Source organism: Amborella trichopoda, chromosome 4, assembly GCF_054954075.1.
Source record: "Amborella trichopoda isolate Santa Cruz 75 chromosome 4, AtrichopodaSantaCruz75HAP2 v2.0, whole genome shotgun sequence".
In the NCBI taxonomy this organism is placed as follows: domain Eukaryota; kingdom Viridiplantae; phylum Streptophyta; class Magnoliopsida; order Amborellales; family Amborellaceae; genus Amborella; species Amborella trichopoda.
The window spans coordinates 49,234,294-49,378,472 of record NC_142339.1 but is presented as its reverse complement, the minus strand read 5'-3'; the positions used below and the strand labels follow the sequence as shown (position 1 = coordinate 49,378,472).

The 144,179-nt window shown below is 34.4% G+C and overlaps 4 protein-coding genes and 3 long non-coding RNA genes across 29 annotated transcripts; 4 read left to right on the top strand and 3 right to left on the bottom strand.

Moving 5' to 3' along the window:
- Positions 1–23,466: 23,466 nt before the first annotated feature.
- Positions 23,467–27,213, top strand: LOC18429004 (uncharacterized protein At1g66480). The gene is made up of 2 exons (XM_006838306.4): positions 23,467–24,266; positions 26,939–27,213. The coding sequence occupies exons 1-2, from the start codon at positions 23,664–23,666 to the stop codon at positions 26,987–26,989; spliced, it is 654 nt and encodes a 217-aa protein (XP_006838369.2). The 5' UTR covers positions 23,467–23,663; the 3' UTR covers positions 26,990–27,213.
- Positions 27,214–58,568: 31,355 nt separating this feature from the next.
- Positions 58,569–59,052, bottom strand: LOC148782547 (uncharacterized). The gene is made up of 2 exons (XR_016054655.1): positions 58,937–59,052; positions 58,569–58,755 (listed from the first exon to the last, which is right to left on the bottom strand). It is a non-coding gene; the product is annotated as an uncharacterized LOC148782547 (long non-coding RNA).
- Positions 59,053–59,708: 656 nt separating this feature from the next.
- On the bottom strand, positions 59,709–60,561 carry LOC110006820 (uncharacterized). The gene is made up of 2 exons (XR_016054654.1): positions 59,973–60,561; positions 59,709–59,885 (listed from the first exon to the last, which is right to left on the bottom strand). It is a non-coding gene; the product is annotated as an uncharacterized LOC110006820 (long non-coding RNA).
- Positions 60,562–63,900: 3,339 nt separating this feature from the next.
- LOC18429003 (kinesin-like protein KIN-14L) lies at positions 63,901–106,808 on the top strand. 3 transcript variants are annotated; one of them, XM_088865459.1, is made up of 23 exons: positions 63,901–64,666; positions 68,577–68,700; positions 69,015–69,101; positions 69,320–69,490; positions 69,662–69,768; positions 70,390–70,521; positions 70,679–70,854; positions 71,721–71,882; positions 72,967–73,058; positions 85,132–85,283; positions 85,393–85,566; positions 85,681–85,827; positions 94,534–94,713; positions 95,879–95,950; positions 98,903–98,958; positions 99,104–99,320; positions 102,963–103,154; positions 103,347–103,556; positions 103,825–104,169; positions 104,601–104,699; positions 105,006–105,146; positions 105,232–105,390; positions 106,210–106,808. In XM_088865459.1, the coding sequence occupies exons 1-23, from the start codon at positions 64,475–64,477 to the stop codon at positions 106,645–106,647; spliced, it is 3,825 nt and encodes a 1,274-aa protein (XP_088721585.1). In that variant the 5' UTR covers positions 63,901–64,474; the 3' UTR covers positions 106,648–106,808. The 3 variants fall into 3 exon arrangements, with proteins under 3 accessions (XP_088721585.1, XP_088721586.1, XP_088721587.1); XM_088865460.1 differs by having other exon boundaries at positions 64,151–64,666; positions 69,306–69,490; XM_088865461.1 differs by having other exon boundaries at positions 64,230–64,666; positions 70,394–70,521.
- Positions 106,809–111,848: 5,040 nt separating this feature from the next.
- On the top strand, positions 111,849–128,581 carry LOC18429002 (Alkaline-phosphatase-like family protein). Of its 21 annotated transcripts, XR_016054650.1 has the most exons (19): positions 111,849–112,148; positions 112,239–112,329; positions 113,526–113,570; positions 113,719–113,886; positions 113,995–114,079; positions 114,191–114,297; positions 116,483–116,563; positions 121,694–121,746; positions 121,852–121,951; positions 122,571–122,637; positions 123,095–123,258; positions 123,368–123,511; positions 123,678–123,774; positions 125,245–125,473; positions 125,591–125,684; positions 125,840–126,865; positions 127,326–127,418; positions 127,839–128,119; positions 128,200–128,581. XR_016054650.1 is itself a non-coding variant. In XM_088865446.1 (17 exons), the coding sequence occupies exons 7-17, from the start codon at positions 116,511–116,513 to the stop codon at positions 128,327–128,329; spliced, it is 2,268 nt and encodes a 755-aa protein (XP_088721572.1). In that variant the 5' UTR covers positions 111,849–112,148; positions 112,239–112,329; positions 113,526–113,570; positions 113,719–113,886; positions 113,995–114,079; positions 114,191–114,297; positions 116,483–116,510; the 3' UTR covers positions 128,330–128,581. The 21 variants fall into 21 exon arrangements, 16 of the variants coding, with proteins under 16 accessions (XP_088721572.1, XP_088721574.1, XP_011621671.1 ...); XR_016054648.1 differs by lacking the exons at positions 122,571–122,637; positions 123,095–123,258 and adding an exon at positions 125,031–125,068; XR_016054649.1 differs by lacking the exon at positions 123,095–123,258.
- An 807-nt stretch (positions 128,582–129,388) lies between these two features.
- LOC148782546 (uncharacterized) lies at positions 129,389–129,638 on the top strand. The gene is made up of 2 exons (XR_016054653.1): positions 129,389–129,436; positions 129,519–129,638. It is a non-coding gene; the product is annotated as an uncharacterized LOC148782546 (long non-coding RNA).
- Positions 129,639–131,530: 1,892 nt separating this feature from the next.
- LOC18429011 (39S ribosomal protein) lies at positions 131,531–134,893 on the bottom strand. The gene is made up of 2 exons (XM_011623159.3): positions 134,511–134,893; positions 131,531–132,030 (listed from the first exon to the last, which is right to left on the bottom strand). The coding sequence occupies exons 1-2, from the start codon at positions 134,871–134,873 to the stop codon at positions 132,004–132,006; spliced, it is 390 nt and encodes a 129-aa protein (XP_011621461.1). The 5' UTR covers positions 134,874–134,893; the 3' UTR covers positions 131,531–132,003.
- Between the last annotated feature and the right edge of the window lie 9,286 nt (positions 134,894–144,179).

Here is a 144,179-nt window from a genome sequence, read left to right as displayed (position 1 = left end):
AGCATTACAAAAATAATAACCATCATCCTATGATACGCTAAAATGACAAACATCTAGCATTGTTGTTGTTTATTGTGGATTACTTCTATGCAGTTCTGATGCCTAAGCTATTGTGGATTACTTCTATTCAGATTGTTGTATCATATTGGTATTCTTTTGTTCAAGCATCAAAAATTGCTTTATGTTTCTTCTATGTTATCGATTACAGAGCAATTATTGTAACATGACTTTATAGTTTGCTATTTATGTGCGGAGGAATAATGTTACATCACCATACTTAATGAGGTTTCATCAGCATACTGCGCATAAATACACATAGAAACATTCCAGAAGCAAGTCAGGTTACAATGGGATAGCTCTCCAATCGATAACCAAGAAGAATCAAAGTGCAATTTTCGATATTTAAAAAACAGAACACCTCTTTACCAACTTCACAAAACATCACCAAGAGGAGAGTCAGAGGGCAGTCGAAGTGCAATAGCATTAGGAGTCAACGAAACTCATCAAAACTAATAAAACTGCAAGCAATCATCAGAAAACATAGCAGAGAATAATTGGTAGGAGAAAATTGGAAAATTGATAGACTAAAAGAATGCCCTAACAAAAGGCAATAAGGCCTATCTTACAAAGAGTTGATCATCTTAAAAATATTACATTAGCTTAGACCTTTGAAGCCGCGACTCAAGTATACCGAATTAAAATAATAACCATCATCTTATGATACCCTAAAATGACTAAAATTGTAAAGTGTGCATAAATACATATAGAAAAGCAAGCCAGAAACTAACGCATAAAAGAGGAATAAAATAAAAATTGCAAGCAATCATTAAGAAACATATCAGAGAATAATTGGCGGGAGAAAACAGGAGAATTGATAGACTCAATTAAATGAACCTTTGAAGCCATGATTTAAGTATACTGAAATAAAATAATAACCATCATCTTATGATACCCTAAAAGGACTAAAATAGTAAAGAGAGCAGAAATACTCATAGAAGCATATGCCAAAAACTGAAGTCTAAAAAAAGAGCAATACAAAAATAATGACCATCATCCTATGATACCCTAAAATGACAAAAATAGCATTGTTGCTTATTTATTGCCTATGTCGTTCTGATCCCTAAGCTATTGTGGATTACTTCTATTCAGATTGTTGTATCATGTTAGTGTTCTTTTGTTCAAGCATTGAAAATTGTTATGTTTCTTCTCGGTTATCGATTAGAGAGCTATTATTGTAACCTGAACTTATAGTTTGCTATTGTGTGTGGAGGAATAAGGTTTCATCACCATACTGAGCATAAATACACGTAATCATGCTAGAAACAGAAGTATGGTGATGAAACCTTATTAGGTATGCTTGAACAAAAAGAACACCTCTCTAATCGATACCACAAAAAAACATCACCAAGATGAGCGTTAGAGGGCAACATGAGTGCAATAGCATTAGGAGTCAATGAAATCCATCAAGACTAGTTAAACTGCAAGCAATCATCAAGAAACATATCAGAGAATAATTGGAGGGAGAAAACTAGAGAATAGATAGATTAAAAGAAGGCCCTAACAAAAGGCAATAAGGCCTATATTACAGAGAGTTTGATCATCTTACAAAGTTTACATTAGCTTAGACTTTTGAAGTCGTGACGCAAGTATATTGAACAAAAAAATAACCATCATCTTATGATACCCTAAAATGATAAAAATAGTAAAGAGCGCATTAATACACATAGAAGCATTCCAAAAACTCAATCCAAACTTGCCAATTCCTATCCCGCTGTTATACGTTCTATACAAAGGGCACGGGTCGGGTTTGGGTCTCCTTGACAAGGTTAAATGGAGGTCCTATTAGGTTTAGTCGGGTCTGGACCCGGCCCAACCCAATACTCATATGTAAATATATAGTACGTATGTATTATAACATTCATTATACATTTTTATGTTTTTGTATTGGAAAAATGTTACATGTGTCCGGGGGGATGTGTACCCGAATATGGATGTAAATAGTGGTTCCTCCAAAAAAAAAAAAAAAAGCAGTCTAAATTTTTTTGTTCAAATAGTTATTATTTTTTGTTTTTAAAATTTATTAGATATTATATTAGATATTAATATTCTCCATATTAGATATTAATATTCTCTATATTAGATATTATATATTTCTTAAAATTTAGGGCTAAAGTCTATTTCGGGCGCATTACTGCATATGAGTCCAGGAACTTATAGAAACCTTGTCCTTTTGTATTTCTACAATAGGAACCAATCTGACCTGACCCACTAGGTCCAACTAAGACCTGGATCACACCGGCCTTACCCATTCGTAGCTCTACATAATCCACTATTTCTAATTTTGCTTGAGAGTTAGGACGCTTTAGTCATACTCTAGAAAGACAAGGACAAAACATGAGCTTCACCCGCACTTATTTTTCATTTCACAATGCACCAACCAGGCCCATAAAATTGTTCCTTTGGTCATGTGCTCGCCACGTGTTTAGTGACAAAGGAGCGTGTCTCCACGTGGTCTTGTGACGTGTCAAAATGACACGTAGGCTTTGAGAACCAGTTTATATAGAATGTCAAACTTTGAGGAAAACCCGAAAATGCATCATTTCAGTGGCCATCGCCGAAATTTCGTCCGAAGTGGAGTGGAATTCTGTCTATGAATGCGACGTGCACATATGAGAAACTACAGCCGCTGTACGATGCACGCAAGAACATCTCGTGCGGCTCCTCAAGGCAAGAAAAAGTAAACAAATGTCCCAGGAAGCGCGTACTCAATTTAATCAAAATTTGAGAGGAGCATATCACATGACTTTTGTCGTTCACTATATTCAAGGGTTTAAAGATCGGCGAAGCAAACTGGAAATGGAACGTTCGGATCCGGAATCATCGGGGCTGGTCTCATTCAACTTAAATATTGAGAAGTGGTTGGTTATCCGAGAGAACTGGCTGGTTATGATTTTATAAGAGAAAATTGTTTCATGCGGGCTGGACTCCATTTCTACACATCCCATCCAGTGTAAACTATCCATCTTAAAAATGGATGTAAGTAGGTGTTTCATATAAAAACAATTGAAACTAATGGTCCAAATGTTTTTTTATAATAATTGTTATTTTTAATTTTTAAAATTTATTTATTTTTTCATATTCATGATCTCCATGTTAGAGATTACATGTCCATCAAAATTAAGCTCTAAAATCCATCTCAAAAATAGATTTATTAAGATGCCCGAATTTCTACATATGCGGGCTTGGCCGCATAGAAACCAAGTCCTTTTATAAAAGAATCATTTTCACTTTATTTTTAAATGTTTTAACTTATCTTTTTGTTTCATAATTTTTTATTCGCCGGTTCATTAAGCCAGATTGTCGATCTTGGCTACAGATCTGCCAATCCAGATTAATTTTTCAGAGGGGTGATCATAGTCACCGGATTATGTTTTTAAATCTTAATCACAATATGAAGAAAGTAGAAATAATAATAAAATTTATAAAACGTAAAGAAAAAAACTTATATAAGTTTGCAACCCTGTACTATAGAAGTAAGGTGCACCTCAAAAATCCAATAGAAAACAGTTTTCAAGAATAAAATAAAAACCTTCCAATTGATCATTTCGACCTTGAGATGTATTGATATATAAAAAAATGAATTTCAAGTCCTAAAGACGGTGAATCTTGTAACAAGTTATCTAGACCGTCTATTTTCAATATTTTCAAGTGCTTATAAATCTGCTTGATCTGCATTGTTTTTGAAATTTTAAATTTCATAATTAAGACTAAACATAGTTTGTTCAAGCAATTACAAGGTTTCTGACATCATAACTAGATCTTTGGCAAAATTTAGAGGCGCACCTTACTTATATAGTATAAGGTCGACACCTTAATACAAACCTCACCCTAAAATTAAAATACTAGAATCTCAGGATTAGTAGGTAGTTTGTACAAAGTTTCAACCTTATAATATAGAATTAAAGTGCACCTAAGAAGCCTCAATTGTGGGGTTTTTGGAATAGGAATTGACTTCTAAGTGTAGATTTTTTAGATGCTCCTTACTCCTACAATATAAGGTTGGCACTTTATATAAACTCTTTTTGGTGATGATTTTTGAGGTGCTCCTTACTCCTACAATATAAGGCTGGCACTTTATATAAACTCTTTTTTATCTTTTCTATCTTTAGATATACGCACACTGCAAATATTTACTTTACTAACATTTGGGGATGGCTACATGAATTACGTTCCGCCATTTTGCTCTATCAAGGGCCATATCTTCAGACCAGAAGTCACCATACCTCTTCTCCTTGCTTCCATAAGTATCTTTATGGGCCTTCCCCTTGCCCTTTTAGAGCATTCCACTTGAACCAAACTACCACTCTAATTATGTCATTATCATTCGAGCCGTATCCTAACTATTTAGGGTCGGCTACATAAATCACATTCTGTCATTCTGCTCTATCAAGGACCATAACCTCGGACAGGCCATAAGTCACCATACTTCTTCTCATTGCTTCCATAAATATCCTTTTGAGCTTTTCCCTTGCCTTTTTAAAACATTCCATTTGAATCAAATTGCCACTCTAAATATAAAATATGAAATTTAAAATATGGTACAAACTGAGTATATCTATAAATACTTGGAAACCTTCAAAAATAGACGATCCAGATAACTTCTTAAAAGACGTACTATTTTTAGGATTTGAAATTCTCTCTTTATCTATACATCTCGAGGGAACCTAGGGATTTCTCTTTCTTTTTTCTTTTTCTTTTTTCTTTTTCTTTTTTATTTTTTTAAATGTTGATCTTGTTTTCATTCATAAAATGTCTAAACATTACATATACACGGGGTGTTCCATTTACAAGGTGAAAAATTCAAAAACAAAATCTGTGTAAAATGAACTCTCGTTGTACCAAAAGAACCATTTTAGTAGCTCTCAGTCCTTCACCTGAACATATTGACTATCAAGATTTGTGTGATCACACCTTGGCCAACATGTTATGTTCTCCAAAAAAGTATAGAAAGGATTTTTTCTTTTCGAGTTTGGTCTATCTCTAATTTGGTTGTGTTAAGTAGGCAACCACTATAAAACTTTGTAAAAAATCATGAATCCCAAATCTACGCTATCTGCTTATGCTAGGGTATTCCCCATAAAAATATATGAGGACTTATGACTTCACTGAAGGTATGACCCTTGATATAACCAAATGGCAGACCAGGATTCGAATAACCAACCCCAAATAGTTGCGAAAAAGCTATGATGATAAATCTATCCTTTATCTAATTAAAGATATAATAGATGTGATAAGATACTCTTCTTCTCCTCTTTCACCAACTTATAGTATTTAGTCCATTTCCACTAAATACCTTTGTATCAGGTGGCAACCTAATTTCTTGTAAAAGCTCCTTGGCTTCAGCTTCATGCTTAAGACTCACATGGACCTTTATTTATTTATTGGGGTAATTTAGTGGGAAAGATAGGCCCCTACCCTTTTTTCCAAGTAGATTAAGAGTTAACTTTTTTGATAATTTTTTTGAAGGTATTAATAAGATGATGTTAGTAATGAGAATGGAAACCACAATATGGGCACTAGGGTGTGGGATGCTACCACCACGACCCCAAACCTGAAAAAGCTACTATAAGATATAAAGATTTACGTGGTTCACCCCATAATTGCTACATCCACGGGCATGACAAACTGAAATCTATTATACCAATGAAAGTTACATGATAGATTTTGGAACATAGAGTCACCTCTCAAACCCCTAACAAAACCCAAATCCTTTTAAGACACTCTCACGAACGACATCACATGTCGTAATTTCTTCTCTTTACTTCTGACAATCATTACGAACAACACCAGATAAAAACACAAGTGCAACGATGAACATATTTTAAGAACCGCTTTTCTACAAGAAACAAACATATCAATCTTCAGGAGTCTACATAAGATACCATCACAATATTTATCTCCATAGGAAGGTCTCTTCTATCTAAGAGGAGACTTTGCCTCTTATGCATAGGAGGCCCCTGCTCCCTCTCTTCTGTGCTCTTTTATCCCACATATATATATATATATATATATATATATATATATATATATATATATATATATATATATATATATATATATATATATATATATATATTATAAATTATCAAATGCTGTTATATGTAATAATGGTATTTGTCTAGAATTATTATTCATCATGGTAAAAGGTCTCAACCAAGCAGTTATTCTAGGCACTCCCTTTATTAGTATGTTATACCTTATTGTTATAGATCATACTGGATTAGAATCAACCATATATATATATATATATATATAAGTTCAGAATCCACATTAAATATGAATCTAAAAAACCAAGAGATATATCCAAGAGTCATAATCTTTTTTAATTTCTATTTCCGTTAAAAAACTTATCAATATCAATCTCAATCGCACATAATATAGGATTTCTTTATGTGGGTGATTCAGATATCACTATATTCAACAGAAACCACATTTCACAACACTAATTGAATGTACGAACCGCACCCTTTTGTTATATGGTTAGCATTCATGATTATTAATTTGTTAGATGGTTAGCCTTCACGATTATTAATTTACTTATGCCGAGCTCTCCCTAGTGTTTTAGGTTAAAAAGATTGTCTCTTGCTACCATGCAAACTTATTATGATCCACACTAGAGCCCCCTAGGAAGTCTTTTATCATCATTTCCAGCCTCTTAGCAACGTGATTGGCATCCTACATTGGGAAATGTAGCATAATCAACTGGGATAAAGTAGACTTAACAAAGTAACCCTACCTCCCAAAAATAAGAAATTTGTCTTCTTAGTATCTCATTAGAACTAGATTGAGATCTCTTAGATAATAAGATCTCATACGGATGCTGGTACGGCCAAGATTCATCTCCAAGCACATTAATAGAATAGAAGTCACAAGTTTCTCATCTAAATCAATTTTTACATATTTCATCTAGTTTACTCTTTATTTTTATGGAATGTAGACATTCCTATGCTGTCAAAATATTGTCTATAATTTGTCTACCTTTCAAAAAAGTTTGTCAAGGAGTAGAGACTACAAAATGCAAAATATCTTTTAATCTAGAGTTAAAAGTTTGGCTACGATCTTATACAAGCTCTGTAACAAACTGATGCAGGGAAGATGAGAAAGAATGAAATAAATAACAAATACAAAAAAATAAAGGATGAGAGATTACAGCCTTTCTCACGGTCTGCATGGGAGTTTACCCTAAAATCTCTTCCCCTGATTCAAAAATAATTTCTTTCTTCTAAAAAATAACCAAGCTATCAAAAGGGACGTCCTTCCCTTTAAATACAATTAAAAGAAAAGATAAAAGTAAAATAAAAAACCCATGAAATAAACTCTCGCTCTCTCTCTCTCTCTCGATCACATTAATGTCGTACCTTCCTTCTTCCTAATTGTTAGGAAGTTTCCATCCTTATCTACTTTTGCCCACGATCACATTAATGTCTTACCTTCCTTCTTCCTAATTGTTAGGAAGTTTCCATCCTTATCTACCTTTGCCCATATGCTCTTTAGCATATCCTCATCTTTAAAAATAAAAAATAAACTTTTAATTTTAGCCCTTAAAAGTATAAAATAAAAATAAAAAACCCACTCCAACATTCTTCTGGATTGGAAGAAGCTTGACCTCGAACTCGTTGAATTCATAAAAGCTCGACCTCGAGCTTGTTGAATTCATACTTTTTAGATACCTATTCAAAAGTTAGTAACGAAGACCCACCATGCTCTTTGTTACTTTATCTTTTTTGATGAACCAATTAATCAAAAACTTAGTGTGTTGTTTAAACTTTACAGTGAAACTTTTGAATATCGAACTTTGGAATACCACGTTTAATATTGATTTCTCCTTCTAGATCCAAGGATGGTATTTCGCGTATTGCAACTATCATATCTTCTTCTTCACACTTGGTTGTTGAAATTTGCAGCACTTTTGGGTTCTCAACATTTTTCACATTGATATTTACCTCCTCATGCTCTCCTTCGCCCTATTGCAATCTATGAGTCAATCTTATAACATTTCTTGCATTATTTTGCAAAGTCCTTCTATCATGTCTTTATCAATTATTTGATCCAAACGCTCACTAGATCAATAGTTGTTTGTGATGACATCATGATATAAAAATCTTAAGACACTTATACCAATTGATGTAGGGAATAAGAGAAAGAAAGAAAGAAAAAAAAAAATTATAAAATATCTTCACATGATTAAAACAACTACTTTTTATGAAAAATAACAAAGTTCTCAAAAAAGTACATCCTTCCCTTTAAATACATCCAAAAGAACGAATAAAATTATAATAAAGTAAACCTACAAAAGAAACTCTCTCCCACGTTGATCTCTTGCCTCCCTACTCTTTGTAATTGTTAGGGAGTCTCAAGCTTTATTTACTTCCCCCATATCCTCTTTAGCAAATTCTTGTCTTTTTTAAAAAATAAACTTTTAAATTTTACCCTTCAAATCTCTGTAAACAGAAAAGATAAAAAAATAACCCTTCATAAAGCTAAAAACTCAAATAACACCAAATCTCAAATTTAAAAAATATAATAATAAAAATGAAAAAACACTGGCTTATAGTCCTAATATCATTTATTGTTTCAATAGGGCCTTTTTTAGGAACTAAGGCTAAAAAGAGGCCCATTAATGGATATATTTATCTTTAAAAAATATATTTTTGGATTTAATTCTATTGCCAAGGCAGTGCAACTCCTCAAGCATGCTCAAATATCTTTATTTATAATGTCTCAAAAGTGCTAAAAACAACTATAAAATATAGACATTATCCTTGACAAACTCAGGATCACGTTAGTGTTAGCAAAATCTAACCGGAACGGTTAACTGGACATGGGTCTGGAAGTGGTTTAACCGACCTAACCGGTAAACCGGCCGACCTAACCGGTAAACCGGCCGATTCAACTGCTCTAACCAGGCAAGTCCCCGGCGGTCAAAAAAGTGTTGAAAAAAATACAAAAAAAAAACTTACTAAAATATGCAAAGTATATAAAGAATGATTAAAATAAAACACATTCAAAAGAAGTTGAAAATTAATGAAAAAAATGGATTTTAACCATTTTATATTTTCTAATGGCTATTTTTAAAATTTTATGAAAAAGATGGGAAAATATAAAAGTGAGTATTAATGACCAAAACAATTTTTAATCTTTACCATAGTGTAAAGAATATTTTAAAATGCATTACAAATCAAATTCCTTATTTTTGAGAAATTATAAACTTTTTTTTTTAAATACCGATTGATCACCCTAACCAGTCAAAACCGGCCATTGGCCGGTTCTTATCTACTTGGACAGTTAGCGGTTAAATCGGGCGATTTTGGGAACGATGGATCACATGATATTCAACAGTACAAACCTCCCCCTCTCTCTCTCGACACGCAAACAAAGAAACAAAGCAAAAAGAATTTCCCAAATACACATCAGTGTTTTTAGCAGTAACACATGCGGTTATTATCAGAGAGGAATATTGTCACGATATTATTGGAAGGCTTCTTCTTTACTAGAAATTTTTTAATCTCAATAGTAGCCCAATTAACGTCAATAAATTTCCTTTTAAAATATTTTCTTGCAAACACCTCAATTTATTTTGCTCACAAAAAACAAGTACCCCAATTTATTTTTTTGTTCTTTCAAACCAAAAAAAAGTACCTCATTTTATTTTTCTTATAAAAACGTATCTATATTGATTTTTATAGAGCTAACCTTAAGAACCCAGAAATTAGTGGTAACCCTTCTGCTTGCTGTTACAAAGTAGGCATAAGTTAGTAGTAACCCTCTAGCATGCTTTTCATTGTTGAAAGTTGTTATAAAGTAGGCATACGTTTTACATGATTTGAGTACACTTTGCTCCGCACAAACTGTTCAAGTTGTATGAGTACTAAGTTATTTAATCTTTGTATCTTCATCTCATATCATATATCAAACTGTTGAAGTTGTATGAGTACTAAGTTATTTAATTTTGTATCTTCATCTCATATCAAAATATATATGAGTACTAAGCTATTTAATCTTGGTATCATCTCATATCAAAATATCATAAGGATAAATATTTCATCAATCGATTTTAGTTGGGACATTGGAGAAGATTAAATAACAAGGGTTGAAATGCCACAAAGGTACAGATGACTCAAGTATACAAGAAGATGTAGGATTATGTTGAGAAAGGCATAAGAGTACAAGGAAATTAAAAAAAGATAGTGAAAAATTCAAAACGATGATCAAAGATAGCAAAAAGATGATTAATAATTGCCATGTTGAAGAAGTGTTGAAGAGTATAGGGATCTCTAAATCCAAGTGTGATACAGTACTTCTATGCTAGTTAAAGTTAAATAAAATGATTATTCTATGCTAGTAAGAGTTAAACAAAATGATTATTATAAATGTATATATTTATCACATCATTCAAATAAATTTCTACATTATTTCTTATGTCATTTTTACAAATTTCTACATCATTTTTTTTTTTTTTCTCTCGAAATTGATAATTGATTGGAACAACCTAGATTAGTGACTCTATATCTGTGAGTGTGTGAAATATCTTACTAGTTCTTTTTTTAGCATTAATAAAAGGCAATTATTCTAAATTTTAAAATAATAAAAAGTGAGCTATTCTAAATTTCAACGTAATTTTAATGTCAACGTGATGATCGTAAGTGAGAGAAATAGTAGTAAGCTCAGAATAGATAGTTTAGTTAGATTGTTTCATGATCATTTTAACAAGGACGCGGTTTTTATGAGTCCATATAGCAATGAGTCAACTCTTAAAAATCTATTTTTCAGATGGATTTTTTTACTTAATTTTTAAGGACATAGAGATCATGAATATGAATAAATAAATAAATTATAAAAATTAGAAATAATAATTTTATTAATAAAATATTTAGACCGTTAATTTCAATTGTTTTTAAATAGACCACCTATTTGCATCCATCTTTAAGATAGATGCTTTGTACCTTGAGGATTGCAAATGTAAAAATGTGTTCCTCACCACATGAAGCAATTTCCTTTTAACAATAAGTCAATAACATATTGTTGTGTGATGGCACAAGTTTGGTCGAATAACATAGTGTTTTGAAAATCCGTGTGGTTTGTCAACCCAATAATTCAATGGTTTCGAGTTGGCTCTTCGGTTATCTAGGTTTTTCTACATTAAAAGTAAAACTATATAAATACAAATTAAAAAAACTCTTGAAAAAATGTGGAACTGGACAAAGCCAACGGGTTTTGCTAAAAAGCACCTCAATTTATTTTTATTACAAAAAGTACCACATCTTGCAACAAAGTATCACATTATATTAATATTATATATTACACTATATTGTAAATAGTTAATAGTTGTAATAATCCTAAAACAAAAAAAACAAAAAAAGAAACAAAAAAAAAAAAAAAAAAAAACTTTTAATAAGTGATGGTCCATATGAGCATGATAGTCCTTAAAGACTATCACTATTTTCAAAGCTTTTAGTTTGAATTTGTTTGGTTTGCCGTTGCCTTGTCTCGTCCCGTGGACGTGGGCTTTAAGCGTCTAAGGGGTAATATAAACGTTCCACCTCGTGTATGAGGTGTAACTTAATAAAATATTATTATAAAGTGTCGTAAGAGTTTAAATACGAGAGGTGAGGACTCCCACCCTAAAAATTTTTGAGGTCTCTCTCTCTAGCCTAATTTTTATCGGAAGCTCCCTCTCAAAATATTTTAGGTAAGTGACATCGTCTTCCTGAAAAATAGTCTGTTTTTAATAAATAGTGATATTTCCGTCCAGGATCTTTATTTTATAAGTTTTGTGTGTAAGTGACCTCATTGTCTCAAAAAATAATCCATTCTTTTTAAAAATAAAATGAAATAATTATTTCTGCTTGTTATCATGAATTTTAGGCGCGATAAATTTTATGCGCACACGACCTCATTATCTTGAAAAATAATCTTTTTAATAAAAATTGTGATATTTTATCTATGTTAGAAATTTTAAATGCTGTAAATTCTTAGAAAAATAAATTTATTTATTTTTCTTGTCTATTGCTGGAAAATTTTAGATACTATCAAATTATTAGAAATAAATGTGACATTTCTGCTTTTAGTAAAATTGTGAGATTTCTTTCTACTGTTTTTAAATATTTAGACATTGTGAGTTTCATGTGCAAATGACTACCTTATTATCTGAAAAATGATATTTTTGCATTTGATTATAGCATTGTTGTGAAATGTTTATTTGCAAATTAACATCCCATAAATTGTGATAATTCCGTATTCTTGAATTTCTATAAGAGTTTTTTTTCTATACATATTAGATTGGCAATTATGCTAGAATGTCTTTACGAACTGCTACCTTTCTAAATTTGAGCCCAAAATATTTGATTGGTTGAAATGTTATTGAAAGTGACTGTTATTAATGGTGTCAGTGAGATTCATATTAATAATTTCAGTGATATGTTGAGTACATGATATTTGCTGCTTTCGAATGTTTACGGAGATTTATAAATAATTTAAGTATGCAAGTGGACTCATCCGGTTCGTCGATGAAGTATAAGCGGACCTATCCGAGACGCCGATAGGGATTAAGTGGACTCATTCGGTACGCCGATGAGGTATAAGTGGACCTGCAGGCATTAAGTGGACCTATCTAGGACGTCGATAGGAATTAAGTGGACCCATCAGAACGCTGATGGGGTATATAGGTGACCTACTTGGGATGCCAGGGTACTTTGTGAAATCCTTTGAATTATGCACTGCCGTTAAAGTGTTTTATGCATTTCAATTATTCAGATTATACTTAATTATGTATTTATTGAAAATGAAATTGTTGATGCATTTCTGTTAATAGATCTTCTTTTTTAATATATTGATATCTTTCAACCATGATTATTTTTAGGATTATGATGATCACTTACTGAGTAGCCAAACTCATCAAACTATGGTAAACATTTTTTCAGGATAACTGCGGATTCATTTTGAGTGCTAATCAAGATCAATCTTGGAAGATATTGTTGTTGTGCTAGCTTTCTTTATTTACTTTGTAAGACCTCGCCACTGTAAATTTGTCCTATCAAGAGATGTATATATGTTTTGGACTGTCTTATCTCAAGAATATCCGTATTGAAATTTCTTGGGGTATGACAATAGTGAATAATGGGTTCACGTAAAAATAAAACCCGTGAAATGCTTTCCCTTGGATTGAGGTGTAGTTTTGTTTTTATGCAAAGTGAACGGTAAAATGTTTTACCCTAGATTTTGTTTTCATATGCTTTTTTCCATTACCAAACATATATACCAACCAAACGTGCCCTTCGGGGATTTAGTGGAGTTTATTATTTAAACTTATTACATTATTTTAATTGTTTAAATGTTTGATTCTATAGTAGAAATAGAAAGTTTAATCTCAAGAGGACTTGTGGCAGATCAATCCGTGAAAGTTAGATCTTCAGTGTTATTGTCATCGTTTAAGGGCAAGTTTTAATTATAGGAAATGTTTCTATGTGACCCAAACAACATATAAGTTACATATGACCCATCTTTTTACCTGTTCGATCTGAATCGAACAACTACGATGGTTCATGATTCAATGTTACGCCAAACAATGTTTTATTTTGGAACTTTTCTACAGAACATTTTTTAATGAAAGTTTGGGCATCCCATCAAAAAATTAGAGCGAACCTAGGAAAAATAAAAAATAAATATTTTTTAAAAAGTAAATGACCAAAATGCCCCTGTAGTTTTCAGGGAGTATTCTAGATATTTTTCTTCACCGGAAATATTTTTCTATTTTTTTATCATGTGCTGATAAATCTATACATATCCCAAACTTTGCTTCAAAATTATTTGTAGAATAAAAATAAAAAAATAAAAAGCTATGAGCCATCGTCTGATCAAGATTGACAATTAAAAGCTAGCTTGTGATATTGTGACTCAAGTCATTTAAACCATCCATTCAGATCAGACAGTTAAGACTAAAGGTCACATATACTATATATGTGGGTGGGATCACATAGAAAGCTCTCTCTTTAATTATGAAAAACTATATAATGAGACCATTTACCTTTGATACAAAGTGGTTACAATTAATCTTGATCATTGGATGTGAAAATTGGGTGGTTCAATTTATTTCATTGACCAAGCTCAAACTTCAAAAGAAATCTTCTCAAACTTTGTGACACACCAAAGCTATCAAATATCACATCGGAAAATTATAAGTAATTGTGACCTCCTAGTGCCAACGGTAAATGGTCTCATTGTATACAATCTTGTTCATTATAACCTAAAAATTCAAGTTATGTACATATTTTTTTTAAGTATCACTAATCACAATGCGAAGGAAATGATGCATTTAACATGAGTTACAAATAATTGTCAAAATCTTAGCAACTACTTGTTTGATTTCTATACGGGAAAGTCAAGTCCTCTTCTTCAATTACATGTCCTCTCCTTCAGTTACATAGCAATGTTAGCAAATGCTCAGCATAAATTTTTACCACAAGAGAGAGAGAGAGAGAGAGAGAGAGAGAGAGAGAGAGAGAGAGAGAGAGAGAGAGAGAGATTTGTCAATTGTGAGTTCTTTTGATCCAGTGGTTAATTCTCAAGTAAAATTTTGGTCGGTTTTGTCGTAGTTGACCATTAATTTACATGTTGAAATAAGTTGCATTTTTACGGCACGAAGGAGAGAGCCAACCATATACAAATCCATATCAACAATAATCTTCCTCTCTCTCTATCTCTAACCCTAAGTCATAATAACCCCATAAATTCCGCCGCATTCACTGGTATGTAATGGGTTCAAATTTTCTAGTTTATAAACATTTAGATTTGACTATCAAAATTTTAAGAAAAAAGTTTGTATCGAGCTGAGGTTGTAAACAATCAAATTATAGCCCACTTTAGAATTTCATTAGAAGAGATTGTTTTGATGTCCAAATATCGTCAAATTGATCATCTCACATCAAGACGCATGGACATGAGAAAAAAATGGATTTCAAGTTTCTGAAATAGTATATCCTGTAACACATTTTTTTATTCTCAATTTTCAAGTTTTTATAGAACTGCTCGATCTACACAATTTTTGAAGCTTTAAATTTTATAATTAAAGATGAAAATATATTTTAAGGCTATCACAAAGATTTCTAGTATTGAAACCATATTTCTTGACACTATTTGAAGGCGCACTTTACTTTGATTGTTTAGAACCTCGATTCTATACAAACCACACAAAAACCACCAAAGCAAACAACCCTGCCCTAGCACAACCAGGGGCTTGGCATGGCCTAGCCCTGCCCTGCCCTAGCACAAGCAGGGGCTTGGCCTGGCCTAGCCCAGCCCTGCCCTTAATCGATGGTATCCTGGTCTTTGGGCAGCATTTTGTGGCCCAAACCCTGGTCTGTCAAGGCTGGGCCGACAAGGTGGGGCTAGTGGCGCTAATATCAAAGTATTAAACACATGACTCTATTGAAAGTCCCTATGGAATGGGTCAAATTCTTAATGTAGTAAAAAATGCCGATGTGTTTGTTGGCCTCTGTCTTTTTCCTTTGTGAGCAACTCAATTCCCCTTTGGAAACCCTAATCTCACTTCACAAACTTTGAATGTTTCGAGTCAAAGAAAGTAAGATGCCCCATAATATTATTTCGGCACCGAAACCCTAAATTTCAACCACATTGAACAATGAAAAGACTTTTTATGTTCTCCACTTTCCACCCCACATGGAGATCTCTATCACATAGAAACTAAAATATCCCATGCATACCTAACTCCAATCTAGGCCCACAACAAGAAAATCATGATAGTGTTCCTTCACACTCCTTTTTACTCTCACTTCTTCAAATCCAACTGCTCTTTCCTCAATTTCTCCTTTGCTTTTGGAACTTTTATTTTATTGGTCTTTCTACAACTTAGTTATGATCAGAGCTCGGTTAGAATAAAATTTTGATAATCGAGAACGAAAATGTCGAAATCACTGAGATTTGGACTGAATTTTGGTGGAACTTTTCGATAGAAAGTCCATTGAAAAAAATAAAAAAGAAAATAAACAAAATGATTTTAAAATCAGAGTTGTTTCATATTATCCATAAATGCTTGACAATAGAATCAGTTGGGTTGGTAGAAAGAGGGTCATGAAGTTGAAGTTGTGACATTCATGCAAGCCAACCTGGCCTATCCTGTCCTAAGTTAATGGGAAGCAGGAAAACATCATATCATTTACAGTGAGGATATGTTCATGTGTACATACACGCATGTATTACTTCATATGCCTGCATAACGGCACATAGTGCTTGTTGGTGTTCCCAGAATCAGGAATGGGCTCAAGGCTAGGTAGTTAGGGTGGTGGGGCGTCAATATCCTGAGTTCAATTCCCACCATAGAAAGGAGGATCTCTTTTTCATTGAGCAATCCAAAATACAACAAAACAAAAAAATTCCCGGAATTAGACCAACCACCAAACCGGTAAGAATTTTGGTATAATAAGAACTTCATTGGTTGAATCAGTTAAATGAGATTTAAAATATAAAATATATTAAAAAAAAGAGTGTCTCATTTTTATTTTTTTTTATCCGATAGGTCAAGACCGGCTAGTCTAACCAGCCAATACCAATGAAATATTGGTTTTAGCTCATTTTTCAAAAAAAAATTATTTTGATTTTGAACTAAACTGATCAAGAAACTGACGGTCCCATTTGGCTAGTCCTGCCCTTCACAAGACTGTTCATACACAATCTTTCTCTATGCTTATCTTTGATTGATTGTGGTTATTAGCAACCATCACCCTACATTTGGGGCCAATAGCAAAATGTTTGTTGACGAAAAGAAGGTATAAATTTTGCTCTAATTTTTCTTTGTAGTTTATTTGGGGTGGGCCAGCAAATTTTTACTTTTATGAGTTACTTTATCAACATTTCAATTTAATTATTAATATTATGATTATGTCTTTGAAAGATACACATAGAGTATCGACATTATTATTGCTTAGAAAGCTCCAATTTTTAAAGATAGCCTTTTGAATTGTTGGAATTCAACGATCAAATTAAAAAAATGTCAGCTGCACATCTCCTACGATCAAAATCAATAAGATACGTGTATTTAAGGTCTGTTTGGGTACAAAGATGGATTTTTAATATCTTGGATATTGTCAAAATTTATTGTTTGGATTGCTTAATGACTAAAATATTTAAACGAAGGAAAATCAAAATCGTAAAAATAAAGCCTATTTTTCCATGATTTTATTTCCATACCAAAACCTGTTTTTTGGCGTTTCCAAGGCCCATGGTTTTCACTCATTGGCTACTTCGATAGGGAGCATTTGGTAGGTATGGAATTTTAGAGAGAGAATATACCTAAATTTTTTAAAAAGAGAAACTATCTCAAAATTTTTAGAGAGATAAATTATCTCAAATTTTAACTTTTAGAGAGAGAATGTAGGTTTAAATTTTTGAGAGAGAAAGTACCAAAATTTTTTAGAGCGATGAATTATCTCAATATTTTAGAGAGAGAAACTATCTCAAATTTTAACTTTTAGAGAGAGAAAGTATGTTAAAATTTTAGAGAAAGAAAGTACCAAATAATTATAGAGAGATAAACTATCTCAAAATTTTAGAGAGAGAAACTATCTCAAATTTTAAGTTTTAGAGATACACTATCAAATTTTAGAGAGAGAAAGTACATGCAAATTTTTAGAGATAAACTATTTCAAAATTTTAAAAGAGAAACAATATCATATTTAAATTTTTAGCAAGAAAAATTATATCAAATTTTAGAGAGAGTACTTAAAAAGTTTTAGAGATAAAAACTATCTCAAAAAAAATTAGAGAGAGAAACTATATCAAATTTTAAGTTTTAGAGAGAGAAAGTATTCTTAAAATTGTAGAGGGAGAAAGTATTATTAAACTTTTAGAGAGAAACTATTATAAATTCTAGAAAGAGAAACTGCCAAAAAAAAATTAGAGAGAGAAATATATAGTTTTTTGAGAGAGAAACTATCTCGAATTTTGAGTTTTAAAGGGAAACTATCTCGAATTTTGAAGTTTAGATAGAAAAAACATACTGAAATTTCAGAGATAGAAACTATATCAAATTTTAGAGAGAGAAACTACTTAAAAAATGTTAGAGATAAAAACTATCTCAAAACTTTTGGAAAGAGAAACTATCATAAAATTTATATTTTAGAGAGAAAAAGTATCTTAAAATTTTAGAGAGATAAACTATATCAAATTTTATATAGAGAAAGTACATGAAATTTTTTGAAAGGGAAATTATCTCAAAAAAAATTAGAGAGAGAAACCATCTCAAAATTTATATTTTAGAAAGAAAAAGTATCTTAAATTTTAAATTTTAGAGAGAGAAAGTCTATCAAATTTTAGAGAGACACTATATAAAATTTTAAAGAGAGAAACTATTTCAAAATTTTAGAGAGATAAACTATCTCAAACTTGAAGTTTTAGAGAGAAAGCATCTTAAAATTTAAAAGAGTAACTATATAAAATTTTGGAGGGAGAAAGTACATAATTTTTTTAGAAAAAGAAACAATCGTAAAAATTTTAAAGAGAAACTATCTCAAAGTTTAGCTTTTAGAAAGAGAAAGTATATTAAAATTTGAGAAAAAAAACAATATCATACTTTAGAGAGAGAAACCACTTAAAAATGTTTAGAGAGAGAAACTATTTCAAAATTAGGGAAGAGGGGAACTATATCAAGTTTTAAATTTTAGAGTGAGAGCATATTAAAATTTTAAAAAGATACACTATATTAAATTTTAGAGAGAGTAAAGCATCTAAAAATTTTAGATAGCAAAATTATTTCAAAATTTTTAGATAGACAATTTCAAATTTTAAATTTTGGATAGAAATTATATTAAATTTTAGAGAAAGATATCATATCAAATTTTAGAGAGAGTAACTATCTCGAAAAATTTAGAGATACACTATCCTAAATTTTGAGTTTTAGAGAGAAATTGTATCAAGTTTTGTTACCAAACAATGGGCATGGATGTGATTGCAACGAATCCATGACAAAAATCCTAGATATTGAAAATCTATATATTTTCTTGGATTTCAAATATCTAATATTTCTAATTTCCTCTTATCCAAACGGGTCCTAAGGGAAAATTGGGAATCATAAAAGGAAAATTATTTCATGCAAGCTAGTCCGCATTTCTACATATGCGGTCGAGAAAGTGTAAATCATCCATCTTAAAGATAAATGCAATTAGGTGCTCCATCTAAAAACAATGGAAACTAACATCTAAAAACAATGGAAACTAACGGTCCAAATATTTTCTTACTAGAATTACTATTTCTAGTTTTTTTATAAATAAAAAAACAAATTTCATATTCATGATCTCCATATTAGATATTACATTTCTTTAAAAATTAAGTATTAAAATTCATATTAAAAATAGATTTATTAATAGGGTCATAGTTCTACATATGCGGGCTTGGCCACATAGAAACCGGGTCCATCATAAAATGAATTGTGTATACTGATACATGCAGCATTCGAGTAGTATGTTAGATGTAGACATTGTTCATCTCAACCATCCATCAATCCATAGTGTTTGAAAGGTTTATATGGTATGATTTAACTTTTCTATTAAAAAAAATCAACCACCTCGATATCACCCCATTGTTCTTGATAAAACCATCGACCAAAGAAAGTTGAAAACAATAATAAAACAAAAAGAAGGGTATATTTGAGCTTTCACACATGGGACCCTTTCACATTTATCAAATAAATAATCAAAGCTACATTAATCATTTGAAAGGCGATAAAGAAAATGACTAAAATATCATTTTCTTTATGTTTGTTAGGAGGAAAAAGTTTGAGAAAATCAACCCTTTCCCACCCGTATTAAGAATAATTACAATAATCATCACAAAAGTAACCATTGTGATTGAGAAAATCCACACCTAAATAAAATGAAATAATAATTTAATAATAAGAGAGCATATTTAAGCTTTCACACATGATACCCTTTCACATTTCCCCTTTGAAATGAATTGTCCTCAGTAATCATTTGCAAGGTCAAAAGGATAATATTCAAATTGCCCTTTTCGCTATCGAAGAAATTATTGGTGATGGGAAACCTCGGCTCATCAATATTCTCTCAAATGCTTGAAAAGTACCCTCTTTTGGAGAAATCAGCAAAAAAAATCTAAGGCACAGTTTGAAGACCAAATTTGGAAAATGGTTGTTAAATTTTCAAGTTGTATTTTTCTTGGTTGTAGTTCGCCAAATTACTATTTATTTATTTTTGGATCACCTCCGTATTAGAGCGGCACATATCCAACACTTCCCTCCATCCACACAACCCTCATATGCCAAGATGGTTTACCAACTTTATTACACCAATTTATTATATATTTTTTTGTTGGTAATTCATTGGAGATGTCGAGCTCTTATTTATTTTTGAAATCGTTAGTGTTTTCTTAATATGTTACGTGAGAATGGAAGCTTAGACCGTAGTTGTGGCACATGAGATGCTACCACTACAACTCTTACCCCATTCTCGAAAAGTGGCAAGTGGGGATTTGGGCCCTACTGTTTGGTGAGAATGAAATCAGAGACCTTACCATAGGACTTGACAATACGACCGTCAGGACCCCAAGCCAATCTCACAAATATATTATATTTACCTAACAAAAATCAGCACACTGCTCTCTCAAAAGTTTAAGCCCATACAGGTGGGCCAAAATTTCTGTAGTATTAACCGTAAGAGAACCACAAGGTCTTGAGGAAACAAAGATCACCATACTTTCAGAATTATGTACAATACCTCCGATGTCAGCTGGTCCCGAGTGTTTGTATTAAGGTGTTTGATTGATCTAAAAATGTTTAGATTCCCTGATCTGTGTGATTATCCTCGTTCAAATTACATTTCTATCACACAAAGTACCCATCATATATCCCTTGCTATCTAAGATGGCTTGAAAAAGTTTAAATAAATTATCTGAACCTGGAGATACATGAATATGAAAAAAGAAAGAATATCAAGTTTTAAAAATAGTGCATCTTGAAATACATTATCTAGACCGCCCATTCTCAAGATTTTCAAGTATTTGTAGATCTGCTTGAACTACACCAATTTTTTAAATTTTAAATTTCATAATTAGATGTAAACTAGATTTTTTGGTCATCATTCAATTTTTGGACACCAAAATTACATACTTTCAACATTTTTTTTTTTTTTTTATTTTGGGCACCACATCAATTGTACCTTCCGAATGAGCATCATATTTTATGATTCAGGATCCCATGTATGGTTACTTTACATTAGAAGCATGGAATATCACATAAACCTCTTTGAAGTTGCCAATCACCTAATGGGTGATACCCACGCAAAGGGCCAATGCCTAGTGTTGTCACTTAGTTGACTTATTCACTAGGTTTCAAGGAAATTCATTTTTGGTTGGTTTCTAGTGTTAAAAATGACTCATTCGATTAGCCACTTTATTTGTACTGTTTCAAGAGCAATAGATTCAATGCATCAGAGTATGAGTCTTCGGGCTTGAGTTATGAATAACTTGATTACCTAGTCTAAAAGGGGAGAAAAAGCCATTTTTGCTTGTCCTTAGCATGGATTTGAGACTACAAATCATGATCCAAGTGCTTCAAATTCCAAACCATTAGGTTAAGGGGTATGAGGTTCAAAATCTAAGTACTTATCAAATTGGGTGGGGTTCAAAATCTAATTTTATCCCTGGTTATGAAATTTAAAATTAAAAAAGTAGTACAAATCGAGCAAATGTACAAACACTAATTTTTTTTTAAAATAGACGGTCGAGAAAGTTGGTTTCAAGATATACTAGTTTAGGACTTGATATTCTTATCTTTTATATCAACACATCTCGAGGTCAAGATAATTAATTGGAGAGCTCTCCACACTCTCTTCTAGAGGATTTTTTAAGTCCATCTTATTTCAATAGTAAAGCCTAGGAGAGTAAAACCTATGACTCTTTTTAGGAGGTTGGCAAATATTATTTTTCCTCATAAATGGAAAAATAAATGGAAAAATATACCATGAAGTCATAAAAAGGACGGTTGCAACGGAGATTTTGTCATGTTCCCCGTTTCAAGTTGGATGGGAAAGGATAGTCGGTCTGATTTTGGATTGGGGTGCACAGCATCGCCCTGCAGGAGCATATTGTATGTTTACTCCCTTATGTGAAATTGCTTCTTAAGGAAACCTTTTAATATGAAGTTTTCCAATCCAATGAGTCCCTCTGTTATTATTTTCTGAAAATTTAAATTGGATTTTGAGTTCTCAAAAACTTTAATTTGACCCACCAAAAATTAAATGTTTTTAATTTTTTCCTAGGTACAAGTACATTTAATTTTCTTTTTCTTTTTTTTTGGTGTCTGGGTTGAAGGGATTACGTATACAGATTTTTTGTCCTAAAATTTAATTCTAGATTGAATTTTTATCTAAGGGAGTGAGGGGAAATAAATGCCACCCTAGGGAGCACAAGATCTTTGACATTTTGGACTGCGCGTATGAGAGGAAGGCGCCTACGTTAGAGGTCGCAGATACGTGAGACCCAGTTCAAAAGTTTGAATAAGCAGCTGTCTCCTTTGACACTAAACGTTCGAGAAAAGGTCAAAGTTGGAAAAAGTAAAACCACTAAAAGTTAGCAAATTCCGAAAATGGTCCACCAAAAAGGCCTATTCACCACACTTAGACAAATGAAATTGCCTCGTTTAGAGAGACAATGTTTAAAAAATCACTCAGCCGACTCATAATCACATTAATAGGATCAAAACATTTTGATTTTTTTTTTTTATTGTGGACTCGATTCTTGAATTGTCTAATATGATTCACATATCTGGAATCATACCCGGCGATTTGATTTCTGTTTCTTGATTTTAAAAAAATTTAAATCACTATATGGGGAGAGAAATGGGCACAATTTTTTACACGCCTCATTTTTCCATGACATTAATGAATACAATTTCACAGTAGCATGAACCTTATTTTCCTAAAAAAAAAAAAAATTGATATTTACATGAAAATAGCGGGGATGGTTTTGGAATTTTTTTTAATAGAGCAAGGGTACTTATGATATTTTCGCAATGAAAGATATAATTTCCACAATAATAATACAAGAAAAAGAAAACCTTTTGCCAACCCCCGTGAAAATATATTCCCTTCAAATTAAGCCCCCTTTTATTGACTCCTCTTCTGACCACATGCGCAACAGCTTCGAGCTAATCTCTCTCTCTCTCTCTCTCTCTCTCTCTCTAAACTCTTTGTTTCTCTCTCTAAATGCGATCACCTCTTTCTCTCTCCTCCGTCCTATCATAAAGTGTCCAACGCCCCCATCCAAAACGGCTCCCGAACCAAACCGTTTCTCTCTCTTAAATCTCAAACGGAACTCTCCTCCGTTCTCCTACGAAATAAGGCACATTCCCTCCTTTTAAAGAGGCCTCAACCTCAACCCCTCTCTACTGGAAGCTCAATATTTCCAGCACTTGAGCTTGCGCGCACTTCGTTTTCTTCTCAGCTAGAATTTTTTCATCTAATCCATCAATATTTCGCATTCTGATGAGTTTTCGTTGAGCCCCTTGTCCAAATTTTCGGCAAAGCTTCTGTTTTTGTGTCTGTTGTTTAGTTTTTCTGGTGATCTCCTGATCTTTTCCGGCGATGGGCAACAGCATAGGCAGGCGGAGCACCGCGAAAATCATGCGGGTGGACGGTGAGACCCTCAAGCTCAAGGCCCCGGTCCGTGTTGAGGATGTGCTGGCTGACCACCCGGGGCACGTCCTCATCGATTATGCTCTCGTGCGCGAGCTCGGCATCCGCGCCCAGCCCCTCGGCCCCGACTCCCTCCTCATGCCCCGCCGGGTATACTTCCTTGTCCAAAAGTCTGAGCTGCCCCCAACCCGACCGACACGACGCGTCCGCTCGGCTGTCCCGGTGGCTGCGGGCAGCGCGAAGGAGAGGCTCGATGGGCTTCTTTTGGCACGGAGAACGGTGTCGGATTTGAGTCCTATGGTCGGAGAGGGAGGAGGGATGAGGGTGAGGATGAGGCTGCCGAAGGCGCAGGTGGTGAGGCTGATGGAAGAGAGCGCGGACGGGTCGGAGGCGGCCGAGAGGATATTGGAGTTGTGTATGGAGAAAGAGGGGAGGGAGGAGAGAGAGTGGAAGAGTGGGGAGCTGGTGGAGAGAGGGTGGAGGAGTGGGGAATTGGAGAAGGGGTGGAGGCCCGGGTTGGGGAGTATTCAGGAGAATTGCAGGCCCAAAGAGGTGAGGTTCAGATCTCATGGTGCTGTTTCTACTTCCACCTCTCTTTCTCTCTCTTAAGTTTTTCCATTCCTTCTCTCTCTCTACACCATATGTTTCTCTCTAAGGTTTTCCATTTCTTTCTGCTTCACATCGTACGTACGTACCTTCTCTCGTCGGTGTTCAGATTCTTTAGTATTTTACTTCTAAACTTATCTATCAGTAATCATCTTAGAATTTTACTCCTCTCTCTTTGAGCTTAGAATTTTGAAACATTTTTTTAAACAAAAATAATTGAAGATTAGACACATAATCAACATTAAAAAAAAAGTGATTTACGTAAGAAAAATTTACTTAAAAAATTCTTCGTTCATAGATATAAATAACAAGAAAGGTCAGTCAACCAGCATTTTTTATATTTTTCAAATTTGCCTCTGGACCTGAGGATGTTATCTTCATACAGCATTTTACCTGTTATTTTTTTGGATTTTTGGGTTTTTTTTGTTAGTAGCATAGTGCCCCAAGCTTTAAGAACAGTGCCCGGGCGGTCCAAGATTAGAGTCCTTCGACTTGGCCGCCTCCAACCTGTCCCCCTCTTTGTAATTTCCACATCTGAGCATAGCATTTCTATAAAGTTTTTGTCTCCGTACATAAAATCACTCGAAAAAAAGAAAAAGAAAAAGGAAACGTAATCTTCAAGATAGTTTTTTTTATTGCTGTTGGATGAGTGCTTTTCATATGGTTTTGTCGAATTGAAAGATGCGCCCTTTATCACTTAACTTTTTTGAAAAATTTAATGCATTTAATTTTTTAATGATTCAAACTTCTTAATATTAAATTGTATGGCTTGGAATGTATCGTGACGAAAAAAAAATCGAGTTTAGCCGGTGACTCCCTTTTTTTACAACTACCTTATTCGAAGCAACAAGTATGTGCTCGAATGTAATCGAGCTTAATAAGAAAAATATAAGCTACAATATTTGAAATATTAGATATAAAAAAAAAAAATTAATGAGTCATGAATTAGATATGAAAAAGAAAGATAGGGGCATATAAGTTTTCTAAAGATTATTAAGGAATAAGCTCCTATTTTATTTCTTAGTGTTTTTTATCTTTTCTTTTTATCCTTTTTTTTTTAAAGATTATTCTCTCTGTGTTTCCACTTTTCAATTAGCTCTAAAACTTTTAAAAATTCCCTCGAAACTTTAAAAAACGTCACAATATGAGTTTTAGGGCATCTTGATTTCGTTTATGGTTAAAATCAAATATAGACTTAGTATTAACCTTAAAAAAAGAATTCAAGTAAATGTATAAACTTAAATTCATTAAAATTATGAAAACGTAGGTTTTTAAAAAATACTCTCTTTTATTTTTCTTCTTATCCATATTTTTCTTGGTTTTGGTACTGCGTATTATTTAATATTTTCCTAGTTTTTACAATTACTAAAATTCAGAAAATCAAGGATTATGCAGACGTGTTTTCTGTTTTATTATCTGACATTCTATGGCTATTGGATCTCTTTGATTTCATTATCACTATCTTAATGTGGGGTTGATATTTTTGAAGACTTATTTGACTGGTGGGTTGGACTAGTATTTTGGTCAAATTGTACCATAATCCGGTTTGATTACAATATTGAAAATCACCAATTTTTTAGTGATTTGTGAAGCTTCACAGATTGACTGGTTCGTACTGTTCTTGTCAAAATTAAACCCAAACCCACTTTGATTATGACCTTGGATACACATCGGTTTCAAACGTTGGATTAGAGTCCCATAGCAATGAATCTTCTGGGAATTCCTTATTAAGGAGATAATTTTGTATATTTTGAAATTTCTCTTGTCAAGAACGGTCAAAAGAAAAGTAAGAAGCCCAATAAAAAAAAAGAAAAAGAAATAGAAAACTGATCTAGGGGTTGCAACCCCGAAACTGAGTTGGGTTTAGGTCGGGGCAACTCCGAAACTGACACAAATGACTTGGAGCCGACCTAGATCTGAGTCCAATTAACATGGTCAAATTGTACTATAATCCGATCCGATTACAACATTGAAAATCACAAATTTTTGAGTGATTTGTGAAACTCCATAGATTGACTAGTTCATATTGGTCCTGTCAAAATTAAACCCAAACCTACTTAGGTTATGACTTTGAATAAGCACAGGTTTTAAAAGTTGGATCAGAGTCCCATTGTAACGAATCTCCTAGGAATTCCTTATTAGGGAGATACTTTTCTATATTTTGAAATTTATCTTGTCAAGAACATTCAAAAGAAAAATTAGGACAATAAAGAAAATTAAAAGAAAAATAAAACTGATATAGAGGTGGCAATCGGGTCGGGTCAACCTGCCAATCAGTGGGTGTCCGGGTCCGGTATGGACCCTATCGAGTCGGTCCGGATCGAGGCAACCCCGACCTGGCCCAAATGACTTGGATCTGACCTAGATCTGGGTATGGTCTATGTCCAAGGGATATACTGACCCGGGTTCAGGTCCTGTCCAGATGTACATAAAACTGAGTGGGGTCGCTCTGGATCCGGACTCGTTGCCAAGCTAAACTGATCTAACTATTTGAAAGACAAAACTCAAGAAACCTTAAAGCATGTACATGCCTTTATCTTGTTTTGAGAAATAATATCTCTTTTCATGTTCTTGATAAGGGAACTAATTGTTTTCTATTTCTTGTTTTTTTTTTTCAGAAAAGAGGAGTGAGATTCCAGCCTATTCAACATGGAGAGTTGGTGCAATAGTGTTGCAGGATACCAGAAGGGAATTAACAATGGAGGCGAGCAACAAAAGCAGCCCTGCCATAGATTAGTTTACCCTTTTTTTTTCTTTTTTCTTTTTTCTTTTTTTTTTTTGGATGAGTATTTTTTCTACTTATTTCCCTTATAACTATAAGTTATAAGACGGTTTTGGATTTTCTATTTTGTGTATAAATATAAATAATCTAAAGCATAAGTACTTCGTGGAACCAATGAGCTCTCTCTCTCTCTCTCTCCACGCAAACAAAAGTAATTGTATTAAGGTGATGCCCATGAGTTCAAATTGTGAGGCACAAATAGAGTTCATACTTAAAGGCAACATTTTACAAAGATTTCTTATATCGTAAAAGAAATTCATGCCCCAAAAAAAATCTACCTGAAAAGGTCGATGGAGGATAGAAAATCCCTTATTTATTATCTCAACCTCGAGATGTATCGATATGAATAAAATAATAATAATTTTTTATTCTTTAAAATAGTGTATTTTGTAACACATTATCTGGACTATCCATTTTTAAGATTTTCAAATGTTTATGAATCTATTTGATGTGCACTTTTTATAGAGCTGTAAATTTTATAATTAAGAAATATTGAAGTCAACGTGAAGTTTTTAATACTAAAATTAGGGGTGTTAATAAGTCGGGCCGGCCCACATCATTTGGGCGGGGCTACTTCGGGTCTGGTTTGGTTTGGGCTGGGCCGTGGCTTGAAATTTTCCGTAAGTGTATAAACTAAAAAATTTTCTGCATTTTATAACAGGCTGAGCACAACCCGATATTTCTGGTTCAGTCGGGTTCATGCCTCATAGGTAAGATTTCACTTCAGCCCCAAAATATAATTTTTTTGGGGCTTGGGCTGGGCTGAGCCCGCCTTACATGATTTCGAACCAAGTTCATGCCCGACCAAACCCAACCCATTAACAACTCTAGCCGAAACTACATCTTCGGGCAGAGTGTGAAGACACATCATACTTTGATTGTTTAAGATGAATGAATTATATAAGGGATTGTCAACAAAGAGATTATTTATCTCTTGTACATTAAGGTCACAATCATTCTCTGTCATTAGATATTAAATTGGATGGCTTGGGATGAATCACAAAGTTTCGAGAATTTTTTTTTTGGAACTTTGTGTCTATTCAACCACCCATTTAGAAATTTAATGGACAAAATGACTGTGACCTCCATATACAAAATATAAAATGTGTGATTTGTACAGAGCCGAGACTCTAAACAATCAAAGTAAAGTGCACCTTAGAATAGTATCGAGAAATGTGGTTTCAACACTAGAAATCTCTATGATAGTCTTAAAATATATTATCATCTTTAATTATAAAATCTAAAGCTTCAAAAATAATGTAAATCAAGCTTAAACTTGAAAATTTTGAAAATTGACAGTCCAAAAATACATTAAAAAATATACTATTTTCGAAACTTAAAATCTATTTTTTTTTTCCTGTTCATACATCTTGATGTAATGGTAATAAATTTGAAGGTATTTAGGCATTAAAACAACCTCTTTTAGTGAACTAAATTTTTCAGGTGGTCTATTAATAGAAAACCGTCTTATCAAGGCGGACCCAACTATGGGATAACTATCCGAAGGGAATCTCGTATTAGCTCCGGTGGCGGCGGCCTTTTACATCAACCTTAATAAAGGTTAATGCCTTTCTTATCGTTTCGCAATAAGTTGAATGTGATGGATGTGAGGGGTGCTTCATTCCTTTAATGTGGATTCCCCTTGAATTCAAACAAGACAAAGTAAAAAAGCATTATCGAGTATTGAAACTTTGGAAAAAGATGATAGAAGCCAGATATTTATGCTTCTAAAGGAAATATGCTTGCCATTTATTCCCTTGTGTAAAACCCAATCTAGGACAAAAATTTAGGGTCTCAATTTTTTAGGATTTAACCTATTCGACCTATAGATTAATATCAGTAGAAAAACTTTCAAATTGCACTTCCAATGGCCGTGGAAAAATATTGTCCCAATATAGAACAGAGGCCATCCAAATTTTTAATAGTGAGATCTAAATGTCTAAAATTCAAAATTCAATTTTTTTTTTCTTTTGAAAATAACCATAAAAGAGAATGTTGGTTTGCAAAAGTTTTGAGTAAATGTTTCCCAAGTCGGTTTTCTAATTGAGGGAGCAGATGTACACAAGGCTTATGCAGGAGCATAGTATATATGCTCTAATTAAAAGCATAAATAAGATGAAAAATAAAAAAAATGGTTTGATAGGGCTGCAACTTTATCAAAATAAGTAAAACCTCACTCCTAACGCATCAAAAATTCTAATACAAGTGTTGAAAAACTTTTAAATCAATCATCTCAACTTGAACATTTTGATTGTGCACAAAAGTTAGGATTTCAAATTCTAGAATAACGTAAATTGCAACAAATCATCTAAGACCATCCATTTCGCTCTAAAAATAAGTGTTTACATATATGCATGATTTGTACCATTTTTTAGTTTCAAATTTCATTATTGGTATTGGAAGTTAATTTTAGAGCTATCGTGAAGATTTCAGATGCCGAAAGTGCTTTCTAGATGAGGATTTGAAGTGAGGTTTATTCTGTTTTCATAAAGCCTAGGCCTTATAGAAACCTCATCCAAAATAAATAAGGTTGAGACTTGTATAAGGTGTCAACCCTATACAATCACAGTAAGGTGCACCTCAAAATCTCATTAAAACATGAATTTTGGGTGCCAAACTCTTATCATAGTCTAAGAGTCTATTTTCCACCCCTATAATAAAATTGAAAGCTCTTAAAATTGTGCAAATCTAGCACATATATGAGTGCTTGAAAATCTTGAAAATGGATGGTCTACATAATGTATTACAAGATGTACTAGTTTTAAGACTTGAAATTCATTTTTTTGTTTTATATGCACATATATATATATATATATATATATATATATATATATATATATATATATATATATATATAAACGCGCCAAGATCAACCAGTTTAGATTAAATCAAAATTTACTACCTTAAAAACATGAATAGAGCATAATTGTAGTTAATTAATTATTGTAAAATTCCTATATAATAAAAGAATAAGAATATTACGAAGACAGCAAATATTACATAAATATCTAAGATAATCCAAGACGTATGGATTGAATTTCTTATTTTAATACTGAATACTAACTTAAATTGCGTTAATAATAAACAGATATAAAACACATAATAGACAGATAGATCCTAAAACTCATAGATCATAATAAAAACTCACTGTTTACAAATACAATAACTGGAGAAGAAACTTCATTCGTAAGGACAGTAAGATGGAAGAGAAGAGATATTACAATCACACATTTAAAAATACGGAGTAATAGAGGTTACCAATTTTGATTCGATTATACAGGACTGTTATGAAAACTAGCTACTGTATGAGAATTTGCAGTAGTAAAGAAGGAGAATTGCAAAGAGGAATAAGAGAGGGGGTGACTCACAAAGGAGTGATGAAGAAGGTGTTCTCGTATGGCTTCCTTGGAATTCGACCTGCTTTGTCTATCTGGGGAAGATGTATTTATAGGCGCAAGTTTGTATAGATGGTTGCCAGGTGGACGGCTGCTGGCATGCTGTTGTTGCTTATCTTTATCACAAGGGATCTGGCTAAGATAGATGAATCATACGGCTGGATAAGGTGATGATCGACGGAGGTGACTTGTCGGTTGATGGCACGTGGCAATTGGGCAACGTGGCAATTGATGGTGCTTGAGGAGCAATAGTGTACTGTGCAAGAGAATAATATTCACTGTAGTTGGGGTCTCATCAAACACGTGGCAATGGTACATTATGCAAGGGAATAATATTTACTGTAGTTGGGGTCTCGTCAAGCAAAAGGAATCTGCTTTGGGTCATATTGGAATAAAGTAAAGGTAATGAATCTACTTTGAGTCATATCATAATAAAGGATAAAGATGAGATTTTCCAATAGGCCGGGTCGTCAGTTTTCGGGCCTTTGGTTAAATTCTTCAAGAAGAGGATTACCAGATTGGACAGTTTCTTCTGATGTTGTAGGTAACGTAGAAGGGTCAGCAAATATTGTAAAAAGTTGTTTTTCTATTTCTTCTAGTGTAGCATGGGGATGAGCGTGTTTTAACTTTTTCATATAAGAAGAAAATGTATTAAGAGTAACAGTATTATTCTTAGTAGTATTATGACAGAACTCCGAGGAAGGAGGAATCCTCTTGAGTGAAAAAGATTGTGGGTCAGTGCTATATATATCCCACCATTTAATTTTTGTATTTTTCCCCAGACGGGGAATGTATTCATAAGTATTCGAAGTATTTTCATTAATAGCATACTCCCATTTTACAATCCATGGGATTTGATAAATGCCCATGAAGTACAGATGGTAGTTTATTTGGTCTGAACAAATATTATATTCACAGAATTTTTGTTGGAAAGCTTGGAAGGAATCAGGTAGTATTTGGATGGAGGATCCTCAAATAAAGAACCAATGATGGAACCAACTGGGAAATCTTTCAAATATAAGCATTTTAAACTGGATGTACTAAGAGTGAGAATTATTTGGATTTTGGTAGAAAAATATTTTATGCCATGCTTCAAGATATTCAGCATATCTGTAATATTTGTATTGATATTCTGTATTTAATAAAAAAAATTCCCTGAATGAGGTTATTACCCCAATTTTCATATGTCAACAACTTTTTTATTTGTACCTTTGAATAAGCATATAAATTGGTGTTGCCTTGAAAAAAATGGACGATTGAAACTGATCCGGTTTCCATTAAAACAGACTCATACCATTATCTAGTCTTGATATCATTAAGAGGGCTTAAATGGTTTTGAAGATATAGGGGAGCTAATTTATTTGGGTTGATCTGGACATGTTTATCATCAAGGACTGCAATAAAAGCATTATCAATATACACTGATCTGGAAGAAGAGGGTGATTTATATGGGATTTAGGCTCTAGAAAAAGCAGGACTTGGTGTATTATGCTTTAGACTTTGAATATAATATTCTGGGACATTGGTAGATCGTAGTGGAGACATGGGCTGTAATGGTAAAAAAGGTTGGCTGAGCACAGGGAGCTCAGATGGATGCAAAGGAACTAAGTCCATGGGGGTTTTTTGTTTCGATTTTTGAGATGTATTAGTATGCATACTCTTATTCCTATAAAAAAGTTGCAAACTGTGAGGGAGTGGTTCTTTAGGTGGAAGAGGTGGTAAGGTACGACCTCCCTTGCAAAAATTCACGGGTAAGAAAATCAGGTAAAGAGTTAGAAGCATCGTGAAGATGTTCAATGGAGAAATCAAAAGCAGATAAAATGGCTTGCCAACGGGCAAAATTTGTTTGGAAACATGATTGTGGACATCCTTTTGCAGGATATCTTTGGCAGCTTTGCAATCAGTTCGTATAAGGAAATGTTGATTAAGAATATCACTTTGAAATTTAGTAACATAATGAATAATAGCAAGTAATTCTTTTTTGACAATAGGATAATTCTTTTGAGTGGAATTTCATGCTTTAGAAGTAAAGCGAATGAGTTGTTCTTTAGATTCTATGGTTTGTTTTAAAATACCTCCTAATCCTATATCAGAAGCATCACATTCAATGATTTTAAAGGCAGTTAGGTCAGGTAAAGTTAAACAGGGTAATTTTAGGTTTTAACTTAAGGCGTTGAACTGCAGTAGTATGAAGATCCGTCCAAGGTGGAGGATTAGCTTAAGGCATTGAACTGCAGTAGTATGAAGATCCGTCCAAGGTGGAAGATTCTTTTTGAGCCTATCATATAAAGTTTTTGCATCAATAGCAAGATTTTTATAGAAATCACTAATGTAATTTAAACATCCTAAAAATCTTTGAAGTTTGGTTTTATCGAGGATTTTATCAGGGAATTTATCAGCAAATAAAATAGATCTATCAATGGGAATGATAGTGCCTTGATTAATATTATGTCCTAAAAATCTTATCCTAGTTTGAAATAAATTTATCTTTTTAGCATAAACAACTAACCCACCATGTTTTACTGTATTGATAAAAGTATTAAGATGTTTGAAATGTTGATCAATAGAGTCAGAGAATATTAAGACATCATCAATGTAAACTATCATAAATTTATAATAGGGATTGAATGCATCATTCATTATTTTTTGAAATTCAGATGTAGCATTTTTTAGACCAAAAGGCATGACATTCCATTCAAATTGGCCGAATAGTACATTAAATATTGTTTTGTATCTATCTTCTTCTTTAATTTGTATTTGCCAAAAACCTGACTTCATATCAAATTTAGAAAAGATGCCTGCATTTACAAGTCTGTCTAATAAATCTTTTTTATTGGGAATTGGATATCTGATCCACTGTAAAACTTTATTAAGAGGTTTATAATTAATAACTAAATGAGGAACTCCTCTTTCCTTTTCAGCATTTTTATTTACATAAAAGGCTGAGCAACTCCAAGGAGATTGACTAGGTCTTATGAGTTTTTTCTGTAATAGATCCTCTATTTCTATTTTACATGTTCGTAATAATTCAGTATTCATTTGAATTGGTCTAGCTTTTGTAGGTATTTTCTTTTCATCAAAATCAAGCTCATATGGTAATCCAATAATATGTTGTTTTCGATTCCAAAATGCATTAGGAAATTCATTACAAATTTCTCTTTCAATTAAAGTTTTGAGTGTTTGTATTTTGTGAATTACTTCAATGGATTGTAATTTTTCACTTATTATTTTATGTTTTATTTCTGTTTGTAAAGAGCATAGGAAATTCTCTTTTTGTTTGATAATTCCTTTTATATTATTTATTTCTTTAATTCTGGGTTTATCTAAGAATTCAAATTGAATAGTAGTATTATTTATTCTTGTTTCTATTCCAGTATGAGTAATTGTCATTGGATAAAGTAATGTAAGAAAAGGTACTCCAAGGATAACAGCTTGGGTTAATCCTTTGACCGTTATGAAAGGAGTTGGAAAACAATGTCCATTATTGCAGATCATTGCATTAGATAATTTGTATTTAATAAATAATCTACTTCCATCAGCAGTGTTTAATATTTGAGTAGTTTTGTCAAAATATTTAGTAGGTACTAATCCTTCATTGGGGCAATTTAAATCTGCACTAGAATCTATTAAGGCTAAAGATTGAAAGTTATATTCATTATTTACAACAATCTTGACTAGTACAAACCATTTTTGGATAATAACTTTATTGAATAAATTTAGAGTTGTAGTCTCTTCTTCTTTTATTTTGACACCAGAGGATTCAGGGTTTTCTTTCAGATTATCGGTGTGCACTAAATTATCAAATTCAATGTCATCAGTATCAGTTATTGTGTCAGCAATATTATTTTGTAATTCTAGGATTTGTATCTTATGCTTTAGTTGAGATACTTCTGATTTATTAGTATTTACTTCTATTTTGAGGTCAACTATAGTGGGTTCTTTATGAAGAGCTTCATTTTGGCTGATTCTTTTCATTATAGTAGCAAAATTATATTCATCAGGAGGTTTAATTAATGAAATAGGTTTATCTTTTTGTTTTATAAGATTAATGAATTGTGTGATTAATTCTCTTTTATCATCGGGATTAGATATTTTTTCTATTCGATCTAAGATAAAATTATCTTCTTTTGTCAGGGGATGAAGATTATGACTTGGAACGTTCTTAGAACAAGTTTCACATTGGTCATTATCAGGTTCATCAGTCGTAGTATCTGACCATATGAGATGTTCATCATGAAGATTTCCTACTAAAGACATGTCACTACCGGATTGGGAGTCTGTATCGAAACTAGTAGGAGAATCATATATTTGTACTATGTTAAATAAATTATTTCTTACTGATTTATCTACTATAAGAGTTTCAATTTTCTTTTTAACTTTACATTGGCTTTTATAATGGCCAGCCTTTCCACATTTATAGCAGACGGGTAATTTCCTTTTACCCTTTTTCTTAAAAGTAGAATATTTGGGAGCAAAGCGCTTGGTAAATTTATCTCTTTTCTCTCTATGTTTATATTTCTTAGAATGATATTTTTCCTTTTTTCCTGGTCTGTGTTTCTTTTTATGAATTTGATTACTTTTGTCTATATGATAACCAAATTGTTCACAGAAATCACCTAATTCTTTTTTACCGGTCATTTGTTGTTTATCTAACTGTTTTTTGAGTTTCATATCAGTGCATAACGCTAAACCTTCTGCACATATTTCAGCAGATAATTCTCCTAAAATATATTTAGAATATGATATTACGCCATTATTTTTATTCTTTAGTCGTTCTTTGACTTTTTCAGCAAATAAATAAGGTAATCTAGCAATAAATTTTTCTTTTCAATAGTCTAGCTGACTATCTTCCCGTAATAATAATCGAAAAAAAAATACATCTTTATACCATTTATAATGAGATAAAGTAGGACATCTTAAATTGGACAAAAGATCCTCAGATCTTGCAGCTAGGACAACTGTATTTCCTATAAAATGGAGTGTAATCGTATAAATTAATGTATTTACTGCATCACTTTCTGTTAGAAGGATGTCTTGATTTTGTTCATTTTTCACAGTCCATTGTCTTGCACTATTTATTATTGTTTGTTTGACATGTTCTGGGAGATGGAAATCCCACCATCCTCGAAGCCATCCTGTAAAACCACAGACTATGGCTTTTGCTATTTCTTGGTCATGTGTTCCTACCATTTTGCATGCAGATGCATACATGGTCATATGTCTCATGGTGTCTAAGATTTGATGTTCAGATATTCCATCAACATTCCAGTTTACTAAAGTCCTTCCCGAATAAGAAGAAGAATTGGATATGAAAGCTTCTTCAAATTGTATATCAACTGGAGTTGGTCTCCTGTGATATGGTAGAGCTGTTGCAGGTTTCCAATTTTGGAATATACAATTCTTTGGATTTCATCAATATGTGGACTAGATGTCATAGACTGATTAAATGTTTGTTCTCTATTTTCTATTGTATCATTCATAGACTCATCAAATTCTTCCTGAAGCATTAGGGTTTCATGTTCAGGAACCTTTTCTTTGGTTTTATTTGTAATATCAAGTTTAGACAATTTTGATATTAGTTGATCCATTAATGTTTTATTATCATCTCCGATAAGAAATTTTTCTTTATTTAGCTCAGGAGGAGGTTTAAATAGTAAATGTTTTGGTAGATAAATGGATGGAGCAGGAGATAAAAGATTTTCAATTCGTATTGTTTGTTTGCCTATTGTTTGTAGGTAAAGATTCGTATAATTATTTTGTTCAATTATATGAGGAAGTAAGTCAAATCTTGTGACATCTGAAGTAGTTAATTTATATGGGGTTGCTGTTGTTTCATATAAAATTATTTGAGTAGAAGTACTTGATTCCTCTGTATCTTTTTCGGGGAGTTGTTTACTAACTCCTTTAATGGTTAGACTTTGTTTTGGAGGATGCATACAAGTGATGTCTTTGCCACTAGTAGTAGTGAATTTTGTAAATTGAGATTCAAGAGTATTGACTTTAGTAAATTGGGTTTCTAATGTATTAATTTCAATTTTTGGTATTGTTATATTTTTGTCTTTACATATATTTCTTAACCAATCGAAGAAACATATAGTTTTCTTCTCCTTTTTTAGAAATTTATTGAATTTCGTATGGAATAATTCTACTAATCTTGGCTAGAAGTATTAAGATACCAATGCCTAATTTTTTTGTTTTCCTCAAATAAATAATCATTAGTAATATGACTTTTATTAACTTTTTCTTCTTTTTGAAGAGTTAATAGGTGAAATTCTGATTCATCAGGTTTGTCTTGGGCTGATTTATATTGAAAAATAATAACATTTTCAGATGTTCTTAATAGTCCCTGAATTTGTAGTTCAAATGTTCGACTATTTCGGGATATAGGTATTTGTTCGGATGTCACCGGTCTTTGAGGAGACTTGTTATAGATGGTTACAGAACTTCGGGTTGGTTCTATTTTAATTGGTTTAGAGGAGATATTTAAATCATCTTGATTTAAATAATTTCGATCACTATTAAATTGTATTTCTATGTTGCCATTATTATGTTCAACTATTTTATCTGGAATATTTTGTACTGGATACTGTGTAGGTTGTTGATCATTTTGTATTGACCATGATTGTGGTAGAACTATTTCTGAGCATGATATAGTTCTGGGGACAATAATATTAGATTTTTCTATATTTGTTTGGAATAATATAGTTTGTCCTCTAGTATCTACCTGGAGTACATTAGGACATAAAGTAGTCATAACTTTATAATAAATTCGATATACTATAGCATTATTTTGAGATCCTATTCGCATATCAAACCCTTGTGTTTTCAAGTTTAAGGATAAAACATTTAGAATATTTGGATATGTTAATGAGACAGAATAATTAGGAAAACAATTAAAATATATTGGTCCACTACAAAGATGGGATTCCACCATTCCAAGTAATGAATCAGAAAACCTATTATGCCTTGTATCTCTTAGGCATACAAGGACATAATTGTTAAGTCCTAATCGTGCTAATGGTTTAATTGCTATTAGTTCAATATGTAAATATTTATAATTTTTATTGTTATGTACTTGTATTATTTTATTTGATAAAAGTTGAAAGTCTTCTTGATTACTGGTGACAGACAAAGTCTGTTCCACAGTTTTTATAGCATAACCTATTTTTAAATCGAATGTTCCTTTTCTATATACATTAGATATAGGTACTTTTGGTATATTCCAATTTTGTATTTGGTTTTCAATATCATTTATAATTACTTCTTCTTTGTTCTTAATCCTTAGAGTATTACTAGTTTGTCCAACAGCTTTATCAGTAAGATTTCTAATAAAATTTTCCATTATTAGGTTGCGGATGAGTGTTATCTGGACAGTCCTCCTTGACTACCTCTTATGTCTGTTTCGACCTCAGCGGCTCTCCTGCCCATAACGATCTTTAGACTGAGTGTCTGAGACTCTCTAACCTCAACTCTCGGACCAACTTGCTTTAATGGAAAAAAATTTTAGATTTCCTATGATGAAGTCGTTTTTCATACTAGTGATTCTCTAACAGATATAAACAGTGATCAAGTGTGAACTGATATGTCTTTGATACCATAAACGCAGCAAGATCAACCAGTTTAAATTAAATAAAAAATTACTACCTTAAAAACACGAATAGAGCATAATTGTAGTTAATTAATTGTTGTAAAATTCCTATATAATAAAAGAATAAGAATATTATGAAGACAACAGAGATTACAGAAATATCTAAGATAATCTAAGACGTATGGATTGAATTTCTTATTTTAATACTGAATACTAATTTAAATTGCATTAATAATAGACAGATATAAAACACATAATAGACAGATAAATCTCAAAACTCATAGATCATAATAAATACTCACTGTTTACAAATACAATAACTGGAGAAGAAACTTCATTCGTAAGGACAGTAAGAGGGAAGAGAAGAGATATTACACATACATTTAAAAATACGGAGTAATAGAGGTTACCAATTTTGATTCGATTATGCAGGACTGTTATGAAAACTAGCTACTGTATGAGAATTTATAGTAGTAAAGAAGGAGAATCGCAAAGAGGAATAAGAGAGGGGTGACTTAAAGAGGAGTGATGAAGAAGGTCTTCTCGTATGGCTTCCTTGAATTCGACCTGCTCTGTCTATCTGGGGAAGATGTATTTATAAGCGCAAGTTTGTATAGATGGTTGCCAGGTGGACGGCTGCTGTTGCTTATCCTTCTCTCAAGGGATCTGGCTAAGATAGATGAATCATACGGCTGGATAAGGTGATGATCGACGGAGGTGACTTGTCGGTTGATGGCACGTGGCGATTGGGCAACGTGGCAATTGATGGTGCTTGAGGAGCAATAGTGTACTGTGCAAGAGAATAATATTCACTGTAGTTGGGGTCTCATCAAACACGTGGCAATGGTGCATTATGCAAGGGAATAATATTCATTGTAGTTGGGGTCTCGTCAAACCAAAGGAATCTGCTTTGGGTCATATCGGAATAAAGTAAAGATAAGGAATCTACTTTGAGTCATATCAGAATAAAGGATAAGGATGAGATTTTCCAATGGGCCGGGTCGTCAGTTTTCGGGCCTTTGGTTAAATTCTTCAAGGAGAGGATCACCAGATTGGACAGTTTCTTCTGATGTTGTCGGTAACGTAGAAGAGTCAGCAAATATTGCAAACAGTTGTTTTTTTATTTCTTCTAGTGTAGCATGGGGATGAGCGTGTTTTAACTTTTTCATATAAGAAGAAAATGTATTAAGAGTAACAATATTATTCTCAGTAGTATTATGACAGACCTCCGAGGAAGGAGGAATCCTCTTGAGTGAAAAAGAATGTTGGTCAGTGTCATATATATCCCACCATTTAATTTTTATATTTTTCCTTAGACGGGGAATGTATTCATAAGTATTCGAAGTATTTCCATTAATAGCATACTCCCATTTTACAATCCATGGGATATGATAAATGGCCCTGAAGTACAGATGGTAGTCTATTTGGTCTGAACAAGTATTATATTCACAGAATTTTTGTTGAAAAGCTTGGAAGGAATCAAGTAGTATTTGGGTGGAGGATCCCGAAATAAGGAACCAATGACGGAACCAACTGGGAAATCTTTCAAATATAGGCATTTTAAACTGGATGTATCAAGAGTGAGAATTATTTGGATTTTGGTAGAAAAATATTTTATGCCAAGCTTCAAGATATTCAGCATATCTGTAATATTTGTATTGATATTCTGTATTTAATAATTTTTTTTCCTGAGTGGGGTTATTACCCTAATCTTCATATGTCAACAACTTTTTTATTTGTAACTATGAATAAGCATATAAATTGATGTTGCCTTGGAAAAAATGGACTATTGAAACTGATCCGGTTTCCAGTAAAACAGACTCATATCATTCTCTAGTCTTGATACCATTAAGAGGGCTTAAATGGTTTTGAAGATATAGGGGAGTAAATTTATTTGGGTTGATTTGGACATGTTTATCATCGACAAGATTTTTAGGACATAATATTAATCAAGGCACTATCATTCCCATTGATAGATCTATTTTATTTGCTGATAAATTCCCTGATAAAATCCTCGATAAAACCGAACTTCAAAGATTTTTAGGATGTTTAAATTATATTAGTGATTTCTATAAAAATCTTGCTATTGATGCAAAACCTTTATATGATAGGCTCAAAAAGAATCCTCCACCTTGGACGGATATTCATACTACTGCAGTTCAATGCCTTGAGTTAAAAGCTAAAGAATTACCCTAAACCTCCCCGAATGAAAGGGGTTCGCCCCCCTTTTATAGGTGAGCTTGCTTAAAGGAGACGCAAGTGTCGGTAGAAACGGACAAAAGGAATAAAGCAAATGTCGGCGAAAAAAGATAAAAAGAAAAGAAAGACAAGACTAAAAGAAAAATGGCTACAGTGCTAAGTGGCTACAGTGCCAAGTGGCTACAGTATAAAGTAACGACGTGGCTACAGTATTTTTTGTCTTTTCTTTATGGTGGCTACAGTGAGAGCATCTTTGCTTGTCGTGTTGTGTCGGTGATCACTGTTCCTGATGCTCTTTGTTTATTCTTTGTCGGTTGATGATAGTGACGGTGTCGGTGGAGTGCCTGGAACATTATTGTTGGTACAGCATGTATACGGTGATGGATATTGGAATCTTTATCAGCAACTATTTTGATTCTTTATAGAATAGTCTTCAGGGTCTCTGACTGAATTCGTCCGGATCATCTTCGTCTGGATCAGTTTCTTCATCCGGATTTTCTATAGGGAGATTGAGATATTGGTTGGTGTGTAAAGGAGATGATTGTACGGTCTCCTCAGAGGAAACTGGTCTTTTCCCAGCTTCAGCAAAGATCTCTTTCATTTGTTTCTCTAATGTTTCTTTCGAGGCATTAGGATTTGACTGAAGCATATTTCTCAGATAGGTTGGGAAATCAAATGAAGTATTGGCTGTATTCTAGCTTGGTTGTTTTTCAAGGGTTTTCTGAGGTATTCTTTTAGGTGTGAGTGATGTAGGGTCCATATTGAATATGTCCCACCACTTGACAGAGATCGTTTTTCCAAGTCTAGGGATATATGAATAGTCAGCAGTGGTATCAACTAATATGGAATAATCCCATTTCATTATCCAAGGAATTTGGTATCAGATCCAAACAGTAGAATTGTCTAACAGTGAAACTGTGTAAACAGTTAAACTGATAAAACAGGCATACTATTCTTTAACACTTAAACTATAAGTTAGAGATAAAAGTTACATCTTTACTGAAAGAAACCAAGTTAAATTTACATCCAAGGAAGTTGGTCCGAAAGTTAAGGCAAGAGACGAAAGATCTATTGCAAAGTACCGCCAAGGCCAGGAAGAGCCGCTTAGGGAAAACGCTGGATCTTGATCGTCCAGATTGTCATTATCCGCAACCTACGGATGGAAAATTTAATTAGGAATCTTACAAGTAAGAATGCAACTTCATCTCAAACACTTAGAGTAAAAAATAAAGAACAAATTATCATAAATGACATTGAAGAAAATATTCAAAATTGGAATATTCCTAAGGTACCAATACATGACATTTACCATAAGGGATCATTTAAATTCAAGATGGGATATGCCATCAAAACAGTAGAAGAAAGTTTATCTGTCACTCAAAATCAAGAAGACTTTCAACTACTATCAAGAAAAGTTATTGAAAAACATAAAGAAAATAATTATAAATATTTACACATTGGTTTAATCCAAATAGCAGTGAAACCTTTTACCCGACTAGGGTTGAACACCTCTGTGCTTGTATGCCTAAGAGATACAAGACACAATATCTTCACAGACTTGCTACTTGGTATGGTTGAATCAAGCCTCTGTAGTGGTTCAATATATTTTAATTGTTTTCTAAATTTTTCGGTTTCTTTAACTGATCCAAATATTCTAGATATACTAACAATAAATTTAAAAACTCATGGTTTCAACATGATCCATGGTTCTCAAAGTTTAGCAATAGTATACAGAATATATTACAAAGTCATGAATACTTTATGTCCAAATATCATGAGAATTGATCAAAAAGATCAAACGATACTATTCAAACAAATATGGAAAAGTCTAATACAATAGTACCTAAAACCATTAAGTGGTCAGACATTGTTCTACCACAATAATGGGCATTGCAAAATGCAAATCAGCCCCAAGAATTACCAAAACACAATATTCCAAATCAAATAATTGAACATCCAGATGGTAATATTGAAATAAAATTCCAACAATTACAAGTACAGGATGATATCAATATTAATAGAAAAAGGAATATAAAAAACAAAATACCAAGTAGAAAATCTTATTCTACTAATCCTGATATCATAATACTACCTCCTCCATCTTCTTCATCATCTATACAATCAATACCACAGTCAGATTTACATTTCCAAGGAATAAGAAGAACAACAAATCATGTTGTTATTCCTACCTATACTCCTGAATCAAGTATAGCAAATACTCCTAAACCTAGTATAGAAGATTTTCAAATATTAACTTTTCAAATCGAAGATGATATAGAAGAAGGAATCAATCCATATGATCAATATTCTGATGAATACATAGCAGCATATTTAGCAGCCAAATTAGAAAGGAAACGGAGAAAAGTTAATAAAGAATATATCAGAAAAGATTATTTATCTGAAGAAAATAAACATATTCGCGAATGGTATTTAAAAACATTCCAACCTAGATTAATAGAATTAATGCATAAAAAATATAATAAATTTCTTAAAAAAGAAAGATTAACCAAAGGCTTTTTTATATGGTTAAAAGAAATATGCGGTCAATATAATATTATAATTCCTTCATTTGAAAATATTCAAACAATAGAAGAAAAAACTTATATTAGTACTGATGGTACAACCACTACTAGTACTCATCCACCTGAGAAGAGTATAATACTAAAAGCAGCCATCCCAGTTAAAGATGAACCATCCTATCTATGTGTGTAAGACTCCAAAAGATCACCATTAAAATTGGCACAGATCTCTAGAAAAGTTATCACATGGGTGTAGTACTTGACTTTTCTATAGATTTGTGCCAAATTCAAAAGTGATCCTTTGAGGTCCTACACACGTGGTTGGGAGAGGGTCCTATAGGATCATTTATATATATATATATATATATATATATATATATATATATATATATATATATATATATATATATATATATATATATATATATAAGTCTTTTTAACGCCTATAAGCGCAAATGAATAGTGATTTCACCTATACTCATCACCGTCCAAAGTTCATCGCACGGTCACGATTGTCCAGTAGTGATTCATTTTTTATTTTTTTTCTATAAATCAGAATGATCAGAAATTTAGAGCATGTGTACATCTTAGTAAGGCGCACCCAATAAAAAAATAAAAAAAAAAATATTTTGTAAATTATTTTTATTAGATTCTCCTATTTTTTATGAACACATGCTCTAAATTTTAAGGTATATATATATATATATATATAAAATCTAGGGTTAGCCCACTAGCTCACATAAACATATGAGTCCAACGGCCCAAAGTGAATATGGGCCGATCTGACAATCACGGATGTCTGGTAGTGCTTTAATTTTATTTTTTTTTTACAAATCCAAATCAATTGAAATTTAGGTGTGTATTCTTCTCATCAAGGCACACCTAATAAAAATCTAAAAAAATTATCCGTAAAAATAAAAATTATCAAAATACCCCCAAAACTTTTCAAGGATATTTTTATTTCATATAAAATATTTTTTTGATATTTTTCAATGATTCGTTTATTTTTTATGAATACACGCCTAAAATTTCAAGTAATTTGGATTGTTAAAAAATAAAATAAAATTCAAACACTACCAGACATCCGTGATCATTAGATTGGCCTAGATTCAATCTGGGCCAATGGGTTCATATGAGATTGTGGGCTAACCCCAGCTTTTTCCATATATATATATATATATATATATATATATAAAAGTTCTTTGCACAGCCACAGTTGTCCGGTAGTGTTTTAGTTTTTTTTTTTTACAAGTCAGAATGATCTGAAATTTGGATCGTGTGTTCATAAAAAATAGGACAATCTAATAAAAATATAAAAAAATAATTTACAAAACATAAATTGACCAAAATACCCCTAAAAATTTATATGGGTATTTTGATCAATTTATATTTTACGAAAAAAAATTTCGTATTTTTATTAAGTGCGCCTCATTAAGATATACACACGCTTCAAATTTCAGATCATTCCAATTTATAGAAAAAAAAAATGAAAATTGAAACACTACTAGACAATCGTGACCGTGCGATGAACTTTGAACAGTGATGAGCATGGACGAAATCACTGTTTATTTTTTCTTATAGCCGTTGGGAAGACTTTTCCATACATAAAAAATACTATGCAACGCCTATAGGTGAAAATGAACACAAAGTCAAGATGATTGATTGGAGAATTTTTTAGTGATGAAACAACCTTTTTCAATGGGTTTTTGAGGTGCTCCTTACTTCTACAGTATAAAGTTGACACCTTATATAAACTTTTTACAATAAATAATAGTTAGTCGATATCCTTCATAGAAGTGTGGCTCATTCAAACATTTTATTCAAATATCAAATATAACAAATGTAATGCATAAATAAATGTGAAACAAAAGTTATACAAAAAATTTAGAATTAAATAGAGAACTAAAAAAATTTGTTCTTTGGAAGAGAGAAAAAATGTGGCTCTTGTTAACGGTAATATGAGGGGCGGATTGATGATTCCTAAACTAAAGGGGAAGGTGTGGAAGGGTTAATAATGGAATCCTATTTCCTTTTCATTTATTATTGTTACCCACATATGCTAAAGTCGATTAGTAGGGTAAGCATGGAGACAAAATGCTATCTATTAAGTTGGGGAGGCATGAGATATGTCCTAATTGTTTATTCTATATTGATGACTTGCTGTTCTCTTGTTCATGTTTGAACAGAAGAATATGCCATTGTTAAGAATGCATTTCCACTTATTCAAAGACACTAAGGTCAAACTATTAATGAATAAATGTTCCTAGGTCTTTTTAAATGCCATGGTAAGTGTGAAGGTTCATATCACATGCAGTTTTGGAATCTTTGAAAATGAATTTCCATTGACATGGTTGGTGTTACCTCTTTCCACAATAAATCTTAAGTTTTAAGGTAGAAATCTTAAGTTGTTTCCAGGATAGTCTCAATTCATATTGTCAATCCCAAATATTTCTCTCACCAAAAGATTGAGAAGCAAAGTAGGGGTGAAAGACTTAAGGACATGAGTATTTCATTATTGGCTAAATTAAGTTGAGTGATTTACATACGGACTCCAAAATTTTACTTAAAATACAAAATGATATGTTTATAGGCAACAATTACAAGGTCAATTAACCTGCATTTTTTATTTTTATTTTTTTTGTTTTTCAAAATTGCCTTGGATGCCACCCTAGGATTGCATTTAAAAAGAAAAAAAAAAAATGTTTTTTCGTTAGTAGGGCAGTGTATGTGGTCCGAGGTTCGTTAGCATTCCAAGGCTCTCATCCTCATACCACTATTTCTGTCTTACTTATTCTTTGAGAAAAGTAGCAGTCCGAGTTCACCATCCTCGAGCCGTGTTGTTTTATTTTTTGAGAAAAAAACAGCGGTACGAGGATGGAAACCTATCAATTCCTATAGGTTCTAGGGTGATCCCCATCCTCGGACAGCTCAACATCCGTACGAGGATTCTAACCTCGGACCGCATGGGCAATGCCCTATTAACAAAAACACTAAAAAAAAAAGAAGTTAAAATGCAATCCGAGGATGGTAATTTTGTAAAAAATAAAAAAAATAAAAAAAAACTGGCTGACTGACCTTCTTTGTAATTTCTGCTTATAAACATAGCATTTCATATTTTAGATAAAATTTTTTGATCCGTACGTGAATCGCTCTTAAGTTGTAAGTAGTTACGTCGAATCCCCTTTGAATGGTTTTATGGCTACCAAATATACATTGAAGTATGTTTTCTTGAACGCCAATCCAAAAAATTTTGATTCCTAGGCTTGAAAGAGTAGTGTGTGCACATGAGGGACTTACAAAAGAGATGGATGACATTGGCTTGTTGGTAAATTTAGTAGCTGGGGTGCTGGTGAAAGTTTTTGTATGAATGGTGATCAAGTACCATGCAGCACGTATGTTTTCTTCTTTTTTTTGGGGGGTAAATCTGTGGGATGTCGGGCCCCTCCCCATTTTATTAAGAAAAAAATATGTTACAATGATAGACCTTTTACAACCTTTAGAAAGGGAACATTGGCAACATTAGATAAAAGAAAAAACGAAGGAAATCTGGTAGGCGAGCCGACACAGTCACGGCATGTATGTTTGAGCAATCGGATGTGTATCATTGACCATCCTCAAAGCCCGAGAAAATTTTCCTCGAACTTTGTACAGAGAAATGACACCATTGATTCTCAGACAGGCCGGAGAGGCTGGATCTAGTGGCACAGGCCATGAAAAAGCTAGTAATTATTGTTATTCAAGCACAAGTTTGTAATTAACTAATTTGCTAGGGTTCTTGGTATTGAGCTTAAAGTTAGCATAATAAAGCAACGGTTCTTAGCTTTCCTATCGTGTGTGGGTCAAAGTTTCGGAAGGTCACGTAAAGGAAAGAGGTTATAGCAGATTTTGTAAACCTCTTTGTGAACATGCGTGTGAGTAGTACTTATCAACTTTTTGTAGGTCTCTCTTTATAGAGAAATTCATTGTATTTGGATAGGTTTAGAGCTTTATGAGATTTTTCTTTGTTATGTAGGTTATAGAAAAGGACTCGGTTTCTATGCGGGCAAGCCCGTATATGTAGAAATGCGGGCCTATTAATAAATTTATTTTTGAGATGGACTTTTGGACTTAATTTTTTTAAGGACATGTAATCTCTAGCATGGAGATCATGAAAACAAAAAAATAAGTAAGTTTCAAAAATTAGAAATAATAATTCTAGTACGAAAACATTTGGACCGTTAGTTACTTAGTTTGCATTGTTTTTAAACGGACAACTTCTTGCATCCATCTTTAATATGAATGCTTCACACTTTTTGGACCGCATATAGTCATGCAGTCCAGCCAGCATGAAACAATTTTCCTATAGAAAAAGGTTCTCAGGTCATTTTTGCACTGTCTTTCTTCTTTGTCTTAGTGCATCATTTTGAGAGGTTGTGCTTGTTCTCTACATGTGCTTTCGATTTTGTATATTATTACCATTTAGTGCTGAATTATGTGTGTGAATCCTTGGTTGAGTGCCTCAACAAGTGGTAGCAGAGGTACGCTCTACAATCTTGGGTGCTCTGCTTTTGAGACTAGAGCATTGGAGAACAAAACATGGTCTACATGGTGACGAATGGAAACTTATTGTTTCGAATACAGAAACTCGACAACCATAACTACAACGATTTATGATCCTACATGGAGTCATATTGTAGAGCCAAGATCTCCAGCAGTGACACTATCTCATACGTCGCATAAGTTGAAAAGTGAAAAAGCCTTAAAATAGTGGAAGATCTTATTGGGCAAGGCATTATATGCGCTAAAATCCTCGATCCACAATGAATTGGTAGACCACGTTAGAGACAAGAAGGAGACATAGGCTGTGTTTTCATCCTTATTTATATGATAAAACAATGCTTACATGTGGTTGTTTAAGAACGAGCTTGGCTCGTTGACAAGGGGTTCTCTCACAATCTCTTGGTATTTCATAAAAGTAAAGAACCTATGCAATAAGTTCCTACAACTTGATGGAGAGTTGCAGATCGGAAAAAAAGACAATGTGGAGGTTGCTCATCCACAAGCATAAACCGGATTTTTCTAGGTTCTTGACCACAGTCCAAGGAAGGTCGACACAACCCACACCTACTGAGTTTGAAAACTGTTTAATAATGAAGAGTCCCTAGCGAGAGATGGTGGGGCTCTCTATGTAGGAGAGTGAGGAGGCATTCATAGTGACCCATAGGCAACGACAATGAACAGCAAAAATCAGCCCCCAAAGCCATACTCTTATAAGGAAGACACAAGTGAGAAATTACAAGATAAGCAATGACAAAAATATTACTATTGTTATTAAAAGATTGGCAATTTATTGAAACGGTGTATAACGCCGAAGATGATAGCGAAAGGAAATATTGAGGCAAATAGAACACAATGAAAGTCGAGGTATGATGATGGTGAATGGGATGTAAAAGAAGAGCATCTACAGCCAGATCACAACGAAGTATTTGAAGTAATCCTATTTTAATTTGAGCTTAAAAAAAATGAAAAACAAAATAAACCCATAGATATGATCATGAATGGGATTTACAAGCAGGGAATTTATAGCCAAATCTAATCGCAGCGAGGGATTTGAAGTTATCTTGTTTAAATTTAAGTTTAAATAAAATCAAAATCAAGATAAACCAATAAGATGATGGTGAATGGGATGTATAAGCAAGGCATTTACAGCTAAATCGCAGCGAGGGATTTGGAGTAATCTTATTTTAGTTTGTGATTAAATAAAATAAAAAATAAAATAAACCAATAGATAGTTATTACAGTCCGGAGGGAACCAACTTAATGTCAATTCTCTATGGACCGCTGACTGCAGTGACTAAAAGCTCACCAAAGTAACGATTTTAAGGCTAGAAAATTACAGCGAAAGATTCAAAAGGATGTTATAACCTAGGAAAAATGAAAATCATAAGATGAAAAGATAGTAAAGCTTAATCGAACCTAAGCTCAATCGACCAACACCAGGAATAGTAAAGCTTAATCGATGTTTGGGAGGAGTGGGGTCTTGACTTCGATTCAGCAGAGTTTCACTCATTTTTCTTGAAGAAATGGCCCTTGGAATAGTCACTGACTGGGTTATATATAGAGAAATCAAGTGTAACTGCCACCATAGAGGGTGTTGCTCAATATAGACCATTGATCCTTCAATGGTGCCGTGCATGACTCTAGCAAATGAAGTGCGCATAGCTAGCGATGTGCTACACATCCCTATGCAATAGTAGGCCCTACTCATACCATGTCTCTGCATTTTTGTATGTGGAATTCTTTGTTGTTATGGGAAGATTTTGGTAGCCAATCTTATGAGTAGGCCATACTCATGCCAAGCACATATTTATGCTTGAATCCTTTGTACTTTTGGCACCTTAATATTAACTTTGGGTCATTATGGGCTCTAATAGGGGGGTTAGGGGCCTAATTAAGGTCAATCTGGGGCTAGGAAATCTCTTAAGTTTGTTTTGGTAGGTTTTAGGATCGAATTAAGCGTAATTAAGTTAAACTAGATGAGTTTCGGGTAAACTATGTCGACTTACCTAAATTAAGAAGGCATCTCCTAGGGTTTAGCAGCTTGATTAGGTAGGTTACACATAAGGATTAGCTTAGGGAGGGACTTTTTTGGAGATTTACAAGGGCGTTGGTAGCCTAGGGAGTGTTGGGCCATGATGGTCGAAGATGCGCCATGGAGTATTATGATTAGGGTCATCAACCGTGATGACATACGTTAGACTAGGTTGCTTTCCCATTGGAAAATAGGAGGTTAAAGCTTTGGACTTTAGCATTAGGATGTAATTAGGTTCAGGTTTGGTGACTTATAAATTTAATCAAGTCAAAAGGGCTGTCCACATAGGGTTTCCATAGGTAATGGATGCAACCTCGATGAAAGTTTACCATGAGGGGCAGATTTCCTTTATTTTCACCGCATCAGAGTTGGATTCATCCAAGCCTCTTATGACACTAATGGTTGACAACTCACTGCATCAGATTGAACATATAGATAATGTGCATGTTGAAGAGGCAAAGGTGGAGAGACTACTATAGAAGATATGTATTATGTTCCAGGCAAAGCATAAAATTTTGTATCCGTCTCACAAATCATTGTTGTGCGATGCTATACAGCGTTTAAACTGGACAATGTGAAAGTGTTCGAGAAGGTAAACATCGGGGAAGACTAGATCATGTACAATTAGTGATTTGAGGATGTGTACACTCTATCCATGGGGACTACATATATTGACAAAACTTTGTTTGGATGGATTTGGTATCAAGACATCTAAAAAGGCATCAAACCAGTTGGATCAAATATGGAGCAAAAGACTGAACTATAATGTGGTCGTCCCTATCCTAGTAATGTGAGATTTAAACCTAGGGATGGACATCAAGATCTTGTATTACTCAACAAACTCTTAAAAGGTAGGGATTACGAGGGAATCTGAACAATGGTAACCTACCGACTACAAAAGCACGTGGTTGACCTATCAAAGAGGCTGGTGCAATCGTATGTACCGGAACCAGCGTTTTAAAAAACGCCGAGTCGAACCGGACTCGCCCGATTCGACTCGGAAATAGTGAAAAAGGAACCGGATCGCCCAAAAATCGGAAATCGTCCGGTTCTAGAGAGAACCGGACGATTCTGTACAGTGAATCGCCGATTCACTGTACGGAATCGGCGAGTCCAAACAGTGAATCGGCGATTCCGTACGGTTTTTTTTTTTTTTTTTTTTTTTTTTTTTTTTTTTTTTTTTTTTTTTTTTTTTTTTTTTTGGTAATCCATGATAGATTTTTTTGTAATCCATGATCGAATTTTTTGGTTTTTTGTAACCCATAATAGAATTTTTTGTAATCCATGATCGAAATGTTTGTTTTCTTTTCTTGTAATCCATGATCGATTTTTTGTTTTTTTTTTTTTTTTGTAACCCATGATAGAATTTTTTGTAATCCATGATCGAATATTTTGTAATATATGATCGAAATGTTTGTTTTTTTTTTGTAATCCATGATCGAAATGTTTGTTTGTTTTTTTTTAATCCATGATTGAATTTTTTGTTTTTTGCTTTTTTTGTAACCCATGATAGAGTTTTTTGTAATCCATGATTGAATTTTTTGTAATCCATGATCGAACTATTTTTTTCTTTTTTTGTAATCCACGATTGAATTTTTTGTTTTTTTTGTTTGTTTTTTTTTGTAATCCATGATCGAATTTTATGTAATCCATGATCGAATTTTATGTAATCCATGATCGAATTTTATGTAATCCATGATTGAATTTTTTGAAAATTTGTGATTTTTTTTGTTTAATCCATGATCGAATTTTTTTTTGTAATCCATGATAGAATTTTTTGAAAATTTGTGATTTTTTTTTTAATCCATGATCGATTTTTTTGAAAATTTGTTTTTTTTTGTTTTTTAATCCATATTATTCAAAGAGAAAACGAGAGAGATGATGATTTTGAGGCCACCCTATCCCAGCCATATAATTCACATATCGAGTCCCAACAGCAACAGTGTAGGGATGAGCATGAAATACTGTAAATTAAATGCTGAATGGCGGTTCATGCAGGGAAAGAACATATCAATATTCGCATATTCATTCAAAAACATGAAAATTCTTAATGGAGTACCCTCATTTTTTATTGAATTCCTAAAAACCAATATTTATAATGAATTTTAATAATTTTTTCGGATTTTTTTGAAGCTTTATTCTGACCGATTCACCCGATTCCGATCCGGATCGCCGATTCGCCGATCCGGATCGGTTTTTGAAAAGCCCGATCCGGGTCACCGATCCGGTTTTTAAACCATTGACCAGAACTATTAGAACTCATTGAAGGCGATCAAAATAGTCTCAGAATGGGACCCAATCATGAGGATCGTCATAATATATGAAATGGGACCTCTCAAACAAAAAGTATGAGGTTAGGACATCATCATGACAATGAAGTATCACATGGCTAGTGGATGAGATTGGATGGTTGTCAAAACATACCAAAATTTAATCTAAGATGTTCCTAGGACACCGTTTAAAAATCAGGGTATTTTGATATTGGATGCTCGGGATATGTGATTCTGAAGTGAGAGCCACTGATAGGGCACCATTCATATGGTTGGCGACTCAAAAAGTGGGTTAGCAAAAACTGAGAGCCACTGATAGGGCACCATTCATATGTTGGTGACCCCCAACATACATTGTCTAGTGAAGCAGAAACTTCGTCAGATGATGGGTTAGCCCCCAAGACTTATATGTTCCAAATTTCATGCCCATCTGAAATCATTCTATGCCATTTCTTCAGTCAACTTATTATGTTAATGACTATTTAAGATCCTATTGGTGCATGTGATCATACCGTCGGCGACTTTTTCATGGTCATAGACAAGATGACCTTTGGGCACTCTTTGGATCATATTTCTCAAAGAAGGGATTCAAGAAGGTCATTGTTGGTTTCAGCTAGCATGACCCCTGGCCTCCTCTCTCTTAGAGCTAAATATTTGTAAATAAGTTCCTCAATCAAATACCTTAGACATAAATATATATAACTGCACGCTTATTTGTAAGATTGAAGAGTAGATTAAAACCCAAATGCAGCCCAAAAAAACTTTACTATGGAACCTTTTGGTCAAACTAATATCCATAACTTTATGAATGTGAGGTGTTTTTTATAAAACTTGAGGGAAAAAAGGACTTCAGCAGCTATGAATCCATCAAAATGTGGCCGAAATCATAGGAAAAAGTGATGGTCCTTGATATTTCCCCCAAGATCATAACTAACTTGCCCTTTAGATAAAAAATAGGCCAAAAATTAGTTTTCCATCCCTAGTATGAGCTAACCTTTTGAGTCTCCACTTTTGTTTGATCTAAACTCGACAGATACCCCAAGCCTTGGTTGGAAATTGTCAAATGTCTCCTTCCAAGTTGGGAAATTCATTGTAACTTGGGGCTTAAGTGTTAGTGATTTTAGATTACAGACTAAAAAGATTCTAAAACCACCTCCTAATAGGTTCACCCATTGCTCCTCTTCTAAACCTTAAAAGATTTGGAACTATTTCAGTATAACATGAGAAGGCCTATCTTATGACCCTGAAAACTGGCTTGAAAATGGAGTTCAGTGGTACTACTAATCTCGGAATCCATTTTAGGGTTTTGCCCTAGCATGTTGGGTCTTTTTCTCTCATCTGTAAGCTCTGATTTCTGTATTCTTTTGGATCTCTAAATATTGTGCTTTGATTTCATGGATACTGATTGAGAATTCATATGCATCGGGTTTTAGGCCTTTCTCACATGGATTGAGTTTCTTTGATTGGATTAGTGACTTGTTTGTTTTTGCTACAGATTTTTTCTTTTTTCGCATGTTAGAAATTGAGTCATGTTGTTTTTTGTGTGCTACAAAATGGTTTTTGCAACTTTTTTTTATGATAAATTTTTATGCCCAGAATTTTTTTCTCTATTTTTCATTTTTATATGTTGTTGGAATTGAAATTTTTTGTTGGAAATATGTTTTTTTTAGGTATTGGAATTTTTTCCCATTTTCTCATTTGGAATTTGATAGAAAATATGATGAGGTATGGTTGTTTATGGTATGAAATTGGTAATATATTGAGGTTTTTGTTGAGAACATGGTTTGAAGGATGTCATTTTAAAAAAAGGGTGCAGTTTGCATATGGATGCATCCATAGGTGTAGAGGTAAGGTGCACCTTCAAACTTTATCGTGGTATATAATTTTGATGTAAAATGCTTTTAGGATTATATCAAAATCTATTTTTATATCTAATTATAAAATTTAAAATTTCAAAAATGGTTAAAATCAAATAGATCTATAAACATATGAAAGTCTCGAAAATGGACGGTGTAGATAATATGTTGTAAAATGCATTATTTCTAATACTTAAAATCTTTTTATTTTTCATAGTCATACATCTCGATGTCGAGATGATCAGTCAAAGGGTTTTTCAACATTAAAACTACTTTTTTTTTATGAATTTTTAGGGGCATCCGTGGTTCTACATTACAAGGTAGCATCCTTATAAAAACTTTTTTCCTTTTAAAAAATTGTAAAGCATAAGTTTCTAATATTTTTAAAGACATCTAAACAGTCTACGAGGCCTTTAAAATACAAAACAATATTCTTGGATTCAGGATTAATAAACTTGCAGTTTTTTTTTTCCAATATGAATGCTTATCTAATATATAAACTGGCCCTAAGACTTCTATCGAGAGAGAAACTCAAACCCTATCCCATCCAACCTCATACCCATTCAAATCTAGGCTGAAATCAAGGTAGAAACCCTAGCTTCTGGGCAAATAAACCAATTTTCTATCAAACCTTTTGGACCAAACCAACTCCACAAAGATACATTGTCCTAATGAAGTGTAGAGGCACACTTTCATCTCAAGCTCATAAAATAGGTCACAAAGGCAATAATCATACTCCTTGCCTTGGGAGATTTATTTTCATCGACTCATTTTTCTATTCCAATCATCTTTTTCGGAGTAAAATTTGGGCACCTCATCCGATGTTTCAATTAGACCAACACTCAAAATAAAATTTGGGCACGGGCACCTCATCTGATGTTTTAATTATCAGACCAACACTCAAATAATCCCTGAACTCGCCCCTACAATTCAAGATAATTTAAAAAATAAAAATAAAAAGAGGGTTCGATATTGAATCAAGTGCAAAACTGGAAAAATTAAAATTGTAGGAAAGTAGGATCTCATTGTAAATATCAGGAAAAAATATACCATTCCGTAATGCATAAAATATTTTTCAATGCGGATGTATTTTTTCAAGAAATAAAAATGAAAGGGAGAGATGGCAAGGGACATTTAGGAGAGAGAAACATTCCACCAAATTTATAAAAACCAAACTTAATGAGATAAGACAAATTATAGATGAACATCAAATCTAAGGACATGATATAACCAAAGCCATAGCAGAGCTCCCATATTCCTTAAGGCCTCTCAATACTCCACTTCTCTATCTTTCTATTTCTCTTTCTATAGATCATTTTTCTCTCTCATACACCTTGCACCACCCAATGGACACAATATGTTAGAGAAACTAAATGGATGGTTTAAAATTGTAGAACCTCTTTGTAAAGGTGTTTTGTCCATTAGGTAGTGCAAGATGTACGACATAGAAAAGTGACCTACAAAAAGAGAAATAGAAAGATAAAGAAGTGGAGTATTCATTGATTGAGTAGAATGACATCAAAATTTGTGTAGCCACCTCCAAATAGTTGAAAAAATAATAATGATCATAATTCATAACAAAATCAACCCGCTTGTTTGCTATTTAAAACATGGCCATTGAGATCTTGATCCATGGGCCACTAAGAATGCGCTTTACTATTCTTGACTTTGACTACCTTGGTCTATTGCAAGGGTTACTTGCAGTCCATAATGAGAGCCAATGGTTGTACTTTTCAAGTCATCGACTACCAAGAGTAGCACTTTGACATGACATATTGCAGCCCAACCTCAAGAAAAAATTTAGTTGATCTTTATTTATTTTTGAGAAATTTATGTATTGACCCTAAATTTTTTAAAAAAATATAAAATGCTCTATTTATAGGTTGAACTTACAAAGAAGATCCATCATCTTTTTTTTTTCAAAATTGCCTCTCAGTCTGAGGACATCCTCATACCAAAATTTAATGTTTTTGTTAGTTTTTTCATGAGTAGGGCACTACCTTGCTAATAAAAAAACTAACAAAAAGAAAATTAAAATTCAGATCAAGGATTTTATCCTCAGACCAAGGGGCAATTTTTGACAAAAAAAAAAAAAAAGGGTTGACCGACCGTCTTCGTAATTTCTACCTATAAACGGAGCATTTCATATATTAGAAAAAAAATTTAAGGTCTTTATGTAAATCACTCTTTTTTTATATATAATTAAGGGCTACTCTTTTTATATACCCAACCATCTCATTTGGTTGTTCCTTCAATTATATCTTCCTAGAACATGTTCTCATCCCTTTCTTGTGAGGCATTAACCACTTTTATCATGCGAGTTACGGAATCATAGAGAGTGTGGTCACATCTGGCCCTCTCGAGAGACAGTGTAATAATCGGCACAATGATTGAGATAGTTGTATTGTTACATGAATCATGAATTTGGTAGAGAACAAAATTGGGCGCAGATTACATATCAGTCTAATGCTAAAGCCCTATGGAATTAGATAGGATCCTTGAAGATTTAGTCCACCATTGAGGTTATTAAAGCAAGAAAACAATCTTACTTGTTTCGATTTCTTATTGCACTACAATCAGAGTTTGAAAGCATGAGAGTGGCCAATACTTTCTCTAATCTCCTTGTTGAGAGACTCGTTTCACTACTTTTGGGATTTGTACATGTATCAAACAAGTTGTCATTGATATGGCCCTAACATCTAAACCGAACCTATTAACGATAACCAATGGTGATACCTACCTATTTTAGTGGAAATATATGTGCAATTAAATTATCTCATCAAAACTAGTCAATTAAAATGAATTTATCTAAAAAATATATCCAATTAAGCATAATTGGTATTCCAGACTAGCCTATCTAAACCAGATGGGCAGGTGCAAGCTTTCATTTTCCATCAATGCCATTTTCATGATCCAATTTGATTAATTCAAAGCAAAACCATACCATATATTATGATTAATCAAAGTTAAATAACCATTCATTAGGATTAATCGAAGTTAAATAACCAAAAATTCAATTACGATCATGCGAGGTTTTTTTTGATAAGTAAAACCAAACAATTAAGAGCACTAATTGATTTATTTATTTTTTTTTTGGTAGTTCATTTGGAAAGAAGTTCCCAAACTATTGTAAAAATTGAACTCAGGATATCATGTTGCAGCACCGTGCCATCTTGACTACATGATCTTGAACCCAGTCCTACCCGTAGATTGTTTCCTTTTCCTTTTTTCTTCCCCTACTAGGGGATAGCATTATTTTGCCCAAACCAAAGAAACTTCAACCATGTTATGGCGTTTATGCTCAAGTTTATTTATTGACAATTGTGAGACCAACCAACTTTAGGAGTGAGGCTAAAAGGATTCAAATGAGACCAAAACCACATGAAGATTCCCATTTAATGTAAGTTATTCTCCCAGTTGGTTCCTGTGTTTTTTTTTATTTTTTATTTTTATAAATTTACATACAGGACCATATTGGGGGGTCAATTATAAAATAAGAACACATTTGTCCAAAGTTACGGGCGCCTCTCCCTCCCGGTATTTTTTTCTCCAAGTTATTCCCACTCTCGTAAGCCGAATCAAAAATAAATGTCCGGAAATGCAAAATGCCATTGCTCTCCGAATCCCCAAAACCAAATTCCCTCATTTCCCTTCAATCTGATGCAGGCTCTCTTTCCTCTCTCTGTACAATAGAGAGCAACCAAATTGGCTGCTCGGTTGATTAAAAGAAATTTGTTGCTCCGCTGCTGGTAAGGGTGGTGAATCTTGTTTTCAGGGGCTCAAGCCTTTGGTTCAAGGCAAACAAATTGGGTTTTTCTTTCTAGAAAGTGGGTAATTAATCAGGCATTTTGAAGGGGCTTTGCATTGTTTCCTCTGTGGATTAGAACCGAGGTTCTCTCTATCATGAATTTGGACCTTTTCTCGTTCTTTCTTTTTTGCTGTTGATAAAATTTGGGTAGTGGATTTTCAGGAGAAACTCACTATTTTAACAACTCGGAATTTCCTCCGCCTTCCGTGCTTCCAACCCCGATTCCTTTCCAAAAATTAAATCCAACTCTTTCCCCTCTCTCTCTCATGCATGCAGAAGAAGATATGCATCCAAAACAAACCTCCTCTTTTCTCTCTCTAAAACCTCCCCCTAAAACCTTACTCCCATTTCCCATCTTCTTCTCATCCATGGCTAACTCCTTCCCTCTCTTGATTATACTCTCACTCTTCTCTCTCTCTAAACCCTGTCAAAGGAGGTTCGGTCTGTGAATTAGTGCAGAGCAATGATTTACCAACTGGTCTTTTCCCAAAGACGTGAAAATTTGGGCTGTGGATTTTCTTTGCAAATGATGATATTGGGTTTCTGTCTACCAGCTGATCTTTACCAACTGTCTTTGGTCTTTTGCCTAAAGACATTAAAATTTGGATTGTGGATTTTCTTTGATAATGATGAGCTGGTTTTTTACTAACTATCTTTGGTCTTTTGCCCAAAGACATGAAAATTTGGGTTGTAGATTTTCTTTGAAAACATTAAAAATTTGTTGATTGTTTTAGAGAGAGAGAAAGATGGGATTTGTTGTCGTAAAGAGGCGGTTGGTTCTCAAGAAGGAGATATCAACAATTCTCCGTAGCACTCAATCGAACGAGTGTTTGTGCTGGAAAATGGGGCTTTTTGAGCAGAGTAGAGAGAGAAAGAGAAAGATGATAAAGAAGAAGAAGAGAGAAAAATGGGTCTTCCCATACCTTGACATCCTGAAAGACTCTGAAGTTCTGAGTAATAGGAAGACTGAAAGACTAGGAAATTCTGGGTAATATGAAGACTGATAATTAACCGTAGAAGTAATAGACAAAATGTAAAATCTTAAAATTAAGACTTTGGATATTATATATTTATTTATTAATTTTTTGAATTTTATTTTTTAAGATAAAATATCAATTAAAAGTAAAATACGTTGGATTGAGAGAGATCATAAAGAGCCTAGAGTCACCAGTACGTAGAGACCATAAAAGAGCCTAAATCATCACACATATATTATCTCCAGAAGCTTCTGATCACGTGTGCATAAACATACATATGTTTGCAGATACTTACATTTGTCTCTATAATCATACAACAAATACATAGTAAACATCCGTGGGATAATATCTCTGCGTGAAAAAAGTAATTGGACATACCTATAAGTATAGTTTTCAAAAGATAAGATCTTTCATGACAGCTTGACTATGGTATTCAATCTCAATATTTATGACCTCCATGCAAGCATTTCCTGTATACGAACGAGATGCAAATGATCTTTCATATATACTAAATAGCACTGATCTTTCTAATGCCCCATCCGTTTTGGCAAGTACTATAGGAGAAAAAAATGAACCGCATAATAATTTCTTCAACAAATTTTCGGCTTCACAAGGAGATGGTAAAATTCAGTACTGCACTTATCAATGTACCTTCTAGTGGATCTAGCCTAAGAGTTGATTCTTCAACAGATAGTAGCAAAGCAATCTAACTCTTTCAAGCAGACCACACCTCATTAAGCAAGTCTTCTTCCACAATGATCTACAACACATGCTACTATGATCTCACATTCGCATACCGTCGCAAGAAAAGAATAAATAGTAAAAACACAAGGGTAAAAAGGACCTTGTATACAATGAAAGAACAATCAAGCCATAAGATGTACTGAAAATGGTTTTTATACCGATTAACAATAACGAGATTGTGAACTTTGCTGATGCTTTTTAGGAGATGAAATTCAGGGGATGTTTTCCCATTGAGAAGACAAAAAGGTCATGGAGGCCCATTCGGCTCTCAGTCAATTGGCTCCCTGATTGTTTATCCTTGAAATAGCAGTTAAAACTTTCATCATACTAATAATTAACAATATTTAATAAGAAAAATAACAACATGAAAACATAAAGAAGAAAAAAAGTACCCAATAGAACTTCTATATATCCAATGAAGTAAATGACTTGAAAGAGTTGAATGGAAGCTGTTTTAGATATGAATTTAACCAATCACTTTGCATACTCTTGTTTTATGTGAACTACACCAATTCTACCATGAAAAGCAAGACCAAATGGCTTCATTGAATTCGATAAGGAAATAATGAAAAAAATAACTAAGATTTCATCTACAAATAGAAAATCTGAAGAAAGGCAACATCCAAAGAGGAGACAATTCCACTAAACAATCATGCAAATGACGCCAAGCCAATCAAAATAGCTAAACCACATTTATTGCTTACACCAAATAACAACCCAAGTCAACCCAATGAAATAGTAAAAACCACAACAAAAGAAACATAATGATACCCTAAAATGGATTTAAATTCATGGCCCCACCTCTATTAAGCTTGTGATGCCAAGACATTTACTTGGTTGGCAAGATTTCCAGTTCCTGTTGGTATTCACAAGGAAATCATGTGAACAAATATGGGTTCAAACACTTAGGAGTTATGAAATATGTAGAGAGAGAGGGAGAGACCTGAAGAGCCAAGTAAAGGATGGCGCAGTGGTCGAGCTGCTTCACATTGTCGTCTTCGTCATCCAAGTCACTCTGATGAACTGAGAATCCAAAACTGATAAGAAACAAAAAAAAGTGAAAAAATAAACAAAAGCCCCAAAAATCTATCATTTACAGATAATTTACCCCCAAAAAAGAAAAATTGATCTAAAAAATCTTCTACAGTAACCCATCACATCCCAAATTGGGAGTAGAGGGATTTGCAGAGAGAGAGAGTGCAGGGGTGTGAGAGCTCTAAAGAGAGAGTGCAGAGGTCTGAGAGCCCTTGTGCACAGCGAGAGAGAGAGCACAGGGTGTGAGAGCTCTAGAGAGAGTACATAGGTATGAGAGCCTTAGTGCACAGAGAGAGAGAGTGCAGGGATGTGAGAGCTCTAGAGAGATAATGTAGAGGTGTGAGAGCCCTGCACAAAGGGAGAGAGTGCAAGGGTGTGAGAGCTCTAGAGAGAGAGTGCAAAGGTGTGATATCCCCAAAGAGATAGAGAAGGTCGGGGATGATAGAGAACACATGAGAGAGAGGCATGAGAGAGGATCTGTGCACGAGCAGACGAGAGCAGCGCGCAGGCTTTTTTCACCGGTTTTCACGTGGGCAAAACTTTATTTTTTAAATTTAATGCTTTTTTACATATTTTATTTTATTTTTTATTTTTATTTTTTATTATTATTATTTTTAAATAAAAGTGGGAAGAAGAATAGTAAAAAATAATTACTTATTTATTTTATCTTTATTTATCAAACACACAAAATGAATCGTAAAAGGTAAGTTTCAACTTCTTGTCATCAAATACGCTCTAAGAGACATTGTGAAAGAAATGGTAATTTTGGATGGGTTAAGGAGCGGTATTTATGGCATTAGAGGTGCAGTGTCTACTGTGTTGGTTTTAGAGAGAGAGGACATAAAGCGTCACATAGAAGATAAATAAGAGAAAGAAATGACAGAGTTGGTTTTAGAGATTTAGAGAGTTCTTCGGTATTTGCATTATCGGACAACTATTTTTCATACAAATTAAAAAACTCATATGTCCGGTGTTCGGTTTACCGTACATAGGGTAACTTGAAAAAATGGGGTAACTTGAGAAAAAAAATATCGTGGAGGGAGGAGGGGGTGTCATCCGTAATTTGAGACAAACGTGTTCCCATCTTATATTTGACCCCTCCAATATGGTCCGTACGTAAACTTATTATTATTTTTTATTTTTATTTTTTGGCTAAAAAGCATATTCTCCCACATTATGGGATCCTAATCTTGATGTTTTTTTATTATTTTTTGGGAAATTTGGTAAGTTTAAGAGTTAGTTTTTTGAACCCTAACCTCAATGTTCTTTTAGACAGAAATGCACATATATTAATTCCATTATTTAGTGGTGTCACCAACACTCAATGTAAAAGAAGAGATAGAAATTGGTTATATCTTATGTCCATTTGGATTGGCCGGTGGGTGCACTAAAGGCTTATTAGTTACTTCATCAATCGATGGGACATCTTCAAAGCCAAGCAATCTTTTGGTCCAAGGGAAAACCTAGATTACAGTCCAAGGGAAAACCTAGATTATAGTGCTTAAATTTTTCTAAGGGAAAGTACCAAGTGCCCATTTTGTTTATGGGACGATACATCTAAGCCCTCATGATGCTATGATAGATCAATTGCTCACTTCCTATTCTTTTTCCTTGAGGGTGTTCCCATTTTGAATGAGAAAAGGTTTATAGACAAAAATAATTAAATTTTCACAAAAACCTAATGAATGGTTCTATTATTAGAGGGAAATAAAAATCATGAAGATTAACCATAGAGTAAGGAAAGATTATTATTTTCATAAACATCTTTATATTTTACTTTCAGTTGGAGAAAGGATTTCCACCAAAGTTATGCGACTTGGTACAAAACTTGCCTTGATTTGGTTCATCAAAATATCCATAAATTAATGTCGTATTTAGATACTTTTGGGTATCGGCAACAACGAAATACATCTTAACATTTTGGATAGAAATCCGGTTTTAAGGACGGCAAGCTTTCTATGTTTCTCCTACTGCATAAAACTTGTACACTTCCCTTTATCCAACCGTCCATTCTGAATGGAGGGCTAAGATTGCCCCAATGACAATGTCACGTCTCTACACTATTTTATTTTTAATTTTTTTTATAAACTATTCTAACACTAAATTTAGGACGTCCAATCCTCTATTAAACTCACACTAGCGAAAAATATAAAAAAAATGTTTCCAATAAAATAAAATGACCAAAATACCTTTAAAAGATTTAAGGGGTATTTTGGTCATTATATATTATCAAAAATTTATTTTTAATATTTTTTATACGTGTGCCCCAATGAGAAGATGACACGTACCAAATTTCATATTCATATAATTTGTATAAAAAAAAAAGTAAAGATAAAATACTTTCAGATTTCGGATCTAAGATCAAACGGTGAGTGGCTCTCTTGATCAAAATTGGACGGCGGGATGGTAGGGGAAGCATAGATCTTCTATGCTATAGGGGAAGTATAGAAGCTTGTCTTTTTTAAGACAATATACAAAAACTGTTATTATTAGATAAGGAATTCAATTTTATATTTTACTGAAATTTTGGAAGCTTATTTGACCACCATTGCTTAGTTCATTCAAATATTATAGCTGAAAATTTCCCAAATTTAAAACTATGGTACAAAATTCTTCCAATTAAAATTTTGTGAAATTCATCTTAATTTGAACCATAGGGAGCTAAGTAGGAAACCATAAAGAAAAAAAGGGGGACAAAAATGTACTCAAAATTTATACGGCCAAGCCTGTATATATAGAAATGCATTAATAAAATCTATTTTTGAAATGGATTTTTGGACTTAATTTTTAAGAATATGTAATATCTAATATGAAAATCATGAATATGAAAAAATAAATAAAATTTAAAAATTTAAAATAATAATTTTAGTAATAAAACATTTGAACCGTTAGTTTCCATTTTTTTTAGATGAAACACGTACTTACTTCCATCTTTAAGATGGATGCTTTACCCTTTTTGGACTGCACATATAGTCATGCGGTCCAGCTACATGAAACAACTTTCTATTAAAAAAAAGACAAACCTATAATATAGTCAGGGCCTATTTGGACATTGCGTAGTTAGTGAGGGGTCCTTATGGCAATCAGCCTTAATCCATAAAAAGACGTTAAACGGAAGACACCATTTGATTTCCGTATTAATTTATGTCTCAAAAAGAATTTAATTTAAAATTCCAAATTACTAGTAAAATATAGGGAAAATTACAAACAACCCTCAATAATTTTTTTATGATTTTATGCAAGGTACTCCCGAGCAAACTTTTTTTACTCACTTTTCAAATCAAAACAAAATTTTTTAGCAAATACCCCCAACTAAAAAAAAAAAAAAGTATAAATTACTTTCTTTTACTTTTACCCATGCCTCTCTCTCTTCTTTCCCACGAAACGGCGGTCCGACGTATTTCTGACAGTGTAATGTTGGTGCAATAAATAATAGTAGGGGTTTGGCAGTACAAGTGGTGGTACAACACTGATAAAGAACGTTCCAGCAATAGGACCATGCAGTCTGGCACTGCCAAAGAGCAGTCCGACAATAGGCCCATGCGATCCGACAACAAGCCCATGCATTTCGACAACAAGCCCAAAGTGCGGTCCAAGAATGCGAAAGATCGGTCCGGTAGCGTATGTAAGCCCAAGTGAATGCCAGGCCAAAATTAAGTTTGTGTAAAAAAAAGAGTATTTTTGTCAAAAAAAAATATTTTTTTACTTGCTAGAAAGTATATTTTGAAAAAAAAAGTAAGAAGATTTCAAGGGTGTAACTTGTTTAGAAAGTCTAATTGGAAGTTATTTGTAATTTTGCGAAGTATTAATATGTGAACCGAAATTATTATGAGACCAGAAAAGTGGAAGCGTATCATCGATAGAGAGAGACGAATTTAGAGAGAGAATGTGAAATTTAAAGGGACAGAAAATCTATAGAGAGAACGGGACGTAGAAAGAGAGCGACTTTAGATAGAAGAAATTTTATCAAGTTGTCGAATTTTGCGGTCAGAAGAGAGGAGAGGTGCGGAGCGAGAGACAAATTTGAGAGAGAGAGAGAGAGAGAGAGAGAGATACAAATTTTAGAGAGAGAGTGAGAGTTTGAGAGGATCGGGCGGGAGAAAGAGTAAAAACGTTCGGGAGTGACTCGAAAATCCATAATATATCGTAATCGGTCATCTCCAAAGGGGATTTCACCCCTTCATATCCTCTGGCTCTTGTTCCTCGCAGATAGGCTTCACACGTCAAGTAGAGAGAGATATAGAGAGAGAACAGAAGCTGCTTCACTCTTCTTGTAGAGAGAAAGCACAAACGCCTTCACTCGACATAGAGAGAGGGAGACCATTGCTTCTGCGACAATGGGGACGCCCTAGCTCCATTATCGCCTGATCTCTAGAGCTCTGAGTTCGGAGATAGAGTGAGAGAGGTGAAATGAGTGAACAGAGAAACAGGTGGAACTGGGAGGTTCCTGGTTTTGAACCCAGAAAGTCATTTGAGGTCGAAGATCACAAGAGAGTGCTTCCCCTTACGCGCAGGTATTCCGTTTCCACGGTTCTTCCCCAATCTGAGCTAACACGCTCGGCGTTTGGAAACAAGGTTCAGAAACTCAAGGATCAAGTCTCTGTATGTCCTCTCTTTCTATCTCTCTCTTTTCTCTTTGATATGTTGCAATTTGGTTATGGGTTTTCCGGTGGCCCTCTCTCTCTTTTTCTTCCATTGTATCGTGTTTTATTTTGCTTTTGGAGCTTCCCATGCAAAGTCCTGTATTGCACTCTCTCTCTCGCCACACGTTCCTCTTTTTTCCTCTTACTTTTCATATTGATTATGGGTTTTTTGATGTGAGGTTCCCCGTGATTTTTATTCGAATTCCTCATTTTTAATTTGGGGATGTTGGTTTACTGTTTGCATTTTGGTTTCAAAGTATCTTTGAGATCAGACCTAATGTAACTGAGCATTTTTCTTTTCTTTATAATTTGAATTTCTGGTTTTCATGTGCTTCAGTGTGCTCTGCTTGCTGTATATAATTTGATTCTGCGATATTTGTTACGTTTTCTTTCAAACTTTTGCTGCTGTTTATGATTGTATTTGTCTCCTGGTACACTTAGTGCACAAACCGTGCTTTATGATTGTGGGTTGCAATCTAGGGCTTCAAGACTGATACCTTAATTACTTCATTACGATCTTTGAACTGGATTGAACTCTAACATGCGAAGGTGGCTTGTTTATGGACTGCTTGATTAAAATTGATGGGTTCTATGACAGTATGCTCTTATGTGTGAGCATGTTAATGGTTTCATATATGAATGACTTGAGTTAATATACTGCATATAAATGAAAGATATTTGATTATACAGTTTGCATCTCATTTGAGTAAGGAGCTGAATTTCAGCATTTAATGGCAATGAAATCGTATTGATAATGTAATAGTTAACCCAATACATTTGATTTTTTTTATAGCTATACAATGTGAGGAGATGACGTTTGTATTGGAAAAAGTGAATTTATCTATGGTGGTAAATAAATGGGATGTACTTATCAAGAAGAATTAAGCAATAGTAAGTTGAAGAATAATTAAAAAAAGAGATGTTGAAGAGATGGTGTTCAGCTCTTGCTTCATTCCTAGGAAACTATTGGGTGTGCTGAAGAAGATTTTAGGGATCGCATACTTTGACGTCTCTTTTCTGCATGTTTGGAGATCTTGACACTATGAGAATCTCAAATATGATGGGCGCTATTTGGCAGTACTTTTGATATTTTCACATCACTACCACAATGAGTATTGCTTCAATATTTCTAAAAATCAATTCTTATATATATATATATATATATATATATATATACTCTAAACAATTAATTTAGGGCGCACCTCCAAAATGCACTAAATGAGGTTGTTTTGAAGCCCAAAAATACTCAAATTGTTCATCTCGATCTCAAGATGTATGGACAGGAGAAAAGATGAATTTCAAGCTTTAGAAATAGTGCATCTTGTAATGCATTTTCAAACCATCGAGTTTCAAGTGTTCATAGATATGCTCGATCTACACTACTTTTGAAGTTTTAAATTTTATAATTATAGATGAAAATAAATTTTCAAGCCATCACAAAGATTTCCAGTATTGAAACAACATCTTTCGACACTATTTTAAGGTGCGCCTTACTTTAATTGTTTAGATCCTCGACCTTATACAGACCACACGCATATATATATATATATATATTATATTTGTGTGTGTGTCATCATCATCATTTTAGCCTTTTCTCAATTAATTGGGATCGGCTACATGAATCGTGGTTTTTCATTCTGCTCTATTAAAGGTCATTTCCTTAGTGAGGCTATAAGTTCTCATATCTTTTCAGACTACTTCTAACCACGTCCTTTTGGGCGTACTCCTTGCCCTTTTCAGTCATTCCACTTGAAATAACTCGCACCTCCTAACAGGTGTTGTACTTGGTCGGCACCACACATGGCCAACCCACCTAAGTTTACTCTTTCTCATTTTATCACCACACTTAGATTCTCTCAAATAGATTCATTTTGAATTCTATCCCTTCTTGTCTTGTCACTCATGCGTCTCAACATCCTCATCTCAAAGATATACACATTATATATATGTGTATATATGTGTTTGTTATATATATATATATATATATATTTATGGTCAGTGATTTCATGCAACGGTTCTATTATAGTATAATGCAACGACACTTCTAGAAAACCATGTTTGTGGTATTTGTATGACCTCAAATTTTGCACACACACTCTTTTCATCTCAATAATCAATCAAAAAAAAAAAAGTTCAATTTGAACCTAGATATGGTCAAAATGAGCCCCCTCCAAAAATGAATTTAGACCATTCATTTGGTGAATTTCAAGATCTTAGCCTTTATAAACTCAAAATCATTTTTTTCTTTTTTAACATTGTTCATCTAATGATAATAAAGCCATCCAAAAAAATTGGAAATGAAAAAATCCTTCTAAAGCCTAGATCTAAGCATCTCACCAAAATGAACGACTTATGTTAATTGGGCTAAAAAAATACTTTCTTGGTTGTGTTTTCAAAATTTTCTTTTTTGTGATTGTTCATTGGAATGAAAAGAGTGTATATTTCAAAATTTGGATCAAACAAATGACCATAACATGGTATTTGAAGGTTGTTGCATCATATTACCATACAATTGTTGCATGAAATCATTCCCCTATATATATCTATATATATATATATATATATATATATTTACAAAAAAAAAAAAAGGGAAACCGCCACGATTTTCGTAGATCCGTGGCGATTTTTAAGGAAAAACCGTAACGGATATAACATGTCTGTGGTGGGGTGAAACATTATTCAATTTCACTGATAGGCCTTTCTAAGAGTTTCCTATATATATATATATATATATATATATATATATATATATATATATATATATATATATATATATATATATATATATATGTATATAAGAAAGTTTATATAAGGTTGCAACCTCAAAATGTAGAATTAAGGTGCACCTAAACAATCCATTGTAAAAGGCTGTTTTGAAGTTGGAAAGCCCTCTAATTGATCATCTCGACATTGAGATGTATGAATATGAAAAAGAAAAAGGATTCCGAGTTCAAAAAATAGTGCATCTTGCAACACATTATCTAGACCGTCCATTTTTGAGATTTTCAGGTGCTTATAGATCTACTTGATTTGAACCATTTTTTAGTCTAAAATTTTATAATTATAAATGAAAATGGATTCTCATACCATCCTAAGAATTTTTTACACCAAAATTATATTGTATGATAAAATTGGTGGTGACCTTACTTTGATTGTTTAAAATGCGACCTTATTTAAACCGCACCCTTATATATATATATATATTCAGTGCTTTAGAATCATGTTAAACTTTTTGACTTTGATAGCCCCCTTTATGGTCTGCTAGGCATAGAAATTTGATTCATGAAATGTGGTTTAGTAGGTGAGTAGGGATGATCCCCATTCCTTGGAAATAATGGAATGAACGAATTGTAGGGCAGCTTGATTAGTTTTTGGCACAATTTTTGAGGGTTGGAATACTTGACCTTCCTCAATCATTCAAGCATGTCTACCACTAACCTGAATCCTAAGGGACTTGAAACCGTTGGATGTGGTAAAGAAGATTTAGAGATCACTCTATGGATTTCTTTTCTTTATGACCCTAGAGAAGTCTAGTAGCCTATGGTGATGTTGAGTCCTTGAATGATTTTGGGGTGTGTGTATAGGGAATTAGGGATGGACTGGATGCTTGCGATTTCATTTCATTTTGTGACTCTATTCCTTATTTACCTTTCTACTTTTTAAGAAGTTACTTATCAGAGAGGGGGAAAAAAATAGAGCAATGCTAATATCGTTGTAAAATTTGGGTGTACATATTGTAGCTTATGAATTTCTTACTTTGTGCAATAGATGGTGTGTTAAATAGATGTGATCTTTTGCTTTTGCGGCTAGAATGTACAATATTAATATCTTTCATGTTTCTTACGGTGTGTTTGATGTTTATTTAATAGCATGCTAGAGATGATTACTTAGAGTTGAGACAAGAAGCTATTGACCTGCGAGAGTACTCCAATGCAAAACTTGATCGGGTTACACGCTATATGGGTGTACTTGCAGACAAAGCACGCAAACTAGGTACCTTTTGCATGAAGAAATATATACATACATACATATATGTATATATATATATACATATATGTGTGTATATATATATATATATATATATATATATATATATATATATATATATATATATATATATATATATGGATGTATGTATGTATGTATGTATGTATGTATTTATATATGACCTAGTTAGCTTTATGTTGTACTTTTGATATTTACAGACTACAGGGTAGTACTACTTTCCTTATTTGATAAAGTGGCACTTAAGACTAATTAGACATCCCTGTTTCTCCTTTTTAATAGACAAGTTTTTCATTTTGCAGATCAAGTTGCACTTGAAACTGAAAGCAGGATTTCTCCTTTGATCAATGAGAAGAAAAGGTTGTTCAATGACTTGTTGACTGCCAAGGGTACTAAACCATCTTCATCTTGAAAGAGATCCTGGATGCACTTCTTTATAACATTGCTCTTATTTTGCTTTGTTTTTGTTTAACCTAACAGTCATTGTTTCTAGACTCATAATTACAAAGAAAGGCCAGAGCTGGCTTATTAGTATTTTATTCTTATTGTATTTTCATCTACACTTAATGTTAGACTTCTGTTTTAAAGTGTAGATGGATGATTTCAGGCAACATTAAGGTGTACTGTCGTGCAAGACCTGAGTTTGTACATGAGGGTCCATCTGCAGTTGAATTTCCTGATGATGTCACCATCCGTGTCAGTTCTGGTGTTTCTGCTGATCCAACTTTAAAGAAGGATTATGAGTTTGATAAGGTCTATGGACCCCACGTTGGCCAGGGTACGGGAAGTTAATAATGGTTATATTTCCATGATAGCTTCTTGTTAAATTGTGAGATTGTTGTTTTGCTATTTGCTAATTAAAAAATGTTTTAATAGTCAAGTAGTGGTTGTCTGAATAAGAATGGTAATTGAGGTTGTAATATAAGAGTTTGTCGCTTTATATGTGCAGGTGAGCTTTTCCTAGATGTTCAACCCTTTGTACAGTCTGCATTGGATGGAAACAATGTGTCTATATTTGCATATGGACAAACTGGCTCTGGGAAAACACACACAATGGTAATTATAATGAAGCACACACATTGGTATCCCTTTACCTCTGCTTAGAAATCAGTACTTGATGTTCGTTTCCTGAATGAAACCCACCCTGCCTTTCTCCTTGAACCTCACATTGTTGTCGTCTCAAGATCATTAAACCTTTATATTGGCTTGAATTTGATCTCTTTCTCTTCTATTCGTGCTTTTTTGCTAGCCATTCTTGTAATCTGCAGACCATTTCCTCAGTCTTACTTTGGATGTCACTGTGTCACTTACTTTCCCACTCAGGAAAGGGAAGATGACCAGAGGGAACTAACTTCCCATCAGATTTCATGATTAAGGAATGAGAAAAGGCCGACATTAGTAGGCACCAAACTGAAAAATAAATAAAGGTCTCTGTGGAAGATGTTTCTCACTGAATGAAAAGAACCATTGTTATTTATTTGCATTTTTCTTGATTTTTGACAACTTTCTTTTTGGGAACTGATCAAATTTGTGATTTAATCATGATTCATGAAGTACCCTATGTTCATCTATTCCCTTCTAATGCATTTGCAGATTTTTCAGGATCCAGCGTATTACACTATTCTTAAGTTATCTCTTTTGGATGATGCTGTTCTAATTTGGTTTTGACCATGGCAGGAAGGCTCTAGTCATGATCGTGGTTTATATGTGCGATGTTTTGAGGAACTTTTTGATTTATCAAACTCAGATACTACTTCCATTTCAAAATATGATTTCTACGTTACAGCATTTGAGCTATACAATGATCAGGCAAGTTTCGTTAGTAATTTTGTTCATTACATTTATGTTGTAAAACTAGGTAGTTGTATGTGATTCCCTGAGTTTATTTGCTTGTCTTTTTATTGTTATTATCATTAGTTTCCATCCATCTCCATGTACCAATGTGGTTTCTTTGTATTTTTTCTAGGTTCGAGATTTACTTTTATCTTTCAGCAATGCCTCAACCGTTTGCTTGGGTCCTCCAGATTCTTCTGTTGAACTTGTACGGGAGAAAGTTCAGAATCCAATAGACTTTTCTCGAGTCTTGAAAGTGGCACTTCAGAACCATGGGCAGGATGTGTCAAGATCTAGTACTTCTCATATGTATGTGCAAAGTATTATTATGCCTGGCTGGCCTTTATACTTGTCACATGTTTATTGTTTTTGTCATTCCTTGCTATGAAATTTTTTAGATAATTGTACTTTGATATTAGGTTTTAGTTGAAGAACCATATTTGTTTTATGCTTTGTTTTAAGCTTATGTACATTCTTTTACTTTTGTCTACTATTTGCCTTTAATCTCAAAGCTTTTCAGAGATATAGTCTTCCTGTCAGATAATTTCAAAATTCTACTTTGAAATTCCTTTGTTGTTCTATATATTGGACTTCAGCGGAATATGTTTATACTTTATTATGGCCCAATCCATTTATGGATGTGGCAACAACATTACTCTGTTGCAAGTTACATACTTCTTAAAAATGAAAAAGACTCTACAAGCCACGTGCTATACTGAAGCCTAGCACAAAGGGCCCCTAGAAAAAGACTCTACAAGCCAAAATTTGCAGCATTTCAGTGATCATCTCTAGAAAAATAAAAAAAATAAACTCATTAATTTACAAATGATAAAAAAATTTCACTCCAAATAGTGAAAATCAGGGTATCGATATGATGGATGGTGAGATCTAGGTTTTTACGAATCAAAATCATTTTTTGCTATTATTATTATTTTTTTGAAATTTTTAGTCTTGTGAATCAAGGATGTTTTGGAAAATTCAGATAAATAGCTAGGTGTTTTGGTCGCCTGGCCTATACTGTCGGTATGTTCCTCTTGGTCTATAGAATATTCTTTCCTCGTAAAAGATATCGGATAGGATGTATATTTCATAAGAAGTGTCATTTGTTTTAGTTTATTGTATCTTATATTTATCAGTTCCCATCTTGGGCTTTCACTTAATTACTATCATTCCAGGATCATTACACTTCATATACATTACAGCAACTGGGTCACTAGCGAAGTACTCTACAGCAAGCTTTTCCTTGTTGACTTGGCTGGAAGTGATTGTTCACTTGATGAAGGTGCTTCTGGTGACAGTGTGACAGAAATGCTACATGTAATGAAATCTCTATCTGCGTAAGTACTTCAATAAGTACTTCAATTCTTACATTTTTAATCAATATAAACTTAAGAAGTGAACAACTGCTGTAAGTTTTCATCGTTTTCATACATTCAAGATGGCACTTGTTTCGTTCGCAGCAGGATATATCCTTCAAATTTAATTGCAATTATTTATAGCAGATTCTTTTGAAGGAAACTATGGGTTTGGCCCCTATTAGTTACATGAAAATAGTTATCCTCTTAAATCTTACATCTATTTGTTTAGCATGGGTGTAGTCTTCAGTGGTAATATGATTCATTGATGTAGTAATTTTAGCCAAGAATCCACTGTCCTCATCATTTGCATGGTTATGTATGTATTATAGAAGCCTATAACATTCCCACTTTTGTTGAGAAATCCTGTCTATTTCTTTCCTCAGCATTATTTTAAGTAGGGGCAAAGATTTAGTCAGAATTTAATGTTTCTTTTTAATCACGAGGCTGCTCCTCCCCAATGTTTCCTTTCCATCCTCATGCCTAACTCTTCTCTCAAACTCCTTGCAACTTGTGCACTAGATTGAGCCTCTTTTGTCACTATGGTCTTTGGCCGAGAATCCTGATTCTCCTATTCCTGTCATGTAACAAGCAATTGAGGGAGGGAAGGAGAAAGGGAGGGAGGGTTAAGGGTTTAAAGATCAAAAGAGGTTTTCTCCCGGATGTTATATTAGGCCGCCAAGTAGCCAGCAAAAAGTCTTCCAGAAGTCGGTCTTTAAGGAAAGATTGCAAACATGGAAACTTGGTCACTCAGTGCGTTGCTCTTGAGACTGGTTGAGGAAATGGCTGGGTATGAGGGGGGGGAGGAAGCATTGGTAGGATGAGCCCTGGTTTTCTTATTGAAAGTTTGAGGCATCATGTCTATACATCTTTATCCCTAGTGTTTTAAGACATGTATGAAAGGGCTTGTATGTAAAAATGGGCGTGTTGTAGGCTTTTATTATTCTTTGTTTGTGCTTTTTCATGTGAGCGTGCGTTCGTGCCTTCTTGCTAGTTGTAACTGTTCATCCTGAATTGAAAGACACCTTTGTCAAATTCATCCTATTTCTCTCTTTTTCTCTTGCAGGCTTGGGGATGTTTTATCTGCTTTAACTGCAAAAAAGGACGTTATACCCTATAAAAATTCAAGGCTCACAGAGTTACTCACAGATTCATTGGGTACAACTTTTTCCTTTTCCTGAAATTGCATAGCATATATTACATCTTGTGCATCACCACGGTTTGATTGCGTGGAGCAGTTACAAGAGTTAGTGTCACGGTATCTTGTGTGGACCTCTACTACATATACTTTTTACGTTATCAACATTTGCGCATGTAGCATTTTGACTTCCTAAGTTGGAGTTTGGATGGACTGAGTGAGTGCAGTCTTGTTCACTTGAAACAAGAACTAAGGAAAAACATGTTTTTTTGTTATAATGTTAGTGGCAGTTTGGTGTGTTTTTCAAATATAACTGGTCTAGAAACGGAGCGGAGCAAACTATATGTTCCTTGAGTGACACTTTTGATCTCACACATCAAAATGGTTAAGATCTCAAGAACGTTTCCATGGAGAAGAGTCCATGCATCAAAAGAACTTGAAGGTTTATCTGAACCTTGGTCGCATGGTTTTCATATTAATATAAAGAAAAAGATGTACAACATTGTCCCTAGTAATCTAGAACATTATAAAAGTATCCCTCAGCGATATTTACATTACTGAATGACCAAATGAATAGAAAATTTGTAATGAAGGTATATCAATAAAATGCACTTTTCACTCCCTGAAACCACCGTTCTCTTACACTCCCCATCAAACTAATGCGGGTGATCATCAAGCATCAATTTGTGCACAAGGAGATCATGACGCTTGTTAAGCATGACTTTGGTGAAGATATCTTCCATGTGGTCACCAAAAGGAACATATGAAAGACTTGGTTCACCCATTTGAACCTATTCGTGGACAAAGTGGCAATCAACTTCTATATATTCAGTTGTTTCATGGAAGGCTGGATTATTAGCAGTTTTAATAGCACTGATATTATCAGCGTAAAGTGAAGTTGGAGCAATAAACCGAATTGCCATATCACTAAGAAGTCGTCTAATCAAGACCACCTAACTACTGGTAGATGGCATACCTCTGTACTCTGATTTAGATGTGAACTTGGAACTACCAAGTTGCTTCTTGGATTTCCATGTAACAAGTGATGAACCAAAGAATAAACGATATCCTGTAGTGGAGTGATGAGTCTCAGGACATCCAGAATAAGGCCATGAGCTTAAATTGGTGGTCGGCTGAATAGATAGATATCTCTCGAGTCCCATGTAGACAACTCATGATTCAATGAACAACAGTTAACTATAGATGATGAGGATCCGAGGCGAATGCAACTAACATGGACAACATGGGCAATTTTTGATCGAGGCATCATAACCATACAAGACATCCAACAGAGTGTCGATAGCCCGAAGGATCAGAGATTTTATCACCTTCATTTTTAGAATACTTCACATTCAGCTCCAATGGACTATCCACTAACTTTGTATCTGCTAGGTGAGCAAGCTGTAAAAATCTTGAATATATTTTTGTTGCCCCAAAAAATTTGAAAATGTCCCATGTCCTTCATTTTAAAAGTATTGAAGGAACTTCTTTAATGCTCGAAGTCAAGCTGAGTCATCTCCAGTTATGTGGAGATCATCGACGTACACAACAAAATGAACTGTCCTAGCACATGTTTGCTGAGTAAACAAGGAGTAGTTGTCAGGGCTTTGAATATAACCAGCTCCATAAATAACACATCTTAAATGGTCATACCAAGCCCTAGGTGCTTGTTTCAGCCCAGGTAAAGCTTTTCTCAATCGACACACATATTGTAGAGTAGAATTATGCCTTGGGGCTTGTGTCATATACATAGTCCCCTTAAGATCACCATTTAGAGGCATTCTTGACATCCATCTGAAATATATCCCAATTCTTTGTTGAAGCAAATGGCAACTAAAGTTCTAAAAGTAGTCATTTTAGCTTACGGTGCAAAGATCTCTTCGTATTCCAATCCGTACGCCTATTTGTACTTGTGCAACTATGCTTGCCTTCTGCCAATCAAGAGAGCCATTTACGTGCAACTTGTGTCAATCAGGTTTGAGATTTACAGAGTAAACCCATTTGCTTCGAACTTTAGATGCTCCCTTTGGCAGTGGTATCATTTCCCAAGAATAATTCAGTTCTAAGCTAAAATTTCCTCTTGCAGAGCATGACTCCAACTGTCGAACGTATGTTCTTAGGAGCCTGTTTATTAGAAATAGGAACAGGAGCAGTATCAAAGGAAGCTACATATGAATGATGTGAGTAGGTGAGGAGATCTGGAGGATGAGAAACATGAGGAATGTAGTACAACTATATCAGAAGGCGTTGTCGAAGTAGATACCTGGGGAGGATTTGACACTGGTGAAGGTTCAGAAAATAGTGTAGATGCGACAATAGCAGGATCTGACACTGGTGAAGGGTCAGATGGTGCCACAAATAAGACTGCTCTTGCCTTTCTAGCACTGGTGAAGAGTCAGATGGTGCCACAAATAAGACTGCTCTTGCGCTTCCAAAGTAGGTGCAAATAGGCTGCATATGGTCGGAATCAGAGAATGGAGACTAAAAACTGGAGAAGACAGCAAAATGGGGGTACCAATAGATGAATATGGAGAGATGTGTATAGATTGAAAATGACATATATGGTCAAGAAATATTGACATTGCTTGAGATACTGAATTTGTTCTTCATAAGGTCATAACATCTATGCCCTTTCTCAGTGTCACAATATCCTAAGAAAACATGTTTGTAAGCCTTCACTCCACAGTTATCGCATTCATTGTCAGGAAAGGGTATAGCAAATAAAACCAAAAAGTCTAAGGTTGGTCTTCTGCTCAAATTTCACTAGGCATTCTATCAATCAAATAAATACTTGTATGGCATGTTTCAGCCCAATATACCTTAGGAACCTGAGACCGATGCATTATTGTTGTGCAAGTCTTTAAGATGTGATGATTATTTTGCTCTACAACAACATATTCTTCCGAGGTATGAGTGCACAACCACTGATGTATGATTCCATGATCCATTAAGAACTCTTGAAATTCCCATTATGGATATCTTGTCCAATAATTAATAAATAGAACAAAGTACATTTTCCTAGTCTTTGTTGGAACTGAACTTGGTCCCAACATATTACTCGGATAATATCAAAAGTTGGAAAGCTATGGGAATTTCTTAAAAGAAGAGGCAATTTATGAAATTTTATAGTACAAATATAGAAGTTGGAAACCCCTGAGATTCTGAATTGATTTAGGAATCTGAATCACGGGCAGCTGTAAGATTTCTATTGTCGGAATCACTGTCTGTACCAGTGTTTAAAAGATCGACTGATTTTTAAAAAATCGGCCGATTAACTCGGGATTGGTCACTGGCTGATCCCGATCTGGCCCGATTCCAACAGTCATGTATGCAGGAATTTTTTTTTTCAATGCACTAATTGGCCGACTAATCAGCACTAATCGGCGATTTGTTCTAAAAATCGGCCAATAAGTGCACTATCACACTGCAGAGTTTGCAAAGCTGTCCGTACAACATTTTTATATATTACTCCTTTTTTTTCTTTTCCCTATTCTTATGTGGACATGGTTTCTATGCAAGCGGCCCGCATGTTGTAGAAATGCGGGCTTAGCAATAAATATATTTTTTAAATATAATTTCATCCTAATTTTTAGAGAATATATAATCTTTAACATGGAGATCATGAAAAAGAAAATTATATTAAAAAAATATTTGGACTGTTAGTTACACTTGTTTTTAGATGGACTACCTATTTGCATCCATCTTTAAGATGGATGCTTTATACCTCTAGACCGCATATTGTAGAAATGCGGTCCAGCCCGCATGAAATAATTTTCGTTCTTCTGTTTCTCTACTTAAAACTTTATATATTGTTACAAACTTTTTATTTGCTAACTGCAGGGTTTGCCACCTTGGGCGAGTAGACTTAGGCGCACTAGAGTTGGTTAGGCTCGACATGGTGCCAAGCCTGTAGGTCCCTTAACTTGGGGGATATAAAATTTATTTGTTGTTCATTTGATTTGATCTTCAATTTAATACCCACACGACCAACCCCCGGAGGGGCACATAGACATACACATAGACGCAAATATGAGAGAGAGAGATGGAAATTTATCAAAATTGTCACTAAGAGACGAATTTTATATTGTACCCTACATTTTTAATTGAATTCCAAATGTCCAAAAATCAAACATGGTCTTGAGTTGAAATATTATAATATTATATCATATTATATTATATATTAGATATTTATATTTATTTTATTAATGGAATTTATATTCTATAATATTTATAGATTACATATGATATATAAGATATAATATTAATATATTTATTATATATTGATCACTAAAAAACTATTGCTTTAGGTGCCCAATCATTTTCTCCGAAACCCAATTATGCTTATAATATTTATTTTTTTTAACTTTTTTTATGTGACAATATAAAAAAACAATACATGTAAATTTTAAACATTTTTTTTACAATTTTTTATAATTTTTTTGGGATATTTTGAGTTTTTTAGGATTTTTTTACAAAATTGCATTTTTCAAAAAAAATCGGGGCACTAATCTGCCGATTTAGTCGGAATCGGTCGGACTAATCGGATCGGGTCAAGACCGACTAGTCGGCCCGATCCGTTGTTTTGAACACTAGTCTGTACAAGGTGAATTGTAGGAAATGAGATTCCTACTTTATCGAAATTAGTGTGAACCTAAATGGAATTGAGATTCCTACATCTATGGAATCTATTTTAAGCCCAATTAAAATTGAGTTTCGTACCATTTTGGAATCGAGTTTCAACCCAACTAGAATCAAGATTTATACCATCTTGGAATCGAGTTTCAACTCACTTGGAATTGGGGTTCCTGCCTTTGTGGGATCGGGTTTCAACACAATTGGAATCGAAATTCCTACATCTGTGAGATCATGCACCCGAAAACTTAGAACCACAATAAAATCAACAGGAAGCGTGTTTCGTAGTGCAATAGGTTCGAGGTTATAGAGTAAACTTATGCAAGAATCCATTAGTATTGGAATTGATGTATTGAGTAAGCTTGCAATAGGTTCGAGGTTTTAGAGTAAAGTTGCAAGAATCCGTCAGTAGTGGAATCGATGTATTGAATAGGCTTAGCCATGTTTCCTCTAGTATTGAAATCGAGATCCTCGAAGATCCTAAAGACTTGAACAAAGGGTTCCCTTGGTATTGGAATCGATGTGTTGAGTCTTAATCACAGTATTGTAATCAAGATCGAGTGGCCGTTGATGTGTTGAGCTTTAATCATAGTATTGGAATCAAGATTTGCCGTAATACTAGTGTTGAGGTCGGGGGGGGGCGGGGGGGGGAGATCAGTGGGGATTATAGGCACCTACTTGTTGTGGAAAGAGTCAGTTTTTTAAAGTGTTAATGAGAATGGAGGCCTTTAACTGGGGCTCAGGTGGTACCACTACGACGATCCCAGCCCATTCCCAAAAGGGGTAAATCAATGGGGATTTGGGCCCCTACCCTTTGGTGAGAATGGAGTCTGAAGAAAGAAGAAACACTTGATTTGATGATAATGCAATTATAAAAACAAGATATTTATTTTTGTGGTATAAAACCAATGGGCTAGAAATGTAATCTTTTAAAAAAAAATCATTGTATTAAAACACAAGGGTTTAAATGCATGAATATCTCAATACAAAACCATAATACATATATTCCAGCCTACAAACATGATTTATACAGATTTGAATAATAAAAATTCAAACCTAATAGGTCCCTTACAAATCCTTTACTTAGAAATACAATTAAACTCAATACAATATCTGAATACTCACAATGTACATCTCTACAACATATTATATGACTTGGACTCGCAATTCCTCATTATATGATAATTCCATCTTCATTCTTCATCCTCATCATATATCACAATGTCTTATATACATCATATACTTGGTTATAATGATTCAATGAGATTTCAAATTACATAAGTAATAAAACATAGCATTAAAGCTCATACCTCAAGATTAAAGAACAATCTCAATATTCATCTAACATACTCAATTTAACTAAATATGAATCACTTAATAACTATAAATATTAACATGCAAACATACATGTGGGAAGCTATCGTTCGAACCCCTTGTACCCAGGCCACGAAAGGGCCTTTTGAGGACTTAATTTTGTCCCATTGTCTAAGGTATAGGTGGTAATAATAACTCAAGGAGATCAATCCAATGGGAAGGAAATGATCACTTTTATTTCACTTACTGAGGATCAAATCATAAGAGAGACATGTATCAAAATAGCCTTTCAAAGTTTGAGAGAGATACTACACCAAATAAAGAAGTTATGGTGAAACTACACCATGTGGTCCATAAGGGACCACATAAACTTTTCAACATTCAAAAAAGAACTCAAGGGACTATTTCATATACTCAAATATGATGAAATAAACCTCTTATCAGTTGTATATTCTTAGTAACAATTCCAGAAAAATAAGATGAAGAAAATCAAGGTGAAACTACTTAAGATGATGGAGTAAGCAAGCTAGTCTACACATACCATATGTATGAACTACCCTATTGCTTTGGGACTCTTCAAATATCAAGTTTTCATGACAAAAAATGAAAAAAACTACTGTAAATTAAGAATTACAGTAAGCTTTGATAATGGAAATGAGGTAGGAATTAAAATATAAGAAAAAAAATCAATACTTAGTGAAGCAATAGTATGGGTTTGATCACACAAATGAGGGACTACTCCATGGAAGGGTTTCAAATGAAAGCTCAAGGAAGAAGATAGTCTCATGGGTGACCACCTTTTTGTCAAGGGCTCTCTCTCTCTCTTTGAAGTGAATATACAAGTTAGGGTTATAATTGATCCGAGAAGTTACTTTTATACGTAGATTATAAGGTGGATTTGATACTGATCCTTGATGCCTTAGATCAATGGCATATGAGAGGCTTTTATCCAAGCCACTCATCCATTTCTTATCACCAAGATCAATGTATGAGCTTTTGACACCCTTCACTTTTTAAAACTTAGGTTTATAGCCATTTTACCTTAAAGCCCTTAGCTCGATGTATTATTTCCTTTTAAGTCCAAATTCATGTTTACACTTATGCCTATTGTTTTTGAATAATTTGTGAGAATCAATAAAAGACAAAGGACATGGACATAAAGGTAATATAGGATATCCACACATGTGAATAAAATATCTTATGACACCACCAATAGGATATCAACAATACTAAAGTTTCACATGGGTCAAGCTCATAAGGTGGTGCCACATAAGATTTACGCATATGCCACAAAATCATGTGGATAATACTACTAAATCAAATTAATTCTCAAAATCCCATAACACATGTCAAATAAACCACGTGTGTGAACAAAACACCATGTGACAAAATAACTCACTTAAGTCATAACATTATAAAACATAATATTTTAAATAAACATAATATTACTAAACAACTAAAGATAACAATGCCCCCCACACATGAGCATGACATCAGCTCCCAAGGGGGTGTGGGGTGCCACATGGCATCCCTATGGCCACTTGGGACCCACGTGGCATCCCTATGGCTCGTCCTCGATCGTCATTTAAGCTAAACAATTTCAATAAAACAATTTTTGGTGTTTTAAAAATTTCAAAAAATTCTCCAAAAATCCTAAAAATTCTCCCAAGTGATTTTTCAACATTATTACACATTTTCTCATCAATATAAAATATTTTCTCGTTAATTTTAGATTAATTTGGGCCAAAAGTAAATAAAATCTTTTGACTTTTAACAGTAATTGGAGTCTTTCATTGGGTTGATGTTCCACCGGTGTCTCAAGTCGACCCAACGGACCTATGCTCCACAGTCTATGGTAGGGATACATAATTGGTCACATCAAAGTCACTGAGCCAGAGCTTCTCGTCACCGGGGGTTCAATGGATTACTGGTGCACCCCTATGGGACATGTTCTTACTCAAATACAGGGGGTCTTCTCAAAGCACATGTGCACTAGCTCTTCTAATCTGGAGATTGGCTTCCCTATATGACTGTAGATGCACATGCCATGAAACGGTCTCGTGTTCTATACAGAGCAAATACTCTTTTTAAATACTCGGGTTCTATTATTCTCGATTGAATTCTCCAAAGCTTGGCTTATCACATCAACCATGAGGCATTCTAATCAATATAGTCTTGACTGGGAGGTGACCCTCATACCTCCTCAAGAGTTCACACTCTCAAAAAGCATATTCTCAATACCTCAATTACTCGGGGTTTATGAATCTGGGCGCCTTAGTGTACTAAGCACCCAAATTCAGTCTCTCTCTAATTCCCACCGAGTGTAAGACTCTTAGCTTTAAGGCCTTGAAAGGCCACATAGGCAATAATTTTCACTTAAAAGAAAAGTCATTTATTTTGGGCGAAATACAGTCAATAAAAATCGAAGACCATTGATGGTTTCTAACTGTCATGTGCAGCCGAAAAGATGAATGCGCCTTTTACATTGAGATTAGGGCGTCCAGCTCGAGTTGTTTGGCTCTTTGACGCCTAAAATCCCATCAACTTTGAGGGGTATGGGCCCAATTATTTCTAATTATGCAAGGAGGAGAAGACATGAAGTACTTATTGTAATGCTCCAAGTCCTAAGTTATAGCTGGTTTAACTTACTTACAAAAGACATTAATTAGGATGATACTTTGTTAAGAATTTATTAACTCCAAACATATGCATTTGAATGTTGTTTCTGTGTTACTAAAACCTCGACCATACGTTGATCAGATTGTTATTAGGTGCAGCTATGAACAATGGGATTCAATGTTCTCCAATCCAGATTCCAGATAACTCAGATCAGATTTTATAAGTATTTTAAGCGAGGTTAGATGTTCATTGAATCATGGTTTCATGCACCTATGAACTGGAGTATTTGATTCTATGTAATCTACAAAAAAATCAGATCGAGATTTTATGAAAACTTGAATCGTGGTTTCTTACACCTTAAGAATCACGGTATTTGATGCATTTGAATTAAAAAAATTCAAAGTGAGATTCAATAAATGTGGAATTAAGATTCAACAAATGTGGAATTGAGATTCAATAAATGTTGCAATTGGTACGAAAAATATGGAACCGAGATTCCTAACTTCAAGGAGACAATTCCATGAAGATTCCTTGATGGAATTGCTGAATCGGGATTCCGAAGAGGAATCGCCACTTGGGGTGAGAGATCCCAGTAACTATTAGTTCTACGATCAGGATGAATAAAATTGGAATTAGAATCTTTCCAAATTTGGTCATGAGAGTGCCATAAGAAATAAATTAGCTAGCCTGCAATTGTTTAAATGACTTAAGTGACAATGCCCTAGGTCCTGAGCTTTATTGGCACTCTTAAGATCATCATGTGTTGGAGCAAGTAAACAAGTTGGAGTAGATTTAGCACATGGGGAGTCAACGGAGAAGAGCTGTCCAGTGTAGGGCCCTGTACAACTACCGTCCCTTCGAAGATCCTGAACCAAACAACCAGAGGAGTGATATCATTCGGAGAGTTTATGGACACAAATAACTTTCTGGAAGGAAAGGGGAGTGGATAGAGAAGTAAAAAATAGATAGATTTCCAATACTAAAGATTGGAAGACATTTTCAGCACTATACATTACCATTATAATGAGTGATGTGCTAAATTTTCTGCACTTCATTCATCATATGGGTAGTAGCACCAAAATCAATGACTTACGAGTTAGATGGAAACATTCCAGAGGAGGCCCCCTTAGCCTCCATTCCCTTGATAACTTGTTCTTTGATTTCTGTAGAAAGCAGCTAAGGATTACTTGAGCTGGTGGCATTGAAGACATATGACTTTGTAGCCCAGTGGTACCATCTTGCATGTAAGTAGTGTTTTCACCAACATTAGCGACCAAGTCGCAAGTTTTGGGATTCTTGGGAGTCCTCTTCTTACACATAGAGATAGCATGTCTAACTTCCTTAACAATAACGACATACAACATTTGAATACTGGGGACATTGGGATGATACATGAGAACATGAGTGTACTCTTTGCTGGTGTAGCACTATAATGAGATCTCGTGGTTTCACTTGCTAGAAGCCAAAAGGATTGCATCATTTTGTTTTTTTTATTTTTTTTTATTTTTTATTTTTTTTATTTTTTATTTTGAGGGGTTGGGGGGGGGGGGGGGGGGGGGGTGGATTGGAATCTGGCAGTGTGTTTCTATAGAAGATGAAGATCTAAGTGAACAACTCGCCTTGATGTTTCATTAGGAATCTGGGTAGACAGGATCTGCCACTGAAAGAGTCCATAGTTACCGACGGCTCTATTAACTCCATATCATTCCACAAATTCAGTAGAGCTTCTTGTTTCAAGTTCATCAACTCTTACTCGATTTTGTACAAATGTGCATGATTAGTTTGCTGGTATATCCTCTTCAAGCAATCCTGCATCTCCTTGTGGAAAATGATTTTGTCCTTGTGGAAAATGATTTTGTCCAGTGTAATTTTGTCCTCAACTGATTGGAGATTCCAGGTTTAAATTTTGGCATTCTCAATTCCCCAATTTGAGGCACCTTTTTCATTGGCAGGTTTAGGTCTTGATCCATCAACCATTCCAAACAAATCTTTGCCCTCTGAAAAGTTACTTATGATGGATGACCCAAATTTGAGGCACCTTTTTCATTGGCAGGTTTACGTTTTGACCCATCAACCTTTTGAAACCAATCTTTGCCCTCTGAAAAGTTACTCATGAGGGATGACCCAAAGGAAATAGTTTCTCCCATTGAAATGCAAAACAGGTGATGTTTCCTTTCCATTAGTCATTATTAAGCACCACTGCAGTTCAATAACGCAGTAATCAAAGGGAACACAGTGTTAGAAAAGCATTGAAAACCAAGAAGTAACTGTTGTATTGCCCTGAAAACAATTTTTAGAGGCAGAAAACCAGGAATAACCAGGAAATAAGTGCTGGACTGCTGTCAAAATACTCACAGAGGCCAGATCTAGAAACCAGTCTCCCACCCAAACATTGACTGAAGGTTAATCTTAATTGAAATCTTCAAACAACCATAAGAAAAACGCTAGATTTTGTCGAAGAAGAAAAATACGAAGTTTTCTCACATAAATTAGCAGAGAAAGATACATCCCCATATTTTGTATCAAATCTGATAGAAAATCCCTTAACTCACATTACAGGGTGATAGGTTTACCTATTCAAGTGAAGGAATGTTGCAGTAGGGAGTTCGGGTACGGACTACGGAACTCCTAATTGATCACCAAAAGGCACTTGAAACTCAATGAACTCGCTCTGGTACCATCTTAGATCCTTAAGTGACACTCTTGATCTCTCAGATCTGCCCAAGCATACATCAAAATGGTGATCTCAAGAAGGTTTGTGAGGAGAAGAGTCCGTACTGCTAAAGAACTTGAAAGGTTGTCTGACCCTTGATCACATGGTTCTCATATTAATATAAAGGAAAAGACATGCAGGTACAGTATGACTCCTAGTGATCTAAAATGTTACAGAAATATCCCTTGACCGTATTTACATTTATTAAATTACCAAAAGACTAAGAAAAAACACAATGAAGGTAGAATAATGAAATACACTTTTCACGTCCCAAAATATGTCTCTTTCCAAAACATTTGATGAAATTGTTCCATGGCTAGTATTAAAGAATACTTTTACTGACGATTAGTGACCCATCCAAACTCACCCTAATTTGACTTTTAAGGAGAAATTATGTCTCTACTCACTCTTGCTATTGTTCTCAAGAAACGCTTTTTAGGCGTTTCTTGGGGGTTGTAATATTAGTTGTTGAAGGCCAGGGAGAATTGTTTGTGCTTTTTTTCTACTGCTTACTAGGTTCTGAAAGTTGTTTTTACTTTCATGTTTCAAGCATCTTTCTTTGCTTGTTCATTTGTAGGGAGTTTCTTGAAATTTGATTAATTTGTATCTGATGAGAAGGTACCAATGGTGATATGTAGTTCTTTTTTAGGATTCTGGATTATTATAGGTTGCCGTTCTGGTTTCATGTTTTCTTTTTTAAGTTTCTCACTACGTAACTCTGAAAAAAAAAAGTGATATTACAAGTGGCTTCACTGTTATTTAGATAATTAATTTCTGTGGATCTCATGCCATTGCTTCAAATGAATATTTTGCAGGTGGTACCTCCAAGGTATTAATGATTGTCAATGTTTGTCCAAATCTGTCGAATGTATCAGAAACATTGTCCTCTCTCAACTTCTCAGCAAGAGCCCGAAATGTTGAATTAAGTCTTGGAAATCGAGATACCATTAAGAAATGGAGAGATGTGGTATATTTTTCTTATTTCCCTGCATACTTATTCTCTGGGCCTACTTATCTTTGGTGGTCTCTGAATTGGTTTGAAATCTTAATTTGAAAATACTTTTCCCTACTTGAAGGCAAATGATTCGAGGAAAGAGTTATATGAAAAGGAGAGAGAAATATCAGATTTAAGGCAAGAAGTTATGGGACTAAAGCAGTCACTTAAAGAGGCCAATGATCAGTGCCTTCTACTCTTTAATGAAGTCCAGAAGGCTTGGAAGGTTTCCTTTACACTACAGGCTGATCTCAAGGTTTGTTTATCTTAGTTCAATCTGGATTTTAATTTTATTTTTAAGGTTGTTTATCCTGTCATTGTTTTTCTTCCTAACGGGGCAACTTTCTTTTTCTTGTGCACTATGTTGCAGTCAGAAAATTTAATGCTTTCAGATAAACAAAAAATTGAGAAAGAACAGAATGCTCAGTTAAGAAATCAAGTTGCTTATCTTTTGCAAGTGGAGCAAGACCAAAAAATACAGATACAGGAGAAGGATTCAATGATCCAGACTTTGCAGGTATTTGAAAAGTATTAGGGTGTCTGATTCTCATGGATTATTATGAATAAATTTACTTGATTTGGTTATGAATTTCAGAATATGTAACATGAAAGGCCTCTCAGACATGTTTTCAGAGTGTCTACCATGGAGACAGGATCAGACATGTTCAAACATGGCATGTGACACAGGGTTTTGAGTTTCAGGATCCTTTCTGTAGTTATCTGCATGACCCAACATTCTGACATAGCGATCTATGTAAGGCATGCATGTCTAAACCATAAGACATGGGTGTCTCAGTTTCAGGTTACCATCTCAGTGCTAAGCTCACATGTGTAAGCTGTAACACACCTGTGTCTTAGTCGTAAGACATACCTGCTTGAGATTTAAATGCATGTTTTCAAAATAATACAAGTTTATGTGCCAAGTTTTACTTCTTTTTATATTGTTAGCACTAAGTAATATTTCTTTTTAGTAATAGAGAATTGATAATAGATTTTTACATACCAGTATGTACATAGTTACGAGGAAAGTGAAACTGTTGAGGAGTGTCTCCCATGGACACATATCTCGATTTAAGATACATGTCCATATGTGTCTTACCTGTTAGGCAAACATGTCCTATGTTGGAACTTAGAAATAATTTTTTTTAGTGTTGGGTTGTACAGAAGTGTTGCATCTGGCACTCCTATTTTCTAAGGGCAATGTTTTGACACTTATTATGCATGTCATAAGTCAAAACTACATACCAATGTCAGTGTCCATATCACTTTTCCACAGGCTCTCGTCAAATCCATACCAAATCTACATCGGTTGTGCGCCTTCACTCAATCACCTAAGAATTTGGGGATGTTCAGCTCATGTTCTCATACCTTCTCATAATAGAACCAAACTCCAACCTAAGACCACCAAATGGTGTTCATTGGATATCCCCATCATGGGAAAGGTTATCGATTCTATGACTTATCCACCAGGGCAGTAATCGAAAGTTATGATGCCCATTTCCTTGAAGATGAATTTCTCGACGGAAAGGTCAATAAAAAACAAGCCAATGTTAATGAGTTGGAAAAGGAATAAGGACATAGACCGAAAACCTACACCTATTACTCAACCTAGGCAGAGTGAAAGAGTATGGAGGCAGCCCGGTTTTTATCTGCTTAAGAGAAAGTCATAAGATTATTAATGAGGACCTGGACAATGAAGCCATGTCATGTCCCAAGAATAAACAATGGCTTGAGGCCATGGAGGGTGAGTTGAATTCTATAACAAAGAGTACAGTATGGGAGGTAGTTCACCTACCACCTAACCGAAGGGCCATAGAGTGTAAGTGGGTATTTAAAAGGAAACTTAACTCTTGAGGGACAATTAGAACGATACAAGGCTAGGCTTGTAGCTAAGGCTTCACTCAAATACTTACCACTTGCCATGTTTGCTTCCATAAAAGTAATCATATCCATAGCCACCTACCTAAACCTGGAATTGCATCAAATGGATGTCAAGAAGACATTCTTAAATGGAGATTTGGAGGAGGAAATTTATATGAAACAACGCAACGGCTTTGAGATCAAAAGGAAAGATAACTTAGTGTATAAATTTAATAACTTAGAGGACCATTGTGTGTGTGTCAGGGTGAGCGGGAGTGACATAGTTTTTTGTGGAGGACATTCTAATGGCTAGTAACTCCCTAGATTAAGTGAGGAGAACAAAAGCCTTTCTTTTTGAGGACTTTTATATGAAAGATATGGGAGAAGCATCATTCTTATTGGGGCTAAATATCATAATGAATCGGTCGGCCAAGGCCATGAAGTTATCTCAAGCCACATATTGTAAAAAGATATTAGTAAGATTTGAGGTGATTGATTGCAAGCCTATAAACACCCCCATAGGAAAGATAGCAAAATTGAGCTTGAATATGTGTCCAAAGAATGGCGAAGAAAGAAGAGCTATGGAGAGGATACCTTATCGGAGTGTCGTAGAATTACTTATATAGTCCACAATGGGGACTAGACCCGACTTAGCATTTGCCCAAAACTTAGTTGGGAGGTACCAAGTAATCTAGGAATAGAATATTGGAAAGCCATAAAGAGACTGCTAAGGTATCTAAAATGCACAGTTAACTATGCTCTTACATATGGTGATGTGTCGAATTTGACCGTACTCGTAGATTTATGTGGTGATTTCCAAGGTGACCTGGATGAGTTAAAATCTACTTCATCTATTTGTCTCTGGTGGTGGTGCCATATCATGGTGTTTGATTTTTCAAACAGTAGTTGCCCTATCAACTATGGAATCCAAGTATGTGGCATATTGTCTGGCAGTTGAAGAAGCCGTGTGGATTAAGAATTATCTAAATCTATTCCATCATAAGCCTCTCAGATGTGGAACCGAGAGAATTATATGTGATAATCAAGTGGCTGTTAGCATGGCCAAAGAACCAAGGTTCCATAGCAAGTCTGAACACATTTGGGCTGATTTCTATCACATAAGAATAGATATTGAAGATGGTGAGATGGATTTGGCATCTCCCCATAGAGGTTATGCATGCTGATCCTATGGCTTTAGATGGATATGGAATCTTCCCTCAAAGGCTATGCATGCCAATCCTATGACAAAGGGGTTAGTGGCTGATGTTTTCTCAAGGCAAGTACATGGTATGTGTCTATGACTATGTGATTCCTAAAAGAATAATAAATTTTTTTTTTGTGAGTATTTGTGTATGCAAGGCCTCAAAAGGCCAAGTGGGAGAATGTTGGAGTTATGGCCTTTCAAGGACTTGACACCATTGTTTTCTTGTGGCTTTTCTTTTCAGTCGGAGTAGACAAGAACTAAGTGACTCACCGGATCTTAGCGAATTGGGATCCGGGAATGGTGTCTATAAAGTCACAAAACCCTGGATCACAAGGAAAGAGTAGTCAATGTCGACGAGTTTTCCTTGTGATCATGATAGAGCCACGGCCTGTTTTGACTACTTATGTGATTTAGGGGTATGACTGTGTTGTGGATCAGGGGATTACTATAGCTCAAGTATTACTATGATAATTACTAAGAATTACTACCCTGTGTGAGAAGGCTAGGCTTTGAAAGGACATAAGCCAAACCTTCACCATGAGTCATCTCACATATACATAATGCAGTCGCATATGGGAAGCCACTCTTTCCCTGTTGATCCAACAAAAAGCGTTATTAACATGTGCTTGAGAGGACCGCCACATCTGCACAAGTGCATGTACTTGGGGGTTCACCCACAATCCACTACAATTTCGGAACCTGGCAACTATTAGGTTGACTTTGAGGGGTCAAGTATGAGGCTCGAGTTGAGATTTTGGGTCATGGGTGCCGTTGGTTAATCCGAGAAAATGAAATGGTGTTCTGGGACTAGCCGAGTGCATTGCCTAACATATTCAAGTTTTATTTGTGTAAGTACCTAATTTCCCTTCAAATATTTTTATGTGAATCCAAATCAATTCAACATGGTGAAATTAGATTAAAAATGAATTTTGGTGATTTTTGAGAATTTTAAATTCTGGAGTAAAAAACAATCCTGAGATGTTTGTTTTAAGAAAATTTAGAATTAAGGACACAGCCATGGGTTTAACACGTGTGGGGCCTAAGTGGCCAATAGGCCCCACATGACTCACCCAAGTGGGACCAATGTGGAGCCCATGCATCCCACACTTGCTGATGTCATTATGACATCATTTCAACGAGTATGTGACCTTATGGGCTTATTTGATTGTGTTGTTATTTATAGATATGTGTTGTGTGATTTAAGTTATAAAATTTTATCTCATGGTGTGATTTGAACATGTGCACGTAGCCACATGTGTCGACCTTCTAGAAGGGTAGAGGGTTTGAAATTTTGATTGAAACCCTAAGGACAAGAAGAAATAAAAATATCCACTTACATGCTATGTATTACACTATCATTGAGGCATGTGCAAATTAGTTTCTAAGAGATAAAAATCTATGATCAAATATCTATCTTAGTAAGATAAATATTTTGAGGATAGGGAGAAATCGTTCCTACATAGTTACTTTTACATGATTATGCTAAACAACATAGGCAATTTGGACTTAATGAATTCTTAAATTTGAACTCAAATTCGAATGAAATTTGAAAATTCAAATCGAGGGAAATTTTGAAATGAAAAAGGAAATTTGGGAATAGTGGTGTTTAATCTCATCCCTAAATCTACTATAGCTAGACTAAATGAGTGACTAGGGTTAGACCCTCCCTCACTCCATAGATCCCTTTAATCAATAATCTTAATTCAATTTCAAAAGAGCCTTTTACACTCACTCTCTCCCAACCAAAGCCTGTAAATAGGACCTTACACCTACTCATCAAAGCCCAAAGGCCTTTACGCTAGTCTTAGAGTGAGAAAGAAGAGAGAACAAGGGAGCATGCCCTACTCAATGAGAGTAAAGATAAGTCTCGTAAGGTTTCATTAAACTTGGTTTCCATAATTAAGATCGAATTGGCCGGGATTCCTGTACTATCCATACTGAAAATCATAAAATCATGTGAGTACAAATAAGTCTCGTAGAGGTAATCTGGACACATTGAGCTTTGAAAATTGGCTTTCATTATCCAAGTCATTGTTGCATGCATTAGTATCTTTTAAACTTGGAGTTGAATTTTGAATGTAAATTGTTTAATTCTATTCATGAGTATTATGTATAGTGCTAAATTTTAGGAGAAAGTACATTGTCTTATATGTAATCAATCTCCAAGTATGTAATTGATGGGAAATGGATATGGGATAGATATGAGGTGTTTGGAAATGTGTTTTAATATTCCATAAAGTATTTATGAAAGTGTTTGAGTGGCTGTAATTGGTGAGAACTTGTATCCTTTGTACAATACTTATAAATTTACAATACTTACAATGGTACACTTCTTTTATATACATATCACAAAGTCAAATACTATTACAAACACTTTATGGACTGTACATATGCTGAAATACAAGTTTACAATATCTAATCGCAATATCATATATAATTCCACTTCATTACACACTTTGAAATTGACTATATACAATGTGCTTGTTCTTAGAATTCAATACTATATATAATACTCATGAATGCTATTAAGTATTTTATATTCAAAGTTATAATCAAATTCAATCTCCAAGTTTACAAGAAACAAATATCATGGAAGCCAATTTTGAAACTTAATGTGCTGGGATTAGCTTATACACGCTATATACCCATAATAATGGAACCTTACTATATGAGTTTCATTCAAGTTACTCAAGCAAAGGCTTAAAAGATTTGTGGGAGAGGAGAGTGCTTTGTGGGAGAAAATCATGTATGAATTTGAGGCCAAAATATAGCGAGATCCTTAAGCATATGGGAGGCAAAATTTTGGCATAGTTAGGATTTATAAATTAAAAAAAAAACATTTAAAGGGTCAAATATTATCAAATGCTCGCTGAATTCTTGCAAAAAATTCTCAAAAGAAATTATAGTAAGTTGGAAGCAAAATTGCAGAGAAGTACATCTAATTGATGGTTTATGAACTAGGATTTATGGTGATCAAATCTAACACAAAAATGGGCTAATGAAACTCAGTTGAATGGGGCAAATTATGGAAAATACCTCACTGATTTTATCATCAAAATCAGTTAAGAAGAAGCCATCAGAGAGTGGTGTCGAGGTCCCCTTAATGGTGGTTAGTGTGCTTGAGTGAGAGCTAGGTGATGATGACCTCCTCCACAAACATGGTGGCTTCTTTCTCTCTCTAATCTATCATGGAGTGCGGTGTGCCCCTTCAATATCTTCTTTCTCTCTCTTTCTCACTCCAGAGTGGCGTGACTTGTTTGTGGTATAGGTTATGAGTAGGAAACAAAAGAGTATAAGGTCCTATTTATAGAAAAGAGAATGTGCAAGATTCTTTCGAGATTGAATTAGGACCATTTGATTAAAGGGATTTATGGATTGCGGGAGGTCTTGATCCTAGCCAGTCATCTGTAATCTAGCTATCGTACATCTAGGAATGAGATTCATTATCGCCATTTTGAATTTTCATTTCCCAACTTTCTACCATATGAATTTTCAAATTTCATTTAAATTTTCAATTTTGAATTTTCAAATCCAAAATTTCATTAAGTCAAAATTTTGCATAGTGATTTGCTTAATTATGCTAGAGAAGAAGTGTAGGCGTGCCTCTAAGTATACCATAAATTTTCTCTCACCAACTATAGATATTTGATCAAAGATTTTTCTGTCTTAAAAACTAATTTGCATATGCCTCCAACGAGAGAGTGACACATGGCATGTAAGACGATATTTTCATTTCCTCTTGTTGTTAGGGTTTCGCTCAAATTTTCAAACCCTCCACCCGTTCTAGAAGGTCCTCATATGAGCTCATGTACACCTCATGTGCAACTTACACAATGTGACAATTCTCTAAAACTTAAAACACATAATACTCATATCCAAAATAAATCACACATAAGACTACACGCCCTAAGAGATGGTGTCATAATCACATCAACAACTGTGAGATGTTGGTCCACACAATTGGCCCACTTTGATGAGTTATGTTGGGCTCATTGGCCAGTTAGGCCCCACATGTGTCAAGTCCACAGTTGTGTCCTTACTTAAAATTTTCACAAAATAAATTTCTCAAGCTTTTTTTTTTTAGAACAATTCTATAAAATTCTAAAAATTTACCAAAATTCATTTATAAGATTATTTGATTATTTTGAATTAATTTGAATTCTCATAAAAATATTTGGAGAGAAATTAGGTGCATTAAGAAAATTAAACTTATACTTGAATAAGTTAGGCACTTCACTTAGCTAATCCTGGAGCTCAAAGTCATTATCTTGGATTAACCCAGTGGAATCCCATGACTACTGTCTCAAGTAGGGGCTCATACTTGGCCTATCAAAGTCAACCAAATAGATGGCCGGGTTTTGGAATTATAGTAAATTATAAGTGCACCCCCAAGGACATGTATTTTTGTGGATAAGGGGGGTCCTCTCTCAAGCACGTGCATAACTTTTTCTGGTGGATCAAAAGAGGCCTCCCATATGCGACTATATTATGCAAATGCTGTGAGATAGCCCATAGTCAAGGATTTGACTCATGTCTCAAAGCCAAGCCTCCTCACCTAGGGCTCATAGTAATCCTCATTAATTATCACAGTGATACTTGAACTATAGTAACTCTCTGATCCATAATACATGCATACACAATAATACACAAATTATGCCCTAGTTATGTTACGGTCGCGACATGTGCTTGCGGATCTAAGCCCAACCCTTGTGAATTAGATTACTAAGAGTTCAGTCACTAATGAAGAAACTTTCATGTCATGGTTTATGACCCTATATTAGAAAGCATTAATCCTAGGGACAATGCGTGAACTAAAATTTCAGGAGCACAATTCCGATTGCTATTTTTAGAGCAGAGTAGGGGATGATAAAATGATGATTTATGTGGGGAATTTCATTTTTACTTCTGTGGTTTTGAATCTAATTTCATGTAGAAAAAGTCCCAGTAGAGTGTCATTTAGAGTTCAGGAGTTATGGGGTGATCTTTAAGGTATGCCAGATTTGAATTCCAGTAACATTGCTCTCTGTCACGTCAATTATTATGGCCATGAATTAGTAAGGACTGATCGGGGAATTCTTGTTTCTTTTGAAAAATTGAGTCTAGTTCAGAAAATTCAAGTTTGAGAGAAAAATTCCTAGTATTTTGGGACTCATGGACATTTTATCAGAAGGTGTTTCTGCAGTAGAGAGTGGTTTTGTGACTCTTTTAGTTAACAATTAGTAACCCCTATTACCTGCATGTTTTTCATATTTTTGAAGTTATGGTCTTTTAATTAGAGGGTGCTCAATATGGGTGCTTGTGTACACTCCTTGTAAAAGGTGGTGAATACAAGTAGTAAGTTTTGGTGTCTTGATCCTTGACTCGAACACGAAAAGGTTCAGTATAGCCGAACAAGTAGCATATGTATGGACTATATGAGAATTTTTTATGGAGTCTATGGACATTGTGGGAACTTCATATATCCGGTATATTGAAAGATGAGTGTTAATGGCTAGTCCTTGAGGATAGTCACACTCCATCCTTTCCAAAATACCAAGATAATAGTTGTGCAAAATGAAGTCATGGATTGAATTTCTCAAATTGTGGCACAAGTGATTCTTAGGTCCTTGCACATCATGTATATGGATTATGATGATGAATAACACATGGTGTTTTTGGAAGAAATTTTATGTCGAGATAAAATATTTTTGGTAAATGTATGGATCTTCACCATTTTTGAAAAATTATCAACTCCCACAAAATAAGTAAGTTGAGAACACTACGCTCAAGACCATAGGCCACATGATGGCAACCATTAAACTTATCCACCGGAGCCCTATGGAAACTATAGTGAAAAAAGGAAAGGGATTTCTTTGGTCAATTAACGTATCACTTATGATTACTCTGCTTGTGTTTTGTCCATATGTAGCAGAGAGTGAATTTCATTCCTCCTTAGCTCCGATCTCTTTATGTATGGATACGGTCTGGTTTGTTTTATATTGCATGAGTCCTTATATTTTATCTGATTTCCATATCTTAGTAACTACTCATTATATAAATGGAGTAATGGTTGCCTGTATATTATTGAAATCTGATTTCTGTGAATCTTAGCTTGAGAGATAAGTTGATAGTTGTTTGTGGAATGCCCATCTGAAAGTTGTATTGTTTTGTTCAACATAGGCAAAGATTAAGAGTTTGGAATCACAGCTTGATGATACCCTCCATAGGTCAACTATGGGGGCAGAAAATGGGACACAAGTGGGCCGACCAGCTCCCATAGCATCAGAGGAGAGCATCGATACTTCAACAGTTACCAAGAAACTAGAAGAGGAACTCAAAAAACGTGATGAGCTCATTGAGGTTGTTATTGCATTTGGTTCCTCGTTGAAATCTCTTATCACCACTCTGGTTTTCATCTTTTGCTTTTGTGCTGTTTTCTACGGTATACAATTGGTTTGTTAATAACTTTCAGCTTATTTGCTCATTTTGCCAGTTTAGAAGTTCTTTCAACATTTTACTTGAGCTTTGAAGCGGTTTTGACACTTCTTTTCCTCTCTTCAAATAATCACTTATGTGATTTGTGCGTGCCAGAACACTCGAATCAGGAGAATGAAAAGCTATTTGCATTGTTTTAAAATGGGGCCGCATGTGCGACTGCATAATGCGCTATGCGCTTTGAAGCACATCACATACGGGTGCATATGTGCTTTGATGGGATGCTCCTATATCCCACCGCATAGCGCATATACACCGCATAGCTCATGGGCGAAAATAGTGCCCACGAGCATGTGTAACCCCCAAACACAAAACAGCCACATTCGTGGCTGTTTTTGGATCAAATGAAGAGAAAAAATTTTGTCGGAATTGTTTTTTGCAAAAAAGTGTCAATTTTCTTTCGGTATTGGTTGGGTTGTTGGGCGTTGTTTTGAAGAAGTTTGAGCCTAGATTCATCAACATATCGATGGTTTCAAGGGCTGAGTTTGCAATTGCGATTATAGTTTTTGGATGTTTATGAATTATGATAATATAATGTCTTCTATAAAGTTACTTCATGTCTCTAGTTTCTACTTTCTAATGTCTTCTAACGGGGAATTCAGAGTCTCCGAACAGTCGATAATATTGGAGTCAATGAATAAATTAAATACCTACTATTACATAAATCACCTCCATATTTTTTTCGTGCATTAAACTATTTTTGAGATTGTTTTTTGAATTTTTTATATTTATTAACTGCATCCGGGTGATGCGTCGGCATCCGGGTGATGTGTCGGCATCCAGACTGCATCTTCGCATCGGTCCCCCGACTGCAACGGGATCCCATCTTGCATTTTAAAACATTCTGGCTATTTGACGTACTGACCAAGAAATGCACTTCTCTTTTCATAAACCAATTGGCTTTGTTATTGCATAAACTATTTGAGTTTTGACTCCTTGTTTTTTTCAACATTTGACGTGAGCTTTAAAGCAGTTTGACATTTCTTTTCCTGTTTTCAAATAATTACTTAACGATTTGTGTGTGCCACAGCGCTTGCATCAAGAGAATGAAAAGCTATTTGATAGACTGACTGAGAAAGCTTCACTTGGCGGATCCCCCAAGGTTGTACCCTTCATGAGAGAACAGTTTATATTCCAACTCATGTAGAGTTAAAATGTTGGTTGTTCAAATGTTGGTCACTTGTTTGGAATACTTGATGAGTCATTTGTTGTGTTCCCATTCATTCAAAAAGTTAACCTTTATTTTATTGTTGTGGTTGTTTTTATTGTTTTGTCTTATAACGTCCCTATACTGTCTTATTATTGGATCAAAATATAGGCATGCATGCGTTCACTTCATGGACACATTGTATTTCAAAGCACGCTCTGGCATGGTTGGTACTCATGTGGACCTAATCATACCAGTCTACACACACAATTGCTATATTTGTTGTTCACGATTCTTGCATGGGAAAACCTCACTTTTTCCATAATAGTTCTGAGAACTTCAAAATTGCCGCGTTTGTTTGAAGTATTGAAGTCTACCACCGAAATTTCCCAGACCTTAAAATTTAAATAAATAACACATTTTGGCAATCTTAACATTTTAGTTCTAAAAACCCTTTTTAATCTCTCTTCCCAAACCAAAAAACCTATACCTCTCTCTGCCTAGGATGGCTGTCTCCCTTTCTAGCCAAAAGCCTTAATTCGTCATCTCTCTCTCTCTCTCTCTCTCTCTCTCTCTACCAATAGTTAAATTCTAAATTGAGCATCCGATATTCCATTAAACCGACCCAAGTTCTGCTATACAATTTCCCTCCTTACAATTCTTCTGTCCTCCAGTCATCCTTCTCCACATTCTTTCACCTTTGCAGCATCATAACTACTTCGCCACATTCCCAGAGGTTGTTTGTCCTTCAGCATTGTTGGGGAGAGAGACTAGAGAGATGTTAGGATTCTGGTTCCGGTAGAGGGAGAGGTTGTAAGTCGGGTATTTTGGAAAGTAAATCGGAGAAATATTTAAGAAAGTGGCATTTGTGAAGGGTTCAGAAAACTGAGGCGGCAGATTTAGAATACTACAAACAATTGCAGCAATTTTGAAGTTTTGAATAGCTGTGGTGGCAAAATTGGGGTTTGGCCTTTTTGTTTTCAATTGTTCTGTCATTTTATCTCTAATTGCTTGGGGTGAGTATGGATCGGCCCTTTCCTATTAGGGTGTTCTTCACTAAAGCTGTGTTGAGAATTGGGTAGGAACAAACATGCTGCAGAAGAGTTTATGCAGTCGCGTGTTGAGATATAGTGAAAGTACCGTTTAGTGGTCCATCCAGACTTGCCCATATATTTCATAAGGAGAGAGTTCTTCCTTATAGTAACACTCTAGATGCATTCCTCTGATGTCATCTTAATAATCTATTACTTGTTAAATTTTCCTTTGCTACTCAATAGATGTGTCTTATATACTACAGGCATTTCTTGTCATGCTTATTAAGCCGCTTCTTCTTTTTTTTTATTCTGAGAAATAAGCCTCCTTTTTTTCCCAAGAAATACTGTTATCAAGCCTTCTGTCAGGGTTAGTTCTGCTTCAGAAGCCAATATGGTGCCTCCGATGGAAAACTTTCAGCTCCTCTACCCACCCTTGGCGATGCTTCCAGAAACTAATTTCCTTATCATATGTTTCATGTATATTTTATAGTGGAAATACTCCTAGTTCAAATGAGGTTTGTTATCCTAGATTGCATGTACAGATTTCTCTGTAATGCTGACAAGTTTTAGTACCTCTCTCTCTCTCCCCCCCTCCTAGATTGCACATGAAATTTTCTCTGTAATGCCTGCAAGTTTTCATCTCTCTCTCTCTCTCACTATTTATGTCTCTATCTATTTCTTTATTAATCTAGTGATAAGACATATTGATGCTGAATGATATTGGACACTTGTAGGATAATTTTGTTATTTCCCATCTCTGAGGGCAGGGAATGTTTTAACATAAGTTCTAAGATCAATCTCACTATTTACTTGAATGGTTATGATGGTATTACTATATACTTTTAGACCATTTACCTTTTACAAAGTGGTCAATCACCTATAGCTGTAAAATGTGAAATTTGATATCCTAGGGTGGGGTGTGTCAAGTTCGAAATTTTTTCTTTTGGATTGAATTTGGTGAATGGAATACCCCTAGTTGCCTGATTTTATATATTGCAGCTAAGGTTGATTATGACCTCCTTGTGTCAAAGGTAAATGGTCTTTATACATTTCATTGCTATAATTCTCCTGCATAGAGATCCTTATTTATACAGAATGCGTATGATTGACTTATTCTTATGATATAAATTGCTTGAATGTGTAGCGGGTAATTGTTTAGAGCCCATTCTAAATCTATACAGATGTAACCTATAAGATTTTGAACCATGAGGAAAGTGAAAAATTTAGAGCAAAGAAGTCCTCCTTTGTTTTTGCTTTTACGGGAAGTCAGTTACTCTTTTCTCGTTGCTCTCCACGTCCCTCCCCTCCCCCCTCTCCCTAAAAAAAAACAAAAGAAAAAAAAAAGAACACTCCTTCCTAGGCACGTCCATCAGTAGTACTGCTTGTCGCTTTTGAGCACACACCTTGCCTTCTTGCTCTAAGTGATTAGCAGCCCTGACTGAAGCGAAAGAGGTCTCTTTGGAATTGGCACCAAGTGGCGTATAAATTATTAGAGCTGGATCCAGATGACCTCTGCAGGCCAAAATCCAAAAGCTCCCAAGAAAACAATCCACGGGGATTTGCTTGACCACCAAATTTTGTGGAAGGCCTATATTCATCCCAATGTTTTTTTTCTTTAAGATAGAGAAAATGCTGTAATTGTAAGCCATAAGGAAAAAGTGGTGCTAGATCGAGGCCCTAGGGATTTGTTTGACCCCAAATTTTGTAGATGTTGTCATGATCACCAAATGAACAATTGAAAAAAAGAAGAAGCAAAACTGATTTTTAATTATATACATATAGAGACTCTTACATAGATTAAACTGGATATTTTTGTGGAATGACGATTTATTTTTGATACACTGACTTCCATGTGTTGCCAATCTGGATTCAGGTCTCAAGTCCATCTGCTAGAGGATTGGCTAACCTCCACATTGAAGACATGAGCAGGTATTCTCTATGAATTGTGATAATCTGCTAATGCAGTTATTATTGATATTCTGCTAATGCTATTATTATGTTACGCAATCTTTCAATCAAGACTAATCAAATGCAGTCTTTAGTGAGACCCTTATCTTTGTTCACATTTTGGCAGGAACACTAGTAGCAAAGGGCATTCTTCAGATGCCATGTTGGTCAGCTCAGGCTCTGATAAAACCAACAATGTTAGTGCTCTTGTCAAATCAGGTCCTGAGAAAGTTAAGACAACTCCGGCAGGAGAATACCTGACTTCTGCTTTAAATGATTTTGATCCTGACCAATATGACAGCCTTGCCACCATTGCTGATGGAGCAAACAAGCTCTTAATGCTGGTAAGTCATGATAATACCTATTTGAGCTTGGTCATGATAATGCCTATATGAGCATGCACCCTCTATATCTCTCTCTCTCTCTTTCGCAATCTCTCTCATATATATAAATGAATTAAAATGAATTAAAATGTAAAATAAATTCCACAATAACATAAAAAAAATAGTTTCTCACACATGAAGCGAGAAAGCCAAAGGGAAATGAAATACTTTTCATAGCGAAAGAGAGATGAAATACTTTTCATGAGCAAACAACAATGATTGGAATACTATTTGATTGAATTGACATAAATTTAGCGAAATGAGTAAATTATTTATGCGTTATACTAAATAACTCATAAAATTTTAATATATCAAATTAAGTAAGTAACATAGAAAGGATATTATTATGATTATTAATTTAATTATAGTAATATTTATTACCTATAAAAATAAATTTATATTATAGAATTATTCATATGCTATTAAAATAGATTGATATGAAAAACTCAGAACAATAGATTAATATTATTTAATTAATATTCTAGTAGTATAACATAATTGTTGTATCCATAACTAATCAAACTATATTTAATATTGTTATACCAAATGAATTATACTGTTCATGTACATATACTAATCACATATATAATGTTGACCAAAAGTATCTCCGTAAATAAAAAAATTAATGTAGAATATATTTTTATAATAATAATATTATTAATATATAGTTATATTTATAATAATACAATCTATAACTGTAATTATTTGTGTAATAAATATAATATTCAATAAAATATTACAATTATAGTCTTGTTATTTTTAATAATAATAATTATAGTTATTTTGTTATGAATGTTGTAATAAAATGATTAGTTATCACCATGTTAATTATTATTGATGGATATTGTTAATGGGTATAAAATACATAAAAAATTGAAAATTTTTATTTATTATCAATAAATTTATGCAATTATAATTTATTGATAAGACAACTTAATTATCATAATCTCCACTAATAAAATTTTAATTTTTAAAATAAATAGAAAATATTTTAAACTTTCAATAATTATGTAAGTGCCATTATGCTGTTGTAATTAATTATGGGTGCGAGAATGGCTTGGGGCTTTGGCGATAGTATTGTCGAGCTCCTTGGTGAGGTCTCTGACTTCATTCTCATCAAAGGGTAGGGGCCCAAATCTCCACTGACATACCACTTTTTACTTACCCAAAAAAAAAAAAAAAAATTATCGGTGCGGTTTGTATAGAACTGAGGCTCTAACAATCAAATTAGAGCCCACCTTCAAATAGTGTCGAGAAATGTGGTTTCAATATTGGAAATCTTTGACTGGCCTTAAAATATATTTTCATCTTTAATTATAAAATTTAAAGCTTCAAAAATAGTGTAGATCGAGCAGATCTATAAAAACTTGAATAACTTAAAAATTAAGGGTCCAAAAATGCGTTACAAGATGCACTATTTCCAAAACTTGAAAGCCTTTTTTTTCTCAATCTCATGCATCTTGATGTCAAAATGATCAATTTGAGAATATTTGGGCATCAAAACAATCTCTTCTAGTGAAATTTTTTAGGTAGGCTCTAATTTGATTGTTTAAAGCGTAGGCTATATATAAACTTTTCCCATTAATTATTATTATCAAATTAATATCCTTCAAATTGATTAATTAAAATGTATAATTGACATAATTGTATACAACACTATAGTTATGAAAATAAATACGACAATTAGAAAACACTATTATCATTATTCGAATTATGCAACCACCATTACTCAAGCCAAATGATATTCTTCTTTATTTCTGAATCACACAATAAATTAAATTTATAAATTTAATAAATAAAACGTAATTAGGTTGAATAGCAAACGATACAAATAAATATAGTACCAAACTACAATCAATACTATTATCATTATTCAAATTAGAAAATACTATTATCATTATTCAAATTACTCAACCACAATTACTCTAGCCAAATAATATTTTTCTTTATTTCTGATTTACACAATAAATTAAATTTATATATTTAATGAATAAAATATAATTCGGTTAAATGACAAACGACACAAATATATATAGTACCAAACTACAATCAATAAAAGAAACTATTTTGTTACCTAAACTTTCAAAAGGATATTCAAAATTTGATGGTGTCCAGAGAACTATAATTGACTGCTATGTTGGCTGTAAATCACAATTTGGCAAAAAAACATGTCAAAATTAGAATAAGACCAAATAAGATAGAAAATAGAGAGAGAGACTTTAGAAGGTAAATGGGTAGATGTGGTAAGAAACCTTTGAGACAAAAAAAAAGAGAGAGAGCATGGAGAGAGAGTGGGAGGGAAAGGAGAAGGGGGAGAGAGATTTATGGAGAGAAAGAACAAGATATTCAAGGAGACATTGTGAGAGATTTAAGGAGAGGGGAATGAGTGAGAGGGAAGAAATCATAGTTGATATTTAATTTAAAGAGAGAGAGAGAGTTGGGGAGAATTAAGGTGGTGGGAACCTTTGGCTTTGAAACTTGTAAAAGAGAGATACCGTTTGAACTATGTTTTAGAAAGAGAAAAAATGGGGAGTGGGAAATGTGTCATGAAAATAGTGTAGGTCTCCTTCTCTCTTAATATATATATATATATATAGGAAAAGCCTTTCCAACGCCTATAGGCGAAAATAAATAGTGATTTCGTCTATCCTCATCATCGTCCAAATTTCATCGCACGGTCACGATTGTTCGGTAGTGTTTTATTTTTCATTTTTTTTCTACAAATCATAATGACCTGAAATTTAGAGTATATATACATCTTACTGAGGTGCATCTAATAAAAATATAAAAAAAATTATCAACAAAAAATAAATTGACCAAAATACCTTTGACACTTTTCGGGGGTATTTTGGTCAATTGTTTTCATGTAAAATATTTTTTTTTATAATTTTCAAAGATTCCCCTATTTCTGATGAATACACGCGCTAAATTTCAGCTTATTCCAATTTGTAGAAAAAAAATGAAACACTACCGAACAATCGTGACCACGCGATGAACTTTGGACAGTGATGGGGGTAGACAAATCACTGTTCATTTTCGCCTATAGGCGTTGCATAGTATTTTCCATATATATATGTATATATGAAATAAAACACTTACAAATGTCTATAGGTGAGTTCTACAGTACATCGCCTATAGCCCATTATTGTCTAAATTTCATCATACGGTCATAGTTGTCTGATAGGATTTGAATTTTAATATTTGTTCTATAGATTAGATATATATGAAATTTAGGCATGGGTACACCTAACCAACACGCACCAAAATAAAATATTAAAAAAGTAACTATCAAAAATTAATATGACAAAAATACTCCTGAAATGTTCACAGGGGTTTCTTGGTCATTTTTATCATCCAAATTTTTTATATATATTTTATTCAGATGCGCTTCATTAATTTGCACACACCCACTAAATTCCAAGTTAATTTGATTTGAAAAAAAATCATTAAAATTCAAACAATATTGGACAACTGTGACTTTGTGTTGAATGGGCTATAGGTGAAGTACTGTAGAAATTCACCTGTAGGCATTTTTAAGTGATTTCCTATGTGAGATTATCTTTCTTTTTCCTGTTAGAACATGATGCAGCTGCATTTTTTCAGGTTTTGGCTGCCGTCATCAAAGCTGGTGCTGCACGGGAGCATGAGATACTGGCTGAAATTAGAGATGCTGTCTTCTCTTTTATTCGGAAAATGGAACCCAAGAGGGTTATGGATACTATGCTTGTTTCTCGTGTCAGAATTCTGTATGTACGATCTTTGCTTGCAAGATCACCTGAGCTGCAATCAATCAAGGTCGTTAAAATCCGGAGTTCCTACATTGAATTCTTAGAAAAATGAAATGTCTGTTTAACTCTCATGCCCATTGTTCTTTTTTTTATGAGCTTATTTTCATTATGGTGTATTTATGGTGTTTTTATTTTGTGCTCGTTTATTCTGTCTTCATTAGTCTATCTTGTGGCTGAGTATTTTGATCTTTTTCTATAGGTATTGCCAGTTGAGCGATTCTTAGAGAAGGCTAGTTCTGGCAGGAGCAGAAGCTCCAGTAGGGGTAGCAGTCCTGGCAGATCGCCTGTTCATTATGATTCAAGGACTGCTCTGGTTGAGGAGCACGTACAAGGCTTTAAAGTAAATATTAAGCATGAGAAAAAATCCAAGTTTTCGTCCATCGTTTTGAAGCTGAGAGGAATTGAGGAGGTAGTGTTGATTGCTAAGACTTATTCCAGCTAATACTGAGCCATGAGGCTTCTATCACCTTTTTTCTTTATTTGCTTTTTTTGGTTTACTATGCTTAAAGTGTCATATTCTTGGGACTGAAGTTCTGCAAGATCATTTATCATCCTAAAAAGATTGCAGTTTGCAGAATTCTGTTTGAATATGATCTTTACATTTTACTGATTTCTTGTGTCATTGGTAATTCCATCTATATTTACGTTATGACAATACTGGATTCTTAAATGGATAGGAGACATGGAGGCAACATGTAACTGGTGGCAAACTTAGAGAGATAACAGAGGAAGCCAAAGATTTTGCCGTTGGAAACAAGGCTCTTGCTGCTCTCTTTGTTCACACTCCAGCTGGAGAGCTTCAGCGCCAAATTCGAACTTGGCTTGCGGAGAACTTTGAGTTTCTTTCAGTTAGTGGGGGGGATAGTGGGGTGACAGGGCAACTAGAACTTCTTTCCACCGCTATCATGGATGGTTGGATGGCTGGTCTTGGAGCTGCACAACGACCTAGTACAGATGCTCTGGGTCAGCTCTTATCTGAATATACAAAGCGGGTTTACATGTCTCAGTTGCAACACCTGAAGGTACTATTACAAATGCTATATCCTTTTAGTTTCATTTTTTTATTTTCTTGGATCAGATTATATTTTACCCGGTCATCTGTATTCTAAGAATGTAGTATAAGTCAAGATTGTGCTATGAGTGCCTATGCCTGACCTAAAACATTAGTCTGGCTTCAACAAGCTATGGATTTGATTGGTTCTAATGTTGAAAAGTTTGTACCTTATTACCAAAAAAAGAAAAGCATGCTCCTTTATATCCAGTTTGAATTTAATCACTGCTTTAAAAAAAAAATCAGCCTGGCTGTATAATTATTATTTATGATTATTATTGTTTTTACGTTGGAACCAGCGACCTGACAATATAAGGCTTTCTTTGAAAGTTACCTGGTCCCAATTATCTACAATCTGGGAACAACTTGTTCTGAGAATCGAACATGTTTTTCTTTGATCAGGATATTGCAGGCACCTTGGCTACAGAGGAGGCAGAAGATTCGGCACAAGTGAGTAAGCTGCGATCTGCTCTGGAGTCCGTTGATCACAAGAGAAGGAAGGTAACCTGTTTGAAGAGTATTTCTGGTAACCTGTTTGAAGAGTATTTCTTTTTTCAAATTATATACCCCTTGAAGTTGTTCGAGACTGTTACAATATTACTGAGTGAAACTAATTGTAGGTAGTATTTGTCACATTGAGTTAAAAACTGCTGAAGTATGTTACAGATAACTGGAGAGGCTTCCTGAATGTATAGTTCCTGATTAATGGCAGCATTTTGTTTTAATTTCTGACTTGGGTTTGATGAGAGGGTATTGTTTGGCTGGACTGAAGTAGGCAGCTTCTCACTTGTCTTCTGATAAATTCAGATTTTGCAACAAATGAGAAGTGATGCAGCTTTACTTTTGAGAGAGCAAGGTGGTTCACCAATACGAAATCCATCTACCGCTGCAGAAGATGCTCGCTTGGCTTCTCTGATATCTCTTGATGGCATATTGAAACAAGTCAAGGTTTGTCCCTTTGTTTTACACAATAGTTAAAGAGCGAAACTAAGAAGACTTTGATGCCATGTTTGTTATTTCATTACTTTCACAGGAAATAATGGGTCAGATCTCTCAAACCCCAATAAGCAAAACCAAGAAGAAATTGCTGCTTGAGTCTTTAGATGAGCTCTCTGAGCGGATGCCTTCACTTCTAGACATTGATCATCCTTGTGCCCAGAGGCAGATAGCAGATGCTCGCCATGCTGTTGAGGTATGTGTGCTGTGAAGAATACCCGGATATTTCCATTCTAACAAAATGCATATGTTGTTTGAATTTTTTTTTTTTTTCTGTAAGTTTTGTGAGTTAGGCTGTTTTGCCTCCCATCTGATTTTGTGTAGAAAAGTATCTTATCTCCATGTAAATATCTGCTGAGATTCACTGCACAACCTGGATCCTTTTCTATTTTTTAAGATGTCATGCCATAAATATCTGCTGAGATTCACTACACAACCTGGATCCTTTTCACATTATTTTCCTAACAAATGTCATCCATAGTTTAATGGCAATACAATCTTGTCGATTCTTCGCGTGTATCTGGCTTCAGTCTTTGCCAAAGCAGTTTAAAATCACTAGAACAGCAAATTACAGTGTCTCACCTGTTGGATATTGAATATCTATCATTGAGAAGTCTGTATTATTGTTGTTAATATATTTTATATAGCTCACGTTTAAATCTGGATCTGAAATTTACCCAAAGTTCGATTTTGAACCTTTTTCTTTTCATTTCATATTCTTTTTATTCGTATTTGTATAAGATGGCTGTCAGTACCCTTAACATCCTAACCACCTGGCCAAGATGCTGAAACCCCATCATCCAACTTCATCTCTAGAAAAATATTTTGTTTTCAGGGCAACTTCTTTCCGAATTCAATGCATTTGTCCTTTCTTTTTCCTTTTTGACGGGGGATTAGAGGAGGGGGAGGGGGGGTGGGGGGGAAGTTTGGTGGTTTGTATCTTTTTGACTTCTGAATCTCTAGAATCGTAAAACCATGGTTTCATGTTTTAATTATTTGCAATGAACTTTTGCAGTCGATTCTGGAGATAGATGACCGTGAACCAGCCGGAACCCTGCAATCACTATCGATTTCAGAGAGCGATGTGGTCCAATGGAATGTGTTGCAGTTCAACACAGGCTCAGCCACACCATTCATCATCAAGTGTGGGGCAAACCCTAATTCTGAATTAGTTGTCAAAGCTGATGCCAAAATCCAGGATCCCAAAGGAAATGAGATAATTAGGGTTGCCCCTAGGCCATCGGTGCTCAATGATATGAGCCTTGACGAGATCAAGCAATTGTTTAGCCAACTTCCTGAGGCTCTAAGCTCATTGGCTTTGGCTAGAACAGCTGATGGGACAAGAGCTAGGTATTCTCGCTTGTATAGGACACTGGCCATGAAAGTCCCTTCACTAAGGAACCTGGTTAGTGACCTCGAGAAAGGAGGAGCTTTGAAAGATATGAAATTGTAAATTCAGAAGTCTTTCACAATGGTGAGCACGGCCATCTTAATTTGTAAGTGCAGTATTCAATGTATACACAACTTAAAATTGTTTTCACATTGGTTTGGAAGGGTATTGCAAGGATTTTGTCACATTTTCTTTTGCAATGAATACACCTGATTTCTGTGCTACAACTAGTTTCCTGTGGATTTTATTTTGGGATTGTGCTAGGCGAAATGAAATGCAGTTTGTCAGTAGGAAGGACTTAGAATTCTATAAGAACACAATAAAATGAATGTCTGGGTTTTGGTCAGAGGTTTTTATGATTAATTTTTTTGTGAATTACTATGCAGTCGGAATTTCCATTATATTGATTTGTTAGTAAGGAGCCCTTTGGCTTTTTCATATGTATTGAAGCTTGAATATTTGTACAGTATTTAATGGATTAGTGAAAAGCTATGACTTTGAAGTATTTGGCTGTAGTAGTTCTTATCAGATTCGTATAGCCGACCCTTAATAAGTTGGAAAAAGGATCTAATGATGATGATAATAGTTTCTCACTAAGATTTTGTCATTTCATGTGCCCTTTTCATTATCGAAGGCATGTTTATTTTGTGAATTTTGGGTAGGTTGGTCGCTAAAAAACTGCCATGGTATCCTGTAAGCTTGGCTGATTTGTGACTTTCAGCACTCTTTGGGGTTAGTACGCAAGGTCGGATTGGAACCATTGACGTTACATTGCGGTTTTACCACTCTGACCACAGCCACAAGCCCCGAGCCCCGATCCCATAGTAGTGGTGTCCATGGCAGGGTTCAAACTTTACTCGTCACCAAGCTTAATCAGGGTCACAACCTACCTCCAAGTTTAGATGTTTGTGTTTCCGCATTGACTCTTTCCATGACTCTCTCATGCCAAGGGTAGAAATGGGCTTGGCTGAGCCTAAGCCTAGCTCGATAAATTAGTAGCCATGCTTGGACCCCGACCCGAGCCTGAGACTCTCTAGGCCTGGGTCCAAGCCTGAGACTCTCTAGGCTTGGGTCCAAGCCTAGCCCTTTGCTTGGATGTGCAGCTCACCTGCCCAGCCCAATCATGGCTGGCTGCACTTGTGCTCTAGTACATGCCCAACTTTCTTTAAAGAAAAAAAGGGATTATGAGGAAAATTATATATATATGAAAGAATAACAAAGTGAGTGCAACAAATGGAATTTCTCATTGACAATTTAAAGAAAAAGAAGGGTAAAATTTACTATACTTCGGCATATATATATATATATATATATAGGGATAGGGAAATGACTTTGTGAGACCTTCCCACACTCATGTGTATAAGACTCCAAAGGATCACCATTAAATTCGGTACAGATTTTTAGAAAAGTCAAGTCTCACACCCATGTGATAACTTTTTTAGATAGATGTGTGCCAAATTTAATTTGGGGCCTTACATGTATGGGTATAGGAGGGTCTCATATGATCATTACTCTTTTATATATATATATATATAGGAAAATGCTTCTGTGAGTCAATGGGCTCACAAGAAAAAATGAGCCTAATGGCCCAAAATGAATTTGGGCCGATCTAATGATCATGGGATGCTCAATAGCGTTTGAATTTTAATTTTTTTCTAGAAATCATAATCACTTAAAATTTTAGACGTATGTTGATAAAAAAAAGTTGAATATTCGAAAAATATTAAAAATAAAATTTTACATGAAACAAAATGACCAAAATATCCTCGTAAATTTTTGGGAGTATTTTGGTCATTTATAATTTACGGAGTTTTTTTTTATATTTTTATTAGGTGCGGCTTGATGAAAAGAATATTCACCTAAAATTTCAAGTAATTTGATTTTGTAAAAAATAAATAAATTAAAAGTCAAACACTTTCGGCCGTCAGATTGGCTCAGATTCAATCTGGACCACTGGACTTATACTATTATGTGAGCTAGTGGGCTCACCCTAGCATCTTCCATCCATATATATATATATATATATATATATATATATATATATATATATATATATATATATTACCACATCTTCTATCACGATCTGAACAGATGGTTGGAATTCCTTTAGCCATCATGTCAAAAGTGAACCATTGACCATGTGATTTAGATTTGTCATCTCATGGTATTTTATTTTTAATTTTTTCTACAATTCATATGAATATAAAATTTGGTATGTGTCATCATTGGGCTCAGCAAAAAAATAAAAATAAAAAAATATTTGTTTAAAACAATAACTAAAATACCCTTAAAACTTTTATGGGTATTTTGGTTATTTTATTTTATTGGTAATAGTTTTTTATATTTTATACAAGTGTGAGTTTAAGAGGAGTGGATGCCCCAAATTTGGTGACAATGTTGTTTCAAAATAATTAAAACTAAAAATATATATAAATGTGTTATTGAGATTGGGGCTATCTCAGCCATCCATTTAGATCAGGTGACTGGGAGTTGAGAGATGTAAAAAAATATATTTGGGAGGGGAAGTATAGTAAGTTTTCCCAAAAAAAAATAACAAGGAAAGTTTTTAGGAGATATCAACTAGAAACATTAACAGAGTTATGATTCTTCATGAAGCTTTTGGTCTCCAAGCAGTCAAGAGAAACACTTAGGGCCATGCTTTGTGTCTGATAAATGGCTTGATAAACAAAAAGACCACTCAAAGAGCTTGTTCTTTTTCTTCTCTCTCCAAATTGAATTTTTCCAAGTATATATGTGGAGTCCTTTACTTGGACAAGATAAATTCCTTCTTATGCATATCTTACCATGCTTACTTTTTATCTCTAAAATTGTACCCAAAGACTTCCCCTGAATTGGCTAAAGAGCTGAAGCACCCTTTCCAACCCAAAAAGTGAAATTGTTAAATATTGGCATGAGATATGGTAATGGTATGTCCTAAAAAGTAAATGATATAAGTATTGAAAAATATTTGATACTTGCCGGTAAAGAGAAGGTTACTCAAATCTAACATCCACCATTCATAGTTATCCAAAGACGGCTGATGATCTATGCCCTCTTTATGACCATCCTATTTTTTGGCTGGACAATATGCTGAATAGATTGATATGCGTATTGACAAATTCGGAATTAATATGAAGAACCAGTAGCTGTCTTTTACAATAAAATTTCAGTATTAATTGTTTACATCAGTCCACTATCTTAGATTTAAGATATGGTGACCATCACAAATAAATGTTTCGGTCACATTTTAATCGGGCATTTTATATGAATGTGCTTTCCCATATAGTTTTTAATAAACTAATTAAAAATGGGATTGTATATAATGAGACCACTTACCTTTGGTACTGGGAGGTCAGAATTACTTACAACCATTTGATGTGAAGTTTGATAGCTTGAGTGTGTCGTAAAGTTTGAGAAAATTTCTTTTGAACTTTAAGCTTGGTTAATAATATAAATGCAGTCACCCAATTTCACATCTAATAGTCTAGATTAATTGTGACTACCTTATACCAAAGGTAAATTGTCTCATTGTATATTTTCCCATTAAAAATCAATAATACCACTAGGTTATAAATGAGAATGGGTTCTAGGCAAAAGTAATGTGCATGCCAGTTATGTCTGGAGTTTCATTCTTACTTGGTCTCGAGTTAATATTAAAAAAAAGGAGCAGCATTCTCTAAATGATCAATAACATGTTTATTCTCAAAAAAGGAAAAAAGTAACTGACAAAATATTTATTGATATTTTGATATTTTTTATTCTTGATTGGTTTTTGGAAACTATCTCAGAAATGGAATTCCAATCGAACGATTACTTTTCAATATTATCGAAACGATTTATTTTGAAGGTCCCCCTAAAGGAAAAAATTTATACGAGGCGTGAACCTCATACAAGGCATACCTCAAAAACCCATTGGAAAAGATTGTTCTGAGGTTAGGAACCCCTCAAATTGATCATCTCAATTTGTAATTTATGGATATGGAAAAAAAAAAAGATTTCAAGTCATGAAAATAATACAACTTATAACGTATTATCTTAAAACCATTCATTTTATAAAAAAATTATTATTTATAGATTTGCTAGATTTATCTTATTTTTTTAGCTCTAAAATTCATAATTATGAGTGACAATAGATTTTCATGCCATCGCATAACGTTTTCACATTGAAACTATCTGCACCTTACTTAAATAGTGTGAGGTTCACACCCCATACACACCTCACCCTTAACGAATAACTAACCGTCCAAAGAAAATGTATTAACGAACAATTAAGATGGTGAAATTATGTATGGAACAAAGCTTCAGTTCTTTATACACCAATTAAATCAAATTTATAGAGAGAAAAGCGTAACCAAGGGGTCTCTAACTCCGACATAGCAGTTACAAAGTATTAATTTTTGATAATTTATGTTGAGATCGGTGTTCTAAAATTTCTTAATATCCAATTTATATGGGAATCAGTCGGGACTTCATCGATTTTAGAATGGTAAAGGTCCAACCTGATTTCATCTTAAAACTCGTTTATATATACTTTTTCTTTAAATTTATACTTATATAATGTTTTTAAGTCCCTTCTACATCCCTGCTCGATAAACCCTAACTTTAATTATATTTTGTTTTATGTACTTCTTAATATTTTTTGGATCCTTGTTTTAGTCCGATCAAAACTTAATTTGAATAGTTGATCTAATGATCCAAGTCAAGTAGTGGATAAACAATTGGAAAATTGTTTCATGCGAGCTGGACCGCATTTCTACATATGCGGTTCAAAAAAATATAAAACATCCATCTTAAAAATAGATACAAGTAGGTGTTTTATATAAAAACAATAGAAACTAACGGTCCAAATGTTTTTTTTAATAGAATTATTATTTTTATTTTTAAAATTTATTTATTCATTCATATTCATGATCTCCATGTCAGAGATTACATATCCCAAAAAATTAAGTCTTGAAAATCCATCTTAAAAATTTATTTATTTAGAGACCCACATTTCTACATACGCGTGCTTGGCCGCATAGAAACCGCATCCTTTTATTGTTTTTATTTCTTAATATTTTTTGGATAGCTGGATTAAAAAATACCTACTATTGTGGAATATTCATATGGGTACCCTTTAAGATTTTACATATTTTTTCTATTTCTCTAAGTACACGTTCACCATCTGCTTTTTTATTCAACACGCATCCACTGTAGTGTACGATTGGATTATGGTACTTTCTTTCGAAGCACATAAATCGAAATTGCATACCTAATTTAAATCCCAAGTCAGGTAGTGGATAAACAGTTCGCCACCGATCCGGTTTTGAAACGGTAAAAGACCTTCCGCTTGCGCAGTGGGTGGAAAGCAAAAACACGAGTGAAAATAAAGGACTGTTTCGCTAGAAAGCATGAATCACGAAATCTAACAGTTACAGAGGAAAACACAAATGCTTGGTGATGGATCCTCCAAGCTGTTGCAGATTAACGTCATGGACTTTGGTTGCAGCTATGTTACAGATCAGTGGTCTCTTTCTCTTCATTTTAGGGTTTTTCCCAGTCAAGCCTGCACTCACTGGTGTAAGGTAAAAAGTTTTTTTTTTTGGGTGGCATTTCTCCATTCAGTTCGATTTCATGGTTTCTTGAATATTACTTTTGTGAGTTTCCTTTCACAGTGGACCTGAGAGTTACATGCCAGTCTTTGATGGAGCTGAAAGCCATGAGACTGAGAGGTTGCCTCCTGATCAGTTGAGGTCCTTGTATCAGGTGGGACTTGTGAGCTTTCATGGAGTTAATGGCTTCGAATTTTCTGAGATTTCGGGTTCTGGATGTTGGATAGATTCCTAAGCATGTCTAAACAAGTGCAGATAATTGTTCCAAAGTTCATTAAAATAGGTGAAAGACCAAAGAGAATACCCTAAACTTCACAAACATATATGTATTCATGGAAAAATTGAAAGTTTGCAAGGTACAATCCATATTCCCATTCTGTGATAATCTACTCTGATCCCAACCAAGTTAAATATGGGAAAAAAAAAATCTTGTAAGTTGTAATTTCTGGATGGTAAACCTAAATGACCCATTTCATTAATTTTTGTGTCCAATTGCTTTATTGTTCAACTGTAATTGAGCTTCTAGCCAATACAAATGTCTGTTACTGTACAATATACAATGCTGGCCGATATTTTGTCAACTAATACACACCGTTACATGTGGAGGCTAAGATTGTGGGAACATTCTTGACATACGGCTACATTTACAGTCATATGGAGCATTTTGTTAAGTATGATATCACGATCAGTGATCAACAACACCATGTGATTTAAATTGTTTTTGGTATTGGTTCAGTGAATAGTCCTGTAAAATTCAAAGATTTTTAATTTATGCCAGATCCCCAAAAAGTTCTTGCAGCTATGGTCAAAGCATATGCATGGATGACCTACGCTCAAGCTTCATAGTTTTGTGCATGGTTTTCAACAAGGTGGTCTGGTCTTCAACACTTTATTTAATGTATTCTGAATCTTTTTTCCCTTTTTGGGTAAATAGTGGTGGAAGTGGAGCCCTTGACTCTACAGGTCTAGCATTCTCTATGCTTTCCTGGCAAGATGGAGGATTTGCAGAGGAATACTATGTGCTCTTATTCAAAATCCTAGGGATTCTTATTAACTATGATAAGTAAACAATCAGGCCTTTCTTGCATCTGTGCATCTGAATGACTAGAAAATGCCCTTGACCATGTAAAAGAGATAAAAATATAAAAGGAATACGAACCTTTTTGCATTTTAAAAATGAAGTGCCTTGTTATTGACCTGAAACGGAAAAGCAATGAGGCATTGCAGTGTATTTGACATTGCAAGGCTGTTGTTTATTTGACATTGCAAAGTATTTTCATTTGTCCATACATGTCTTTTGATTTCTCTGTTGAAATGTGATTCAATGTTAATTATATCCTTCTCCAACAGGAAACTTCAGGAGTAACCCCTCTCTTTGATCGACTAATATTAATGGTAAAGTGAGTCATTGATGCCGATGGCTTTGTTAAGAATTTAAGCTTACTTTACTACTTATATGTTGTTTTCACATGCTTGCATTTTATGCTGAGAACTTAGAAGATATTTGTTGTTACAATCATGTGATCTGGGTTTGTTGATTTAGGTTGTTGATGGGTTGCCAGCTGAATTTGTGTTGGGGAAAGATGGATCCCATCCATCTGAGGCCCTGATGAATGCCATGCCATACACTCAATCCCTGTTGTTGAATGGAAAGGCAGTTGGCTATCATGCAAGAGCAGCTCCACCAACTGTTACCATGCCCAGATTGAAGGTTACAAGATGTTTCCATTTGGTTGCAGTTTTGTGGAGTAGATTGCTTAGAATTGCTGGTTTTATGAACTTTTATTAGCCTGATAAGTTTTCTGATGATTTTTTGCAGGCAATGATATCTGGGGCCATTGCAGGTTTTTTGGATGTGGCATTCAATTTCAATACACAAGCGCTGTTAGATGACAATCTTCTCGGTTTGTTGTTTCTTTGTGGAGTTTTTTATGTTGTCTAGAAATGTAATTGCATATAACACAACAATGTTTGGATGAATCCATCCCAATCCTAATTCTCATGATTATGTGCAGGACAATTGCATGATATAGGCTGGAAAATGGTGATGCTTGGTGATGAGACATGGATTAAGCTTTTCCCTGGACTATTCACCCGACAGGATGGGGTTAGCAGTTTTTATGTAAGTTTACAGTATTCTGTGCCAGATACCACCCCCATATTTTTGATAAAATTTCATGGATAACTAGTACTTGGCGATCTTGGTATTGGTTGGAATAAGTTCTATAAGAAATAAGGGTATGTTCTCACACTAAGCAATATTTTCTGTTGGAGTCTTGAAATCAATGTTTAGAAAAACGGATTGGTGACTTGGATCGGCCATCCCAAAAACCGTGTCTGATCGGTGGATTTGCGATTTGGATCGGAGAATCGGCCGGATCAGCAAGAGTCAACATTAAAAAATTTCAAAAAATCACTTGAATTGCTTGAAAATCTAGTTTTTTAGGTTTCCAAAAAAAAAAATGGTATTGCATTCTAATTTTTCATTATTTTACTACAAATACATAAATACTGAGAGCATGTCTCATGTCTGAGTGCACAAAGCCAAAATATTTATTGAAGTATTAGGAAAAAAAAAGTATTAAGGTATTTCTTCTCAAAACATTCTTTGAACAATTAATCGTTGGGAATTTTAGGAAAAAAAATCATATGAGATTTCTATTTTTAACATATTATATGTGGTTCACATAGGCCTTTTTTCTTTCCTTTTTTCACTAAATCAAATGCGTTAGAGTGTGGTTTAACTATGAGATTTTCTTATGACCGTGATTTACATGTGGTTTAAATATGAGATTTCTATGAGCGTGGTTTACATGTGGTTTAAATATGAGATTTCTATGAGCGTGGTTTAAATATCAGCATGGTTTAAATTTGAGCCAAGAAGTGGCAAAAGAGGCGAAGAAAAATAGTCCCACGTCGGGACTTTGAGGACGAATACATCTCCTTAAAAGTTACATCCCCCATTTTGATAGTCAAAACAGGTCAAGCATGGACATGCGCTACACGAGGCACATTGGGCCTGATGGGTGGGGCCAGTGGGGGAGGTAAGCCCAACGCATGCAGGTGGTGCAGCCACATGAGCATAAAAATCAGTGGGCCAACAGGCCTATTTTTTATTCCAAAAATTTTGAGAATTGCAAATCAATAAAATTGGAAAACAAAATGTGGAAAAGCACTGGTTCCTCAGGAACTGTCAAGGAGCGGCCCGAACCGGCAGGTTCTAGGGGGACTCAGCCGGATCGTGATATATTACTGGATCTGGATCGTCCAGGGTGACTTCCAATACAGATCGAGTGATTCCAATCTGGATTGGCAATTCTTTAAACACTGTTTGAAATATTGACCATGGTGCTTGGGAATTTCTTAGTGGCACTTGAAATTGATTCTTACAAGATACATTTAGGTACCAATGAGCAAAGCCTTGAAGAAATTAAGAAGCTACTAAATAAGGTTCTGTCAACGCCTTAGGCTCTCTGTGGACATGATATATTGCCTTTGTAAGATGCTGCATGAACTCTCAGGTTTCATTCACACATTGCTGAAATGCCATGGATTAGGCGAAATGCCACATAGCCATTTGATAACATTCTCACAATATGCATGAATAATTCTTTGCTTAGAGAAAAAGACTTTCATGCTATCGTAATAATCATGGTTCCAAGATCCACTGAAACATAGCTACATTGTACTCGGGGACCTGCCGCATAGCCATTAGATATGACTAGGATAGTGTGGGTGATGCTTCTTGAGGGCTCTTTATACTCAATGGGAGTAGTTTTTTTCGGAACCGGAGGCATGGGTGGGGTAGGTGTTGATAGGAGATGGCTTTATAGGATTTTCATTACTTTTTTGAGGCCAGTGTTTGTGCATCCACTGAGGCTGAGGGTTGAGCTCTTTGACAAGCCCCTGATGGATTCCCCTGTTTTATCTTGGGGTCCCTTGATAATGGAAGGAGATTTGCTTAATTTCAAGATGTAGGCTTCGAGAGAAATGGGATAACCCCGTAGATTATTAAATTAGTAATGTTATTAGGGTACATTTTCAGGAGAGGGGAGGGTCTATATACTTTCGTCATTTGAAATGTTGTTCTATATCCTTTGGTCTTGTGCTCAAAGGAGCTAAATGCGAAGTGGGTTTCCTCCAGAGGGATTGTGAAGGGATCACTCTCTAATGGGGGCTCTTTTACCCTGTATAACATGTCTCATTATGCACCACTAGTTGCATTCTTATTTGCTGCATTTATTTTTTATTTAATAGACTTAATTTGACCCAAGTTAATTTTCCTAAAAATGTTTCTATCTTGGTAGGTAAAAGATACAGTAGAAGTGGATTATAATGTCTCACGTCATCTGGAAGGTGAACTTGCAGCCACAGATTGGGATCTATTGGTATTCTCTTTGAGTTTTGATGGAATGCATATTTTTCTTGTCATGGTCTAAAATGGTCAAATTTCTTATTGTTTTAGGTTGACGATCAGAGCCATTTGCGCCAGTTTCTACCAATGTATAAATTAGATTCCAATAGTTTGACCAAAAAGGAAAAAATAATGAATGGTTCGCATCCTATTCCTTTGATTTAGATTGTTGTCTTGTCCTTTGGCCAGAAAGATAAGGGTTAAGACCTTTTTTGTCCCCTTTTTTTTTGCTGTGTGTGTGCAAATATTAACATAATAATTTTGTTTGTATGTATAGATCCACCTCTTAGTGCATGGACTGGTACTTTTCTTTCATCTTGTTTTCTACCTTAGACTGGATTTACTTGTCTTGTTTCTATGGTTACACTACTGTTGAATCGAGTTGTAAACACTAAAAAATGAATAATGCAAGACCAAATGGACCAAGTTGTAAACACTAAAAAATGAATCTTGCAAGACCAAATGGACCAAGTTAATTCAACTTAAATTAAGCATTGAACTGACTCGATAGCCGTGGGAGCTAGTCTTGATGACTTGGATTGGACATAATCTCTCATTTTGGTACTTCCCATTTGAGACTTGAACGGATCTGTACTGGTACAAAGCCTTAAAGCTGTAGCAATGTGCTTCTCTGGGGGAAGAGCCTAGATATATGGTAGAATATTATCATGATCAGACCAGATTGTCTGTTTGACTAGTTGAACTGCCAACTAATCCCTTGGCTGTAGGGCTGGCAATGGGCCTAGCGGCCTGGCCCAGTCAGCCCAGCCCTGAAAAACTAGGGCCTGGGCCACAAAATGTGGTCTGAGGACTGGGCGAGGGCTGGGCCTGGGCCAGGGACACGACAAGGCCGGCTTGGCCCAACCCTTTTTCTCATTTTTTTCCAATTTTTCTATTAGGTCTATTAAGTTCAGCATGGGCTAGGCCTCTTTGGCCCGGGGCAGGCAAGCTTAGGCCGGGCCTAGAGGGACCAGGGCCGGGCAAGGGCAAGGGCAAGCCTGGCTGTTGTGAGCTCTACTTGGCTGTTCTGATTAGGTCAAACCCAAAATATCATAGAACCGGACAAAATTAGCTGTTGATTGGTCCGACTGGTTTTTGCCTTTGTTTGGCTGGATCTTTCAAGTGTTCTTTTGCCTTTTCTTATTTTCACTTTTCACCCTACTCACCTTCCGTATTGTAATATGATCCGTAAGTTTTAGTCAAAGATTTTTACACATACTAAACTATACAATATCTCTTGTGACCCAATATTTTGAGATTTTTCTGAGTTCTGGCCAAATTCTCCTATTTTAAACCTAAATCATCACCCTCCAGAAACACTGCCTTGTTTCTCTTTCTACTCTGTTTCTTTTTGTAACCTATTTTTTTCACTTCTCTTGTGTAATTTGGCCCATTTTTCCCTCTCTTCTTGCTTTTTTCCATCCTTCCCTTTGGCACATAATGTGTTACATTAAGGTTCTTAATCTGCTACTTTTGAGCTCAAAAATCATGATGTATTAGATTGGTAGTAGTATCCACCACTTTTGAAACGCAAAATCTGTGATCTCCAAAGTCGCAAAATCCAAACTCTAGTTTCCTCTCTCGCTTTTATTTTTTTTTGGTAGATTTGTATCGTGTTTTTCCTTCTTTACTAGTTTTTAATTTATTATCTGATTTTTATGTATACATACTCCTTAGAAAATGCCTGATTGCTTTGACTGGTTTCAGCCGGACGAGCCCCGTCACCGGTTCATTGTCTGGTCCGGTCCTGATAAAATTAGTACCCTGATATCTTCTGCTTCAACACCATATTCTCCTTCCAAGTTATAGGTATTCAGATGACTGGTTACTTTTTTAATACTGATTACTTTCATCATCTTCCAAGCTTCTTATTTGTTACACCGGGATGTGGAGGTGACCATGGAGCAACTAGTACATTACTCGTCTTCCTGTCTTATTGGAGCTGCATGCCTGACTTGTTTAAAATTTGTTGAGTGGTTTCATTTACATGCATTGTTTCTTCTGTTATGTGTTGGCTTCACCCAGTCTCGCTGATTTACCCCAAAAAAACATGTATCCACTTGTTGTGTCTTGGGGCATTCTATAGTAATAACATTTTTCTCAGAGATGTTGCTACCTACTGTGGTTCAGGCAGTAAGAGTATGATGTGTTGATTTCATGGGCTATTGTCATCAAGAATTTCAGCAGTATCAGACTTGTAGATCTCTACCATGGCGGGCTTACTATAGTGTGAGGGAGTCTGTAAGAGTGAATAAACCATTGTCTTGGACTCTTGATGCACACCTTCCCTGGAGGATGTGTGCAAGTTTAACTTTAATTGCATGTCCTTTGGGCATCCAGGCATGTCAAGGGTAGGTGCATTTTGAAGGAGCGGAGGGCTGCAGTTCTTTCTCCAGGTCTGTAGAGGGGTGTGTGACTCATCTGAGTGGGAAAGCTCTTGCTCTTCTTATAGGCTTCAAGATTTTTCCTCAAGTGTCCTCTGCCATTTCATGGTTAAGAAAGATTATTTTGTGGGAGATAATTTAGGTGTATTTTATAAATTTCCCTTATCTTATTGTCATTAGTTTGAGGGGATGGACACTTCATGCCTGTGGAGCTTGGTGGAAATTTTGGATTAGACTGCAACCATCATAGATAACAGATCTACTTCCTTTCATCACATGCTCCATGAGGCCAACTTGGTACCCACAAGAGAGTGATGAGGGATTCCTTAGTACAAATTGTGCCTGTTGCTGCGAGGATCCTGAACTCCTATCTTGCCCCCCATCTCTCCCTTACTAATCCATATTTTTGCCTTCTCCCTCCCCTTTTCTTGCTACGTATTCATCCCAACCACTTTTGCTTTTCATCTTCCTTTTACCCTCCCTTTACTTCATTGTGCTTTGTTTTGTACTTCTGTGTTTTGGAGTCGTATACAGCCTCTCTGTCGGCACTTTGTTCAACTTGTTTACTGATCTATTTTATCCAATGGTTTAAAAAACGGATCGGTGACCCGGATCGGGCACCCAAAAAATCGATCCGGATCGGCGAATCGGCGATCCTGATCGGGAATCGGGTGAATCGGTCAGAATAAAGCTTAAAAAAAATCCGAAAAAATTATTAAAATTCATTATAAATATTATTTTTTAGGAATTCAATAAGAAATGAGGGTACTCCATTAAGAATTTTCATGTTTTTGAATGAATATGCGAATATTGATATGTTCTTTCCCTGCATGAACCGCCATTCAGCATTTAATTTAAACCACAGAAAAGGATAAACATAGAATTATCATGGAATAAGTATATCAACATACATGGACTACAATAAAACATAAAATTAGTAACATATGATCTAAAAATAAAATGATATACGACGTTATTGTTCTTCTTGGTCACGCTGGTGCCATAGATTGAATTCGTTTAACAATTCATTGATTCGATCTAAAAACGAATCATCGATGTTAGCAGGCGTCTGACTATTCCCAAATCCCTGAGTGTTAGTGTTTTGTTGTGTTCCCAATCTAAAATCCCCGAAGCTTGTCCATCCTTCATGCTCACCTGCACTGTCGTGCTCATCCCTACACTGTTGTTGTTGGGACTAGATATGTGAATAATATGGCTGGGATAGGGTGGCCTCAAAATCATCATCTATCTCATTTTCTCTTTGAATAATATGGATTAAAAAAAAAAATTAACAAATTTTCAAAAAAATCGTTCATGAATTAAAAAAAAAAATCACAAATTTTCAAAAAATTCTATCATGGATTACAAAAAAAAATTCGATCATGGATTAAAAAAAACAAATCACAAATTTTCAAAAAATTCTATCATGGATTACAAAAAAAAATTCGATCATGGATTAAAAAAAAAAATCACAAAGTTTCAAAAAATTCAATCATGGATTACAAAAAATTCCATCATGGATTACAAAAAATTCGATCATGTATTACAAAAAATTAGATCATGGATTACATAAAATTCGATCATGGATTACATAAAATTCGATCATGGATTACAAAAAAAAAAAAAACATAAAAAAACAAAAAATTCCATCGTGGATTAGTAAAAAGAAAAAAACAATTCGATCATGGATTACAAAAAATTCAATCATGGATTGCAAAAAATTCTATCATGGGTTACAAAAAAAAACAAAAAAACAAAAAATTCGATCATAGATTACAAGAAAAAAAAACAAACATTTCAATAATGGATTACAAAAAATCCGATCATGGATTACAAAAAATTCTATCATGGATTAAAAATTCGATCGTGGATTACAAAAAATTCGATCATGGATTACATAAAATTCGATCATGGATTACAAAAAAACAAAAAATTCGATCGTGGATTACAAAAAAAGAAAAAAACAATTTGATCATGGATTACAAAAAATTCAATCATGGATTACAAAAAACTCTATCATGGGTTACAAAAAAAAAAAAAAACATTTTGATCATGGATTACAAAAAAAAAGCAAACATTTCGATCATGGATTACAAAACATTCGATCATCGATTACAAAAAATTCTATCATGGGTTACAAAAAAAAAAAAAAAAAACAAAAAATTCGATCATGGATTACAAAAAATTCTATCATGGATTACAAAAAAAACAAAAAATTCGATTATGGATTACAAAAAAAAAAAAAAAACAATTCGATCATGGATTACAAAAAAGTTGATCAAGTATTACAAAAAAATCTATCATGGATTACAAAAAAAAAAAAAATTCTGTACGGGACTCGCCGATTCCGTACAATGAATCGACGAGTCACTGTGCAGAATCGTCCGGTTCTCTCTAGAACCGGACGATTCTCGTTTTTTTCGCCGATACGATCCGTCCATGGCGATTCCCGAGTCCGGTTCGACTCGGCGTTTTTTTAAACATTGATTTTATTTATGACATGCTTATTAAAAAAATCTCAAATGTTAAGGAGTTCCTTCATGACATAGAGCTTCACTCAGTAATTTTTTAAAGTGTAAAAGCTCCAATTTTTTATTCATACAATTAAGTGCTTTTCTTCTCATTTGTTTATTTAGTATGTGCTTCTTCTTGATTGCTCTGGTAACCTCCTTTACGTTTTCTCTTATATCATTGGATGACAACCCATATTTTGTTTCTAGATTCTCCACTATCTTGGGCTGGACCATGTGGGTCATATTGGTGGGCGTCATAGGTATCTAGTTTTAAATGATTTGATTTGTTTATTCTTCTAGAATCTCACTACTACATTATAGACGATTACAGAATCTGAACTTGACCTATTTTTGTCGATTTTCAGCCCATTGATGGTGCCGAAACTGAAGGAGATGGATGAGGTTATCGAGAAGCTTGATATGGCAATTATCCATCACCACAAGTGTAACAAACGAACCCTTTTGGTTTGTGCTCCTTTAATCTTTGTGGCATATTTCTAATGTAGGATTCATTATCTTGTAATCATAGATGTTCTGAGCAGCCTATCCTACTCATTGTAGAGGATGACTATTTCAATGTCCTTAGATTGGCATGCAAGGAGGTGTCAATTCCTTGGCTGTTGCTTGATAATTTTTGTGAGACTTCCAATTTTTTGTCTTCCTGTGCATCTATTTTTGTCATCTTTTTGGAGAGGTTAATGCTGCTGTTTAATCCATTTGCCAATAATGATGTTCACTGTGATGAGTTGTTTCTGAGTAAGGCTAGCGAGATGCCAACTTGACATTTTTGTTCTTTTTCCTCTGTAAAAGACATGTTTTAATAGCTGTTACTTGCAAAAAAAAGGACCATTTATGCATGATCTATCTTTAGTTTGTCCGCTTCCTTTTTGGACTTCTAATACATTGCAGTCTTAAGAGATACGACCTTATGAATTACGGTGTCATCATAATGCAGCTATGGTAGAAAAGCATACTGAAGTGTTCCTTATATAACAGTGGCCTTAATGTGTGAAGAGCATCTGTTTAATTTGCAGAGTTACTGCATGTTGACCAAGTAATGTGATCAAATGCTTACAAATTGCAGGATCAAGGAAACTTAACGTGGATAGCATCTGTCGGATAAGTTGTTGATCACTTCATCATAGTCTAGGGTAATCACTGCAAAATGAATTATCACATGTTTCCTTCTTTTTTTTCCCTTTAAGTGTTAACAGTGGAAATGGAGCCCAGAACATTATGTTGAGGCACCTGCCCCCCTAATCACCAATGCCCCCACCCATTCCCAATCATTGCATGCTTTTTATTGTAAAGAAACGCCACAAACCCTCCACAAAAAGTACATGGCTCTTTCGCTCTGTTCATCGAAGGGCTGAAATGTGGTCGATAAACACCCCATGAACCTGATTTGGGTTTCCAATGCTTGTGTCCAAGATCAAATATAAATATTCTAGGTCATAGTTTTCTGGGGATAATAGGAGCAAATGTACCCTTTTAGAGCTCGTAAAATGCATTCCAAGAATGTTTAGGTTAAAAATAATGTAATGATGACATTATGTAGAACTAGGTATAATACCAATGGAAACCCACCGTTTTGAGGGTATTGTCCAGGTGTGCACCAGTTCTCACTCTCCTAGGGAGTGCTCAACATGGGGAAGTAAACCTTCAAGAACCTGAGTTTGTTAAAAGTATGCTAGCAGCACTACCTTCTAAGAGATGTTATTACTATTTCTCGTGTTCATGATCGTGAGTACATTGACTCATATTACACAAAGGTCATTATTTATTATTAGTTGTTGATTTCAAACTGCATTATATTTAATGACACTTCGAAATGATTTATCCAAAGGAACCAGAAAGCTTACTTCTTTACTTGTGTTCCAGATGGTAGTCAGTGATCATGGCATGACTGATGGTGGGAACCATGGAGGATCCTCAGATGAAGAGACTGATTCCATGTCTCTATTTATTGGTCTGGACTGTAAGGTCCCAGATTATGCGTCTCTCTCTTATAACTCAATTTCCCAAGTAAGATGAACCCCATTTATTTAAGCTATTTCTTGATTCCTAGTATGTGTTGATGTCCTTTTCTCCTTTTTATAAGTGCAGTGCTTATTCCAATTCAATTCGTTGTTTTGTATGGTTGTGGGTGTGTGCGTAAGTGTTCACAATTTACTATGGTTTTGTTTTCCAGGTAGACATGGCCCCAACATTAGCCCTTCTACTTGGTGTGCCTATTCCAAAGAATAATGTTGGCATCCTGATCCGTGGAATCTTTGATTCATTAACAGGTCCCTACACTTTTCTCTGGATGTTGAGATCTGCTGACATTTGATACTATAATCTGCACATCACCACAAAAGCTATTGGACACATCTCATTCCGATTTAGATTTACTTGCTCATGAACAGCAGTTGCATTTACCTGATTAACTTAGTTCTTCAATTGCTTTCCTTGAGTTCCTTGTATTCTGAACTTGAACTTCTTTGAATGAAATCTTATGTGTGGTGTTGGTTCACGGCGCCATAGTTCTGAACCTTGGGAATGGCTGTGAAAGTCATATCATGCTTGAGAGCATATGAAATTAAATTTGTTTAATAAGCTTCTATTGTCCAATATAATCTGTTAATTCAGAAGTATCTTTTATAGATATTCGATTGAAATGCCTACCTTTGAAGACTTTTTGAACTCCAAGAAGGGTTGTTTAACAGAGCATCCTAGGATAGTGGTCCCAAAAGAATTGCCTTTGTCTTCCTTTTTTCCCTCTTTTTTTTTTTGGGGGGAGAAACTACATGACAATAAAGTTGCCCAAAATCCAGCTTTGGAAGTATAATAAGGTTGAAGATTTTAGGACACTGCTAGCAGTCTCTTTGGATCTGAAGTGTTACAGAGGAAAAAAATTAAAACCATGGTGAATGAGTACCAAGTGGTGGTGCCAAAACCATGGAAAATGATATTTTTCTGAATGAATGCTAAGTGATGATGCCAAAACCATGAATTTTGGTTGGCGTCTTAAATTTAGAAGTGTTTGATCTGATTGTGAGCATTATGTGTGTTGTTGATGTGGCTTTATATGATTATAATGGTCCAAAATAACTTGGAATATTTGGTGAACTGGCATTCTGAGAGCTAATGGAATCAATCAAAGCTGGTCTTGAGTGCCTTTCCACAATTTTCAAACTATGACTTGCTTGAGACTCGGGCTAGTCCTTGACAAGTTGACTCATGTTCACAAACTGAATTGTTGGAAAAAAATAAAAGTGAAAATAAGAAACTATTATGCATAAAATCATTTTCATAAAAAGAATTCAATTTTGTTTTCCTAACTTTCCAAGGGTTATCATTTTTGCAATTCTTTTATTTCCCCAATGCAATTAAAAAAAATATTAATATTAAAATAATTAACCAAATTTTTGTACTATTTTTTTTTCGTCTGAGTCATCGATCAAGATTTAAGGCATCCTATCTATTCATGAAAAATGGAAATTAAAATGTAAAAAGTTTGAGCTTCAATTAATTGACTGGGAATCTAACTTTTTCTATGCAGCTTCTCAGAAGCTATGTATGACTGGGAATCTAACTTGTTTAAGTGTTATATTAATTTGGCTTGGAGACAATCAACCTTGTCATTGTGTCTAAAATTTTTAGTATATCTTGTTTCTATGATATTCCTTTAGGATATGTTAAATGCTTATTAATTTTTATGTTCCTTTCTAGTTATTTGTTGCATGGCTATAACCTTTTTGTTTTCTTGTTCACAGATCGGCATTGCTTACGAGCATTGGAGTTGAATTCATGGCAATTACTAAGACTACTGAAAGCGCATGTACCTGGATTTTCTTGTAGGAATTCTATGAGTCGTGATGCCAATCATGAAGGGCTGGAAGACAGGAAGTGTAATGGAAGCATTGAAGAGAAACTATGTTGTTTATTATCAAAAGCTTCCTCTTTTCATTATTCCTGGAAATTACAGAAAAATTCAAGCGTCATGTAATTTTCTAATCTATCTTGACAGACACTTCTTTTTCACGGATAAGTAAAAATGAATTCAGCATTTGAAAAATTTGAATACAAATGCATCTTTGATTTGTTCACTATATTTTGCAGATCAGATGGAATGATTAGCCTTGAGATGACAGTAGAAGCCTATTATCAATTTTTGGAAACTGCCTCAGATTGGTTATCGAGAAAAACCACAGAAGTAAAGTTCCCTACTTCTAGTTTCATTTAATTCTATGAACTATGCTATTATTGATCAAGTCACTGGAAATTAGGAATTTTGATATGCTATGAACTATACTGTTGGTCTACATTGTGAAGGATTGAGACGGGACTAACATCATCTTTCTTGTGCAGAAACCTGTTAATTTGTTAGCTTCTGGGATTGCTGTAATGTTCGTATCTTTTGCAATACTGCTGTGGGGTCTTCTTAATTTGTGCAAAGAATTCCCAGTATTGCAAAAGAATACCTCTTATCAAGGAGAAGCATATACCAACTGGTGGCATTTAGACGAGATCTTTGCTTTGATGGGGATCATGGGTCACGTTTTAAGTCTCAGTGCAAGTTCTATGGTAGAGGAGGAGCAATATACATGGCATTTTCTGGCCTCAGGACTGTATTTTGTTTTTCTCCGCAAAGCATTTCAGCGTGTTCCCAAAGAAACAATTTCAAGGTCATCTGTACAAGAGAAAAAGGATTCTCTTAAGCCTACTAAGCATGAATTTTTGCGAAAAGACAATGGGGGTTATCTTAAGATACTATCCATTTTGTTAGTGCTTATTTTGGGGCGGATTTTGAGAGGTTGGCATCAAGGTGGTGTAAATTGGACCCATCTGCCTGATGTTTCCAAGTGGCTTGAACATGCTGGATCTCTTACATTGAAATCTTCGCAAGTAGCTTCTGTTATTTTTGTTGTTGGTCTTGGCTCTCTCTCCCTTTTTCTGAGATCCCAGAGGTCTTTGATTTATGCTACCGCACAAATAGGCATTTTTGTATCTGGATTTCTGGTGGTGTTGTACATAATGGAGTATCAGCATGAAGGGGCATCAGCATATGGGGGAATTCTCATAGCACGCATGATATATGGATTCCTCGGTTTTACAGTGTTGATAACAGCAATAGCATCACCATGGATTATTCCCAAATCCAATCCTTTTACGGGATCAGTCACTTCCATTGAGGTGAACAAGTGGTCCTTTCACTTGGAGATAAACAATTGTACATACTTGGTTGGAAGTACATATGTTATCTGCTGGTGTCTTCTTCAGTTGTTGCTTCAGCAGCCAATTAATGCGGTGCCCGTGGTATTGCTTCTCATGCAACTCCTAGGCAGCTTGAGTTACTTCTCAATTGCCACAGTAAATCATAAGAAATGGGTTGAGGTCAGCTGCACTTATGCTTCACATTATTCTTTAGCCATGAATACTTGCTCTTTGAATGTATCCTTTGGAATGTTTCTTTGAAGTACATGGTTATTTTTCATAATTAATTTTGTGTTGATTGAACAAGCTGAATTGCTGAGCCTGGATAATTGATTTGTTGAAATCTAATCTCTCTCTATCTCTCTGTCTCTCTCTCTCTCTCTCTCACACACACACACACACATACACACTCTGTTGTGCTGCGCACAGAGATAATCTCTTGGAATTTTCTATTATTTTTCAATGTATTCCTTGTTGCATTTTCTTTTCCTTTTTTTCGTTTCTTTTCGTTACCATCAATTAATGGATGTACCTGCCACTATTGACGCATGCACAAATTTCATCTAAAATGACCATACTAATTTTCTTTAAATGGCAAGTTTCTTTCAAAATGATGGTGCATTTATCTCTTATCTTTCAGGTTGCTTCCCTTTACTTTTTGGGAATGACAGGCCACTTTGGACTTGGAAATAGCAACACCCTAGCCACTGTTGATGTTGCTGGAGCATATATAGTAAATTTCCTTTTTACAAAGCTCAATTAGTTCAATTCGGGAATAAGATCATCACAAGTTCTAGCAAAAATGGGGACTTGTCTATCTTGTATTCCTGAAACCTCAACCAATAATAATAGTTTCTGCAAAACTATTTCTACATTGAACGTTTTTGGCCAGCTTGAAGTATTTCAGATGAAATTCCCAATTTCAGTCCTTAACCTTCGTTACATAAATAATATTTCTCTTAAATAACAAGGTCATAAAATTTCGATCCAAAAATGGTTAACCATCAATTTTGTGCCCCGCTTTTCCAAGTTCCAAACTCTTTTAACCTCTTTCAAACATTACTGTTGCCGAATCTATGTACTCTGTGATTTATAAAGCTTGTGGGACTTTCTTTGACTTATCACACTTTAACAATTGTTTACTACTCCCCAGGGCCTCTCTTCGCACTCAACATTTCTTTCGGGCATCTTGGCTTTGATCATTACATACGCATCTTTGCTGCTGTTTCTTCCGAGCACAATACTCTTACCCATGAAGGATTTCAGACACAAGTCATCGCCGCCAAATGCTCCTATGGGTTCTTTTCTAAAGTCAAGTATTGGAATGGCATGTCTCATGCCTTTGGTCATGAACTCCATTGTGTTGATATCATTCACCTTCATATTGCTACTCATGAGAAACCATTTGTTTGTGTGGAGTGTGTTCTCTCCAAAGTAAGTAAATGCGCATTTATTGAATCTCTCTTCCTTGGCAGCATTAGGCTCATCTATTGATAGTTACTCTTCCTTTGCAGGTATTTGTATGTATGCGCAAACACTGTTAGTGTTTACATTGGGGTATCCTTTGTTGCTGCCACAGGAGCTTATACTTGCTTGGTTTTCTTCATGAGATCAAAATTGCTCAGATTAAGAGGGCATGGATAGTTGGGTTGTAGGATTGTTATTTCACATGATTTGATTTATTCATTTTGAGGGAACTCAAGTATAACAGGATGAATCCTGGAATGAGTTTGACTAGCTCAATGGTCCTGCTATATCTGGTTCAAGCGGGTTTGTAGAGTAGATGAATGAATGAATGATTTGGTAAGAAGACTGATTTCACATTTGATGTCATTGATGAGATGTGCATTGGAGAAATCATTGATTCAATTTTTTTTTGAAATTTTGAATGGTAAACTACGTCTTATCATTGATTCAATTTTTTTTTTGAATGGCAACGGTCAACATATCATTGATTGTAAAATACATATATATATATATATATTATTGAACTGTAACGTACGACTTATCAGTAAAGCTTACTATATAATGTAATCATAGTTTTCGCTAGATCAGAGATGAGCAAGAATATTACAAACATGTTCACATGTACAGGCAACGATAGGAACGAGAGCAAATCCATGAGAAGTAAATTGTTATTCTGAATACTTGTTTTCATAATTTATCATATTCATCTGGAAGGTTTTGTCAATCTCATGTTTCGAGGAACTTTTCCTTTGGATAAAAGCATTTACAGAGGGGTGCTGCTGCTGTGTTCTCGTGCTCAAAACACATCCTGTTTCCACGAACTTTTCCTTTGAATGAAAGCATTAAAGAAGGGTGCTGCAAGTGTGGTCTCACAATTTTCACGAGACTTGTGGCGGCGAAGTAAGGCATGCCTCTAAACCATGTCGAAAGACGAAGTTCTTGTGCTGAGAACTCTTTTAGATGATGTTGTAGTTCTGGGGCTAGAAACTCTTAAAATAGCTTGAAATTTAATGTTCCAAACATGGTGCATATCAAACATATCTATATATACTTTAAATTTTTAAAAATGGATTGATAATGTAGTGTAAAATGTGTATTTATAAGACTGGAAATCTTTTTCTTTTCCTTTTTTTTCCTTTTATAACCATGCATCTCAAGATTACAGGAGGGTTTATTTTAGCGTCAGAAAAACATTTTCGAATGGATTTTTAATGTGTGATTCATTTCTGTAGCACAGGTTGACAACAAAAATTAGGTTTTCTTTGAAACAATATTGGCGAAAAGGTCAGCAGGTTTGCTTTCTTGTTCTTCCTTCTGTCTATAGATTGCAGAGCGTTATAACGCTGTAATTGTCATGAATTTTCAGGCTAAGCTGGTTTTGCTGTCTAGGTTCACTTATATACACGCAGGAGAATATTGAAAATGGACGGTCCTCATAATGTGTTGCAAGATGTATTTTTTACGACGTGAAATATCTTTTTTTTCTTCATATCTATATATCTCAATGTCTCTCCCTCCTCACCAACATCTTAATTCTTTAACACTTCTCCTTAACCTTATTATCCAACCCCATCCCAACGCATGCTGGCTGAAATGTAGATGTTCATTGGCTTTGAATCCTTAGGTATCTCAACTTTTAATTCACCTCTTTCAAGCTTTACGTGGAAGCCTCTTACCCTTTAGGTTATGAGCCGAGAATGGAAATCATGGAAGCAATTGACTATGCTGATGTTAACTCCATCGATATTCTCCTTCGGTACATGAATTATAAACCGGGTGAGGTTTGTATAAAGTTGCCTACTTATATTTTAGAAGTGCGCACCTATAAAATTTGCCTCTTTATATTTTAGAAGTGCGCACCTTTAAAATTTACTTAGAGATGATGTTTCAAAATCGAAGACCTTACAATGGCTTCAAAAATTCTTTTTTTGTCCTCAGTTATAAAGTTTAAAATTTTAAAAATTTAGCAAATCAATGAAGACTTGAAAATCATGAAAATAGATGGTCCAGATAACTTATTATAAGATTTATTATTTTTTGGACTTGAAATTCATTCTTTTCTTTATGCCCATTTATCTCCAGGTTGAGATGATCAGTTTGAGGATTCTCTTATGCCAAAATACTCTCAATTTCAAGAGTTTTAAGGTGCACCTTACTTTAACAATATAAGGTTGCAACCTCATATAAACTTTTTCCTCATAAACCAGGCCACCATTGCTTCAAATATTGAGATCTATTGTGCTTAGAGGTTGCGAGCTTTTACCAAGAAGGCGTTATCCGATATCAAATCACAAATTGGGATCTCACACTTTGAAACTGGACTGTATTTGTTCAATCTTGAAACATTATTTTTTCAAGTATATATCGAGTGCAATTAGGAAATTATTTTATCGAGATTAGCTGGACTAAAACATAATATATAGAATGAAAGTTTAGTAATAATAGGAGTAGAGACAAAGTAGTTCAAATTGACCGTTATAAAATATCAAGAAGAGCACACTTTCGATATATTGAGTCGATAATCTAGGAAAATAGAGAGATTGAAGAAGATGTCACATATAGAATTAGAGCTGAGTGGAAAATAGAGATATACAACCAGAATTTTATGTGATCATACAATACTAATAAAATCGAATGGCAAGTTCTATAAGATAGCTATGAGACCAGCTTTATTTTATGGGGAGGAATATTGAGCAGTCAAAAGGCAACATACCCATAAAATGAGTGTAAATGAGATGAGTAAATAATTCATCTCTTATTAATATTTTGATCCCTCTAAAAAAATGCGTGAGTTAGAGGTGAAATAATTACTGTTAAATAGTTTATTTCTTATAGATTTTTCTAGTTGGAATAATTACATCTGAGTAGAATGTTAAATAGTTCTTTTCTTATAGATTTTTAATAAACTGATGCCTAAAGACGTATCTAGTGGAAGGAAAACTAGAGATGAAAAACTAGTTTGAGAGAGAATGGGGTTTAGAGAAAGGTCTTGTGTTTTTGGTAGTGGAGAGAGAATAAAGTTTGGTATTCTGTAGGACAAGGTTCCTATGAGTCGGCCGCATCTATTCAAATGAATCCTCTCGCTAACATATAATATCGACACTGATAAGTAGTAAGTTGAATAAAATAAGTAAATTTAGAAAACAAGAAAAGTATTTTGATGCACTACTGACAACGTCGTATCATTTCTTGACATCAAGGGACGCAATTGTAGAAGTTTGTTCCCTGACGCACATACTACTTTTTCTTAATGTTTACTGTCAAATGTCAAATGTCAAACGAAAGAATCTATCAGATTGCCATGCAAAAATGTTCAGGACAAATTCCACTAATTTGAGAGTGAGATAGGGTGCATTTGGGGTAAATAGAGAACATATCTTTGAGAAAATTATGCATGCCCCTCCAATCAAATAAGGCATTGAAACGCTTTACAATACCACTAAAACAATCGAAGTATTGCAATTTACACTTGAGGTATGCTTTTAAATTCTAATATCAATAAGATAACGTCCCCAAAAAAAGGTTGAAAATTTTCTAAATTTGCCCTATTATGTGTTGGAAAGCCAGAATATTACAAGTACTTTCTTTGAGGATATTGCATTCGGCATAAAATGCTTTCCGTCAGTTCATTCAATGGTCCAAACTACATGCTCTTGGATATAAGCGGACATCTTTTCAACAGCTTACGAAGAGAGCAAAAAATGCAGCAAGCCGGATCTTCAATTTAATTGGATTGACGGTCAAATATTACAGTTGGGCAAATCCCAAGAACAAGCCCTTTCTGTGCATGGGGGAGGGGGAGGGAAATGGGGCAGGGTGCCGGATGCAGTGGAAAGGAATCAATGTCATTATTACTGCTTTTCTTCTGCCTTTCTTGCCTGCAAAAATAAAAATAAGATTTAGCCAGGCACAAGCGAGTAGTATGTAAATATACATGTGTAAAAATGTGTAAATGTGTTTGATGAAAGTCAATGAGGTTATTTAGAGAGAACAACGAAAGGTTGAACTTTCAAGGCTCATTTTTTTTCACTCATTTTCTTTTACTTGCATGCTTAGTATAATTTTTTGTGTAAACTTTTTAAAAAATTTCCCCCGTCCCACAACCTTCTTTCAAACGATTCTCTTTCGATTTTGACGAGCCATAAGTCAACATGGCCGGTGATCCACGACAAAGAGAATCTCTTTTCTGTTGATTTCCCCACATAGCATAATTTGATGGAACCCAATCTACCTCTAAACGACGCTATAGAGCACAAACCAAGGTCGAGAGATCTCGAGTCCCCTCGCCCCAGGTATGGGTGTAAACACACCAACATCACTTCAAAAAAGAAATAAGAAATAAGAAATAAGACCAAGACTGTTGAGTTACCATAAAAAGCCTGAACTTCATGGCAAACCAGTAGCAGGTTACACCACATTGCCCATCTTAGCATACACAATATTAAGGGGGCACACGCAAATATAATTAGTGAAAATGATCTTTCAAGCAAAAGATTTTGGGTTTGACAGAAATACACTACTAAACCTGATAGTTTCTCAGATTGACCCATATTTTGAGCCCCAAGTTGTTATCATGGCAGAATTGAACTTCTCATAGTATCAGAACAACTATTCTTAGATATAAGCACAATTTCCACCAATACATTTGATCTTTCAATAGTAAGGAAAAGACTCAAACTTCGAGGAGAAAAGGTTCACATGTGTCGAGCATGTATAAACCAGATATACCTATGATTTCTAAATACATAAAAGACCTAAGTGGATTATCTATGCTTTCATCCATATTCTAAATGTGGAACTTTGTCAAAATTTGACCCTGAAAGACCATGGAAATCACACCATTAGGGCTTTCTGATCAAATGTTGCCAGTTGGAAATCTAGCACTATTGCTATGCAAAAACACATCAAAGAGCTGGTAGAAAATGATAATTAGGATGGCAAGTATATTAGTATTGCATATATATATGTATATACACAAAGACAAACACATAACAAAGTTTAAATAACCAAAACACCATTGGAATCATGAGTGCGAAAATCACCCCATATTCAAAATATATCTGTTTGATAACATTATAATATTGTTATTTTAAATATATGTTCCAATTCTTACAGACGTACAAAAGAACGTGCAACACTTACCAATATGCGTACAATACCCAGAGTGTCACATTTTCGAAATGTTGGGCTTTTCAAATTTATCATGGGATGGGAAGTCTATAATACGTCCAAGGCAGTAGATTTCAACATTTGAATATGTTGCAAACACCCTTCATACTACGGAAACTATAGAAAGGATCTAGACAAGAGTTCACACTACAGAAAATTTTGAAAAATGTCAATTGCATGGTAAGTAATTAAACATGCGATTTGGCTCATAGATTGGTTCCCAATAAAATCCCATACAAAAATGCTTGGCCGAATCACCACCTGACATTGGTGAGTAGTATAAAAACATAAAAATAAATACAAGAGAGATGCAATAGATGTTCATTCCTAACGTTCATCAATCAAATAAGAGATGCCCCGGTCTTTGAGCAAAAAGGCTAAGCCTAACTTACTACATTGAAAAGGTACCATAGATATAGAGATCCATGCATAAAGAAATCTGAGTCACTAGAACAAAAATTTATGAGAATTAGTGATAACTAGACATCGCAAATTGAACATGAAAATTAGTGAAATTATTGATGAACCATTCATCAACAATATCTAGATAAAATATAATGCATAACCCTTAAAATTAACGTCAATAACAATTATATTCATGATTAATACAAGTAGAGCAGCATTTATCATGCAGATTAGAAGACACATCAAGGAAGCATATCCACATGATTTGCAGTACATTTCTACGCATATTTTCAATTCACAAACCCTAAAAAAAAAAAAAAAAGAGAGACGAACAAATCGCAAACCAACATAGTAATCCATCATTATAGGCATCGATGCCACAAATAAACATGCAAAGAGAATTTAACCAAATAGCATAAAATACCAATCGAAAGTATAAACCAAGGTTCAAAAATCTCATATAACCCCTTATAACGACTAGGGGCCATTAAAATGGCCGTCATAAAGCATAATACCAGTTGACTTCAGATATCAAACATTACATGCTTTAATGGCCAATGACTGTGACAGCCAATAACCATTATATAGGCCCTTTGACCATGACATTGAGAATTCTGAGAACCTTGGTTTAAACATTACATAAAAATATCAAAATCAGGTAACCAAAGACCTCAACTAGACTCACTTCCATGCCAAATTCGACAAAAGGACAAGCTCAAACCCCTCAGCAAAACAAACCAGATAATAAAAATTTAAACATACCACACACACACAGAGTCCTAACCTTGTATCCCATAATAACAGGCTCCTTGCGTTCAGCTTCAGGAATCATGACAGGCCATGCCTCACCAGCCTCTCGAAACATCTGCTCAGTCTCTAACATCCTTCCCTTGGCCAATATCTTTTCTCTAATGTCCTGGGCAGGAGTGGAAGCGGCATCGATTACCTCTTCAGTGCCATTAACAAATGTCACAGTGATCTGAGGGTCGAAGTTGTCGGTGCGCCTCTTAACAGTGATTTGGCACCCCGGATTAGAGTCACGTGCCCTGCGAGCATTGCACTGAGCCAAGAATTCGAGGCAAGCTGCCGTTCTGCCTGTGTCCAATGGATTGAACTCGATCTTCACCTTGGACAAGAACTTCAACATCCTCTCGCTCCCTTTCCCCCTTAATGCAAGCAAAAACCCTGTACACGAATGATTTAGAGAGAGAGAGAGAGAGAGAGAGTGTGTAGAAAGAGAAATGCTCGCTTCTAGCTTTTCTGTAAGCCTTTTTGCAAAATTTATCCATATGACACAAGTTCAACTATTTAACATTTTACATATACTAGCAGAATCACGTGCATCGCACGTTGCGATGCTGTGAAATGGAATTTTATTGGCAAGGAGAGAGACAGAGAGAGGTGTTGTCATCTATTTTGTGTTCAAACTCATTACATCATTGGATACAACGAAAAAACAAATTATTTTGTAATTAAATGAAGATAATGAGAAGCTAAAATGGAGGAGGGAATGCTCACTATTAGCTTATTCTGATCTGTCTCTCTGTCTACGACATGATCGACTAAGTTCTCCCTTTTTTCGCTAACACAAGGCTATTAAGCTCTTCCTTAGATTCTCAAATGTAAGGACCTATAAATCCTTAGACTCTCAAATGTAAGGACCTATAAAGCTCATCCTGTCTCCCTCTCTAAAACCACTCTACACCCTCCCTCTCACTTTCTTAAAGACAATTCAAAACAGAGCTTTTCCTCTTTCAATGAAAACAGAACAGATTAATATTCCCCAATCTCTATCAAAAACAGGATTAGTTTAAACTATTATGTAGCAAAATGAACTCCCCCCCCCCCCTTCCGACCCAACCACCCCAAAAAAAAAAATCCAAAACCAACTTTACAACAAAATTCTTCTCAACATAGGAACAGGATCCATTAAAACTAAAAAGTACAATTCAACTTCCAAAGAAAGTGAAACAGAGTAATTTATCTCGACATTTGGAGTGAACCATTGAAAGCTGCACTTATTGTTGGAACGGGTGTTGTGGATTTTGAGCAAGACGACAGTCTGAAAGAGGTTGAATCCCTTAGCAACAAACTGCATCTATTCATGGGTTCTCTATGTAAATTGGTATATGGGCAAAGAGATGATCAGTAATCGCATCAATATACAAGATGCAAAAGAGATTCAAATTTTGTAAAAACTAGAAGATAATTATATCTGCTCAATATATAATAACATTAAAATAAAAAGGGTTTTTATAATCCTAAATGATCAAGGGAACCTATATGCCGAAGCTCCAAACATCACTATTGAAGGACGTGTGCATGGAAAAGTTAAGAATGACTACAACAGCATAATAGAAAGCATAGATTCCAGCCTATAAACATCAATCATGAATAAGTCTCATGCAAATTAAAGCCATAAAGAACAATTTAAAGAGTTTGAAAACTCCATTCTCTCTGCCAGTATAATCCTAAATGATGGTGTTTAATGTATTTAATTAAGTAATAAATCATAAAAAGAAGCATCTTTAATCTGATTACATCAACTGATCCATCATCTGATATGGTTCCACTGTAAGTGCTAGAGAGCAGAAAGACCTCCCCCAATCTCTATAAAAAACAGGATGTCTTTCGAACTTTTAATTACTATGTAGCATAACAGACTCTTCCTCTCTCTCACTATGTAGCATAACAGTCTCTCTCTCTCTCTCTCTCTCTCTCTCTCTCTCTCTCTCTCTCTCTCCACACCCACCCCCACCCCCCACAAAAAAAAAAGAAAATAACTCACTCGACAACAAAATTCTTCACACCATAGCAATAGGAGCCATTAAGACTTGATTTTAGCTACTTTTGTTACATATAAGATAAGTTGCTTCCTTGTAACAGCATCCAAGAAATGTATTGAAGAAGGAATTTGGTATATAAAATCACTTTAGCATCTCAAAAAAACAAATTTGATTTCCAGTCAAGCACAATTACATAAACCAACACTGACTAAAGTCACTAAACATAGGTAAGAAAATTGATTTGAAGAGTTATGAAAGCCTAAAACCAACTAAACATGTGAGAATAAATTCTAAGTTGAAAATAAGCATAAAATCTAAATAGTAACGGTGCGCAGCATACGTAAGAAATGTCTCATTGAGTCACAAACACCTTTTTCAAGATTAATATGAATCATCTTTTCATCACGTTAGTTAATAACTCCATGTTCATCTAAATTGAAAATACTCTCTCTCTCTCTCTCTCTCTCTCTCTCTCTCTCTCTCTCTCTCTCTCTCTCTCTCTCATACACAATTTAGATAATAGATAGAAATGAAATGAATACAAAAATTAAAAACATTACCCCCCATTAAGACCCCTACTACCCCAACATTTGAATACACTTAGGAGGAAAATCTAGGAAAAAGAAAGGACTGAAAACTAATTGTAGAAATTGAAAACTAAAAAGAAAGGATTTGATAGAAACCATATTAAAACATTAACTTTGAAAAATACAGAAAAAAATGATAGAGTAGAAAAATGAAGGCAAAGCCATAATACATACTGAGATTTAACCCAAGATTGAACCCCAAAAATAAACTCAAGAAGGCCCTCAACTTATTATAACATGTGAAACGAAGAAGATCTAGCACAAACCATGTAGCATGAAAACTGAATAGAATTAATATAAACGTGAAGCAAAAACGATCTGGCGTGAACCATGAAGAATGTAATCTGAATAGAGAAAGCATCATATGAAGGTAAAAGAAATCTATTATAAATAGCAGAATAATCACCATAAATTAATATAGGAGATGCATAACTGTAATGTTCTTTTTCCTTTCTTTCTGCAATACCCGAGAATCCTTGATTGGGAAAAAATAAATAAATATTGATGAGTACCTAACCAAAAAACAGAAAAAAAAAATTTCCACCACATGGAAATATAAATTACCAAAGATTTCGTTCAAGACATTAACCTATTTTCGCAAGACTCAATTAAGAAAGTGTAAGATATGTACTGAGCTCCAACATGGAACTCAAAGATGCACAAAATCTCTTATATCATCATAATGACAGAAAAACTCAATATACCATCACTATCATCAAAATCACATATAGTTCAGAGAATGTATAATTCACTATCTCAAGGGGAAACAAATAAAGTACAGAGATATTAGATGATAGATAAACTTTGGTCACTTACGTTTAGCAACTACATTCACTAAGAAACCATATTCCATATATCATATGAGTCAATCTATATCCACCATCTAAAGCTAATTGTTATTGTATAACCAATTTAAGAGAATGATTCTTTGAACTCAGTCATAGTAACGAGACCAAAAATTTGAATGCATATTACCAATAACTAAGCCTACATTATAATGTTACCATGTACATAGCCAATCTTTGTAAACAGTATATCCAACTTATCCTTATGAGAGTATATTTAGAGCATATATGAGACATCCATATATATCGCAAATTCGAAACTTATGTGACTAACTTGATGAACAACCATATTCCAAAACTTTATTGTAACTGTGATGGAAATTGCATGAAACCGCATCTTATTCTTTTTCACGAATTAGTTGGTTTTAGAAATCTATACAATCAACTTTGTCCTCTTGTAACATCCTAGAATACAGATTTGTTAATGTAAATAAGCACAAAATTCTTAGAAAAATCATAAACCAATGTAATCACTAAAATCCTAGAAAATAGGCATCTTGAACAACAAGTGAATAATATAAACTGACCTGTTGAAAAGATACTCAAAAATCTTAATTTCAGAGTAACATCATAGGAAAATCTAAACTACCAAATAGAATGAATAGATTACTCAATTTCATAAGAAAACCCTTAAAAATCAAAGATAAATATATAATTGGTGTAAATAAAGTGATTCCTCAATAAAATTATGTAACTAATTAAAAATGAAATAAAATAATAGAAATTGTACAACGGTAAAGGATAACCCTTGAAATTTCATAGATAATGATAATTTTTCTGGGAAAATCCTAAATTCAAGCCATGAAAAATTTAATTTCAAAGAAACCCTAATCTCAGTAAAGAAACCCTAATCTCAGTAAAGAAACCTAATCTCAATAAAGAAACCATAAATCAAAAGTCCTGCTGTGAAACATTAATTTCATAGAAAAATCACCAGTGTTCTAAAAAACAGTTCGCCCAGTGCTTAGGCGCCTAAGAGACCCCAAGCTGGACACCTAGGCCAAGGCGCCCCATTCTAGACGGCTATACCTAGGCAGGCACCCAGCACCCAATTCTGGGGTAGTCTAGGGCCATGGGCCGTTTTGAAATTTTTAATGATGCCCAAAAGGGCACAAGGGTAATTGTGGCCCCCAAAAAAGTTTAAATAAATTATGGGGGTTATTTTCAACCCCCAAAATTAAAATAACACTTCCATTAGCCCTAAATCTCTTAGATATACTTATTTATGAGAATCAAAAGTATTTTTTGTGGTCTGAAGAAGCATCCTAAACTTTTCTTTTCCCATTGGAATTATTTTTAGGGTACTATTGGAGGTTGGAGAGTTGGAGTCCATGTTATTATGGAACATGGAGAGTTAGCAACTACTACTAATACATAAACTAGACTTTTTAATTATTTTTTTTAATTTTCTAAGATTTGAATTTTAAAATTTTGAACAGGTTTGTTCTTAACATGTGATATGTTTGATGCAATAAATTATGGAATTGACACAAATATATGCATATATGTGCATTTAGACAACACATATGTATATATATAAAGAATTTGTACTACAAGGCGCCTGAGGTTTCGGAAGTCCACCTAGGCGCTGGCTGCCAAACCAGCCGCCTAGGGGTGGCCTAGCGTTTTTTGAAACCTTAAAAATAATTGTAAATTAGTTTAATGAAATTACCTAATTTTGGGGGAAAAAATAAAGATTTTGTAAATATTCAAAGATTTTCCCAATAAAACCTAACTTTAAATTCTCCATACCCTAACTGGATAGAAGAAACCTATATAAAAAAATAATGACAATCATGAATAATAAACACCCATGTCTTGCAAAAATTTAACCCCAGTCTTTCCAAAAATATAAGGAAGAGTTAAAATAAAAGCAATTACCTGATTGTTATGACATTCTCCTTCAAACCTTCTCTCTCCCGGTATCAACCATGAAGAACTTGATACCCCCAATGCCTTTCAAAGTGTTGGAGAGATAAGCTTTGGATGAACATAAAATTGTGGAACAGTAAGAAGAGAGAAAAACACGGGAGAAGCATCAGAAATTGACTTTCAAGAAAGAGAAAGTTAATAAAATCATGATGAGAAAAATAATATATTAGGACCGAATCTATATCCGAACCTGCTTAATATTATTCTTCGTTACCGTGTGTTGTGCGAGCCAACTCGTGCTTTATATATGGTAGGTTTTTTATTTAATTTTAAAGTATCTTTTGAAATAGTTGAAAAATGGTAAACAATAACATTATTAAAAACTATTTAGCGAGAGAGAGTGTGTAGAAAGAGAGAAACAAGGGTTGCTTACTTGCGCTAAGCTTTTTGCCAAAGAGCGTATCATGCAATTCTTTTATAGGGAAATTTATCAAAATACAGATATTAACTGTTTAATATTTTATCAAAATACAGATATTACCTGTTTGGTGGCTATTTTTTGCCGGGAGGCCCGGCATGTGCGCCCTCTCGATGGAACAATGTAATCTTTTCTTTTTACTTATTGCAACAGTTAATTTCAAACAAAAAAAACTATTGAATATTTTATACACATAAAAGTATTTAGAGAGAGAATGATGTAGCGAGAGAGTGCAAAAAGAGAGAAACACATGGTTTCTTGCTTTTCTCTAAGCCATTTGCAAAAGAGTGGATAACATAGTTCTTTTAGGGCATGTTTGACAACTGGAAGCTGGCTGTTATTAGAAACAGGAAGTTCCTTATCCCTTGGATGCTAGATGACCTAGCTCCTTGCACTAGAAATATTATGTTTGGTAGCTTATCTAAAACTTAGAGGGACCCTGGAAAGAAGTGTTTGGTACCACCTGTGAGTTATCGAACCTGGAGAACTGGTATTTAATCAGTTTAATCCATACATCGAAGACTTTGTAGTGGGGGGTAATATTAGTTTATTATATGAGAATCTAATAGGTCACACACAAAAGATGAAGCACGAGAACGGTTTAGAACCCCCCCTCCCCTCTTAAAAATGTAATAAAGCAATTTCATTATTACTTTGCACGAATTAATTCTATTTCCCAATTAGCTCTAAAGTTACGGATTTTTAAAGGATATCTTGTGACTTCGAAATATTATGGTGGCTAATGGCCCTTATCGAAAAAGGCATGTTATTGTTTCCTGATGTTTTTGTTGTTTCATAGGAATATGGCTTAGTGTACTTGGATTTCTCTCCCTTCACATCTTTAAGATAGGCAACACTTTTTATTGCTCGGTTCAATTGGTTCACCATTCCTATAGAATCCAGGATTATATTAAGGGCATTGGGTAGCAATAAAGATAACGTGGAATAACAATTCTAAGTAACATTGATAATGAAGTCTTGATGATTAATCGATGACCATTTTCATCAAAAATAGGCAGTACCAGTGATCAATTGAACTCGACACTCTGCTGCAACACAAAGCAGTGTTGCCTATAAACAACGTTGCTGGTTTTTAGATTGATTACAAAATTTTCAGCAATGAAAACTATGCAAATTATGTTTATTTGATTCATTATGTTGTTTAGAACTTATGATAATCATTTAGAATGAGTTTGAGATAAATTATGTGGATAAACTATGACATTAATGAGCATCATGATTGCTGTTTACCGTGAACAGTAAGATCACTGCTTCGTGATCAAAATACTTAGTCATATGCTGCTCATATTGATCCAAACGACATGCTTGTGATGCAGGAACAGATTATCATATTTTTATTAATAATTCAAGAGAGAAATATGAGTTAGTTTGACTGATAGTGACAGTTAACTATAACTACACTTAATAGTAGCAGCATGCATCATTTCCAATGATCAATTGCTATGGGTTCCAGAAGGTGACAGCAATAGTTCTACTGCTGATTTCCAGCAGTAAAAATGATCAAGTTTGATTAAGTCTTAGTAGCTTGATCTAAACAATTTAAATGTCCAAGTAATAGGCTCAATCCGCAAAATTATTTTTGGACATTTTGGAGCCATTTTGATGGCTCGGTTTTTAGTGAACTTGCAGCTGATTGCTGCTGATAAACAGTCAATTACTAGTTTTCAGCAGTACTTTTGGTTCAATTAATTGAGTTCTGGCTGTGCAATTAAGTAGCAAATTGATGCGCATTGTGTGCAACGATAATCACAGAAGCTTGACCCTATTTGATGACATAACATTGTGATAAAATTTGGTTCATCGAGCTCATACATCTGCTGTCGCTGTAGACAGCACAAATGTGTTGAATTTTATCATAAAAACGAATCAAATTAGACATAGATCAGAACTATGTACCATCAATTCAGCACAACATAGATAAATATCAAAGCCTTACCTTCTCTGGTACAGTGCATGAGAGCAGCCAACATACTGGACATTATTCCAATCAAAATCAATGAAGCATGAGAGGGAAAAGGAGAACTTTACTTAAAAACTTAAATTAGAAAACGGTCATAGATATTAAGAACAATTAATAATTGCAATAATTTTCTGCTTTGCTTAATGTACCATCCATTTTGCTCTTATGATGATATCAACAAAAAATTAGATATGAGAGAAGAATGAACATTAATAGATCAACAAAAAGTTAGATATGAGAAAAGACTAACAAGAAAAAAGTCAACCAAAATATAAAAAGAAAATAATGTAATATCCATTTTATTTAATGTTGCTTAAAATTTACCCACAACATACTGTTCTTACATCTATACCCTGTTTATTTTGTGGTTCGAATATTGCCCATATTTTGGATCATGAAGACCCAAAATCAATACAAATACATTAGTGGGAGAGAGGGTAGTGGGTTTTTTTTTTTATTGTTTCCCTCACAATTTTTTTTCAATTTTTTATATCCGAATTTAACAAAAATTCAAGATCCTCTGTTGGAAAATGCAAATTTAGGATTTTTAGAATCCAAAATTTTAATTTTAAAGTAAATTTTGGATTTTTTTGAAATCCAAAAATGTTAAAGGATGCTAAAATGCAATTTTCGGATTTTAAAAATAAAAAAATTTAATTTACAAATAAATATCAGATTTTCAAAATCCAAAATTATTGGGATACTAAAATGCAATTTTCAGATTTTCAAAATTAGGAATTTATTTTTCATATAAATTTCAGATTTTCAAATCCAAAAATATTGGGAGATGCTAAATTGCAATTTTTCAGATGTTGAACATTGGAAAGTGGGCAATTTAGTCGTTTTTAGAAAAATGGCGAGGTATTATCGTAATAACGGATAGAAAATGGGTGCAGATATAATAACAGAAAAATTAACGATGAGATTCAATAACGTAAAAAAAAGGCGAATATAGACATAAATTTTCTCAAAAAGATATCAACAAATAAATGGCAATGAATAAGATGCATACTTTAACCTAGTGTTGTTTGGACCAGACTGGTGGCTGAACTGGTGAGGACACCAGCCGAATTGCCCTAAAATGAGTAAAATGTGAGCCTATGATGTACCAGAAGATGGAACTTACTTGTTCGTGTAGCAGTTTCATGTTTAATAAAAACAAGTTAAAAAGGTAACTTACTAGGAACTTACCTGTTACCTCTTTTTAGGATTAGAAAAAGTTCCGTATAATTATCTTTACTGGCAACTAAAGCTTTATTCTCCTGATTAAATAAGTATAGCCCATGAGACAATTACCCTTCACCAATCTTCCTCCCCGTGGGCCGCTCTTGGAAAGTCACAAAGTTAAGAGAAAAAAATAACATTGCAATTCATGCTCTGAGTAATTCTAATAAAAGACATCAAATTAGAGGAAAATGATGGCATAAACAGAACTTCAGAGTTATGAGACTTGGAGAAGAATTGGTCTTACCAACACCATGGACAAGAATCAATGAACCATTAGCAATAGACACAGGGTTCATATTTGTAATATTTTTGAGGTTGGCTAGATACTATAAGTTACCAGTCATATGATCTGTGGCTCTTGAGTCTTTTATCCAAGAAAAATTGTTACAGGAAGCCATAGAAGTATAAAGGTTACCTGCATCTGATAAAGAAGAAGAATGATAGGGTTCATATTTGTAATATTTTTGAGGTTGGATAGATACTATAAGTTACCAGTCATATGACCTATGGCTCTTGAATCTATTATCCAATAAAAATTGTCCCAGGAGGCCATAGAAGTATAAAGGTTACCTAAATCGGATAATGAAGAAGAACGACCATGTGTGGAGGAAGAACCAGTGTTGTGACTTAGTTGCTGATAATGATCACAGTTACAGTGATAGGTTTGAGTGGTTGAA

Bases quoted from the DNA above. Each gene is read 5' to 3' on its own strand.
- LOC18429011 (XM_011623159.3), bottom strand. From the start codon at position 134,873: ATGTTGAAGTTCTTGTCCAAGGTGAAGATCGAGTTCAATCCATTGGAC. The intron at 132,031-134,510 runs GTTAGGACTCTG...TTATTTTTGCAG, and splicing joins CTGTTATTATGGGATACAAG to GCAAGAAAGGCAGAAGAAAA.
- LOC18429003 (XM_088865459.1), top strand. From the start codon at position 64,475: ATGAGTGAACAGAGAAACAGGTGGAACTGGGAGGTTCCTGGTTTTGAA. The intron at 71,883-72,966 runs GTAAGTACTTCA...TTTCTCTTGCAG, and splicing joins GTAATGAAATCTCTATCTGC to GCTTGGGGATGTTTTATCTG. The intron at 94,714-95,878 runs GTTGTTATTGCA...TGTGTGCCACAG, and splicing joins AACGTGATGAGCTCATTGAG to CGCTTGCATCAAGAGAATGA.
- LOC18429004 (XM_006838306.4), top strand. From the start codon at position 23,664: ATGGGCAACAGCATAGGCAGGCGGAGCACCGCGAAAATCATGCGGGTG. The intron at 24,267-26,938 runs GTGAGGTTCAGA...TTTTTTTTTCAG, and splicing joins AGAATTGCAGGCCCAAAGAG to AAAAGAGGAGTGAGATTCCA.
- LOC18429002 (XM_011623369.3), top strand. From the start codon at position 112,024: ATGGATCCTCCAAGCTGTTGCAGATTAACGTCATGGACTTTGGTTGCA. The intron at 112,330-113,525 runs GTGGGACTTGTG...CTTCTCCAACAG, and splicing joins AGTTGAGGTCCTTGTATCAG to GAAACTTCAGGAGTAACCCC. The intron at 125,474-125,590 runs GTAATTTTCTAA...TATATTTTGCAG, and splicing joins CAGAAAAATTCAAGCGTCAT to ATCAGATGGAATGATTAGCC.